General features: G+C 38.7%; 1 protein-coding gene and 1 non-coding gene across 4 annotated transcripts; both read left to right on the top strand.

Annotated features, from left to right (window-relative positions):
* Positions 1-11,443: 11,443 nt before the first annotated feature.
* On the top strand, positions 11,444-11,607 carry LOC113181858 (U1 spliceosomal RNA). Its single transcript, XR_003300639.1, has one exon. It is a non-coding gene; the product is annotated as a U1 spliceosomal RNA (small nuclear RNA).
* Positions 11,608-23,707: 12,100 nt separating this feature from the next.
* On the top strand, positions 23,708-95,859 carry Lpgat1 (lysophosphatidylglycerol acyltransferase 1). 3 transcript variants are annotated; one of them, XM_026387405.2, is made up of 8 exons: positions 23,708-23,918; positions 25,242-25,506; positions 62,430-62,548; positions 64,584-64,679; positions 68,312-68,585; positions 71,196-71,322; positions 91,349-91,455; positions 93,304-95,859. In XM_026387405.2, the coding sequence occupies exons 2-8, from the start codon at positions 25,251-25,253 to the stop codon at positions 93,453-93,455; spliced, it is 1,131 nt and encodes a 376-aa protein (XP_026243190.2). In that variant the 5' UTR covers positions 23,708-23,918; positions 25,242-25,250; the 3' UTR covers positions 93,456-95,859. The 3 variants fall into 3 exon arrangements, with proteins under 3 accessions (XP_026243190.2, XP_026243193.2, XP_026243192.1); XM_026387408.2 differs by lacking the exon at positions 23,708-23,918 and adding an exon at positions 24,133-24,366; XM_026387407.2 differs by lacking the exons at positions 23,708-23,918; positions 91,349-91,455 and adding an exon at positions 24,287-24,366.
* The last annotated feature ends 48,320 nt before the right edge of the window (positions 95,860-144,179 follow it).

The following is a 144,179-nucleotide window of genomic DNA, read 5'->3' on the forward strand; positions in this document are numbered from 1 at the left end:
GGGTCACAGGCTCCCCATAGGACCTAATCATAGGATGACAGAATATATTCCCTCTTCTGATAACTTACTGCTAATTATTAAAAGCATTAATAGGAGTTGGGGCTGGGGCTCAGTGATAGTGCACTTGCCTGGCTTGTGTGAGGCACTGGTTTCAATTCTCAGCACCACATATAAATACATAAAATAAATGTCTATCAACAATTTAAAAATTAAATTAATTTTTTTAAAAAGCATTAAAATATTATAGTTTATTTTACACAGTATATTTGCTTGCCTTTCAACAATTTTTTTTCAACAACAACAAAAAAAAACTGCAGTGCATACTAAGAGGCAAAAACAGTTTGAAGAGACAACAAGTAAAAAAACCAGAATCAGATATGGCAAGTATGTTGATAATTTTTAAAAATTATGATTAGTATGCTAAGGGCCTTGATGGGAAAAGTAGACAATGTGCCAAAACAGATGAATAACATAAGAAGAGAGGGTGATTCTAAAAAAAAAAAAAAAGTAACAAACAAACACTAGAGATCAAAAGCACTGTAACATAAATGAAGACTGCCTTTGATGGGCTTGTTAGTGCACAGGATAGCTGTGGAAAGAATCTCTGTGCTTATACCATAATACCAACTTCCAAAACTGAAAAGCAAAGAAAAAAACAAAACAAAAAACTAAAAAATAAATGCATGTTGGCAGATTACATAAACATCTATGTAGAAAATCTGAAAGAATTGACAAAAGTTCCTGGAACTAATAACCAATTACAGCAAAGTTGTAAGATACAAGTTTAATATGCAAAAGTCAATCATTTCCCTATATACCAGCAATGAAAAAGTGGAATTTGAAATTAAATTCACATTACTATTTAAATGAATATTCCCCCAAAGAAACAGTTAGGTATAAAACTAACAAAATATATACAAGCTGTATATGAGAAAGACTACAAACTCTGAAAGATATCAAAGAAGGTCTAAATAAATGAAGGGATATTCCATGTTCATGGACAAGAAGACTCAATATTATTAAGATGTCATTTCTTTCCAATTTGATCTATAGATTCAACGCAATCCAAACAAACTCTCAGCAAGTTATCATATAGATTGTTTGTTTTGCAATATTGGGGATCCAATCCAGGGTCTTACACATGCTAGGCAAGTGCTGTACCACTGAACTACATCCCTAGTTCTTACTATGTAGATATTGATAAATCAATTCTAAGTTTTATATAGAGAGTCAAATCTAGTTGACACAATATTGAAGGAGAAGAACAAAGTTGAAAGACTGACTCCTCTCAACTTTAAGACTTACTGTAAACCTACAGTAATAAAGACAGTGTGGTATTGGTAAAATAATAGACAAATCAATCAATGAAACAGAATACAGAATGTTGAAAAAATTCCACATTAGTCAGCTGATATTTGACAAAATACAAAGGCAATCAAATGAAGCAAAGAGTCTTTTCTACAAATGATGCTGGAACAAATTGCATATTCACATACAAAAAAATATCTAGACACAGACCCTATACTTTTGCAAAAATTAATTTAAAATGGATCTGAGACCCAAATGTAAAACTATACAATGCCTAGAAAATAACATAGGAGAAAATCTAGTTGACCTAGGGTTTGGTGATGAATTTTTAGATACAGTATCAAAGCCATGATCCATGAAATAAATAATTGATAAGATGGGCTTGGACTTCATTAAAATTAAAATTTTCTGCTTGTCTAAAGATATTGTCAAGTAGGACTATAGGTATAGCTCTGGAATAGAGCACTTGCCTGATATGTACAAGACTCTGGATTCAATCCCTAGCACCACAAATTGAAAATTTAACTGACAATTGCAAGACTCATTTTGAGGCTCAAGCCAAAAGTAAATCTAACTCCAGACCCAATTTACCCTGTTGACATTTGGGGACTTATTTATAATGCTGATCTCAAAAGTAAAAGGTATTTTCCAAATAATCCTAGCTTCCCTAAGAATATATTGTAAACCCAAATATTTTTCATAAATAAATAAATTGTGGAAATTTATACCACTTGGTATATTCCTACTGTACAGTTGTGAAAACAAATGTGTTATAAACATGTATTTGACACCATATATTAGACAAATTCAATTAGAAATGTTAGATCTTGAAACATGAGGTTTAATGACAATACTAAGTTGTCCAGTGTTATATATTGCAAACTATATTTTTAATATTTACTTTTTAGTTTAATGGGATACAATACCTTTATTTTATTTATTTTTATGTGGTGCTGAGGATCGAACCCAGTCCTTCATGTGCTAGGTGAGCGCTTTACCACTGAGCCACACCCCCAGCCTGCAAACTACTTTTTGCATTTGTTTATTTTCATTATTTTATGTTTTTGTTCTTTTGTAGTGCTAGGGATCAAATCTAGGGCCTTGTGCATGCCAGGCAAGTGCTCCACCACAAAACTATACTCCAAGCTCCTATTTATATTTTATTAATATGTGTTTTAATTGTCAATGGATCTTTTTATTTTATTTACCTATATGTGGCGCCTCACATATGCCAGGCAAGGGCTCTACCACTGAGCCACAACTCCATCCCTGATCTATATTTTAATGGCATATTTATGTAAACACAAAAAAATAATAACCTAAGGAAAGAAGGAGAGTAAGTGGAATAAAGAATAGAGGAGGGAATATAAGGATTTCAATTGTATTTTTAGTGTTCTTTTTTAATCTGTTATGGAATTACTTCTGGTTTTCTCCTGAAGGGCCCCAAGGTATACAAGTTCCTTAAGTTTCCCAGCCATTTTGTAAGATGCTTTCATTTGACCTCAAGTTGAACTTTCAATTTTGAGAGGCATACCCTAATTCTGGCATTATGAATTTTATGAGTTTAATTTTGGGGAACAGGTACTAGGGATTGAACTCAGGGACACTTGACCACTGAACCACATCACCAGCTCTTTTTTTCTATTTTATTTAGAGACAGGGTCTCATTGAGTTGCTTAGAGCCTCACTAAGTTGCTGAGGCTGGATTTGAACTCGAGATCCTCTTGCCTCAGCCTCCTGAGCTGCCAGGATTACAGGTGTGCGCCACTGTGCCCGGCATATGAACATAATTTTGTTCATTCTGTCTTTACTGTTGTACCATTATAGACGGTCTCCAGAGAGAGTTTTTTTAGAGTTAGTCAGACACCAGGTAAAATCCTAACTTTATCAATTGTTAGTTGCCTAACACCAAGTGATGTAATTGTTTCCTCGTCTGTGAAATGGCAGTAACAGAAACTCCCCTCTGGTTATTAAGCTATATGTTTAGAGGCTGGCAGAAAGATGACACTCAATAAATGCTAGTTGCTTTAAGACATACATCCTATTCTTTCTTAACCTTTGGACTGGTTTTTAAAGGAAGGAATAAATGAATGTGTACCAGGAGAATTGTGGAGTCTGCAATGTAGTAGGTACACCAAGACAGCAGGTTTTATACAGAAATATAAGTATTAAGGGAAGACATCAATTATAGTTTTTGAATAAGTGTATTTTAGGGATAGAACAAAAACATGCCAATTCTTTGCATACCATTGAAGAGGAAGCTAGTATATATACGTAAAAAATACATGATAGAAGAAATTAAGTTGTTTCTACTGGCCTCCATATATGAATGGGCAAATTCAGTTTTATCAGCCAGAATGCAGTAGCACACACCTGTAATCCCAGCTACTCAGATGGCTGAGACAGGAAGATCACAAATTTGAGGCCAGCTTGGCAATTTAGTGAGATCCTGTCTCAACATTTAAAAGGGAAAAAGAGAGGCTAGAGGTATAGCTCAGTGGTAGAGTCCCCTTGGGTTTAATCCCCAGTACCCACCAACACACACAATTTAGTTATGTCATATGATATATTGACTAGATTACCTGTAATAAATACAAAATGAAAGTTATGACTGATAGTTGCTAAGAATGGAATGGAGGTAAAGACAGAGTTGAATAAATTAAGAGTAAAGGTGTTTTGTGGGTTTGAATGTTATAACATCTGTGGTTAATATGTGATTATCTTCTGATGTACTTTGGCAATAATTAGATGAGATCCTTCACAAACCATCAATCAATCAGACCATCGAAGACAGTAAAAGCTTTGTTTCCTTTTCTGACCACTTTAGGTTCTGAGGCTTCTTAGAACAGAAAATGGCTAGTCAAATATTTCTCAAAGCATCCAAGTATTTCTTAAAGTGTGTGCCAACTTACCAGTAAGAAGTGGATATCATACGTCTCCAGAGATGATACTCTCAAAAGGGATTCCATTTATGTGGGATTCCAGCCAAAAATGCGTAACATAAATCTAAGCACTAACATTAGCCAAGCCCTTGATAAGGGATGGTCTATAAAAACTGGCTTGTATTCTTTAAAGAATGTCAATGCCATAAAAAATAAAGCTAGGTTGAGGCACTGTTCCAAACCAAAGGGAACAAAGAGGATGTTGTTCAAAAGATAATATGTGATCTTGTACCCAATTCTGTATGGCAGGGAGAGCTGTTATAAAAAGGCATTCTGGAGACAACTGAACAATTGATAAAACTGGAATATGTATTACATCAGATAAAAGTGTGTATTAATATTAAATTTCCTGAATTTAATAACTGGCCAGTGGTTATTTAGAGAAGATATCCTTGTTCTTAGGAAACACACACTAAAGTTTTGAAGGGGTATAGAGATGTGATATGCAATGTGCTCTCAAATAATTTAGGAAAAAAATTTATAAAGAGAGGCAAATGTAGAAAAAGACTGATAAAGCAAATGTTGCAAATTATTAAAAATTAATGGATCTTGATAAAACATATATGAAAGTTCTTTGTGCTTCTTAATGGTGCTAAGGATTGAACCCAAGGCCCTGTGCATACTAGGCAAGAGCTCTACACTGAGTTACACTTACAAACCCCTCTATGTTATTTTTGCAACCTTCTGTAAATTTTCAATTATATGAAATTGAACAGTGCCCATTAAAAATAATAATAATAACAAAAAAAACAATGCCCATGGATCACCTGAATGAATCAGAAAGAATACTGGAGTACAGTGTTTGCTAAAGGTGCAGATTCATCTGGCGACAACTGTGGGCTCTCACATGTTCCTTCAATCACAGAAGAGGGCAGCCTGCCCTCTCAGCCCCACACTTACATTCTTGTGGGCAGACCCTGGCATAGCATTGCTGTCCTGGGAACTGGAAGAGATAACATGGACCAAATCTAAACCTAGAAATGGGCAGACATGAGCCATTGGGGAGTGGAGGTGTGAGCTCAAAAGGCTCATACCACAGCATGTCATCACTTTGGGTAGGGTCTCCATTTTGAAAAGATGAAGAAATCAGAGAGAAATAAGATGATGAGAAGTGTTCTGACTGAGCAATCGCCATGGAAATGAGGAAGATGTCAAACTTCAAAAATGTACATATTAATCTGGGGAATTTAGAATATCTGGGGACCAATAAAATCTCCTTCTCTTCTAGAAGTTCTAATTCCCAGGGCCAAGGATACTCATGCTTTAAAGCACAGAGAATTAGCCTCATAATATGGCTTAAGGGTGGCATTCTACAAAACTTCCAGTGACAGTTCCTGCAGGACTGTGACTCTGAGGTGCTCCTGGCTTCACAGGAGAGACTGTCCAGCTCCCTAAGCATGTCCAGTAGCAGTGCATCAGCTTATCAGGTGATGTATGGACTCTTAACCAGTGACGAGAGCAGCCAGGACCTGCAGAAGTCCAAGATCCCTGAAATCCAGGATCCATGGAAGAGAAGGAGAAATAAGTTTAGGCCAGCTGCCAAGAGAGAGGACAGGTTTTGGCACAAGTCAGAAGCACAGGGAGAAAGGATTATAGGAGAGAGCCTCTCCGGTGCTGGGGGAATGGACCCTTTTGTCCCAGTCATGGAGGTAGGAGACACTATGGGGAACAAGTCCTCCCGGGCTCCTTCAGTAGGAACTTTGGAGATAGGATAAAGAACTTTCTGTAGTATATTTCCTCCAGTAAAGGCAAAGGGCAGACAAACTCCCCACCCCAAATCATGATCCGATGAACTTGTACCCAAAGCCGATGGTCAGTCATAGGCTGACTGCTTATAGACAATAGGGCATTGTAGCCCAAGTACCCATAACTTCTGTTGGATCATCTTAGAGCAGAGGATGAGGTTTCATCATGATTGTTCTGCCTCAAAGAAAAACATGGTCAAAGACGTATCCCCCTATCCACTATCCCTCTGTGGATAGGCAATTCCATTATTCCTGGGGTCCCTCCTCCAGGAATAAAGGAGAGTGATGGGAGCTAAGGCTTGTTTGTGGTCACCATCCCAGTCCCAGTGGCCACAGCCATCCTGTGAACAGTTGGATCAGAAACAAGGACAACAATTAGGCCTTCCTGCTGAAGGAATCTGCACCTCTGCCCAGCCCCTGCCAGCATAGGGTGGCACATATCTCAGACCAAAAGTGTTCACTGTCCAAGGCACTGTGCTCTTCAGAAATGTATGTTGTCTGGTCAATATCAATATGCTTCCCACTCCTGTCCTGCTGGGAAAAAATTTTTCTTTTCCACAATTCAAACCATATTGAAAAAACCTGTCCCCACATGAGCCCAAACTTTGTTTGACAATGGCTTTTTCTGAATGAGATTATGATTGCTTACTAATACTGTTTTTTTAATCAGAAAAAAAAGGTGAAGATTCATGAGATGTGTCACTAACTATTAAATCAGAAATTCTAGCGGGTAGAGCCTGGTAATTTCATTTAAAAATTATTCTTGATGATTATTATGCATACTAAAGTTTGAAAACCACTGGGTGGGGTGAACTTCGAATACTGCTTTCATATCATTTTATTGACTAGTACATTTTCTTTCTTTTTTTTTTCCTTTGTAGTTGTAGATGGATAGCATGCCTTTATTTTATTTGTTTATTTTTATGTGCTGCTGAGGATTGAACTTAGTACCTCGCACACTCTGCCAAGTGCTCTGCCACTGAGCTACAGCCTGGGCTGAACAAGTGCATTTTCTTAGCCTAATCAAGTAAATGCCTTGAAGTCTATTATGACTAGTTAAAATGTTTCATGTGCTTATCATGTGATAAGCAATATAGATATATAAATACAATTCAATTCTCACAGCAACTTTTGTGAGTTACTATAATTATACCCCTTACAAATAAGGAAATGGGGGCATACAGTGATTACATAATTTATGAAGGTCACATAGCTATTAAAAGATGGAGGCAGGATTTAAATCCAAGGACAATCTAGCTCTAGGACTACACTCTTGCCACTCTGCTATTGAGCCTAGCTAGGCAACCATATTTTAAGAATACTGGCTATGCCTATCATAAAACTGACATGTTGTTTACCTCTTATAAAATCAGTTTTTAATGACATAAAGGAAGGAGGCAGTGGTGCAGCTAAATGCAATGAGCATTATGATAAGATGGATTGCCTCTGCTAATCCATCCTGGGGACAAAGCCTTTGTTCTGTGACTGAGATAAGGCTAAAACCTATTTTTCCCTTCAGAGCTCTACTGTGATGTTCCCATCACAGATTTCTAGATCCTCCTCAGCTCCCAGGTACTGAACAAAGTGAAATCCGGAGATACTTTCACCAAAGATAGATCTACCCTTAGCATGGAAGGATTTCCTTGAAGAGGTAGAATGTCGTAACAGTTTAAGTAGGAAAGGAATCATCCCTGATAAAACCAAGGAAATCACAGCAATAAAAACAGGAAGGCACTATTCAAGGGTCAGCACAGTCAGTCCTGCCTCCTCTAGTACCACTATCCCTGGGGGCTCTGCACAGAGGACACACCTAGCCCCAGAAGTCAGCATAAAGAAGTGGCTCACTAGGGGCTGGAATTGTGACTCACTGGTAGAGCACTTGCTTAGCACATGGGAGGCACTGGGTTCAATCCTCAACATCACATAAAAACAAATAAATAAATAAAACAAAGGAATTGTGTTCAACTACTACTATATATATATATTTCAACTACTATATATATATATATATATATTTTTTTTTTTTTAAAGAAGTGGCTCATTGGACCCTCAATATCTTGTATGTGAATTAAGCAGGTTTTAGTCTCACAGCTTATACAGACTGAGCTAGATTGGAAACCAATCTTGCAATTCCAGATATCAAGCACTTTTCATTAAACCATCGTATCTCCTGAATGATTGGGATCAATATTGACAGTTTGTTGAAATCATGTATTCATGCAGATTGAGGGCAATGCTTGAGGTAAAAAACATGTATTTTTTTCAAGTCTACACAGTGGACATGTAATTTGTAAAGAATTTTGTTGAGAGATTCATTGTGTGGGGAGTGGGGGGATGGGGCAGGGAGAGGGAAAGAGATAGGAAAAGATATGCTAGAAATCAAACCCAGGGCTTCACACATGCTAAACATGTGTCCTACTATTGATCCACACCCTCAGTCCTTTTCTACTGAGAAAAATGACAGGGTTTCAGCAAAAAAGAACATTGCTATTTTGAAAAGTTGAAGAGCCACTCCCAGCTCTCCCCACCACAGTCGTTGTTATCATTCTTAAGATCCTTCAGGTTGCAGGTATCATGATTTCATACAAAGAAAGGAATCTGCCTGAAGGAAAACTTTTAGAGCTAATAAGCAAATTCAGCACAGTTTCAGGATACAAGATTAACATACAAAAATAAATGCTATTTCTATATACTTGCTGTGAAACATCTTAAAATTAGAAAGCCAATTCTATTTATAACACCACCAAGAAAAACAAAATAGTTAGGAATAAATTTAATAAAAGGAGTGCAAAACGTCTACTTTGAAAACTACAAAATTTTATTGAAATTGAAGAAGACCTCAATAAATGATAAAACTTAATATTGTTGAGTATGGTGGTACATACCTGTAATCCCAGCTACTTGGGAGACTGAGGCATGAGGATGGCAAGTTCAAGGCCAGACTGGGTAGTTTTAAAAATTATCTCAAAAAATTTTAAAAAGGTTGGGGATATAGCTAAGGGCAATTCCCAGACTGGAAAAAAAAAGATTTAATTTTGTTAAGAAGACAATATTCCTCAGGCATTTATAACACAATCCTTATCAAAATTCTATTTGGAGGCTGGGGAGTTAGCTCAGTAGTAAAGCACTTTCTTAGCATGCATGATGGCCTGGGTTCAACCCCCATCACCACATAAAAAATAAACACAAAAATTTTAAAAAATAATTCTACCTGGCTTCTTTGCAAAAATTGACAAGCGTATCTAAAATCCATATGGAAATTCAAGGAACCCAGACTAGTCAAAACAGTCTTTAAAAAGAATGAATTAGGAGGATTCACATATCCTAATTTCAAAACTTACTACAAAGTTGTAATAATCAAGATAGCATGCTACTGTCATAAGGAGAGACATACAGATCAATTGAGAATCCTAGAAATAAACCTTCACATTGATGGTCAGTCGACTTTGACATGTGTGCTAAGGCCATCCAATGAAGAAAGAATAGTTTTTTTTTGTTGTTGTTTGTTTTTAACAAGTGGTTCTGGGACAACTGGAGAGCCGTATATGAAATAATAAAATTGAACCCCTACTTTGTACCACATATAAAAATTAACTCAAAATGTAGGACTAAAACTGTCAAAAGAAAACAGTGTTGTAAACTTTATGATCTTGGATTAAGCAATGGTTAGATGTAACCCCAAAGTGCATACAATAAAAGAGAAAAATAGATAAATTAGACATTTTCAAATTAAGTATTTGGGCTTTTCTATCAAAACAGAAAACCTACAATATATATCTGAAGCAGATATATATTGAAAGTATGTTTTCCTATTCTTATATTTATAATGTATGAAATATTATAAGTCAAAAATAAAAAGAGAACCCAATGAAAAATAGACAACGCATGTGAACAGACTTTTTTCCAATTAAAATATACAAGTGGGCAATAGGCACATGCAAATCAAACCCACATTGAGCTACCACTTCACACCCATTAGGAAAGGATAACCAAAGAGAGGGAAAATAACACGTGCTGGCGAGAATGTGGAGAAAAAGAAACACTAATAATTTTCTAGTGGGAAAATAAAATGGTATAGTGGTTTTGGAAATTAGTACAGCAGTTCCTCAAAAGATTAAGCACAGGGTTACCATGTGACCCAGCAATTTCATGCCTAAATAGTCAAGACAATGGAGGTCATATGTCCATGCAAAACATTTGTATATGAATGTTCACAGCAATATTATCCATACTAGCCCCAAAGCAGAAACAACCCAAACATTTATCAACTGATGAATAGATAAATAAAATGTATGTATATCCAGACAATAGAATATTATTTGGTAATAAAAAGAAGTTCCAGTACATTCTATAACATGGACAAACCTTGCAAACATATTAAGTGAAAGAAGCCAAACACTAAAGACCACATATTGTATGAGTCCATTTATATGAAATATATAGAATAGGAAAATCTATAGAATAGACAGAATATAGAATAGCAATGATCCAGGGCTAGGTAATTATAGGGGAAAGGAATGACTGACTGCTAGTGGATGCATGGTTTCTTCTTGGGATGATGAAAACATTTTAATATGGATTTTACTAACAGTTGCACAATTCTGTAAATATACTAAAACCTGTAAATTCTGTAAATATACTTATATATATGAGATGACAATGTCTAAAAACTGTTACATACTTGAAATGGGTGAATTGTGTAATATTCGAATTGCATCTCAATAAAGCTGATGTATGCCCTGCACATATTACTATATGTTTATATGGACATATTTCTTTATATATAACCAAATATATTTAATTATATCATGATGTATACACATATCTAAAGAACCCTTGGGTCTGTATCTTTTCCTATCACATGCTCAACAGGTACTCTCGACTACTTAGAAATTAGATTGTTTAAAAATAGTAACAAAATTGAGATAGTTCAAGTAACTCTTTGGCTTAATGTGAATTGAGAAACATGAATTAAAACTTCAAACCATGTAAAGCTGGCTATGGATGGCTTTCTACTTTGGGGCAGGAAAGTAAGGACTTCTGATGAGACCGAGGGGAGAAGATTTCCATTGAGTTTCAAGAAGAGATGCTGATATACCCATCATTAAGTAGAAAATATCATCTAAGTAAAAAATATTTGCAATACATCTAAGCCATCTAATATCATAGCTTTAGCAAGACAGCATACTGTAAAATATTGGTTGTTTACCTTTCTGATCTTCGACTGACTGGGAGCTGCAGTTCTGAGCTGCTCCCCAGCATCACAAGAGAATATGGTACTACATATTGCTAGCCCAGGAAAATATCAAAATTTGAAATTGGAAGTATAGTTTCTACTGATTGCATGTCACTTTTGCATCATCATAATGTCAAAAAATTATAAGTCAAACTATCATAAGTTGGGGACATCTATTTAAAAATATATTATATTTGAAATGAGACAAACGGATACTTACCTGACAGGGGAGATAATGTGATCACATAGGTGATTTTCCCAGGGTGGATCTTACCCATTGCACTCCAGATATGCTGACCCTTGTGATTTCTCCAAATGCAGGAAACTCAACTGCATAATTTGTGGTAGTAGGGTACTGAATTTGCACTTTCCCTTGAAAAAGAATAAGAAATGAATCAAACAGGATAGGAATCTGATTAGGGAGCTATAAAAAGATTCCAAATGACTCAGAGGGATGGTTGAGTTCTGCTGTGTGATTTTTTTTTTTTTTTTAACTAAGCCCAACAGCCTCAATATGAGTATGACAAAAAAGGATTTAGGGCCCATTCTAGTTTGCTGGGCAGATATAAGATAAAGACTAGGGAAGGGCAAGTTGAGGAAATAGTGAGCATGATTGTGATCAAGGTGATTAGAGAGGTGAGAGAAGCCCAGAGGAGAAGTGGGAGGAAAAGAATGAGTGGTGGGTTTCAAGGTCTAGATGTGAGAGAGTGAGAGCTGAAAGAACAGGAAGTTGTGGTCAGAGATGGGAATAATGGGGCTTAAGATCTCATAATTGAAGCAGTTCTGGGTCGTGACAAGGTCTAAGATGACCCTGATGGTGGGTTGCTGGTGTATGGGTACTGCATAATCGCCAACTCAGCTTCTTTGGAGTGTCTAGACATTGGAGCAGCCTTTTAGCTGTTTTGGATGAATCAATTATCCTCAGAGAAGAAGGCAGGGTTTATTGTAGACAAGCACATCTGCTCCTGCTGCTGATACACTTGACCCCCAGTCATCTAAGTGTATCCTGGTCACAGTCATAAGATTTTCAGTATTATTTCATTAAAATTATTTGTATTGTATTTTATAATAAAACTAATTCATTCAAGTTAAAATCATGAAATGCTACTGGGTATAGTTGGGCTCTTTTAGAATGAAACTTAATAATATTAAAACATGCTAATTATTAATTTGCAAAGAAAACATGTATGTACTTCATTGATTTTAAAAAAACACTAAAAGTTTCTATAGGCTTATTTAAGGCTTTATATATAACTGGAGAAAAACAAACAAAAAGGCAATTATGCATAAGTTTTGATTCTATAACATCAATTTTTTTCATTATTTTTTCTTGGCTCACAATTTGAATCTTTTATTGATAAGGCCATCAGTTAGTTTTCTGATGCAAAAAAGAGTACCACAATTAAAAAGGTGGAACTATATATCTACTAAAAAATTGGAACAACTTGCAAAGAATGTTAAAATTACCACAAACCACAATGACAATCGTAGGTAAACAATAATTTCTTTAGCTATCTTCAGTACATGAGTCTTGGAATATGCAGAAACAAGTTATTAAAATACTTCCAGAAATGCAGTTCTACAAAAAATTTTTAAACAAATCACTCGTGGAAACCGTTGAAGCACTTTCCAGTGGGAGGCAAAAACTTTTAGAGCATATCCAGGTTCTTTTTTTTTTTTTTTTAAGCACAATTTTTCATTTCTCTGGTTGTACACAAAGTAGAGTCACAACATTTGTGTCATCATACATCTACCTAGGGTAATGATGTTTGTCCATTCCACCATCTTTCCTACCCCCATGCCCCTTCTCTTGGCTTTCCTTATAGCAGACCTGCTTGGTGTTAGGTATGGTTGGTAGGCTATAAAGAAGACCAGTTTCCTTGTGAAACCATTGATCTGAGATAGTTTAAATGACCCTCAATAAAGGCAGCAGTTGCCCCTGGAATAAAAGCCTTCCTGGTAGTTTGTGAGGCCCTACAGGGTGCTTACCTACCTTTCCAGCTTCTCTCAGAGCTGGCATCCTCTGGGTTCACCACTCTGGGTGTGCTGGCTCTACCTTAATTTCAAGAATTTACCTGTGTGTTTTTACTTTTTCACCATAGGCCTTGTCCTTCAGTTTCCTTTGGGGGATGTACTTTCTGCTCTCCTTCACTTAGTTAACTCAGGATCATTCTTCGTATCTTAATTAATCCTCTCTTACTATGTCAGATCCCTCTGATACAAGCTCTTAGAATGTTCTGTTCCTTTCCTTCAGGATACTTATCAGAGTATGTCATTATAGGATTACTCATTAGTATTTAATGTATGCTTCTCCTACCAGGCTGTAAACTCGATAAGAACCATGTGTGTTTTTGTTTATCACTGTGGATTTAAATCCTAGAATGTGCCTGGCACATACAAGGGGCTCAATAGACATCCGCTTCAGTTCTACTGCTAATGCCATAGGCCAGACTTGAGACTTTGAAAATATTTTCCTGCTTCTTTTACCTTCCAAACTATAATGTCTGCTACTGCCATGCCAATCTTTTAGATGTAAATTCTGTCAAAATTTCCACAACCATCGTGTTCCAAATTGATTTGCTGACCTACCCTTGTGTATAATTAAAAATAGTAGCTACACATGATGGTGTAGGCCTATAATCCCAGTGACTTGGGAGGCTGAGGCAGGAGAATGCAAATTCAAGGCCAGCCTTAGAAATTTGGTGAGACCCTGACTCAAAATAAAAAATAAAAAGGGCTGTGATATAGCTCTGTGGTATAGTACGCCTGGGTTTAAATCTGAAGTATTGCAAAAAAAAAAAAAAGCATACTTATTAAGAGTATAGTATGCACCAGTCCTGTGTAAATTTAATATTGTTTGCTCCTCACAATCACCCTCTGAGACCTCCTCCCTTCTTTACAAATGAGGAAACAAAGGCATAGAGAAATTAGGTAGCTAACATATTAGGGTCATAGGGTTAGTAAAAGGTGGAACTGGGATGATATCTGGGTTATCCAGCTTCTGTTACTGTAACCAATATCTGAGATAAATCAAGTTATAAAGAGAAAAACTTTATTTTGGCTCACAGTTTTGGAGGTTTTAATCCATGACTGATTGGTTCTGCTGCATTGGGCCTGTGGCAGCATATCATGGCAGGAGTATGTGATGGCATAAAGCCATTCACCTCATGGTCAGGACACTTTAGAGAAGAAAAGAAAGGGGCTGGGGCCCCAGTATCCCCTTCAAGGGCACACTCCCAATGATAGGAAGACTTCCCACAAGTCCTCAAGGCCTTGTCTATTAAAGGTTCCACCACCTTCCCAAAACACCACAGACTAGAGACCAAGCCTCAGACCCATGGCCATTTGGGGGACACTTATTCAAATCATAGCAGTTCCTGGTTGCATTTTTTTTAAACTTTGAATTACATGTTTTATTTGTTCAAGTTAGGTTTGTTCATGCATGGCAGAAAAATCCAAAGTATAGTAATAGTGGTTTAAGAAAATCACATCGAATTTATAGACTCTCTCATGTTAAAGTCTAGAGGAAAGCAGTCCAGGGTTATGTGGCCTGATCATCAGGCACTGGACATGTATGTTTGCTCACCGTAGTATACAACTTCCACTTTTAGGTCCAAAATGGATACCTGAGATCCAGCTATCCTTACCTCTATTTAGTTAACAGAAAGGAGAAGATGTAAAGAATATCTTTTAAAGATACATTAGAGAAATTGCAGCTGACACTTCTGTTTCTATCTCATCAGCAGGAACATAGTCAAATGATTATCTTTGCGAAGGAGATTTGGAAATGTCTTGGTTTTCATATGATATAGGCCTGAGTTTGTTTTTTTTTTAAATCCTCTTACCAGAAAGAAAGAAAGAAAGAAAGAAAGAAAGAAAGAAAGAAAGAAAGAAAGAAAGAAAGAAAGAAAGAAAGAAAGAAGGAAGGGATATTGGGGGAAATAATCAGCATCTGCTAAACACATGCATAGCAAGATCTACTTCTGACTTTCAAAATGCTCTATAATTCTGTTTCATTCTGCATAACCTTCTAGTGTTCCACTCCTAGCTCTTTTTAAACCTTTGCCACAATGGGGCCAGTCACCTCTTTAGAACACCTCAGAAAAATAAAAAACATTTTTAATTTTGATTTGTGTGTGGGGGGAAGGGTGATGGGGGTTGAACATTTTTAGTTTTACTTTCCTTGTGTTCCTCCTTCCTGGGAAGGCTTCCTGTCAGCCAAGATAAATCCCACACACTCCTTACTGACCAGCTCACCCACTCCTTCTCCACTTCTTTTACTGTTCCAGTCTGCTTCCCTTTCTTTGAATTGCCGTTGTAAACAACTATCCACATAGCATAAGGGCATTTCATTAATAATATAGAGTCTAAAAGTCTCTATATTAGCTTTCTTTATCCCCAATAGAATGGGAGAAGCAACATCTGGGTCCATATCAAACACCTAATAAGTGCTTATTGATTAATATATAAAACAGCTTTATATATCTGTCCGTTACACTTAATCCAGACTTTGGTTTTATTCAGATTTTGCCAATGCAAGTTAGTTAACTTTTTTTTTCTGGGGGGAGGGTTGGGTACTGGGATTGAACTCAAGGGCACTTGACCCCTGAGCCACATCCCCAGTACTATTTTGTATTTTTATTTAGAGACAGGGTCTCACTGAGTTGCTAAGCACCTTTCTTTTGCTGAGGATGGCTTTGAACTGATGATCCGCCTGCCTGAGCCTCTGGAGCTGCTGGGATTACAAGCATGTGCCACTGTGCCTGGTACAAGTTAGTTTATGTCTTATAAAGTTAGGGGGACTTCTTTAGTCCGTCTTCCATAAAAATACATTCATCTTACAAATATTTGGTGAGCATATGTCAAGAGCTCCCCCCTCCAAAAAAAAAAAAAAAAAACTTGTTCCAATTTCTGAATTGATATGATGTTGTTTGTTGAATTATAGTCTTTTGAACCTTATGCACACACAAATCATCTGGGAGTTTTATTAGGATCCTAATTCAGGAGATCTGGGGTATAGACTGAAATTCTGCATGTCTAAAACATCCCTGTTGACACTATGGTGGCAGGTGTGAAGAGCAAGACTGTAGAGAGCCTCAGATCAACTGCCTCAGATCACAGGAAGATGCTTTTTAAAGCCAGAGATCCTTGGATCAGAACCCTGAGAATGGGGCCCCAGAATCAGCATTTAACAAGTTCTTTCAGAAATTTACATGAACATAGAGTGGCAAAAGAACCCCAGGTGAATCCTATGATTAGACATGTCTAAGAAACATTGAAATAGATCATGTTGCTTTTTTTTTTTTTTTAAGATTGTTATTCGGTTCAGCATAACCCAGAGCAGCTGAAACTACCAACACTTAATACAAGAATTAAACTATGTATGAATTTAACTTGAACGGTTCTAACCTTTGAAATTCCCATACTTGAAGAGGCTGAATTTTAGCCTCACTCTTTTGCCCACAGCTTTTTAAATTTCCTAGCACTAAAATAGGAACGGATCCAAGATCCCCCAGCTCTACTTGGGGGTTTCTCAAGGCTGGTTGCCAGTTGTTGATTTCAAATATTTTAGATTTCCACTTCAGTTTATGCTTTGAAGACAAAACTTTCAAAGAAACAAAGGTATGAAGGAATGAATAGTAAAAAATTTCTTAAAGACATTTCAAGAGAAAACCACCTGTAAAGAAATTCTCGTTCCTTCTTCTTCTTACTTCTTCGAAGCAATAAGTGTCTACCTATTTCAGTTTGTGCATTTTTAATTTTTTCATTAGCATCAATAAGATCATGTGTGTGCAAAAGAGCTTTGATGTCTGTAAAGCACTAGTGAAATGCAAGGTGGCATGGCTTTCATTGTACCAGAGTCTCAGCCAACAGGCTCAGTCCCCAAACTGATAAATTAACCTTAAACACACAATTAATGTAGGAGCAGAGTGAAAAATTCTGCTCAGACCGCTTATGATTTATTCTACACTGCAGAAGGTTTGGATAAGCAATTTAACCCAGGAAAGTTAAGCCAGGTAAGGACAAGTGATATTCTTTAAACAAAACATTGAATATCACTATCAGCCTGAATGACTTGTTAGCCTCTGATGTGCCAGATCACCAGGAGGCAGATTTAGCAAAGCAAAAGGGGGCAGGGTGTAGGGGGGAGCTGGACCTCTATAACCTTGCTAGGGGATTGCTTGGAGACCTAGGAGTCAGGTCACATAGGTTCACCAACCATTTGCCAGGACTGAGGATGTTCCTGGAATATGGAATTTACAATGCTAAAAATATGAAAGTCCTGAGTAAACCAGAATCAGTGGGTCACCTTAGGACCACAGCAACCCAATTTCTGATCTAGTGTGTGGTGAGAAAGTCCCTTAACTTCTCCACACCCTACTTCCTCCACTCTTAAGTAGAATTATCCAGTGTTCCTTTTCTATTGAATTCCTCTCTCTTGTCAAACATCACTAAGTTCCACCACTCTAATACCAGAACAAAGATATCCCCAGTGATTTTTGTTTGTTTGTTTAATTTGTATGGAAACCCAGAAACACAGAGTACTGGAGAAATGAAGGTTTCCAGAAGTGAGGAGTGTGTTATGAATACTAAGACTTGGAGTCACAAAAGAAAACTTGAGATGTGAGATTTACTGGTTTCTTTGGGGAGGAGGTGAGGCCAGAAGGTAGGGGGTATAATCTGGTTCAAAGCTAGTCAAGGTACTATTCTAGAAATTTCTATGGGCAAAATCCAGGGAAATGTCAAGCTAGAATTAAGGCGACTATAAGGAGAGTAGTTTGGCTGGAAACTCGGGGGAACCAGGACCTTTTGAAGACCTAGCTTTCCCAAGGATGTAGAGAGGATGAAGAAATATTTGTGTTTGAACCAGAGGATGGAGTGTGGAAGGACAGAATTATTAGAAGAATGAATCTACTGAGAGACCAGCAGATAAAGAAGTGAGATGGGAGAGTAGGAATTTGCTTGCAGTCTGAATGAAGACATGTGAATCTGCTCCCAGAACTTCTTAAGTGTCTTTAGGTTGTATACTGAGCTCCTCAAACTTGAGATTCATAGTTGGAAGGTTGGTTGTAGCTACGAAGTACTACAAGAAAGTAGAAGGAATGTGTAAAAAGAACCAAGTAAATTGTGTGTGCTGTTCTCTTTTTTTCTTTCTTTGTACTGGTGATTAAACCCAGGGGCACTTCACTACTGAGCTACATCCACAGCCATTTTTATTTAATAGTTTGAGACAGGGTCTCTCTTACTAAGTTTCTCAGGGCCTTGCTAATTTGCTGAGGCTTACCTATGAATCTGTAATCCTCCTGCCTGAGCTTCCGAGGTCACTGGGATTATAGGCATGCACCACTGTGCCTGGCTGGATGTAGTGTTCTCTATACATGCAATAGATAACTCAGGGAAAGGACTTGAGTCCTGGATGAGGAGACAGGCTTTTCCTGGTAGTTAAATGATGGTCAGGGAGAAGGATGGCATTGTAGGTGGGGTACCATCAGAGTGAAGGTATACTTCTTTAAGAATAGAAAGGGCTGGTTGGGAAGTAATAAGAATGGAAAGAGAATTTGACAATGTTTTCCAGCCTTTCAACTTTATGGTACTCACTGAAAATAGTAATAGTATGGGGTAAAGGAGGAAGCCAGCCAGCTGTCCAGCAGCACCAGCCTCTGCCACCTGAATCTAATTGAAGCATTTCAGTGTGTATGGCTGTTGGTTAATAAACTCTTCTAGAACAATCAGTGAGGAATCAGGTGTAGAAGGCCCTGAAGTAAACCAGATTGATTCGGAAGAATGTAGAAAAACACTGTTAAAACAGGAAAACGCAATATTAAAAATGGTCATTTAAGAAAAAATACTACAACCCTATTATCTAAGATGGATGGGAATTAGTTGATAGCTTGAGAATAGAAGAAGGAAGATGTTTTAATAATAAAAAGGTACTATTATTTTATAAAGTTAGTGGTTAAACTGAGGTACTTCTAGCCATAGATTGTTACCGAAATAATCTATTTTCAATCAAAGTAAAATTTAAAATGGAGTATTAGTAACATTATTTCTTCTGACCATGGTTTGAAAGATGATGATGATTTCACCATTCACTCTATCCTATTGTTAATTTTTTTTGGGGGGGTACCATAGATTGAACTCAAGGGCACTCAACCACTGGGCCACATCCCCAGCTCTATTTTGTATTTTATTTAAAGACGGTCAAATCTTGGTGATTTGACCGTCTTTAAATAAAATTTACCTTGATTAAAAGATTTTAAAGTTATAAACCCAGTAGGTCCTATATTAAATGATTACTGATACTAATAGAGAACATCCATACATATATTTCCCTTTTTTGTTTGAAGTTAAAGCTGACATTGGTGGCAAAGCCTAACTCTTTTAGGCTGCTGATTTTTTTTTTTAAAGAGAGAGAATTTTTTAATATTTATTTTTTAGTTTTCAGTGGACATAACATCTTTATTTTATTTTTATGTGGTGCTGAGGATCGAACCCTGCACCCCACTCATGCCAGGCAATTGCGGTACCGCTTGAGCCACATCCCCAGCCCAAGGATGATGATTTTTAACTAACCATTCTTTTCTAGTGATGTGGGTCCTGTGCCAAGTCATTGCACATATACAAAATGGTTGGTAGGGTTTCCCCTGGAGAGGAAATAGTTCATTGGAACTTCAGTGTAGAAACCAACACAGGTAAACAAAATGTTTTTTTAATTGCCACTAGGAGAGGGGGGAAAAAAAAGAGGGCCCAAGAGGATTTTTTGCCCTAGGGAACTCCTCTCTGGTTATAACCTAATTTGTTGCATATATGTGAACCAGATGGGTAGAATTAAACCTTCTAAGGTGTTATGGTTAGATTGTTTTCAAATGTCTGGAGACTCCAGGAAATGTGAGAAGTCCCATTGCTCTCTTAGAGGACTATCTCTGTAGAGCTTTCAAAACAGAAACTATCACACCTATGACTACAGGGTGAGGTCTGTCTCCCATTTTTCCTATTGGTGGTATACATGAAAGCTCTGAAATTCTGGATTTCAGGTTTTGATAAAGGTTGAGGGAACAGGAACCTAACTGTCATTGAAGAGGGTCCTTGCTTTCTGCAGATCTAACTTGAAAAACTGGCCATCTCAATCTCCCTGTTACAGTCATCCATAGCATTTATGTATGTATGTATGTATGTACGTATGTATGTATGTATGTATGTACGTACCAGGGATTGAACCCAGGGGCACTCATTCACTACGGCATGTCCCCAGCACTTTTTATATTTTATTTTGAGACAGGGTCTTGCCAAGTTGCTTAGGGCATTGCTAAATTGCCGAGGCTGGCTTTGAACTTTCAATCCTCCTGCCTCAGCCTCCTGAATCACTGGTATTACGGGCGTGTGCCACCATGCCTGGCTCTCCACAGCATTTATATATCCATCTGCCTGCAGTGCAGTGGGGGTAAGCAGGTTGCCTAAGTGGCTGAAGTATGGTAGAGAACAAAAAAGGCAAGAGGAAGGTATTGTATGTAAAGTGAAAGAATACAAAATGAACTGTGAAATACAAGAAATAAATATAAGCATTACCTGAAATTGTTCCCAGAAGATGTTAGCACAATTTTTCATGATTTGTAGATGATGAATTATTTATTTATTTATTTATTGGTACTGAGGATTAAAACCAGGGGTGTCCACTACTGAGCTACACTTCCAGCCCTATTTTTTGTTTTGACACAGGGTCTCACTAAATTGCTGAGGCTGGACTCAAATTTGCAATCCTCCTGCCTCAGCCTCCCAGGTTACTGGGATTACAGGCCTGTGCCACTGCACCTGGTTGCCACATTATCTTAAAACTCAATGTGTTTATGTGGTCAGAAAGTTAAAGACATACATACATACACACACACCCTTGGCACAAAACTAGGGCATATCTGTACCTGGAACACGATGTGTTTTACTGAGCTTCAAGAAAATTCGAATGACAGGTTGGGGATAGAGCATGTGCTTAGCAGGTGTGCAAGCCCTGGGTTCAATCCTTAACACCAGCCACCTGAAGTCTAATGAGGTTGGAGCTGGTCAACAGGAGAACATCTGCAATGATCAATGAGATGAGGGATTCCAGGTCCTTCCTATGAGGAGCTAGTGAAATGGTAGAATTTAGAAAAGAGTAGAAGGATGTTATAGCTCAGCTGTGCCCCCATAATTCATATGTTGAAGTCCTAACCTCTCCTTTTTCAGATTGTGACTCTTTGGAAATAGGGTCTTTAAACAGGTAAGTAAGTTAAGATGCAGACATCAATGTGGGCCCTAATCCAATCTCAGTTGTCCTTATAAGAACAGATTTGGAGAGAGAAACTAAGAAGAGCAAGCAGACAGGTGCATGTACTGGGAGATGACCATGTGAACACCCAGTGAAAATGTGGCACCTGCAAACCAAGAAGCAAACCTCAGAAGAAATCAAACCTGCCCACATCTTGACCTTTGATTTTGGTCTCCAGAACTGTGAGCAAATTAGTCTCTGTTTAGGCCCACTCAGCCTGGGGCAGCCCTAGCAGATTAGTACAGATGAGAACAGATATGATCAAATGATTAAAATTATGAAGGGTCTAGAAAAGGATGTGATCATTTCAGGATAACTCTAGGTTGAGGTTTTTAAAGCAACCTGATTATACTACCTACATGAGAATCATTTATGATACTTTTTAAAAAGCAAGCTTCTAGGCCCTCTGGATACAGAAGTGTTAAATTGCTCTGGTATGAGGCCTAAGAATCAAGGCTTTTCTTTGCTCTTTCTTTCTTTCTTTCTTTCTTTTTTTGGTAAACATTCCAAGTGATTTTTTTTTTTTTCCCACACTAAAGCTTGAGACCCACTGCTTCAGGTCCTGCTGGACAGACCTCTTCTGGCTCTTTTCTGGGCTTGGCTGGCAGGTACTAATTTCATCTCATTAAGTGCTGGTGTATCTGGTGCTCAGGCAGATGTTCCACCTTCAGGAACTAGGCGTAAATCCCATTGTAGGTTATCTCTCTCCAGGTGTCAGCCTGTGTTTACTCAGCATGTGGGAAAGCTGAATGGGAAGGAAAGAATGGAATCTTTAGGGGAATTTACTCTTGCAAAGAAATATGTGCCTCACTAGGTACTAGGTTCCTTAAGAATATAATGATACCTTGTGAACAATAATCTAAAATACATATATTATTTTGCTCATGATTTATTTAAAAGACAGAATACAAGGAATAGAATGGGCATATCTAGCTTTTCTATTGCTATACATCAGTTGAGCTTCTGTGAACAGTTTCCTGACTTGGCCTGTGCTTTTTTATGACCTATACAGCTAAAATATAATATTAGTGGGATGGGGTGTAGCTGATTGGTAGAGTGCTTGCCTAGTATGTGCAAGGGCCTGGCTTTAATCCCCAGTACTACACAGACACACACACACACACACACACACACACACACACACATAAAATATAACATTAGTGAAATAGATAACACATGAATAAAAATAAACTAATAATAAATGAAAAGAATCTAATATTTTTTTCAAGACAGACTGTGCTTTGAGAAGACTGTGCTTTAAGAATCCAAAGCAACATAGTGAACAACATTTTCAAAACAAGCAGAATATATTGTACTTATTCAAATACAACAATGCTCTAGGGACATGGAAAAAGTGCCCTCCTATTTAAAATTGTGATGAAGGGGCATAAGATTTTTAAAGTTAGGTTTTTAAAAACAAATTTAGGCAGATCATTTGAGACTGTTCAAGTGGACCAACCATTAGGCTATTTCTTTGTTTTCCTTCCTGTGGTCCAGTCTTTCAACCAGAAAGCAGCTACAGTACCTGCCAGTATTGTGTGTCCTGTCTAGGAGTTCCTATAGTCAGTTTTTTGAGGATTTGTTCAATTCTAGGGACTTGGTTAAGTGCTTTTCCTTTCTTGACTAACCAAATTTCAGTCTTTCTGTGTAGATCACTGGATTCCCACTGAATTCCTTTTCATCTAGGGTGAGGGAGGATGGGAAATTGGAATTGTCATTAATGTTCCGGGTGCTTTCCAGAAACAAGAACTCTGGCGCTTAAAGGAATTGATTTAAAACTCTAGACCTTAATACTCTGGGGATGTTTAGAAGAAAAGCCAGGAGCACAACTGGGTTTCATTAGGAATGAAAAAAGGACATTCAGTCTTCAAGGAGACAGCTTCCCACTTTTGGCAGAGGCGCTCTAACAATGAAAAGCGGCGGTTTGGGCTGAAAGGGGCTCTCAGTTTGGACCGAAGCACTCGGCGTGTGGTGTAAGGGTTGGTGTTCATTCCTAGACCTCTCAGAACCGCCCTCAGCTTGGGTTCTGGCTCGGCGAGGTCCTGGCCTAACGGCCAGGCAGCCCCGGGCCCAGACCCGCCGACGAGCAGGGTCGGGTCGCGGGCGGCGGCCGCCGCGCTTTCATTAGAGGGCGCTCTGGGGGCGGCTCCGCCGCAGTCCCGACTCCCGCCGCTTCCTCCCGCCGCCCCTCCCCGCCAGCCCGGGCGAACGCAGCTGGGCCCCGGGGACCAAGACTTGGAGCCGCCAGGGAATCGGCGCGAGCCGCGCTTTTGCCGGAGCGGGGCCGGGCCGCGCCGCCGCCTCCTTCCGCCGGCCCCGCCGCCGGCCATGCATTCTTCCGGCTCCTCTTGCTCCCGCAGCCGGGGCCCGACTCCGGCTAGTCCGAGGTAACCTCCGGCTCGGCGGGTGCAGGCCCGGCGCGGTGGAGCCGGGCCCGGGAAGGCGCTGGGGGCGGGGAAGGGGTGTCGTCGCGTGGCCCGGGGAGGAGGCGGCGGCGGCCTGAGGGACGAGGGCGCGGTAGGCCCGGGGGAGGAGGCGGGGGCGCGGGGCATCCGCCCGCCTCCCCGGGACCCGCCCCGGTGACAGGTCCGGCCTCTTGAGTCCCTGCCGTCCCTCTGTCCGCAGGCAGTCGCGAGGGGAGTAGGGCGCTCTCGCGCCCGCTCGCGCAGCGCCTTGGGCCGCCTCGGCCGCCGCCGCGTCCATGACCGCGACCTCTCGGCAGGGGACACCCGCCACCGCCCCGTCCCGCGTCCCGGGCCGCGGGCTCCCGACCTCGCTCGCCCTAGCGCTCTGCCGCCGCTCGCCTCTCGCTGCCTGCCGCCCGCTCCCGCCGAGGTGAGCCCGGAGCGCGGCCCGCGCCCGCCGCCCGACCCCTTCCTCCTCCGCGGAAACCGCTGCCGGTGCCCCAGCCAGCTCGCGGTGGTCCCCTCCTCGTCCCCGTTTCTTTCATCATTCCTCGCTTCCCGGTCCTCCGGTCGCAGACCTCATTCTCTTCATCCCTGGCCTCCTGCCTTTACCTCCCTCTGGCTTTTGCTCCCCTCCCCCTACTGCTTTCTCGTTTTTGCCTTATTAAGCCCCTCTTTTCTCCTTTCACCTTTTATCTTCTCTTTTCTAGGCCCCTCTCCTTTTTTTCTTTTAAAAAAAAAAGGAAAAAGGAAAAAAAAAAAAACCTATTGCTGCAAATGAGAATTTTGAGCGTAACTCTTGGCTGATGCGAGGGACCTTTTAAAGGGATGAATCAATGTGCAGGAATGGTGGTGGAGAGGACGCCTAGCTTCTCGCTCTCTGGGAAATCTGACCGAGAGGTGCCTGCTTCAGTCCTTTCACTTGTGTACCCTCAGTTGGGAGACACTGAGGGTGTCTGAAGCTAGCGGGTTGGTTTTTCTTCTTTAAAGTCTAGAAAGACGACCGCAGTGAGACGCGGTGCGGGGACCGCCTCCAATTAGGAGTGGGAATTGTATTATCATTTGCTAAATATATTATGACATGCCCCGAGTGCCCCGGTGAACCGCTCCCTTGACCTTGCGCGGTTCCTTCTCCCTCGCTCTCTGTCCCCCTCTGGAATTTGCCGGTGAGATAGCTGAGGTACTGCACCCGGAAAGCTTAGACCCTAGTCTTTTATTTTTGTGCTGGAGGCGATTCTTTGCTGGTGACTATTTAGATGTGTTTAGTCCATTTTCCTTTTTAAATGAATTTTCCTTTCACCCCAGGAAGACAGAATGGACTCCAATGTGAGAATGGCTGCGACTTTGGAAGAAGTTCCACGAAGGGGCTGGATCTTGGTGAAAGCTCTGATGAGATTTGCCTTCATGATCTTCAACAACCTGGTTGCTATTCCATCCTACGTCTGCTATGTAATTGTTCTGCAGCCCCTTCGAGTGCTGGACAGTAAGCGGTTCTGGTATATTGAAGGAACCATGTATAAATGGCTTTTAGGAATGGTGGCTTCCTGGGGATGGTTCGCTGGATATACAGGTAAGAATGTGAGCACTTTTGTTTAATGCATCTGAAAAAAAATCTGTAATGTTATGCTTAAGTCAGTAGACATGACAGAATATTTGCTATGCTTGGGGTTGAAGATGCTTTTATGCTTACACTATTGAAAAATAAACGAAAAACAATCCTATTTGGTTTCTCTTAAATTCCTTAAATTAAATTTTTAATGTGATTGACATTCATTTGTTAAAACTGGGAGAGCTCTTGTAGAGAAACAGGAGTGCATTATGTAGGACTTGAGGGTTTATAAAGATGTTTAGCCCATAAACATTGGGAATTGAGAATAATGACGAACCAGATTTGTGCATAGGCAGTTTAATAAGTTTTTTCATTTAATGTGATATTGAACTATGTTAATAACATTATAAGCCAAACAAAAATGGCTTTTTGTGTTTTTTCCCTCTATAATCTATGTATTATCTCAGTGTTAAGTTTTAAAAATTAAGTTGTCTGTGTTAAGCTTGTTTCTCTCTTGAGTGCTTTTAAGCAGATTTCTATTTCTGCTTTTAAATTGCATTTTGGGGACCAGTCTGAAGTGGACTGTCATAGAATTAAATGAAAAGTAGTGTTTATTTTCTTTTTATAAACCATATGTACTTTGAGAACTTAATGCTTCTGTGAAAATGCGATGTCCATTATTATACTTACTTGATTTTTTTTTTCCTCCAAGAATTAAGATAATGAAGAACACATTGAGGTTTCTAGTGCTTGTCAGATGTGGAGGCTTTTTATCACAGACATGTTTAACTGGCTGGCAGTTTCCTTAACAATCATGCCACAGATGCTGGTGTCAGTAGTCTGCAGTTGAGAGCTTAGAACAGTGAGGTGGGTGCCTACTCTCAAGGTTAAGCAGCATAGCAGTTCTCCATTTTTAAATTTGGTCTCCTTCTTTTCCTGCCGAGGCTGCATCTGCAGATTTTGACCATACACAGGAGAGAAGGACTGACAGTACAGAGCTTTTATGGAGCCTGACAGACTCTTGCTGTTGTCAGAATATTCTCAGTTGCCCCAGATGAAGCCTTTTCTCCTTCCAGCAATGCCATTTATTACTCTGCAAGTACTGAAACCCCAGGGATAGGTGTTCATTGCTTTCTTGTCCTGTGTCTTGTTGAGATTCCTGCTTTTTATGTATAGTAGGTGAGCTTCAGCTTCACTTTTAGAACCAGAAGCAGTAGCAGTGGTAGAGAAAAAAAATGAAGTTCAAATCTGTTATGCTGAATTTTTAATGGAATTTCATTGCTGTCTTTGAATGACTTTGCTTGATATAGTTTGAGCTTTTCCAAATATATATTTCTTAAATATTTATTTTTTAGTTGTAGGTGGACACAACACCTTTATTTATTTATTTATATTTATGTAGAACAGCAGAATGCGTTATAATTCTTATTACATATATAGAGCACAATTTTTCATATCTCTAGTTGTATACATAGTATATTCACACCAATTTGTGTCTTCATAAATGTACTTTGGATAATAATGATCATCACATTCAGCCATCATTAATTACCCTGTGCCCCCTCCCTTCTCCTCCCACCCCTCTGCGCTATCTAGATTTCATCTATTCCTCCCATGCTCCCTTTATTTTATTTATTTATTTATTTATTTTTTTATATTTATTTATTTTTTAGTTCTCGGCGGACACAACATCTTTGTTGGTATGTGGTGCTGAGGATCGAACCCGGGCCGCACGCATGCCAGGCGAGCGCGCTACCGCTCGAGCCACATCCCCAGCCCCCCTTTATTTTATTTTTATGTGGTGCTGAGGATTGAACCCAGTGCCCCACATATGCCAGGTGAGCGCTCTACCTCTGAGCCACAACCTCAGCCCCCCCAAATATATTTTGATACTAATTATTTTATTCTTTATACTTAAGTATGCTCATTTTAAATGAGCTCATTAGCTTTTTACAGACAGATTCCAGAAGTTGTTTCTACTTTAAATGCAACAAAATTATTGAAATGTTTGGGCTTGTGTGTGATGTATTTATAAGTGAAAAAGGTGAAAAAAATTAATTTGTCATTGATTTTGAGATTATAAGAAATGTAGAGTTACTATTTGAAGTTAGTTATCCTTTGGCCATAGCACAGCTGTAGTGTATTTTTATTTTCTTGGGGGTATCATTCCCTTACTGATTATAGAGCTACTCTGTAGTTTATTTTGCTACCTGCTTAGAAAGTGGTCTTGACACGATCTGCATCAATGTCTTTGATGGATCTGCTCTTTTCTAGGCTATCTCATTTTGACAATTTGGTCAGTTCCTCACTTAAATATAGAATATTTTAGTGTGTATATTTTAAATGTTTTCCCTATATGTAAAATATTTGGTTTCAGAGAGTCTGATCATAATAGAACACAGTCAGGTTCTCTAGTTCTGCACCGATTACTGGGCTAGGGATGTAGCTCAGTGCTAGACTCATCTAGCATATGTGAGGCTCTGGGTTCAATCACCAGCACAGCAAATAAATAAATAAACAAACTTCTGTTTGGGGTAACACAAAGTTTTTTTTTTTTTTTTTGTACCAGGGATTGAACCACTAAGCCACATCTCCAGCCGTTTTTCGTTTTTTATTTTGAGACGGTCTGGCTGAGTTGCTTAGGGCCTTGATAAATTGCTGAGCTGACTTTGAACTTGTGATCCTCCTGCCTCAGCCTGCTGAGCTGCTGGGATTACAGGCGTGTGCCACTGCTCCCAGCTTCAAAAATGTACTAAAGTTCTGTGATGTTGCCTCTTAATGTACAGCAGATGTCACAAAAATGAGTCCGTTGAATGCTGACATGCTTCTTGGATGATGAATGGTGAAGCCCAAGGACTTTAATGAATTTTCTTGTATTTAGTTTACATTCTCAGAGCTGGAGAATTACTTGTGGACATAGAAGGTGGAAAAAAGGATTTTCTGGTCTTTCTGCTTATTTCTGACATTGTCAGAGGAACACATTTATTGAAAGAACTCTGAAGACAATGAGTTTGTTCCTCCCTAGCTTGCTATTATTACAAGGTGGAAGTGATAGTTAACATTTCTTTTAGTGGGAAGTGCTATACAGGTATCTCATGTTGAGGAAAAGTTTTATACTGCCTTTATCCTAGTATTTTAAGGACAAAGTATTAAGTCTTAAGTATTTTATCCAAAAGACATAACTAGTGATTCATTTCTACATGCTTTGTTTGGATCTGGGGTAAATCTGTGTACCCATTTTTCCAATTTAAGTGAAGGTTGGCAAATTTCAGAGAGAGATTTTGTGAAAAGCAAAATGTGTTTATTTATAGCAGTTTATTTTGACTTTCATTTATTTTAATAAAATTATTGTTGTCCAAGTACATTAAAGTCTCTGTACATGAAATAGTTAAAAAAATATTCAGGGGGCTGGGGTTATGGCTCAGTGGTAGAATGCTTTCGTCGCACATGCAAGGCCCTGGGTTCAGTCCTCAGCACCACATAAAAATAAATAAATAAATAAAATAAAGTTATTAAAAAATGTTCATTATAAGTGGAGCTCCAGAATTTCTATATAGGATTGAGAGTCTTATGGACCAGTCTGATTGGCAGGGACTTGGGGTACCAGGAAACTTTCTGCTAAGCTGTTTTTGCTTAGCAAATGTTATTTCCCTTAGATTGGGTATTTACTTGGGGTGGCTTTAGGGAAAGCTGATGCAGATGAGGTTTAGGTTCCTCACAGCTGCTATGGCTATATGTTCATCTTTGTGTGTTATTTGATTTGGTAGTGTTCTACATTTTTTATTGGGATACCAGATTTGTTATGTAAGCAAAATTAATTTTCAGGAATTATATCTGACCTTGAATTTCCAGAGAATGTTTTAAAAATGTATCTTCTAGAGCAGTATTTTTTAGCCTTTGAGTCATAAAACCAATATAGAATGTCAAGATGAACATTTTTGGAAAGTGAAATTAAATATAGTTAAATAGAAAAGATAAGAAATGTGTATATCTGTGCTGAATGTTGCCTCAGATTGTGTCTTGTTACAGTGTGTTTAGTCAACATTTGAAAGAGACTGTTGTAATGGAAAGAACATGGCAACTTACAGTCAGCAGAATTAATCTACCTTTAACATTTCCCCTCATTAGTAGGGGGTGACAGCTGGATCTTTTTTATAACCCTATAGCTTAATTTGTTGCCTGCTCCTCACAGAGTGCTAAATTAGTCTCTTTTTGTTTGTTTTTGTTTTTGTTATTTTTGGTGTGGTGGGGATCAAACCCAGGGCTTCATGCATTCTAGGCAAGTACTACCTCTGAACTACATCCCCAGCTTAAGTGTCTCTTGAACAATCATTTCTTTTATTCCTGATCCCAACTAAAATTCCTTAGCTGCCTACCTTCCTGAAAGGTCTGATGTCAAGGTGGTTGCAATCCATAAACTATCAATCCTGAACCAGATCACGTGAACTAGATTGTATAAAATACACATTTGTTAATTTAGCACATTTGTTATGTGTAGGAATGGGTGCGTTGGAAGTGCTGAGACACCAACACAATTGCTTACTTTTAGGAACTCACAGCAGCTTTGGTGGGGAGACAGTGAAAATATATTGAATGATGCTGTAATAGAGATGTAGCATGGTATAAAAGAGGAGGTGCTTCTGATCTAGCATTAGTGGTAGTAGAGAGGGAATAGGGAATTTAGGGGAGGAGAGGCTTCAGATTCCTGTTTTTTTTTTTTTTTTTTTCCCCATTAGGGAGCTGTTTCTCTGTGGGTATCTTTGTCTAATCAGTAATTATAATGGATTTAAATTACTTGAATAATGTATCAGTTTGAGACTTACATCTTTGAGGCAATAATGTTAGCCAACATTTATTAAAATGTAAGTCAAGTAGTGTTCTAAGAGTTTCACACTAATGAATTATCTTTGTCATTTTGCTATTAGTCATTTAATACAACAATTTTATCAGTTTGATACTATTATTATCCTGTTCCTTTTGTTATTGATAATTGAAACAGGTTTCACAGGTATTTCTCCTTAAGCATGAACTGAAATTGTTGTTGCCACAAGTTTATTTTTGTATTTAAAAAGCCAATATTGATCTTTAGATAATGTCCCTAGAATGTTTTCTTAATTTTTACCATCCCATTTGCCTTTTGTTTGGAAGCATGAAACATCTGAAAGCATTATCACAATGTGGATTTCTGTAAGAAGTAAAAAAATTGTTGCTTCAGTGGAAACATTTCCAGTATACGGGAAATTTCATAAAATCCCCCTTCATATACACATACATACACACATATGTGTATATATATATATATATATATATATATATATATATATATATATGAATGTGATGTATATATATCACAAAAATACAAAGCTGGCTAAATACCTGAAAAAAAAAAGCAAAGAACAATAGCCCACACAGTGAAAGATCAAAAATTTGATAGTAACTCTTCTATGAACAAAGGCAAAATTCTTTTAAATTCTTCTTTTTTCTCCTTTCTCTTCTCCGTTGCCCAATTTTAGTCAATAGTATATTCACGGTAGTATATACTATTATGTTTGTTTTTACTGCTGCCTCTTCATTTGTGAGCTTTGAGGGTACCTTCGGCTCCTAGCTATTACATTAAGGTCATCAGAAAGCTTATTATACTTTCCCTTGTTCTCTCCCTGCTCCCAGTTTATGTTACTTGCATTTATATAATTGTATGGCCTATTTTTATGTTCTATTTTGTTACACTTATCTCCATCTGTTTTTGTCTTAATTCTTCTGTTAAATATGTTTAATACTTAAGTATTTTTGTGAAATTTTTCCCAGTTGTCTTTTTTGTTAGCTGAAGTTTATCTTTGTACAGATTGAGCTTCTTTAATATGAAAACCCAAAATCTGAAATGCTTCAAAATCCTAAACTTTTTGAATATGATGCCACAAGTGAAAAATTTTTGAAATATGATGCCGCAAGTGGAAAATTCCACACCTGACCTCATGTGAGGTCAAAATGTAGGTTTACAAAGAATGGCTTATGAAATTACCTTCAGACTACATGAATATAAGGTATACATAAGACTTAAGTAGCTTTTGCATTTACATCTCAATCTCATTCTCAAGAAAGCTCATTATGTATATGCGCATATCCCAAAACCTAAAAAAAAATTGAAATCCAAACTCTTCTGATCCCATTCATTTCAGATAAGGGATGCTCAACCTGTAGTTTCTCAATAATGGCTCATGGGAACAAAATGAGTTTTCTTATAACGTTTTCAGAACTGTTTTGTTGCTTTACTCTTGAAAGGCAACTTATCAGGTTATAAAATCCTTGGCTCACCCTTTCTTTCCTGTAGTATCATATGATATTATTCAAATGCCTTATATTAAATGTTACTGTGGAGGTGTGAAGAGCCAGGTTTATTCCCACCCCATTATTAGTGAATTGATCTTTTTTTTGCCTATCTATACAAAGGATTCTTTCTTTATCTGAGAGCTAGTAACTTTACTAGAATATGTTGTTGTTGACTGTGTATAGATCATTTTTTCGTGGTACATATATGTTCTTTTAGTATACAGATTCTATTTTTATTTCAGGACAGTTTTTTTTTTAAATCTTTAAATGTTTATTATGTTTTGTTTTTATTTGTGGATCCTAATTATGTGTGTGTTGAATCTCCCTTTGAATGTCTTTTATAACAAGTATTTTTCCCTTAATCCTTATATTTTTTGTTTATTTGTCTCTTATTGTGTTTTCTGTAATATCTCTTCTTTGTTCTGCTTTCAGTTTTTCTTATTTGTGTGATTGTTTTGTTTATTTTCTATAACTGTTGATTGAGTTCTGCTAACTCATTCTTCCTCTATTCCTGTTACCTAGACATTTCTGTCTTGAGTTTTTGTATTTGTGTTCTGTGGTCTTGCTTCACTGGTGGTGGATTCACTGATTTTCTTAAATTTAGATAGGAATATTAATTTATAATTTTTCCCTTCTCCTTTGTAATATAATTCTGGTGACTGTTCTTTGATAAATGGTACATTTTGCTGCTCATTTCTACCATTTTTCTTATAGCATCTCTGTTAGTGCCATGCCAATTATTTTTATTCCTTATAAGGTATTATATTTGAATATATGAGTTATTTCCCTTTGTGCTAGACAACTTTGCACCACTCTAACCAAAAGATCTAATAAGAACAACTTAAGAGGAGGAAATTTTTTTTTTTTTTTTTGGGCTTATGGTTTCAGAGGTCTCAGTACATGGTTGGCTGACTCTATAGCTCTGGGCCCCAGGTGAGGCAGAACACCATTGTAGAAAGGCACGGAAGACGAAATCTTCTGCTCAGTTCATGACAGCCAGGAAGCAGAGAGAGCAAGAAAGAAGAGTAGAGGAGAGGGGTGGAGGGAGGGGGAGGAAGGTGGAGAGGGGTAGGGATAGAGATAAGGATGCCTGAGACAAAATATAAACCCCAAGGCGTGCCCTTCAATGACCTACTTCTTGCCACCCCACCCTACCTGCCTATGGTTACACCCAGCTAATACATTCAAGTGGATTAATCCACTGGTTAGGTTACCACTCTTGATCCAATCATTTCTTTTTTTTTTCCCCCCCACCTCTGAACATTCTTGCAATGTCTCACAAATGAGTGCCTCCCTCCCCCCAACCCACCCCCTCTACTGGGGATTGAACTAAGGGGCACTGGACCACTGAACCACATCCCCATCCCCTTTTTTTTTTTTTTTTGTATTTTATTTATAGACAGGGTCTCACTGAGTTGCTTAGCACCTCGCCTTTGCTGAGGCTAGAAATTCTCCGGTCTAAGTTTTCGGAGCCACTGGGATTACAGGTGTGCCCTGCTGTACTTGGTACACATGAGCTTTTTGTGGGATACCTCATATTCAAGCTGTAACACCTGTGTTATTATTGGTAGGCGATCTGGATGGGGCCAGGGTAGATTTCTAAATTTCTGCCTCTGATGGTTTTTTTCACATATGGAGCCTGATTATTTCTCTCTGTTGCCACAAGTGATCCTTCCCAAGTCAGACTGAGTCTGGTCTTTTGTGGCCAATTCTGGATCAGTTAATTATATTTGAGGTCTGCCCCAAAGCAAGTAGTAGTTTCTAAAATGTGTGTGTGTGTGTGTGTGTGTGTGTGTGTGTGTATGTGTGTGTCCCCGTCCCCCTCACAGTTCCCAGACTGTTTTAATTCTTGGACTATTTAGTTAAAACATTCACTATGTTTCTGCTTGACTTTAGTAGAAAATTCTCATCAAAATGAATGGAGGAAATGAGTTACCTTTGATACTTCAGGAAGGAATATGAATGAAATGTGACATGAATAAATAATGAAATGTGACATGAATAATAATACTAATACTTTAGGGTCTGATCTGTGGAAAATCTTAAAATGTTTAAGGATCACCAGTGCCCCCCAAGCTCTGATAAAAATTACTATAAACTAGTTTCCTGTATTTACTACTCCTAATCTAAAATTGGGGTTTGCTAAGTATTTAACTTTTTAAAAAAAATATTTATTGTTTTTTTAGTTGTAGTTGGACCTTTATTTTATTACTTATTTTTAGGTGGTGCTGAGGATTGAACCCAGGGTTTTGCACATGGTAGACAAGCACTCTACCGCTGAGCCACAACCCCAGGCCCTAGCTTTTGTTTTAAGAGTTTCTTTTGGAGTTTGTAAATCAGTGGCCATATTCAGCAGCTGATGTGTTCATATGGCCTTATGCTTTTTTTAAAGTTAGTTGCCAGCATTTTAAAATTAGGGCTATTTCACAAAACATGAAAAAAAAATCTGCATTTCTAGCTGCTGTTGAGAAATTAAAATCTGGCCGTGCAAGGGCCTCACTCCTGCTGGCATCAAGCATGAGATGGCTGCCTTCTTTAGATGGGGCCTATACTCTAGTTCACCCAGCATGCCACTTCTTCCTTCTCTTAACTTGAGCCTACTTTAGTCATTAACATTACCCATTCAGATCCCAGAGACTTGGGGATGTTCATTTTAAAAAGATTATATTACAATTACTATTGTTTCTGTTAGGTATGTGTTAGTTTTATTTGTATTCATAGGCCTTCATAGTGCTTAAAACTGGTGAAGTCTGTTATTAAAAACTATGTAGGCTGGGTGCAGTGGCGCATGCCTGTAATCCCAACAGTTTGGGAGGCTGAGGCAGAAGGATTTCGAGTTCAAAGCCAGTCTCAACAAAATCGAGGTGCTAAGCAACTCAGTGAGATTGTGTTTCTGAATAAAATACAAAATAGGGATGGGGATGTGGTCCAGTGCCCCTCGGTTCAATCCCTAGTACCAAAAAAACCCCAATGTTTGTTATCGATCTCACCTACTCATTCATGAAGCCGAGTCATTCTGTAGGAATCAAGAAATGAAGTGCCATTTTGTAAGAGCTGTGTTCACAGATTTTTCAAGTTTTGTGTACCATATCACTAACCTAGTAAAATGTTTCCTGCTGTTTGTATACTTATTTAGTTAGCAAAATGTCTCATTTCTTCTTATGAATATAATCACATAAAATCTAGATCATTAAAATTAGTTATTTCCCTTTATTATTTCATATTTTAAAATATGAAAAACAATAAGCCTGGTTGATTTCTGCTCATTTTAAATTATAGTATAGATAGCTAATCTTTTTTAATATTTATTTAGTTGTACATGAACACACAATGTCTTTATTTATTTTTATATGGTGCTGAAGATTGAACCCAGTGCCTCACACATGCGACATAAGCACTTTACCACTGAGCTACAGCCTTAGCTCCAGATAGCTGATCTTTTTAGAATATTGTTTTTAGTTATGAGGTTACACTGATTAATTTGTGTGTGTGTGTGTGTGTGTGTTTGCTGGGGATTGAACCCAGGGCCTTGTGTATCCAAGGCAAAGACTCTCCAACTGAGCTGTATCCCCAGCCCACTGATCAAATTTTGCTAGTAAAAAACTTTCCCAAACTTTTAAAAATCCATTAAGCATTAAGAAACTATGAATCATGCATATAACACACCTGTTTTTTATTAGAAGTTTTTAAGGTTAAAAAAAAATTGTAATTTAAGTACATCAAGATGTTGCTGAGTCATCCGAAAACTAAACTGATCAGCATATATTTATGTTAAACACAGTTTACATATGTTTTAAATTGGGATATAATTCACATGATAAAATTCACTTTTAAAATTCAATGCTTTTTAGTATATTATAAGCATCCACCATCACCATCTAATTCCAGATCATCACCCTCAAAAGAAATTTCAAACCTGTTGGCTGTCATTCTCCATTCCTTCTTCTTTCAGCCTCTGGCAACCACTTATCTATATTGAGTTTTATAGTTTCCTTATTCTGGATACTTCATGTAAATGGAATCATACACTATATGATCTTTTGTTCCTGATTTCTTTCATGTAATATAATGTTTTCAGTGTTCATCCACATTATAACATGTCAGTTTTTCATCCCTTTGTATGGCTGAATAATATTCCCTTGTAGGTGTAGACTACATTTTGTTCATGCATTCATTAGTTGATAAATATTTGGGTTGTTTTTACATTTTGGCTATTATAAATAATGTCACTATGAACATTCATGTACAAGTTTTTGTATTGACATATGTTTTCAATTTTCTTGGACCCAGGAGTCAAATTGCTGGGTCATGTGGTAATGCTATGTTTAACTTTTGAGCAACTGCCAAACTATTTTCCATAACAGCTGCACTATTGTATATTCTCAGCAGCAGTGTAGAAGGGTTCCAATTTCTCTACATCTTCACTAATACCAGTTATTTTCTGCCTTTTTTTTTTTTTAATTCTAACCATCCAAGAGAATGTGAGGTAGTATCTCATTGTGGTTTATTTATTTATTTATTTTTTTAAAGAGAGAGAGAGAGAATTTTATTTATATTTTAGTTCTCGGCGGACACAACATCTTTGTTGGTATGTGGTGCTGAGGATCGAACCCGGGCCGCACGCATGCCAGGCGAGCGCGCTACCGCTTGAGCCACATCCCAGCCCCTCATTGTGGTTTAGATTTACATTTCCTTAATGATTAATGATCTTTTCATATATTTCTTGGCCATTTGTATATCTTCTTTGAAAAAAATGTCTTTTTAAATTCTTTGCCTATTTTTAAATTGGGCTTTTAGGCTTTTTATTGTTGAGTTAGCCTATGATTTGGATGTTGTTTGTCCCTTTAAAAGTTCATATGTTAGGAGCTTGGTCCCAGGGTTGCTACTGTCTGGCTGGGCACAAAATCACCAGCCACTCACAGCCTTGTAGATTCAAACAGCAATTCTTTATTCCCAAACTCACACCGGCACTCTACACACGTTCTGGGGAAATTCACATTCTGTGGCAAAATTCACATATTCCACCAGGCTTTGAATCCCAAATACTTTCTGAATCCCATGAGAGCTCAATGGGAACTCAAGGAGCGGGTGTGCCTGAGGCAGCAGGATACGCCCTATTCCCAGCAGGGTACACCTTAAACCTGGAACCACCCTAAACCCAAGGAGCTGGGATACTCCCTAATCCCAGCAGGATACACCCTAAACCTGGATCCGCCCTGGTCCTTGAGCAGGGTCACCTTACTCAAGCATACATGCAATGTCACTGCAAATGACCTGGGTCCAAAGGCAAGCCCATTCATTCCTACTTGGCAATGGCCCTCAGCACAGGGTGGTAGTATTAGAAGGTACTATGCACATCTTTTTAAGAGGTGGGTCCTGGGATCAATTGGGGAAATGCCCTCAAAAGGGATTAGCATATTTCTTATGGGACTCTGGTTGTTCTCTCAATAGGATTGTATAAAAAACCTGAGCTGGTCCTATACAATCTCTTGATTTCCCATTTAGTGAAATGATTACTTGGTCTCGCCATTGCAATATACCATAAGGTGATGCAGCTAAGGTGACAAGACCCTTACCTGAGCCTACCAGTACCATGCTGTTTGGACTTTCAGCCTCCAAAACTCAATATAACAAACCTCTTTTCTTTACAAAGTTAGCCTGTTTCAGGTATTTTTTATAGTAATGCAAAACTGATACAGGTTTTAAGAGTTCTTTATAAATTCTGGATACTAGACCCTATTTTTTTCCTTGTTTGCTTATGCATTTAGTGTCATAAACCATTGCCTAATCCAAGGTCGTAAACACTTATACCTATGTATTCTGTTAGAGTTGAACTTTTACATTTATTTCTGCAGTCCATTTCAAGTTGATTTTTCTATATTGAATGAGGAAAGGGTTCAAACCTTATTCTTTTATATTAGATATCTAATTGTCCTAGCACCATTTGTTGAAAAGACTGTTTTTCCCTATTGAATGATCTTGGTATCCTTGTCAAAATTAGATGTGCATTTATTTCTGAACTCTGAATTGTTTCATTGATCTGTAGTTCTTTTTCTTATGCCAGTACCACATTCTCTTGATTACTGTAGCTTTGTAGTAAGTTTTGAATGCTAAGTATATTGTTATATTTAATTCTTTAAAAATCCATAATCTTTTTGTTATGTATTATAACTTTAATAATGAGGCTAGTTCACTACTCAGAAATCCTAATTAAAAACCATTTGGATTTAAAAGTGTTTACTGAGAACAGTGTTTTTCAGAATTAATATACATAATTGGATTGGATGATCTTTTTATGTCCATATAGAGAAAATATTTACTAGTTATGTTTCACTAGGAGTTGGTTTAGAAATATTGTTAATACTCTCTCTTGTTCTCAAAAACAAAACAGGACATCAATTATAGAAGTATTTTGTATAATTGATCAATCAAAAATGTATTCACTACGTACTGCTAGTTAGCAAACTTGTTGTTCTATAAAATACTGGGATAGAGAGTGTAAGGGTCCGGCGAAGCGTTGGAGAAGGAGACCACCAAGAGACCACTCACGCAATTGGCAGAAGGGGATTTATTGATTCAGCATGCTGAAGCTCCGTGCCCACTCAGGAAAGGAGAGCAGCCCAGAGCCCGGGGCAGGGGTTGAGCAGTGCTTAAGTACACTTTTTGGGGAGGGCGGGGACTTTATACACATCATAGTCTCCTTTAACAAATCACCATACACCGCGGGAAAATCAAACAATAATTCTTAGACTTGATTAGTACATTCATTGGCGGGAACAGGCTGGGCAGGGGTGATTGGTCACTTCTAAGCGGGGTACACATTCAAACTGATTGGTTTGGGCCTTGAATGCCTACGTGCCGGGCTACACAGGGTCCTAAGTTATTAAACAACCAAATGGCCAGTAGGGCATTGTCTTAACTGCCTCAGGAATTTAACCCAGGCTTTGCAGTTAAGAAGCAGGTTTACAATGCCTGGTCCTTTACATTTTAACTCAGGCTTTGCAGCTTAGAAACTTTACCCTTTCAAGAGTATGATTTAGATAAATTTCTACCAAAAGGATATTTTGGCATAGTTTTCATTTTGACGGATGGTTTTGGGAATAGCTGTGTTTCACATGAATTCTGTGTTCAAAAGGTATCCTTACAACATTTTCTGAAAAACAGATGAATATGCACATTTTCACCTAATGTGATGGTTCTATTTTTTAGTTTTTAATAGAGTTCCCTTCAGAGAACAGTTAACAGAGAATAAATTTATTTTGTAAAATAAGGGATAGATACCTGGATAAGGAGCAAGGATGTCAATTGTAGTAATTGTTGTAAGCTATTTTATGAATAGGATAGTTATTAGTTTTTGTGTATGAGAGACTGAATTAGACAACTTTTTTGTAGTTATAGATGGACAGCATACCTTTGTTCAATTTGATTCATTTTTATATGGTGCTAAGGATCGAACCCAGTACCTCACACATGCTAAGCAAGCGCTCTGCCACTGAGCTACAGACCCAGCCCTGGGTAACCTTTTTGAAGCTTAAATAATCACTTTAAGTTGTCTTAAGCCCCCAGATGCTTGAATATAGATGTATTCTCTGTATTCAAATAATACACACTGCCAATAATAGATGTTGCTAAATAAGTATGATATTAGGAATAGCATAATATATTGGAAAAAAAAAAAAACACTGTCTTTTGAGTTAGTATGAGTTTGGATCTTGCCACCCCAATGCTAGTTGTGTTACTTTGACCTAGTTGCTCAGTTTCTCTTATCTTTATTTTCATCTTCTGTAAAAATAGATTATGATATTTATTTCTTGTGAAGCTTGACTATAAAATGAATAGCAAGGTGTTTGGCCCTCTATAAATGATAAATTTTATTATTATTGTTATTAGTAGGAAAACAACTATGCTAACCTTTTGGGTAAAGGCCTGTCTAAGTCAATATAGTTTTAAAATATATTTGAGAATACTCAAATATACTAATAGTATAGTTTAATAGAGTTCTTCTTTTAAATCAATCAATAAAGTAACGTAAACTGTAGTCTAAAATATTAACTAATTAAACTGTATGTTTATAAATTCTGAAATAGAAGGTACTTAAACTTTAAGTACTTTAAACTAATTAATTCAGTTATTTATTCTAAGATAAGTTACTTAGAGGCCTACTTTGTGCCAGTCGTGTTGGTAGCTTAGGAGTACAGTGGCAACAAAACAGCATAACACTCTTTCTCTCTCTCTCTCTCTCTCTTTTTTTTTAATACTGGGGATTGAACCCAGGGGCACTTAACCATTGAGTCACATCACCAGCAGTTTTTAATTTTATTTAGAGACAGGGTCTCCCCAAGTTACTTAGGGCCTTGCTGTGTTGCTGAGGTTGGCTTTGAACTTGTAATCCTCCCAAGCCACTAGGATTATAGGCATGTGCCAGCGCACCCACCTAACAGTATAACCCTTATTCTTAATGAGTTTTACCTATTGGTGTGGGGGACAGACAGCAGGAGTCATATAATAACCATGTAATCACTACTGTGGAGGACTCTTTGGAAAACAAGTTGAGGGGGGCTGTCAGAATGAAACAGGAGACTTAATGTGGAGACTTGTGGTATCAGGGAAAATGGGTTCCTTGAGAAAGTGACATTGAGACTGAGACCCCAGGAATAAGTAGGAGTGAAACCAGGAGGAGCAGGGATAACATGTGCAAGGGTAGAAAAGAGTTTATTGTCTTTGAGGACAAAGGGAATGTCAGGTTGGCAGCAGCTTGGAGTGAGTAAGGGGAGAGGATCAGGGTTCATTTGGGAAGCTGGTGAGGCTACATCTTCTGAGGCTTTATGGTGCATTTAAAGGATTTTGAAGTTTATCTTAGGAGAAAACTGGAAGGATTTTAAGTAAGAGAATGATGAAATCCAATTCTTATCTATAATTGTATACTCTGCTTACTTTTTAGAATGGATTAGAATGAAGTGAATCAGGTATCTTTGGAGGCTGCAGGTTGCAGCTCTGAAAGATTCTTGTGTGGGTGAAGGTAATAGGTGATTGGTTAATGGTGATGGCCATGGAGATGGAAGAAAGTAAACTAATTGGGAAGTTTATAGGAGGGAAAATTGTCAGGACTTGCTGAGGATGCAGTAAAGGTACAGGTGACAGACATGCCCCTGAGACTTCTGGTGGGTGCTGCTCGGCGGGATGGGGAAGCCTAGAGAAGGAGCAACAAGAGGAAAGATGTTTTAAAATTTAGTATGGTAAATGAGAAACATCCAAGTGGAGCTATGAAATAGACATTTGTGTGTACTGTGGAACTTAGAAGGGAAACTGAGCTAGAAAGAGAAATTGGGGAATTTTCAATGGCATTTAAAGTTGTGAAGATGGGTTGGATCACCTAGGGAGATGGTTAAGTACTGAGTGATGAGAGACCTAGAAGCAATCCCTAGAGAACCCAGCATTCAGAGGTTGGAGAGGTAGAGGGCACAGACTTGGGAGGAGCAGCTGGATAAATAGTAGGATTAATGCCTGCCTCCATAGTGCAGTACCCCAGAAGTCAACAGCATTTCCAGGTATGAACGCTCGGGGGAGGTGGGGGAGAGCTGCTGAATGCTGCTGCAAGTTTCTGTTTTGTAAGATGAGAACTAATATCTCTTTTATTGTTTTTGGCAAGAACAGCTTCATTGAGGTGGTAAAATTGGAAACCAGATCCAGATGAGTGAATGGGAAGGGACAAAATGGAAATAAGCAAATATGACTTTCCAGAAGCTTGGCTGTCACAGAATAGAGGATTATGGTGGCAAGAAGAATTTAGGGTCAAGGCAGGTCTCTTTCAAAATTTTTATTTTTAAGAAGTAAAAGTCTAGATCTTGATCCACTCAGGGTTGTATCTGATGGAACAAGGGTCATTTACGTACACAGCTAATGTATTTTGGAAACTATTCTTGGTGAGAATTGAATGAATGAATGCCTACCAGCACTGAGTGAAACCACTTAAATGTTGTCTATAGTGTCAAAGACAGCAGAGAGGTCCACAGCCTCCATGATCTAATCCTAACCAGAATTCTTTATTTAGTAATAAGACTGCCTTCCTACAACTCCTCTGCATTTTCTTATTGATATTCTTCCTCTTCTTAAAATCTGTTCTACCATTTCTTTAAAAGTTTCTACCTGCTTGTCTAACGCAAGACACTCTTTCCCTCTAGTTTCTGCTGTCTCCTTTCTGAAACTCTGGATCTCCTCCCTAATTGTGGTTCCAAAACATTAGGCTTTCCTGGAGTTCTCAGAGTTATCCCCTGGGCTCAGAAGTCCATATGCCTCTCAGGTACCATCTGTGGATGAAAAAGAAGTGTGTCTTGAAATATGTGCTAATATTTTCCTAATATATATGTGTATGGTTTCTGTTTTGACTAACATCTTTTGAAGTCATTATAGACTTTAGTAGCTTTTTGTTATGGATATTTTCACTTGGTGCTAGAAGAACTATTACATAAAGGTCAGCCACATTTTTTTTGGACCTTAAAAAAATGTTGTTATTTTAAAAGGTTAGAAATCACTTCTCTACAATATAAAACATTCACATTTGGAGTTCTGCTTCTTGTTCTTTACCTTTGCATTTCTTGTCTCTTGGCAATTGCTTAAGGGCAGTGATTGTTCCTTCTTTTACCTTACAGTAAAGGTTGGCAAACTACAACCCTTGGGCTAAATCCATCTCACTTCCTGTTTTGTAAGTCCCCTCCAGCTAAGGTTTTTACAGCTGAACTTTTGCAATCAATCTGACAAACAAAAACAGTAACTTTAAACTCCAATTAAGCAAACTGTTCTCTCTCCTAACAGGGAATTCCATTCTTCTCATTAGTAGATCTATATTACAAAGATCAGTTATTGTCTTTTATATTTTGAGTTTTGTCAATAAAAATCTTGTAGAAACATGTTAGAAAATGTTATATAAATACCTACCTAATATCTTCAGTGTTCTGTTTTGTTTGTGTATCTTAAATTTTTTACTGACCATCATTACCATCTTTTAGGAAACGTTTGCCAACTCCTGCTGTATAGTAGTAATTCTCAGATTTATCTGCATATTTGAATTTTCTAGGGAGCATTATATAAGTGTAAATATATACATGGATTCCACTACCCTGAAGATTCTGATTCAGTACAGCAGGAGTAGAGCCTAGGAATCCACATTTTTAGCAAGGTATTGAGTTGTTTAGGAATTACTGCCTTTTAATATATTATGAGGTTTTAATCCCAAGAAATAATGAAATGAATATTAAATTATGTCAGAGGATATCTTCAACATTTACTAGCTATGGGACCTTATCCCAGGAACTACTTTTTCTGCATGTTTTAAAAAATTCTAGTTTCCTAGCTAGGCACAGTGGTACACTGCTGTAATTCTAGCTACTTGGAAGATTGAGGCAGGAGGATCTCAATTTCAAGGCTAGTCCTGGCAATTTAAGAGAGAACCTGACTCAAAATAAAAAGAACTGGGTGTATAACTCAATGGTAGAGTTCTCTTGTGTTCAATTCCTAGTACTACTACTACTACTAATAATAATAAATTAATTTTAGTTCCTTATTAATGGATAATTTTTCTTTACTTTCCAAAGTAGTAGTTCTTTTATCTTTTGGGGTTCACAAGAATATATTTCAGAATCTGATGAAAAGTTATGCTACCCTCTCCCCCCAAAAAAATGTGTTCCTGTGACTGTCATAACAAATTACTACAGAAGTGCTTAGAGCAACAGATATTTATTTTCTCAGAGTTCCAGAGGCAAAAAGTTCTAATCAAGATGTCCCCAGAAGTTCTGTGGGAGATCCCTTGCCTCTTCCAGCTTCTAGGCTATGTTCCCGGGTTGTGACTGCATCACTCAGTCTGTGCTTCCAGGGTCTCATTGCCATTTCCTCCTCTGGGTATATTTCTTATAAGGACAAGTGTACTTGGATTTAAGGTCTATCTGGATAATCCAAGATAAGCTCTTACTCTTGAGATCCTTAACTTAATCACTTTTTTTTTTTTAATCATATAGGGTAGCATTCACAGGTTCCAGGGATTTGGATTTCCATGGACATCTGGGGGAATTCTTTGGCTTTCCATAGTACCTTTGCATATGCTGACAATTTTACAAACAGCTTTAAGAGGTCATAACTCTCTGAAATCCCTTTGTAGACCCATCGACTCTAGATTTGGACTCCTTGTTTGGTGAGAAGCTTACACTTACCGTGTTTTCTAATTAATGTAATTTCTGTTCTCTTCTGTTTCTTAATTCCTCATCTTACTAATACCAGGTTTGAAATTATTTTTTTTCTTCTGGCCTTAGATTCTTAAATTTTTAGTTTACTCTTTAAATTAATTTCTTTGATTCTTTTAGGAACCATTTATCTTCTGGTAAGACTTATTTTTAAAAGAAAAGCCATTTTCCTTCATCCTGCAGACTAGAGAGTAACTTTTTTATGTAGATGATAGATAAGTAGTAGTGCTTCCAGTGAGAAGAGAAACTTACCAATATTGGAAGGGTAGCATAACTTTTATTTATACATGGCTTCTTATTTAATACTGAAAACAATACTGAGAAGTAGGTATCATTAACCCTCTTATATAATGAGCAAGTGCAGACTGATAGAAATTAAGTAACTTGCTCTGTGTAGGTGTTAGAATAGCAAGGTTCAGAGCTGGTCTCTGAAGTTCTTCTACTCTGAAGCCCATCATACCATGAGAACATAACACATTTCACTTTTCGTTGAATGATTACTAATCCCATTAGATAGAGGCAATCTTCACTTTGGTTTCAGGGGTCAACAGACCTGGGTTTTAGTTAGATTTCTGTGCTCACTTAGAGTATTACCTTACATCAGTGTCTTATTTGATCCTTAGCTACTTGGTTTTGTATGTCTTTTAGGGCTGTTGTAGAAATTGAGAGAATATGAATGAAAACCCTTTATTAAGATATAGTACAATTAATTACTTTCTCGTTTTATCATATCCTTAGTACTTTCTTCTTTTCATTCCTAAATTTCAAATTTTGGAGATGTGGTGAAGCCTCAAACCAGAGGCTTTTTAAACCCCAACTGTGAATTTCTTTTGCTTAAGATCTCTTGGGTGTTTGGCTGGTTGGTGTGAATGCTTATATTCTGCTTTCTGCTCTTTAATGTTAATGGGCTTCCCCAACTTTGTTGTGTAGCTCAGTTTTAGTTAACATATTTGTGAAATCTTTGTGAAAGTTCTTTTTCCTGGGCCAGTTTTTAACTCCTCATTACTCTTCTTTGTCCTGGGTTTTTTTTGGTATTGTGCTCTCTGGAGACTAGTTCCCTTTTGTCTTCTCATTCTCCCCTAATGTCTTCACACCCTCATTCATGTATAGTCTGTTATTAAAGGCTAATATCCCATCTTTCTTGCTTCACCTCACTAACACTACCTCCTTCCACCTTTGTGAAAGACATTCTTATCTTAAAAAATAAATAGCCCCTGTAGCAAACCACCACTTTCCTCATTTCTACCTCCTTTTATCCTTTTGTTCTATTGTCAGTCCCTTTATTACCTGGTTTTCTGTTATCTCAATAGTGTCTTATGGAATTCTGGTGCTCTAATAGGCTTGCTCCCCAAGCTACTTCTTCAGACTTATCTTTTAGTAGTCTTTCCCTTTATTTTTCCTGTTACAGAGTAGAATATTTCTCCTACCAAGAACATTCCCTTTGTTTTGGATTCCATTCCTTCCTGCTTGCTCAGGAACCTTCTTCCATTGTTAATTTGCTCTTCTTTAACTTTCACAAAAGTTTTCACATTTTCAATTATAATTATGTTAAAGAGATATTTTCTGAGAAATGTGTCTTTAAGTGATTTTGTCTTTGTGTAAACATCACAAAGTATATTTATACAAACCTAAATTATACACCTAGGGTATATGAATTAGCCACCCTCATCTATTTAGTCCATCATTGACTGAAACTTCATTATATAACACATAAATGTTTTCTTAAAGATGGGAGTATATGGTGGTCTTGGTCTACATTCCCAAATAACAAATATCAGTGAGAGACTGGAGCTGAAGAGTAATTGCCCTCCTTGGATGGGACATGTGCTATCTATTTAAACAGTCTCAGTTTTCTGATGTCATGTAGGAAGCCTACTTTGCTCATTGACACCTGTGTGGTAACAGAAAAAGAATTTTATATTCTTGGCCTTTGTTTCATTATCTGACATCTAAAAGTTATTCCATACCCCTGGACTTGTATTTACACATACAACCTTATTTCCTCTTCTCACCAACTCTCTGTTCCAGAAGGTTTTCACTCAGGCAGGTTCCCCATGTTTCAGCTCACAAGGATTTCTTCTTTTCCTAGTCCTCCATATTTTCATATTCTCCACCTTGTCTTTTATTTCCAGTAAGTGAGCAGATTCCTTGAGGGCAGGGATCATATTTCCTTATTTAAAAGTTGGCTTAAGTTTTATATGATAGGAAATGTACCTTTAAAAAACTAAAATCATAAAGTTCAGTGAGATGCTGGCATGATGATGAGCACATGAGAACTGAAAATGACAGGGAGCAGCAGATTCACAATTCCAGGCTCATGCCTACTCCAGGGCATGCATCTGTTGACTGGAAAGGCAGACAAAATTGCATGTACTATTCAAAATGCTTCTCTTTGTCTTTTTTCTTCTTTCTTTCCACCGTCTCCCTTTCTTCACGGTCTACTTTTTCTTTTTGCTAAGCACATATAGTTGATTTTTAATAATTACTTCATGATAGAATTCCAGTATACTTCTCTATCTCCCACAATGGTGGAACCCTGTGTCTATATGAAAAGAATTAACCTAGTTGAATGAATGAGTACATCAATAAATGCTTTGGGGGATAGTGAGCAGGAGGTGGTGCAAATTAATTATACTTACCATCTGTGTGTTTTTCTTTGCAACTATTCAGTCAGGCAAGGAGCAGCCATAGAGTTCTGTTCCTTGATTTACAATATCTGTGGTGAAAATTTCTCTAAATTCCTTTTTAACTCTAAATTTCTTTTTTCTTTTTTTGGGGGGGGAGGGTACTGGGATTTGAACTCAGGGGCACTCAACCACTAAGCCATATCCCCAGCCCTATTTTGCATTTTATTTAGAGACGGGGTCTCACTGAATTGTGTAGCACCTCACTTTCTGCTGAGGCTGGCTTTGAACTCGCAATCTTCCTGCCTCAGCCTCCCAAGCCACTGGGATTACAGGTGTGTGCCACTGTGCCCAGCCTCTAAATTTCTTGAAGATACCCCTACAATATATCATAGTCTGATTCTAAAGCTTTTTAGAGGTCCAGTAACAAAGCAGAGAATCTGCATGGTACATTTATTTCCTGATAATTTGCTATAAATTTTTGCCTTCAGAAGTTAGAATTTCCCTTTTTTTTTAGTTCCTCAATATTACTTAATTATGTTACTTAAAGTTCTTCCAGTGGAATAAAATTAAAATACATTTGATTTAAATCCTAATCTCTGAATTAAGTATAGTGTTATATAAGTCAACTCAAAGATAAAGGAGCTTTTAAAAGACTGGGAAAACCAACCCTTTAAGCAAGTTGAGGATTTTGCAGCAGGTACTGTTATTGAGATATACTATAGAAATAGACCCAAGTAGCTACCCCAGCTTTCAGTGGCTTAACAAAGTAAATTTGAACTAGATTACTTTGGGGGAGAGGTTGTTAAGCAGTTAATATAAGACAAGAAACATTTAAGAAACAAAAAGGGTATAGTCTATTTAGTAATGTCTTCCATCAATTACTTTGATTTGAAGGAAAGAATATTTACTCTCTGGCTCTAGAGGAAGTTTGCTGACCCCTGCTCTAGGGTAAATATGAAGGAGTGGGTTTACTGGGTTATTTGGTGTCTTTTTACCTTTATGAGAAACTGCCAGACTCTTCCATAGTGACTACACTATTTCACACTGTCTCAGTAATTTTCTAATTTCTTTTTGCCCTTGCTAGTCCTTGGTATTATCAGTAGTTTTAAATTTTAGTTATTTTAATAAGTGAATAAAGATAGTTCATTGTGGTTTTGAATTTCATTTCCCTGGTAGCTAAGTATCTTTCTTAATGGTTGTTTGCAGTCCATATGCTGTATCCTCCTTGGTGAAATGTCTATTTCAAAGTCTTTTGTCCATTTCTTAATTGATTGGGCTCTTTAATACTAAGTTTTGAGTATTCTTTATATATATTCTGAATACAAATTCTTTGTAGAATATTTGATTGCATATATTTTCTCCCATTTTGTTCCCTGAACACAATGTCTTTTCCTAAACAAAATGATACATTTTGGAAAAGTTTAGTTTTTAAATTTTATTTCCTTTTATGGGTTGTGTTTATTTGTATGTATGTAATATCTAAGAACCCCAGGCCATGGAGACTGTTTTCTTCTAGAAGTCTTATACTTCTATGTTTTTCATAGATCCATTTTGAATTAATTGTTATTGAAAGTATGAGGTTGGGTAGAGGTTCACAGTTTTGCAACACTATGTTGTAAAGAGTGTTCTTTCTCCATCCAACTGATTTTGTATTTTTGTCAAAAATAATTTAGACATATTTGTGTGGTCTATTTCGGACTTTCATTTCTGTTTTGTTGATTTATATGTGTGTCTCTTTACCAATACTATACTATCTTCATTTTTGTAGCTTTTATAGGAAATTTTTAAATCAGTATGATCCTTCCAACTCTGTTTTTTTTTTCAAAATTATTTTGGCTATTATAGTTTGTTGGTCTTTTTTAGATGTCACTTATCTGCAAAAATTCTTATTGGAGGTGGATTGGAGTTATATTTATGGATCAAATTATGGGTCAGTAAACACTGTGGCTGTGTTGAGTCTTTTGGTGCATGAATATGGTACGTCCCTTCATTTGAACTCTCTTGATTTCTTTCATTAGGATTTTGGTAGTTTTCAGCATATAGATCCTGTATATGTGTTTTAGATTTATAGCTAAGTATTTCATTTGGGGGATGCTAGTATAAAGAAAAATTATTGATATTTATGTGTTAACCTTGTATCCTGCAACTTTGCTAAACTTCCTTATTAGTATTAGTAATTTTCTGTAGATCATTTGAGATATTCTACATAGGTAATCATTTCATTTGCAAATAAGAATTTTATTCCTTACTTTACAACTTCCATGTCTTTTATTTCTTATTACATGTTTTTGGACTGGCTAGAACTTCTGGTACACTGTAAAATATGAGTGGTGAGAATGGTCATCCTTGCCTTGTTTTCACTTTAAGGGAGAAAGTATTCTAAACACGTCTAAATATTATGTTAGCTATAGGTCTTATGAAGAAACACTTTATCACACTGAGCAAATTCCCTTCTGCTCCTAGTTTGCAGAGAGTTTTTATCATGAGTGGATTTGGAATTTGTTAAATGCTTTTTCTTTATCAATTTATGTGATCATGCAGGTTTTCTTCTTTAGGTGGTTAATGTGGTAGATTACATTGATTATTGACTGTTAAACCAATTTTATATTCCTGCAGTAAACCTACCTTGGTCATGGTGTATTTTGTTAGATTCCATTTACTAATGTTGTGTTAAGGATATTTGTCTCTTCTTGATGAGTATTGATATGTAGTTTTTCTTTTTTCTTTTCTTTTTTTTTTTTTTGTTGTTGTGGTGTTTGATAACATCAATTCTGTCATTTCTATTCTTTTCAAATGCTTGGTGGAATATTCTAGTGAAACCATATGGGCTAGTCAAATTGTTTTTTTTAAGAAGTTTTTAGACTGTAAAATCAGTTTATTTTATAGAAATGAACTTTTTGGATTGTCTATTTCATCTTGAATGTGTGTTGGTAGTTGATAATTTTCAAGGAATTGGTCCTTTCACCTAAAGCTGTCAAATTTTATAAAATTGTTCTTCAATATTTCCTTGTTTGTGCTTGAATGTCCTTGGTGTCTGTAGCACTGTCTTTTCTTTTATTGTGACAGTAGTAATTTATGTATTTTTCTTTTTTATGAGTTTTTGTTGTAAATTATTTTATAAGTTGTGTTGACCTTTTCAAAGAGTCACTTTTGATTTTATTGGTTTTTCTTTTTTTCCATATAATTTATTTCATTGATTTGTGTTTTTGCTTTTAATTCTTTGTGTTCTTTAGTATTTTATCATCATCTAAAAAAAATATGAATTTATTCACTGGCTCAGAAAACATGTTTAAAATCCTTAATTTTTCTAAATTGTGTGTTTCAGCCAACTTTCTTAGGGGGGGTATCCAGGATTGAACTCAGGGGTATGTCACATCCCCAGCCCTATTTTGTATTTTATTAAGAAACAGAATCTTGCTCAGCTGCTTAGCGTCTCGTTTTGCTGAGGCTGGTTTTGAACTTGGTAATGTTCCTGCCTGAGCCTCTGGACCCACTGGGATTACAGGCAATCGGACCTGTGCCCGGTTGAGATGCTTTTTAGTGTATAGTCTTTGTTACCACAATCACGATATAAAATAATTCTGTTACCTATCAAAGTAAACCTTTGGGGCTGGGGATATAGCTATGTTGGTAGAGTGCTTGCCTTGCATGCATATGTTCAATCCCCAGCATCATAAATAAATAAATAGCCAAGCTTTATTTATTTGTTTCTTGGTTTCTTACCATTTGTGGGAAAGGACATTTTTTTTTTACTTTTTTTTTTAAGAGAGAGAATTTTAATATTTATTTTTTAGTTTTCAGCAGACACAACATCTTTGTTTGTATGTGGTGCTGAGGATCGAACCCGGGCCGCACGCATGCCTGGCGAGCGTGCCACCACCTGAGCCACTTCTCCAGCCCATGGAAAGGACATTTTTAATCTCTGTTTTAAGAAAGTCACATGGACGTTTTTAGAGCAGAAATATCAATAGTTCTTTGCTTTTTATACTTATTTGTCTAACGCTTTACTGTGATCAATAATCTGTACTCAGCATTAGAGAATTAACTAATCCGTAGTACTTACATGTAATACATTATTATACAGCCATTAAAAATCATGTTGTGGAAGAATATTAAATGACACCTGTTTTTAAAATATATGTTTAAAACATTATGTTAAGATTCATTCCTTTTTTTTGTTTAAAAATTACTTTATATACAGAAAAATCACTGAAAGATATATTACAAAATTTTATTAGTGTTTTCCTATCCCTGGTTAGTGCTATTTTGGGTAATTTTCTTCTTCATATTTTTCTGATTTTCTACAGTGAACATATATTATTTTAATATTTAGGATGCCATACCTTTTCAGAAAAAATAAGCTCCCATCTTCTTTTAGATAATATTTTAAAAGTTGATTTTCTAGTTTGTATTTGAACTTTATTGTAATTTGGGTATATAAATAGGTGGAAATTTTCTTTATTATAAGTATATAAACGTGCTACATCATGGATGATCCATTATGATATATAGTGATTCAGACATAAAAGGAACAACATTGAATGATTCCACTCATGAACTATTTAGAATAGGGAAATTCATAGAGATATAAAGTAGATTAGAGGAGCCCAAGGGATGTGGGAAGGGGAAAGGAAGAATTACTGCTTAATGGGTATAGTTTCTCTTTGGGATGATGGAAAGTTTTGGAAATAGTGATAGTGGTCATAGAACATTGTGAACATAATTAATGCCACTAAACCACATACATAAAAATGAAAGGATAAATATTATGCTATATGTTGGGATTATAATAAAATATTTTAAAAATTAGAAAAAGATGATTCTTTAGCAATAAAAAAGAATTATGAAGATAATATACTTGGATAAATCTCAAAAGCAAAGTGTTAACTGAAAGAATACAGATAAAAGGATAGTTAGAGGAAAAGAAGGATATGATTCAGGAAAATACTTCTACGAGGGGTCTGTGAGGGAGATAATTAAATACAAAGGGCCATGAAGACATTCTGTGGGATGATGAAAATGTGAATTTTGTTTGTGGTGATAGTTGTATGAGTAATTACATTTGTCAAAATTCATTAGCTTTATACTTTTTAAAAGATAGTTTTTATTCAACATAATCTATGCCACAATAAACCAAAATTTTAAAAATAATAAATATATAAACTTTACTATTTGTAACTGACCCATTTATAAAATGGTGTTTACTTTGACATTCCTGCACAGAGTTTCCCCTAGATTTAATAATTTTGGTTTTAACTTTGCTTACTTTTCTATGAGATGTTCACTGATTCACTCCCAAACTCTTACCAGTTTTAGATCTCCCTGCCAAGTCAATTCAGGTGTTACTCTGTTTCATCTTTTTTGGAAACTCTTTCTGGGAAACTTATCACTTCCTCCAACTTGACTGATCTTCCTTTAAGCCTAGAAGAGGATAACAACCTGATTTCTTCCTTCCCTATCATCTAGGAAATTTTTTTTTTCTGGATTGTTACCAATTTCTTGTTTCTTATGTCTTTCTTGGTTTATGCTCTCATTTTAGTGAAAAATATCATCCAGTATTTTCTTAGAACAAAAGGATAGTTTTTGAAAATATTGCACAGTTGAAAATATTTTGCTATTCTCATGCCTGTTGATAGTTTGGCTTGAGAACTCTAGGTTAGAAATAGTTTTTCTTCCAGATTTTGAAGATGAAACTCTATAGTCTTTATAGTCTTTTTTTCCTATAATTACTAAGAAATTAAAAAATCAGTCTGATCATTAGCTTTTGTAAATGGCCACTTTTTCCTTCCTGAGAGTTTGTAGGATCCTTCTTTTATATTTTGAAATTTCATGGGGATACTGTGATGATTACTGGATATCCCATGTCAATCTGGAAATCTGTTCTCAGATGTTATCTTAATTCATTTTCTGCTGCTGTAATAGAATACCGCAGAGTAGGTAATTTAAAAACACTAGAAGTTGATTTGGCTTATGGCTGTGGAAACTGGGAAGTCTAAGACCATGACACTGGCATTTGGCGAAGGCTTTCATGCAGCATCATTCAGTGGCAGAAGGTAGGAGAGTAAGAACAAGGCAGCTAGAAAGGGGCTAAACTCAACTTTTGTTGTAACAACTCATTCTCAGGATAATTAACCCAATCTTTTTAGGCTCTGACTCCCAACACCATAGAACTAGGGATAAAGTTTTCAGCACTTGAACCCTGGGAGTACATGTTCAAATCATAGCAAATGTTCTTACGTTTTCCCCCTGACTCCTTTTATTTTTTTTCTCCCAAGAGGCAGTGTCTCACTATGCTGTCCTCAAAGTCCTGGGCCCTAGTGTCTTGCCTCATCCTCCCAAGTGGCTGGGACTATGGTTGTGTGCTACCATGATTGCTGGAGCAAAAGCTCTTTAACTATTATTTTTTTAAAATTTCTTTTTTCTGAATCTCCTATTATTTGAATGTTTAAATTGCTGTTTTTCATTTTTCATTTTTTTTTTACATACTGTTTGGAAGATTTTTCCAAATTTATTTCTCCATCCTTTTATGGAGACGTATTTTTGCTATCAATTTAATTTCCAAGAGTTTTTTTTTTAAAGCACATTGTTCATGTTTCATGGTTGTCACATCATCATCATCTCATCTCTTGCTTTGAGGTAGGTTTTTTTTTTTTTTTTTTGAGAGGTCAATAGTACTGGGCATTAAGTGCCTAGGGCTTTGAGCATGCTCAGCTATTACTCTTACCACTGAGCCACAACCCTAGCCCCAAAATGTACATATCAATACTGGTCTCTTCCAAGTTTTCATTTTCTTGGGTTATTTCTGCTTCCCCCAGCTGCTGCTGCTGCTGCTGCTGCTTCTTCTTCTTTCTTTCAAATTAAAGTTTATTGTTGTTTTTGTATGTATCTGATAATGTATGACTCTATAGGGGAGGAAAACCTTTTTCTCTGCCCTCTTGGATTTATAAGTGACAAACAAAAAGCAGATTGACATTAAAAAAAGGTATATGGGGCTGGGGCTGTGGCTCAAGTGGTAGCGCGCTCGCCTGGTATGCGTGCAGCCCGGGTTTGATCCTCATCACCACATACAAACAAAGATGTTGTGTCCGCTGATGATTAAAGAATAAAAATATTAAAGTTCTCTCTCTCTCTCTCTCCCCCTCTCACTCTCTCTTTAAAAAAAAAGGTATATGAATTTTATGTGATATTAATATTTTTTTATGGGATAGAGTTTCACTGAAAAGAAGTGAAAAATCCAAAGAAGTAGACTCAGGGTCTTGTATACCATTTTAACAGAGGGTAATAAATTGTGGAGAAATGACTAGATAAGAAAAGGGGCTTGGGCTTCTAAGAGCAGCAATTTGTAGGAAAGTGACTGGGAAATATATGGAGGAAACAAATGGAAGGTAACGGTTATTGTTGGTGCAGTCTCATCTCCATGTCAGTTCCCCGTTTCTGGTGATAAGAATGATTACTTCTTCCTGCGACTGGCACCTTTTTTGGGGGGGGGGAGGGAATTTGGCAAAAAGAGAAAGAAAGAGAGCCCTTCCCACATCTGATGTTTCTTGGTCACCTTCAGTTCCAAATAATCATTATGACAAAGTGACATTTTGGAGTGGCATGTTATGATTCCCCTCAACTATCCATCCAAACAGAGTAAGGCACTAAAAAATAGACTGATAGCCTTCCACTGGCTGAGACTGGTTGACATTGAGCATGACTTGGTTGAAACATTTCATTGGGGAACCCCAGATGTTAATATTTGTAGGTCTTTCTTCTTGAACTAGTCATATTTGCAAGAGAAGACTTCCAGATTTTTGGCTGTCATATCTTAGGAGCTGAGTAGGTGAGGGGTGGGGATAAGAGAAAGAGATCTTTGTTTGTAATAAGCACATGTTTACTTAAGTCTCATGTTGATAGAATGATTTTTATTTGCTATTTAGCCTCACTCTAATTTTACCTCTAGCTTATATTGACTCGATTAATTTTGATCACTTTAAGTTAGTGGTTCTCAAATGGGATGGGAATGGAGGCAGGATTTTTGAAATTGTCTCTTGGGTTGAAGTAGACACTACTGGTCAGGAATGCTAAAAATTTGGTGATGCTAAAAGTTTGACAATGCTAATGATTATAGGAGGAAGAATTGCTTCACTCAGAGTGTTAATAGTTCCCCTTTTGAAAACAGTGTAAGTCTAATATAAAGCAAATCTCTAGTACAAATCTAATTATCCAATATATTTTTAAAAATATTTCTTTTAGTTGTTGATGGACCTTTATTTTATTCATTTATTCATATATAGTGCTGAGAATCAAACTCAGTGCCTCTCACATGCTAGTCAAGTGCACTACTACTGAGCTACAACCGCAGCCTCCAATATATTTTTAAAATTTTCCTTTTTCTTTTAATTTATGCTTGCCAGAGATGTTTCTGATTTTAAAGGTATTTGAAATTAGAATTATGAAGATTTCTTTTAAATGATGACCAGAATAGAATAAGAAGACTAGTTAGAAGGTCATTACAGAGGTACAGGCAAGAGTTATTGTGGCTTAGACTAGAGTGGTAATAGTAAAGAAGGAGAGATACAGAGTATACAGAATGTGGGGGTAGATTTAGAGATGTTTTAAATGTGAAAGATTAAGGGAGTAATCAAAGGTGGTCTTAAGTCTTCTTTTGAGATGAATGACCGAACAAGTAATTTGCTAACATGGAGAATATTAAGGAAAAGAGCCAGTTCTACATTAAGCATGTAAATTTAAGATGCCTGCCATCTGGGCCCAATGATGTTGATTTTTCTAAGATACCCATTGCCCCTTTAGACTTTGTTATTATTTAACTGTCATTCAAAAAACACTTCTTTGGGAGTTTCCTCTCTCCCCCTCCTATTACTGCCACCTGCCAACACTATTTGTTGAGTACTTTGGGAGTTGGCCTGCCACTCCACTCCCTGGCATATTCATGTACGAATTTAGATGCTGCCTGGGCAGTTTATCCAAGTTCCTATCCATATGGTTCTTTGACCCACTGCATGACAACAGTGACAGTGTGAGATAGTGGCTTGAATCCTAGTTCTCCTACTTCCTGAGAATAACTTTGAAAACAGTGCTTAATCTTTTGTGTCTCATTTTCCTCATTTATAAATTGGGGATACTGCTATCTATACATTTGGGATTTCACCAAGATTAAATAAGAAAATAATTATTACAAATTATAAACACTTAGCATATAGTAAGCATTCCAGAAATGTCCACTTAAAATTAGAATTATTTATTAGGTATCTATTTAATAATATATGCAGCTATTATTAGAGTAGTTAAGCAACTCCTCCAAAAGCTACACCTTAAGACTTGACCCCAAAATTTTAGCCTTATAAATTTTAGGTAATAAAAAAATAAATTATTTTAGGTACTAAAAAAAAAAAAAGGAACACTTACCATGATTTCCTAGTTTATTCAGTATACTTGTTTTTAAAGGCGGGCGGGGGTGGGGAGCGGGGGCTTACCAATGCTTTAATCACAGTGGTTCTTAGAGGAATACATCAGATTCCCCAACCAGGCTTTTTAAGACGTCTGAGCTTTCCTTCTGGAAGTTTGAATAGAATGTTGTGGAGATCAGGGTGGCATCAAGCATCTCTATTATAATTGCCCTCAGTTCCTTCCCTTTGTTCTTAATCACATTCTTATTTGATTTTGTTTCCTTACCATTCTGCCCTCTATTAATCAGTATTCTATGCTGTTTTCTCACAGCCACCCTTAGTTAACTTACTTTCTCAGTGTCTGCCTGCCTGCCTGTCTGTCTCTCTCCCCTTCTCCCCCTTTCCCTCTTCCCTCCTTTCCTATTTATTCTGATAACCTCTGACCTTGGGTAAATACAGTTCAGTCTGCCTCTGATTTGGGCTGCTGAACACTATGGTACTTGAGCTGTGTGAAATTCATTCTTGGGATATTTTGGCTCTTAATATCTTTACTATTTATGTGAGAATGTCTGACCTTACATGACACAGAAGGCATATGGCTCATTTAGTTAATAGTAATTCCAAAAGGGACTTTACTGTCATGTAATCCAATTATCCATGATTTGTATGGTATTGTCAATTATATCTCATTTTCATGGCATGTTTGAGTGGTACTAATGATATTAACAATGTTTCATAAATGAGAAAACTAAAGTCCAGAATGGCAGAATAGTTTGTGACATCAGTTGGTGGGTAATTCTTTTTGAGCTCTGGAAAGGAAAGTTGTTATGGTTATATATTAAGTAACCTTTCTTCTCCCTATTAATTCTGTTTTGTGGGTCAATATAATGACCTTGGCATTGATGTTTTTAAGGAGTTTTTGTGTTTGTCTTCTTTCTGAGATGTGAATTGTCTTAATTGTAATCTATAATTTGGGGTAGAAATGAATTAATACATATGTTATCATGTCTGAGTGTGTATGTGTATGTGTGCATGTGTGTAGTAGTACTAGTAGTAGGTAATAATCTTCAGTTTTGTTCTTTAATAAGAATTTTAAAAATTCATTACAACTATAAGACTTTTCTTTTAGTTTTTATTTAGTTGCCCTTTGTTCCCTTTGAAAATAGTCAACCTGACCCAATATTTTTTTTGAGAATATATTTCATAGAAGAGTGTGGTAGAATATTTTTGTTCTTCTAAGCAAGTGCAGTTTAAGAGCTGGCAGGTGTTCATAGCTTCTCTTCTTTAATATGTGAATAATCCTTTCATTGGCTAAGATATTAGCTTTATGTTTTGTTCACTGATCCTAAAATACCAGATACCAGAATATAATCTGAGAATCAGAACTACTTCATATATACAATAGTTTTTTCTCTTTGAGCATTTTTAATCTTGATTTAAGTATGTTATGCTCTAAAAGAATACCACATATATTAGAAATTAAACTTGTCAAATAAAGTTTTATAAAATTCAACATGACTTTATGCTTGGTTAGGATAATTTCTTAATAAAATGTTGATCTAGCCACCTTCACTTTTTTGATTTTGTATAGTGTATGAGTCTTGGTAAATTGACATTTAGTCTGAAAGTAAGGCTTGACTAAGTTCTAGTTGAAAGATAAAATATGTTGGATCAACTCTTACTATTATACTTTGAAAGTATTTAAAAATGAACAGTGAGGACCATTTACATACATAATATAAGAAATCTATTAAAGTATTCTAAATGTTCAAAGTTGCTGGGCAAGGTGGCACATAACTGTAATCCCAGCAGCCCTGGAGGTTGAGGCAGGAGAATTGCAAGTTCAAAGTCAGACTCAGCAACTTAGTGAGGCCCTAAACAATGTGGTAAGACCCTTTCTCAAAATAAAAAAACTAAAAAGGGATGGGGATGTGGCTTAGTGGTTAAATGCTCTTGGGTCCAATTTTCTGGTTACCCCCCCCCCCCAAAAAAAAAAGTATAATGCCATTCTTTGTCTATTCTTGATAAGGAAAAAAGTCTATAATTTGGGGAGAGATAGAATGGAAAGGGGTGATAGAGATTGGGGAAGGTTGGGGGTATTAATTTCTTTTTCTTTTTTTTTTTTTGTGGTGCTGGGAATTGAACCCAGGGCCTTGAGCATGCAAGGCAAACACTCTACCAACTGAGCTAAATCCCCAGCCCTATTAATTTCTTAAGACTGCCATTATAAAGTACCAAAAACTTGGTAGCACACAAGAAGAGAAAATTTATTCTTCACAGTTCTGTAGGCTGGAAGTATGAAATTAAGATGTCAGCAGGGTATGTTCTCTCTGAAGGATCCAGGGAAGATCTTTCCTTGCCTCTTCCTAGTTTTCCGATGATTGCCCACTCTTCTTGGTGTCACTTGACTTATAGTTGTACCACTCCAAATTCTGCCTGTCTTCACACTGCTTTCTCCCTTATAAGACTAGCCTTTCTTTTTTTCTTTTTAAAAAATTGCTATTCACTTTAGAAAACACTTGTAATGTTCTTATTTTATAGCCACAACACCTGATTATGACTTACTGAGTGAATAATTAGTGAAATACAGTGTGTGTGTATCTGTCTGTGTCTGTCTCTGTTGAAGGGTTGTCAACAGACCATGATATGAGGAGTTTTTCATTTAGTAAATATGTTCTCCCTCCTTTTTAAAAGCAAAGTTGGTGGTGTCCTTCACACTATTGTACATTTTGCTTTTATTATATTATTCCATATTAGAACATAAATACTATGTTTGCATAGTAGTCCATTGCATGGATTTTATTTTAGCTAGTCTACCTTTAAAATTTTTCTAATTGTGGTAAAATATATATAAAATAAACCTTAACCATTTTTTAAGAGTATACGTCTTTATTAAGTGTATTCATATTATTGTTTTCAAATCTGAAACTCTGTACAATTGGCCCTCTGTATCTGTGGTTTCCACATTTGTGGATTCAACCAACCGTTTGTCAAACATGTTTGAAAAACAATTGCATGTGTACTGAACATGTAGACTTTTTTCTTGTAATTATTCCCTAAATAATTTAGTCTAACAACTGTTTATATAGCATTCACATTGCATCAGGTATTATAAGTAATCTAGAAATAATTTAAGAGTACGTAGGTAGGTTATATGCAGATACTGTGAAACTTTTTTTTTTTTTTGGTCGTGCTGAGGATTGAACCCAGGCACTATGCATGCTAGGCAAGCACTCTACCAACTGAGTCATATCCCTAGCCATCTGTGTCACTTTTTATAAGGGATTTGAACACATATTTTGGTGTCCTTATGGGCTCTTGGAACCTATCTACTGCAGATAAGGAGGAATGAATGTACTCATTAAACAACAATTTTCCCTCCCCCAGCCCCTGGAAACCATTATTCTACTTTCTGTTTCTGTGAATTTAAGTTGGTTTCCCTTTTTAGTTATTTTCATCTTTGCTTTTGCAAATAATGCTGCAGTAAATAGCTTTGCATACGTGTCATTTTGCATATAAATGAGCATATCTGTAGAATGAATTTCTAAAAGAGTAGAACTGCTGGGTAAAAAGATTTGTGCATTGTTAATTTTGAAAATGTGCCAAATTGACACTACAAAATGAAAGTGTACCAATTTCTACTTCCCACAGCAATGTATCAGCAGTTTAAATATGTTTCAGTGAAGTTAGCTTGTCATCTGAACCAAATTGGGAACTTGGGAAAGGAAGTGCCCTGAAGAATTAGTGCTGTCACTGTCACAGTTTTCAAGAAGCTGGGCTCTTCAACAGTGTTTCTACCTTTATTCCAAAGGAACATTTGGCATCATCCATTCACATCATTTCCAAGCTGTATTCACTTAAAAATCTTAAAAGCATTTTTCATAGATCCTATAAGCTATTTGGATATGAGTAATAACATCTAATAGAATTATTACAATGCCTTATTTTGCAGGTAGTTACCACAACTTAATGTATGTTCAGCTATGCTGAAAATTTTCTTAGGACAGAATTTTAAGATTTTTAATGTGAATAACTAAATGGATTTCAGTAGAAAGAAAAAATTAGCAGAACCTTTCTCAAATGAACTCTTATAAAAAGCTCCACTATATTATGGGGAGCTATAGTATATTGGGGTGACAGGGGTGAGTGGGGAAGGAGGTTGGAATGTGGGGAAGGTGCTCCCCACAGGGCTCCCATCCCTATTTCATCCAGAAATATTCCACATAGGAGACTCAACTTCTCTCCTAATAGAGGTGAGAGAGATGAGGATAAGATAAAAGTAAATGCTAATGTATAATCAGCTTCTGGTGATTCATGTCAGGCATTTGAGGAACCCTAGAAGCTTCTTTGTTAAGATTGTCATGTTTGAAAGCTGAAGCTCTATTTCATTTTTCCTATGAAGTAAATTTACTGTAAAGTAAGGCGTAACTCCAGAGAAAGCACTCTCTTCCTTAGAATACATATACAGGTTTTGGTACAGTGACTGTTCATCTGGAGATTTTATGTAAATTTAACTTATTTATTTATTTTTTGTTTTCTTACTGTAAAGTGGAAATTCATAGTTTTACATTGTTCGAAATTTTTTACACATATAATGGGATTTGCAGGGTCTGAGAACCACCTCCTAATGATGATTCATTCCCAGACTTTTTTCAGTGCATTGAATTAACACAAATTTTATTCCTTCTTTAAAAAGACAAAATGTGCAGTATCTACTTTTTTGCAGTGTGCCTATTCAAGTTCAGGGTCTGAGGGTATAGCTCAGAGGTAGAGCACTTTCCTACCCTGCTTGAAGCTCTGAGTTCAGTCCCCAGCATCGCATAAAAATAAAACAACTTGGGCTGGGGATGTGGCTCAAGCGGTATCGCGCTCACCTGGCATGCGCATGGCACTGGGTTCGATCCTCAGCACCACATAAAAAAATAAAATAAAAATAAAGATGTTGTGTCCACTGAAAACTAAAATAAATATTTAAAAATTCTCTCTCTCTCTCTCTCTCTCTCTCTTAAAAAAAATAAAAAATAAGTAAAACAACTCTAGTTCATTTCCTCCTCAGATACTCTCACAACACTGATTGCTTTTGACAGTATTGTGAAGTTTTTCCCCCCATTCATCAAGCAAGCAGTTCTGCAGCAGACACCAGCTGGGAATCCTTTAATCCAAGTCAGTTCAAATACCGCCTACCTGGAGATAGCATCAGATCCCACAGATTGAGGACTCGGTCCCTAAAACCGCCCACCTCCTCCAATTTTAAATTCCAGTTACAAGTCTCAGGTTGTTTTACTAATTGACAGCTGTAAATCAGGGTTCCCGGACCCCTCTTCCAGTGTTTGATTAATTTGCTAAAATAAATTCAGAGAAACATGTACCAGTTTATTATAAAGGCTAGTTCGAAAGACATGAAGTGCATAGGGCAAGGTATGAGGAAAGAAGCACAGTTTCCATGCTCTCAAGAGAGTGCTGTCCTCTGTGAGCCTCCATGTGTTCAGCTCTCTGAACCCTGTCCTTGTGGGTTTTTGTGGAGACTTCATTGCATATCTAATGCTGATAGAGGGGAAAACCGCAAGGCCTCAGCATTTCTTCCTTGCTGGTATTGGTCAAGACCCCTTCTGAAATGGGAGTCTTATCATCTATTGTCAGACAAAGGTAGTCAGAGAAAGGTGGAGAAGGTTAGAGTTTCTATGACCACTGTAGAAAAGAGAAATTCTAGTTTCTATGGCCTGCCTTGGGGAGGAAGTTATAAGCCAGGAACCTTAGACAGAAACTAAAATATATATATCATAATATCATAGTCAGTAATATGATTTTATGGAGATTATAATACCCTTCACTCTTTTAATACACTTATACACCTTAGTTTTATCATATTTTTTTGTCCATTTTCCAGTTGGTAAACATTTAAACTGTAATAAACATCCTTTATATGTACATCTTTGCCTATTTGAACAATCCTATTTGGATTCTTTTTTTTTTTAAGAGAGAGAGAATTTTTAATATTTATTTTTTAGTTTTCGGCGGACCCAACATCCCCACCTGCATGCAGTGCTGAGGCTCGAACCCGGGCTGCACGCATGCCAGGTGAGCACGCCACCGCCTGAGCCACATCCCCAGCCCCCTATTTGGATAAATTTTAGGAAATAGAACTTCTAGATCAGAGATATGACCATTTTATATTAATGGATAGTTTGGGATTGTAGAAATGTTATATTAACTTTCTGATTTTTATAGAAAATGAACTTGGTTCTAAATTTTCGAACATTTTAGCTAGGTGACATATAATAATATATACCATTTTTTTGTGATGGAAAATGCCTAGTCATGTAAAAATATTTAAAACAAAACTTTGAAACTCTTTATTCTTACAGTGATGGAATGGGGGGAAGATATTAAAGCAATTTCAGAAGATGAAGCTATGATGTTGGTAAACCATCAGGCAACAGGAGATGTGTGCACACTGATGATGTGCCTACAGGACAAAGGACGGGTAAGCCATTCTGAAGGCAATAGGTGGATATCCAGAAGGGAATGCAAGAAAGAATCAATTTAAGTGTCTTACAGACTTAAACTTAACATGTATACTTTTCCTGAAAATTTAGAAAATATTAAAAAATAATAATAAGCTACTCCAGGAGGAGAATTTAGAGATGGAGAGAGAGAGACACACACACACACACACACACACACACACAAAACTGGGATAATGTGAATTATATCTCTTTAAACTGTTTTAAAAAATACTAAGTGGGGTGAAAGCAAAGCTGATAAAATTCAAATTAAGGACTGTCTTGAAGTGGATTGGTGGATTGCCAGTTTGAGAAGTACAAATACGAAAAGAAGAGAGGAGAGTAAAATTAGCCAGTTAATTAGGTGTTCTTGGGGATCTTTAGCCAGAAGAAAATAAGGTCATTATTACTTTGGATTTTATTTACAAAGTCCATTGGGAGGTAAGATATTATGCTTACTTTATCCAGTGTTACTAAGGCCATGTTTTACATTGCTTCAGTTAGAAGGGTCACCTAAAACAAATAACAAATTCAGTAAGATAGGTATAATGAATGTGAGATTTGTATGTGTAATTCTGTCCTAGTTTATTTTAGGGGAAATAATTCAAACTGACTGAAAAGGTGAATCCACTATAAATGAAAGATTAAACAAGAAAAATAATTTTGGTATTTTAAGCCACTTAAATTGTAGACACTTCATAAATACTGTGTATAGTTAAAATGTTTTATAGGTTCTATCCAGTTACTTCTTGTTTTTTGTTTTTTACTTGGGACACTTTTCAACAAATTTCATTTAGTTAAATTGGATTTATTTAAACAAAGTAGTTATCATTGCAAAGCAAAACAAAAATGAATAATGAGATACTGGTGTTTATTTTACTCTGTATTAATTGACATGGTGACTCAGTTCTTCACTGGGCACAAATCTTTCTTTTTCTTAAATTAAAAACATGTTTAAAGTAATTTAATACAATAAAGCTGATGGAGTAGTTATTTCACTGAAAAAATAAGGCAGAGCTGTTGTTACATTATGTTGTCTGTGGGATTTTATGATGCTTTATAAAAGCAGCACATGAGTGTCAATGTTCAGTTTTTTCCTTATGAGAGTTACATAATTTGGTTTTTTAGTGTTTACATTTATTATTCCCATAAGAGACCAAAGTAAAGCTCATTGCATTCTACTCTGAGGTAGTAACTTTCACTTTATTTAAAGTTTATAAAAAGAAAATCTATTTCCTCAGTAGGAAAGAAATTAACAAATTAATTAATTAGATCCTGTTTATACTTTTAATTTTTAAATTTACTTGAAGTCATCCGCTCTCAGTATGGGAATTAACTCACATAAACAACAGAGAATATTTTGTGATTAAGACATCACAAATTATTGAAGCATTTCAAATAGTTTTATGTTGACAAAGAGTATGACCTTGTATAAACTAACAAATATTCTTTATAACATAATAGAATGTAAAAATTATTTTATTAAGATATTTTTAAATGTTCTCTTATTTTAAACATTAGCTTTTAATATTCTAACCATTAAGGTACACTCACATTTATAAATCTTTAGTACTTATTAATTAAATGTATGGCCTTCATTTAACTTTAACAATTTTATTTTATTGATTTAATATAATTTTATAAGATAAAAATTGTCAGGGACCTTGTTTAAGGTAAAACAAATTTGAAATCATTAAGTCCAAATCAAAAAAATTAATTAATTTGGATTCATTTGTTATACAGTGATATGTATTTATGTGTATATATACTCATATTCTAGTTTTCTACCTAGTACTTAAGATTCCAACCCTTGGAATCAAGATCTGCGATTTTTCATGTAGACTTTATTAGTACCTATGTTATATTTGTAGAAAGAGCATTAGATTTAAAATATTTAGGTTAATTAAGAATACTTAATGCTTGGATGACTATGTTTAAAATTTGAAGCCTTGGCAAGATTATAGTCTGGTTACTTCTATACAATATTTAATTATCTCTTGTTTTTAAATATTTTAGGCTGTTGCTCAGTTAATATGGTTGATGGATCATATTTTTAAGTACACCAACTTTGGAATTGTTTCTCTAATTCATGGAGACTTCTTTATAAGGCAGGTAAGTGATGAACATTTCTTCCCCACGATAAAAGTCTGAATGAATAGTCTGGTCAGACTGATTCTTCATTATGAAAAGGTACATAAGAAAGCCAACTATAATAGGTAGTCAGTTCTAGTGTTTCAGGGAGTCCTTCCTCTAGGTCTTTCTTCCATAAACATTTACTTTAATGTGAATTTGAGTGTGCCTGAGTAATAAGATACTTACAATGCAAATATTTTAACCTCTACTACCCTTCCATATAGAGGATACAATTCAGTTTAATAAACATTTATCAAACGTTCATTATATTCCCTGCTCTTCAGCTTCTTAGTTATATGAATTGGGAAAATTACTTAACCAGCTCAAAGTTCCCTTATTTTTCAAATGAAGATAATATAGTAACACCCCAGATAGTTATTGTGGGGATTAAATGAAGTAATGTAGGTAAAACACTCGGAACAGTGCTTGCTGCCCTTATCATGTTTACCACTATCATCATCTTTATTATCACTATAATTTTGATCTATAAGGGCCTGTTATATGATATAGAAGATATCTTAATTACCAGTAGGGAGATTATTACATCTTCATAATTGTTGTCATCATCATCATCAGAAATATTTTGGGAATTTGTTTTAGGGAAATGAGTATCAGATTTTTTCTGTGAACTCAGAAAAACTTGAGAGGATAAAATGATATTTGGCATAAATTTTAAAGAATTGTTATGGATTTTGATGGACAAACATGGATTGAGGAAGATCCCAAGCATGAGGAATAGTTTAGTGCAGTAGAAAGAATCATAACATTTTATTCAGTCAGTGTTACATTATATTTCCCTGGTATGGTACTAGTATTATAAACCTGATTTTCTCAAAAGTGGAAAACCTAGATGTGATATGTAAGAGTTTTCATGTGTGCTAATGCAACACTTACTTATTGTTTCTATAATGAGCATTTTAATCTGGATTATGCAGTGCTCTGCACATAAATACTTAATGAATAACTCAGGAATCAAATGAAGCCTCTTCTATGAAGCACAAATGCAGAAATAAACTGGAAATGAGTAGAAAACTTTTAAGCTCTGTGAAAAGTGTTATAAAACACATCCATTTTACTCCATACAGTTTTATGTACAGAACCTGTTATTTTCACATGATGTCCAATTACCTAGTGCTTACCATGGTTCTTCTGAGCAAAGACAGATGAAAGTGTGGACTGGAACTTCACGAAGAGGTGGTAGTGGAGATTGGTCAGGAGGTCAGGACAAAGTAAACAGTAACCACAACAAAAAACCTAACACTAATATCTCAGAGAAGGTAGTAGGACTGACAGAAAGCTTTGCAGTCTAGGGGGTCTAGTGGAAAAAGTAGCCAAGCCTCTTACAACATGGGGTCTGAGGAAATTATTGACTTATAGTGTAGTATAACAGTTGATCTTAGTGATCATGATCCTTAAACATCAAGAAAGTGCTAAATTATCAGTGTAATTCAAGAGAATTAAAAATAAAAAATTATGTACACCAAACTATTTTTGTGGCTATTGCAATATGAAGTTTGTATATATAAAACTACATTTCACAGTATGTGGGAAATTGCCAAATCCATTTCTAAAGAGCAACATTTTTTCCCTATAGATTAGTAATGAAAATTTGTAACATGGAAGGAGAATTGGAATAGAAAAAGTATTAATTTTTTTTTAAATCTTTGGGGCTTTGCTATGAGATAATTTTTGACAAGATTTCCCAAGAATAGTAAAAATATTTTATAAGTAATCTTGGGAACTTAAGCTATTTCAATCATAATCAATTTAGTTTAGTAAACTAAGAACATTTCTTCCTTGTTTTGCATTTGGGATATGTTTAATTTAAAGACTGAATGTGTTGTTGTCCTTGTTGTTATTATTGTTTTTGTTGTTGTTATTATTTGTCCTGGTGATTGAACCCAATGGCACTTTACCACTGAGCTACATCCCCATCCCTTTTTATATTTTATTTTAAGATGGAGTCTTGCTAAGTTGCTGAGACTGGACTCAAACTTGTGGTCCTCCTTCCTTAGCCTCCCTAGTTGCTGGGATTACAGATGTGTGCCATGGCACCTGGCCTGAAAGTGTACTAATTATTTTAAGGAGCTTCTGTAATTATGTTGCCTGGAAATTAGCAAATTGATCATTCTGAAAGACCCTTTGTGATATTTAGTTGTAGGTTTTGGGTCGCCTTATAAGTTTTTCTGGATTCCTGTTTTCAGTCTTCAAGTCATCCATGTTCCTTTGTTTCCCTCACAACTGAAATCAGATATATCAGAAAATCCTAGTAACTTTGCTTTCAACATTTTATTCCCTGTATGTACCCACTTCTCATGAATACTCCTGAGTTGAATCCTTTGAAGCTCCCTTGCAGGAACCTTTACAGTAGTCTCCTAACTTATTTCTTGTAGTCTTTGTGTCACAGGAGCCAGCAGATTTTTTTTCAAATCTAAATAAGATTATAACACTGCCTCATTTAAAATCCAGTGAATTCACATCTTAAACTACCTAGCTATGCATAAGGCCCTTTTCACTTGGTCTCCACCTCCCTCTGCAGTTTCATCTCCTGCCACTGACTACCTCATTCATCTTTTCAGTCATACCAGCTTTGGTACTGTTCTTTGAACATCCTGAGCTTGTCCCTATCCAGATCTTTGTGCTTTTTGTTCTCATTCCTTGGTATATACTTCCTCTTCATGCGGCTTATTCCCTCCCATTAACAGCTCTTTGCTTAAATGATACCTCCCCAAAGCAGCTTTCCCTGACCTTCTTGATTTTTTTCTAGCCTCTTAATCTTTTCTTCCTAACACATTGTTATGGTTTGGATTAGAGGTGACCCCAAAAATCTCCTGTGTTAATGTAGGAATGCTTGGAGGTGAGAAATTGTGTTGTGAGAGCTGTAACCTGATCAGTCCATCCTAGTTTGAATGGGCTGGGTGGTAACTATAGGTGGATGGGGTATAGCTAGAGGAGGTGGGTCACTGGGGGTATGCCCTGGAAGGGTTCATCTTCCCTGAAACCCCTTCCATCTCTCTCTGCTTCCTGGCCACTGCAAGGTCAGCTGCTTTCCTCTCTCTGGCCTGTCAGCCATGATGTGCTGCCTCACCTTGAGCACAGAGGATGGACTTGACTGTCTATGGACTGAGGCCTCTGAAACCATGAGTTCCAAATAAAGTTTCTGTCCCCTGAGTTGTGTTTGTCAAGAATTTTGGTCACAGTGACCAAAAGCTGCTGAAACACACATATCACTGATTCTGATTGAGTGAACACTCCAAATTTACCACTTTCCCAAAACTAGAGTATAATCTCGCTGTTTAATCCTGTCTTTAGAATCTCTGATAGCACTTGGCATATAGTAGGCATTTAGTTTGTAGTTGCTGGATAGGTTAATGACTGAACTTTCTGGGCAATCAGAGCAAGTTACTTTTCCTGCAGAAAGAAAGGTTTGTTTATTAAGTGCTAATAAATTTTCTCTTTTTACTACTGGAGTCATAAAGGGAAATAAGTCAGGGGAAATGACTCTTTTATTCTGTGACTGGATTTGAATTTAGAAATGATTGTTTTTATTTGATCTTACAGCATTTTCATTTTGGATGTAACTGTCCTTACTATTTGTGTATACCTTCTAGGGAAAATCTCATCGTGATCAACAGCTGCTGCTTCTCAAGAAGCACCTAGAAAATAATTATAGGAGCAGAGATCGAAAATGGATTGTTTTGTTTCCCGAAGGGGGCTTCCTCAGGAAGAGGCGAGAAACAAGTCAGGCATATGCCAAGAAAAATAACTTGCCATTTCTTACACATGTCACTTTGCCAAGATTTGGTGCAACAAAAATTATTTTGAGTGTACTTGTAGCACGACAGGAAAATGGAAGTCAAGCAGGAGGAGATGCTAAAGAATTAGGTATGATGGTTTTTAGCATTTCCTGTAAAGGGTTTTCTGGAGTTCCAGAAGGTATAGTTGTTCTTTTTGTGATTTTTGTCAAGTAAAATTAATACTGGGGTAGAATATGAAACTATGATTTTTTTTGATGTTTCTATTTATAAAAACAATATGTATATATTTATCATTTTTATTCAAATAATAGAGAATAAATTTAATGTAGTTGGACAGTATTTATTAAGACCCTTAAAGTGTTAATAAATATAACTCAGTTATTCCACTGAAAATGAAATAATCTCAAGTACAGGCAAAGAAATTTATCACAGAATTGTTTAAAATAGCAAAAAAAATGGAAATAGAAGGTAAGTAATCATCAAATATCCATAAGTGGAGACTACAGTGCAGCCATTATATAGTGGCTTAGCCAGGTGCTCATGGTATACTGTTGAAACACACAACTCTGTGAAACTTGAGTATGAGCTCAAGTCTGTGATCAGTTACCAGTAGGAAATGTGTGAAAGAAAAGATACCCAAATGTTGGCAGTGATTGTTTTTCTAAGTTGTAACATTATGGATAATTTTCCCCAATTCTTAATCCTTTCCTGTATTTTTCAATTTTTAAATAATGAGTATGTATTATTTTTATGGCCAAGAAAAAGATGCAGTCAGCTAGGAAATAGCCTGGTAGATTATGAAGTTTTGTAGAAGGTATTTGTGCCAACAATATGACAACTATCTTGAGCAAGTTTATCTAAGCCACTATTACTGTAAAAATTTGGTGACAAATTATAAATTTAGAAGCTCAGAGAAATTGACTTGGTCTGTTTCCCTACTAGTGGTTTGCTATTCTTTTAATATTCTTTAAATACACTGAAAACTGAAATGATTGACTCTCAGAAATGTGTTTCTAAATGGTGATAAAGAGCAGATGTAGAAATAATGCCCATGAGATTGCCCTGAGTTTGTCTTTCTTCTTTTTTTTTTTTTTTCCACGCAGCTACTTGGCAGTCTGCTCTCTTAATCTTTCATCATCTATTTAAAAGACAAATTGAAAGAGTCTTTTAATAGGAAAGTTAGGTTCAGAATAGCTTCACTACTGGAAAGACACTATAGCAGTGTCAGCCAAGCCCAAACTGGAAGGCCAAGGTCTTCCACACAGGATTAATTGGAACAAGTAACATTGCTGTTTAAATAGTGAACCTGGTCCGAACACTGGTTGTCTAGATCTTGAAGGAAGGACCAATTATCATACTTAATAGCAAAGAAAGATGCCTAATAGTGAAGAAAGATGGTTTCTCTTTTGGAGAGGAAATGTTTATAACAAAGTAATTTATTATTTATCCTACCTTAATTAAAACATTTTTTCCTAGCTGTTTAGAAAAGATCATTAATAGACCTGTAAACTAGTTTTTGTATTTTACTCTTCTCTGTGTTTGGTATTTTTCATTTAATTTTTCTTAGTGTATTTGCTACTATTTTTATCCCCTGTAAATACAAACCATTTCTCATGTGATCCATATGCACATATCAAAATTAAGTTTTGTCTGATTAACTTTAAAAGGATTAGCATATGTGTTTATTGCTTGATTAAGATATTAAGCTGAACTCTGGTATTTTTTCTTATCATTTCAATTTGAAAATGTTCAAGCATCTGAAAGAATTAGACAAAAAGTTTTGTAAAATTTGACAAAAAAATTTTTTTTACAGATTTTCCTGTCTTCAGAATGTTGTTCTAAAATATTTAAAGAATTTAAGGGATATGTATGCATATACACACACACATACCACTGGTTTCTAATGCATATGTTTGGACTTATGCTTGAAAATGAGAATTTTTTTCTTCTTTTCTTTTTGGGGATTCTTAGATACTTCAAACATAGACTTTAAAGTGTAATGGTCTATTCTATCAGCATTCTCTGAAGATTTCCCTCTCCATTCTTGCTCAATTTTGTACTCCATACTGGGAATAAAAATAGTGTACAAAGGGACAAACTAAATGGAGCTTCCCCATCCTTACACTTCAACGGTAGTTATCTGCTGTCCCTTCCAAAAGACAGGAGAGTTTATTGCTTTATTTGCATGTAACTTTTGCTAAAATTGCAGTTCTTTTGCTTTGTTTCTAATAAGAACAGCAACTGACAATAATGTATGTCTAAAAATTCATAATTTTATTGCCATGTTCTTATATTTATTAGTATCTCCAAGTATTGCAAATCTTGGTGTTTGCATTATAATTATATTTAGTGAATGATTTTGTTTCAGTCTGTTTTTCATTTTTGCAATGTGATACTTCTTACCTTTTCATAGGCCAATTTTTTTACAGAAGTGATAAAATATAAATAAGACTTTTAGAATGCATAATTGTACTGAATACCTGAATTATGCATGTGCAGTAGATAACAGTACTCAATTATTTGTTTTGAAATTCATCCATTTTATAAAACAATAAGAAACCCTTAATTTTGTCCTACATGTATTATAGAGCAGTAGCACCAAAGATCATCCTCACTTCTTAAAGCAAAAGCTATATTAATAAACTTTACACTTCTCAAGTGATTGATACCATGTTATTTGCTGCAGATAATATAAAAAGTGATCCAACCTTAAGTAATTTTTTTTCTTTGTTCTCAGAGAACAAATCAAAAGGCCTTCAATGGATAATAGATACAACCATAGCATATCCCAAAGCTGAACCTCTAGATATTCAAACTTGGATCCTTGGATACAGGAAACCAACAGTCACACATGTCCATTACAGGTAAGAACTCTTGGGCTGGGGATGTGGCTCAAGCGGTAGCGCGCTCACCTGGCATGCATGCGGCCCGGGTTCAATCCTCAGCACCACATACAAACAAAGTTGTTGTGTCCACTGAAAACTAAAAAATAAATATTAAAAAATTCTCTCTCTCTCTCCTCTCTCATTCTCTTTAAAAAAAATAAGAACTCTATATTTGTATTCAGTATATATCCAATAGAATGACCTCAGAACAGTGTGAATGTTTTAATATTTAGTTTTTAACCGGACTGTGGAAATAGCTGGCATGGTATGTGTTTACAGGGAATAAAAATTCTACACTGGCTTTTGAATATGGAAAATATCATTTCAAGTACTTATTTTTACTGAGTGACATAAATCTCTAAAAACGATGTTCCAAAGGCACTTTAAATACCCAGTTGCCTGACATTCTTGAGTAAAAGTAACTGAAAGAGCGAACATCAAGTATAAATGTGTAATTACTTGGGTTAGGTAGATATGTATTGATAAGAATGAAATTTGTTTTGAAATCATTAATCCATATAAGAAGTTATGAATGATTAAACTAATTTAATATGATATACATTTTTAATATTTTGGTATGCCAGTGCCATTTGCATAAACAGCAAAAATGTTGAATATTCTGTGCCATCTTCTTGAGATGTTTTAATGTAGATTTTTTTTGGGGAAAGTTTCATGTAAACATGTGAAGGAATTTATATCAAAGCATAGCACTGATAAGGACTGAATATAGTTAATCACTTTATAGTTCATTTAGCTTTACTCTCCTTGTCAGGGACTTCAACCCATGACAGCTAACTTACAAATGTATGAAGGGGTACCAAGGAAAATCACAGTTGCCATAAAGATCCTTCACAATAAGAGGAAAATTGCTCAAATTACATACCCATTGATAATAGGTAGTATTTTTTCATATGTGTAAACCATCAGTATTCTATAAATATCCAGCTGGCTGGGGCTGGGGATGTGGCTCAGGCGGTGGTGCGCTCGCCTGCATGCGTGTGGCTCGGGTTCGATCCTCAGCGCCACATACAGACAAAGATATTGTGTCTGCCAAAAACTGAAAAATAAATATCAAAAATTCTCTTCTCTCTCTCTCTCTCTCTCTCACCTCTCTCTTTAAACAAATAAATAAATAAATAAATATCCAGCTGGGAGGTTTGAAACTTAAACTTTCAACTTAAAATTAAATATTTTTGTTTGGTTTTTGATGTGTACGAGATGACTATGAAATTATAGTTGTTCTAGTGTGTGACTTAATTGCCCAATTAGGAAGTTCATGTGTAATGTAAAAGTATAATTCTTAAGGGCTTTTCTAACTCCATTTCACATATGTTGTACATTTTATTTAAGTTATTGAGCACTTATATACAAGGTGATGTGCTAGGCCCTGGAAGAATTTCTCTAGGAACAGTTTTATTTCATGTAGCCTTCAGTAACTTTTTAAAGTTTATAATCTAACAACAAAGGTCATTGTTAATGCCCAAACTAGCATTATATGGCAGTTGGATATGTGTATTGGATAAAAGAAGATGATATCTTCATTGATATATGTAGATGTCCTAGCAGATCAAACCAAAAAAAAAAACTGAATCAAAGAAAAAAAATTCTATTTTTTGAGCATTATGTTATAGTTGACCCTCTTTTTAGTCAATAAATATAGGAAATTTGGTTTATAAACAATCAAAAAAATGAATGGAATCATGTAGAATCTTAATAATTGAAGAATTGGTCTATTTTTTAGAAAAATTATCAGGAAACAAGAATAGGGCTCTTAAGTCACTTGAAGCAGAGGTTCTTAAGCCTGAGCCTAATGGATGGGCCTCAGATAATTTTTTTAACCAAGTCTGTATGCAAAATTTTTTTGGTTTTATGTATGTTGTGCTTTCTACAGAGAGGATTCACTACTTTAACTTTATTCTCAAAATCATCCATGACCAAAAAAAAAGTTAAGAAACCCTGACCTGGAGAGTAAATCCAAAGTATAGATAGAAGATAGGAACTGTTAGTTTGATATAGAAAAATAATTTATTACCAGATGTAAAAATAATAAAGGAAAGTTCATTGTGTTAGATTAGTAGAGATTCAATTATGGTGTAGAATCATATTCTATCCACTAAAATGCACATTATGCCTGATAATTTATGGGTATATACATACCCTAGGAGTCTTGTTTGGACAGGTGAGGAGATACACTTTCCTTTTCTTCCCAGGAATTTGTAAGACATCATTGTCTGGCTAGAGTTAAGGAAGGGGGATGGACCTGTGTTCCAGTAGGAAAAGGAAAGCAAATGAAAGGGGCAAGACAAAACAGGGGTGTCTGATGTCAGCACAGTACTGAGGTTTTTCAAAAGTTTGTGAAAAGAGACATGGGCCATGTCCTTAGCTCTCAGGAATAAGCTCTATCAACCATAGGCTGACTCTTCATGATTGTTGTAGTCTATCAGGGCACCAATGGAGATGGGAAAAGATATCCTTTCTAGTTCATACTCTGTGTTTGGTTATATTTTTAAAATGTTAATCAAGGTCGAGATGTTTTCAATTAGAGTAAAAGTTTTGAAATGCAACATTAATAATCATATGCATATATATGTATACTTGTGTATGTGTATGTGAATAAATAAGGTTTAGATCTCTTCTCTCTCTTTTTTAAAAATATTTATTTCTTTAGTTTTAGGTGGACACAGTATCTCTATTTCACATTTATGTGGTGCTAAGAATCGAACCCAGTGCCTCACGCACGCTAGGCGAGCACACTACCACTTGAGCCACATCCCCAGCCCTAAATCTCTTCTCTTTTAATGTAAGGAAGTTGGCAGGAAAACTGAATAGTACTGACTGCTTCAACCTAGGAATGGGAGCCCAAAAAGATAAGAAAAGATTGCCTGAAAACCATAATGTTAACTGAAAAACTGCTTTTGCTTGGTGTTATCTTTCTTATCTTCACCTACAGGCAGGTTTTAAAAACATATTTATGCCCTGTATGGCGGCATTATAGCAAGAGCCTGTCTCATAATAGAAAATTTAAAAAGCTGGGCATAGTGGTCCACACCTATAATCCCAGTGACATGAGAGGCTGAGGCAGGAGGATCACAAGATCAAAGCCAGCAATTTAGCAAGGCCCTGAGCAACTAAGCAAGACCCTGTCTCAAAATAAAAAAGGGCTGGGGATGTGGCTCAGTGGTTAAGCGCCCCTTGGTTCAATCCTTGGTACCCAATTTTAGCAATTTAGCAAGGCCCTGAGCAACTAAGCAAGACCCTGGGGATGTGGCTCAGTGGTTAAGCGCCCCTTGGTTCAATCTTTGGTACCCAGTAAACAAACAAACAAAAAATTTATGAATTGATTTTTTTTTTCTGTAATGACATTTTCTCCAAAGCATTATTGTGTTATTCTGTTGTTTGTTTGTTTTTGTATGTGTGTGGGGGGTAATACTAGGGACTGAACCCAGGGGCATGACCACTGAGCCATATCCCCATCCCTATTTTGTATTTTATTTAGAGACAGGGTCTCACTGAGTTGCTTCACTTTTGCTGAGGCTGCTTTGAACTCAGGATCCTTCTATCTCAGCCTCCAGAGCTGCTGGGATTATAGGCATGTGCCTTTGTGCCTGGTTACTATGTTATTCTCAACAACCCCAGCTGACTTTTAAAAAACAACTTAGCAGCCCTCAGTCTTAGAGGGCTTTGGTATAAATGGAGTAGTCAGTACTATTGCTAGTTTTTTAGTCTAATCTTGAGGTGTATGACATATGACGGTCATAAAGTAATTATTCCATTCTATTCAGCCTTGATCAAATCCAGTTTGAAATATATCATGTATTTTAATTTCTCCATTAAAAATGCAATTGGTAGATTATCAAAAGAGGTAAAATATATAAATCCTAGAACTCAAGTACTCCTTAAAAGGAATTCATTTTAGATCAGTGGAAGCAAATTTGGAGATAGCATAATTAAACACAATTCTAAGAAAGTACAAACAGGTTTTTAAAAGTTGAACAATTCATAAGTACTCAATCTGTATTAAATATCTAGATATTTGAGGTGCTTATGTCATACTATAGGTAAATTCCATAGAGAATAGTGACTGTCCTCTCCTGAGTAGTACATTTTGATGCTGCTGAGAACTAAAGAATGTGTTTGGGGTAGCTGGTATACTACAGCATTTCTTACCATCAGAATTCACTTGGGAAATAGGATAGTTGGCATAATTTATTTATTGTTAGTGCTTAATTTTTTATTTCCATAATATATTTATTTGCTCTTCTTGTACATTTTAAGCTACCTAATAATTTCCACTATTTTGTACCTCATTGCAATGAACATAATGTGACTCATGACAACTATATTGACATCTGTGAGTAAAAATGGCATTTTCCCTATAGAGTGACTCCCATCATACTGTGTTAATAAGTTCTTAATTTTTTTTCTCTTTATTTAAACAGGAAGGGAATATCTACACTACCAGAAAGTGCAGCACTTTTTTTTTTTTAATTCTAGATTTTTGTACTGATGTTTAGGAAAAAAAAAATACAAGAATGCAATAGCTTCAAATAGCAGTTTTCTACATTATGTCACTTTTTACTTCTTAGGCTTATGTTGATTTTTAAGATTTCTAAAATCCATGTTATATATAAAATGCTACACAAATACCTAAAATACCACATAGATGAGAAAGTAGCAGCAGATACATAGTGGCAGTTACATAATTGATCCTGTTTTACGAAAAGGTAGTTGTCATTCAAAAGCTGATCTTTTAGGGCAGGTATTTGGAGCTTATTCTTTGGAAGACTTGGGACAAATGATGATTAAGTGCCAAGGCCACTTTGCTAATAACTAAACTCAGTGTATACATGACCAACTTCAGTGAATGAATTATTGTGAGCACCAAATGGTGTACTGGTAAAAAATGTTTTTGACTACAGTGTGCCTTATTTTTATATAAAGTGCAATTATTAAAACATATCAAGTATGTATGAATTACTGATATTCGCTATTACTAAATCAGAATTCCCATATGTCTCAGCCATTTACTATAAAAGATGTCTTTTCTTATTCTTTCATCCCAATATTACATTGTTTAACTAGGGAAGCAGTTTTATATTAGTAGGTATGCAACTACATTATTGAACTTTTTGAAAAGTAAAGGAAGAGCTAAGGCTAAAGTGTGGGAAACATTTGAGAGTATTTCTGTCAAACTAACAGTTTTCTACATTATGTCACTTATTACAGCTTATTACTAGTAGTGAGCACAGCTCACTGCTATTAAGTGGTTAATATAAATATTAAGCATAATTAGATTTTAATTGCAGAGATAGTGTTTAAGGATAAATGCAAAAGTAACTGCTGCTTTAACATAAATATCTCCTGCACTTCAAATTAGGACAGAAAGTGAAAGTTGATTATTTCTTTTGTGCAGAAGTAGCTTATATTTTCAGTTTTAAAAATCTTGAGAAGAAATGTAACCTAAGTGTAGTGGCATAGATTGCTATACAAGCAGAGGTGTTATGTTTATGTCTAATTTGACTAGGGCATGGGTTACTTTGGAGAATGTATTCAGTGTGGGACTTTAGTTCTTGCTTCAGCAGCATATATACTAAAACTGGAATATTTAGGGACTTTGGACAATAACTTATTTTCAATTTGAGGAAGTTAATAAAAAATACATAACTAATTTTTAAAGACAAATATGTTACCTAAAAAGACCAATATCAAGTAATAAAATTGAAACAGCAATGTAAAGACTTCCAACAAAGAAAACTCAGGACCAGATGGATTCTCAGCTGAATTCTACCAAATCTTTAAAGAACTAACACCAGTCTTTCTCAAATTATTCCATGAAATTCAAAGGGAAGAAACAGTATCAAATACATTCTGTGAAGTCAGTATAACCCTGATACCAAAACCAGACAAAGACACATTAAGGAAAGAAAAATATAGGCCAATATCCCTGTATGAACATAGACGTAGAAATCCTTAATATAATATTAGCAAACTGCATTCAAAAACACATCAAGAAGATAATTCAACATTAACAAGTGAGTCTCATCTCAGGGTTGCAAGATTGGTTCAACATAACGCAAATCAATAAATGTAATTGACCACTTAAGTAGAATTCAGGACAAGAATCACATGATCATCTCAATATATTCAGAAAACGGCCTTTGATAAATCCAGCACCCATTCATGTTAAAAGTGCTGGAGAAGCTAGGAATAGAAAGAACTTACCTTACATTATAAAGTTATTTATAACAAACCCAAAGCCAACATCATACTGAATGGAGAAAAACTGAAAGCATTTCATCTAAAATCAGGAACAAGATGTCCCTCCTCTCTTACCGCTTCTATTCAATATAATTTCTCTAAACACTAACCAGAGAAATCAGACAAGAGAAGGAAATTAAAGGGATAAGAAAAGAAGTCGTCAAACTATCACTGTTTGACATATTTACTTAAAGGTTTTTTTTAACAAAAGAAATTTGTTATTTCAAGCCAATCAGATTTTTCAGAACTCAAAGATGATGACTTTGACATAAACATAGGAAAAAGTGACCTCTTATATACTGCTAATAAGATTGTAATCTGTTAGACTACACTTTGAGAACTGTTTTACTACATCCATTAAGGTGAATGTGCACAGACCTTATGATTTAGCAGCTGTACTGCTGGGCACACACACACACTCTACTTTAGTTTGGAGAGTATTGTCAAAATTACATCTGCATAGTGAAAGTAGTTGTCAAAAAGATTTTTTAAAAACCTTATTTATGCCAGTACTTAAAAATAAAGTGTAACATTTATCATAACATTTTATGTCTAAACCTGTGTCTGTTTATGATTGCTATCTATTAATCTAACATTTAGTATAACATTTTATATCAAAATTCAAATCTGTCTATGATTAATATGTCACTTGGTTTTCCCTTCTGCTTTTACTTTTACTACATAAAAATAACAATAAAAAAGTCAAAAGTTTTGGGGGGGGATAATTTCAGAAATAGCCATGCCTCCAAAACATTTTTTATAGAAAATTTCAAACCTAAAAATGAAACCCCATGTACTCATCCCTCTCCTTATCAATTTATGGTTAATGTTGATTCTTCTGTATTATTTCCCAGACCCCACTGAATTATTCTGAATCAAGTCTCAAACATATCATTTCATTTATAAATATTTCATTTTGTATCATCTAAAATGTAAAAACACAAAAGACAATACATGGAAAGACTGTGTTCCTAGAGGAGATGACTCAAAATTATAAATAAATCTATAAATTTAAAATAATTTATATTAAATCAGAATCAGTCAGAATCTAGTATTACTTTTTCAGGAAATTTGACAAAAGGGTTTTAAAATTCATTTGAATGAGTAAAAATAAATGAATAGCTGAAATAGTTTTGTAGTAACATAACATAGTATAAACAGAATTCTCCAGAGGAACAGAACCAATAGGATATACAGAGATATATAGAGAAAGAAATTTATTACTAGCAGAGAAGTTCCACAGTCTTGCAGTCTGCAAGCTGGAAGCCCAGAAAAATCAGTAGTGGTTCCAGTCCAAGTCCAAAAGCCCAAGAACCAAGGGAGCCAATGTTCTAAGTCCTGCTCCAAACCTGAGCAAAGTGTGAAAGCCCCAAACCAGGACATCGATAGTGCGTATAAATCCTGGTCTGAGTATGAAGGCTTGAGAACTAGGAACTGACTCTATACATTCTGATCTGTCAGGAAGCCCAAGAACCAGGCTTAGCTATGAGAGCCCTCACTTATAAAGAATCAAGAGTTGGGCTGGGGTTGTAGCTCAGTGGCAGAGTGCTTGCCTCGCACATGTGAGGCACTGGGTTTGATCCTCAGCACCACATAAAAATAAATAACTAAAAAAAATTTTTAAAAAAACAGAGTATAGCAAACACAGCCAATTTGCTGAGATACTAATAGTGTGTGAATCTTTTTTTTTTTTTTAAGCCATAATGTGACTTGGAGGACTTTATAAATCTGCTGAGTGATTGTGAATAAACACTAGAAATGAAGAGCTCTCTTCCCACCTCTTCCTCCTGGGGTTTACCATGTCTTTTTCACTTTTAAGTCTCTTTAAGGTCTAGGAAAGTGTGCTTGGAATTTTAAAAATATATACTTTTATTTTCTAAATTATTTAGTTGTGTCGGGAATTTTATGCCCCCAAATACAAAATATGTTAGGGTTTAAGTTTTAATTGAATAATGAGTATACTTGACTCTCACTGATGTTTATCTTTAGCTAAAGATCTTTAAAGTCATTGAAACTGATAAATGGAAGAACTACCTAGGTCTTTTTGTCTAACCATTTCATTTAACTTACTCTCAAAAATTGATGGAAAAAAATCCATACTAGAAAAAGAGTGTGTGTGTGTGTGTGTGTGTGTGTGTGTGTGTGTGTGTGTGGCGCGTGCCTGCATAGAAAGAATAATAAAGGCAGGAGAAGGTGGGAAATATTGAGGAAATTTTCAGTTAAATATATATGTGAATTCTTTGTATTATTTTTATAAGTTTTCTGACACTGAAACTACTTTAAAATAAAAAGTTTTAAAAAGTCTATAGACACATGGAAAGTGTAATCGTGATTCTCTTAGACAAATATACCAGTACCATGTTTTGCTTACTGCATGGCTCCCTTCTGTTCACTCAACAAGCATTTGTTAAGCATCTTACAACATCTCAAGGGATACAAAACAAAGATATAATAAATTCCAATTCTGAGCAGTGTCATCTCATTGCTTATATCCTTAAGTGGCTTCTTGGTTAGCTGTAGCTTTGACTGTTGCAAGGTCTGCTCAGGAAGGGAACTCAGTTATCTATCCCTGACTGTGAAGGGAAGCAGTGGCCTTCATGCTGAGTGTTTGCCATCTCCCTATCAACACAGACTTTAAGGCTACTCAAAATTATTTCTTAATATAAGTGTAAGTTGCTACCTTCAGAGTTTTTGGAAATGTCTTCCTTAGTTTTTCCCCTGTATTTAAAGTAGGTAAAAGTTAACATCTCATTTCTATTTTCAGATACCTGAGTGTTTTTTCTTTAAAAAAAAAAAGCCTAATTGTTTCAGTGGAGGATCAGGTCTGAGCAGCTTACCTCAGGATAACGGCTCAAAGTAAAACTTCTGGGAATTGAATGCTGGGAGATATTCTGATATGTTAAACTTTAAAGTGTCTGTTCTTGTCCATTAATCTATTTTTGGTAACAAGCAGTTTGGGAATTTTTGAATTATTATTATTGTACCTACCCTGATAGGGTACTATCAGATTACTGTCAATTCAGTTCAACAAACTTGAGTTCCCAGTAAGGACCAAGCATTGATTTATACATAGGGTACACAAAGATGAGTATAACATAGTCTGATAACAGAAACAGACATGTAAGAAAATAAGTAGAACATAAACTAATAAGTATAATCATGGATTTAGTTATAAAGGACAGAGTTGACACCAAGAAGGAAATTTTAACTGCCAGAGAAGAAAAGGACAGACATGGGAGAGAAGAGAAAATCTTATAAGATAGCCAGATTCTTAGATTCCATAGTAGGAAGTCAATGAATAAATTTTAAATGGAGTAATCTGGAAATGGTGTTATAATAAGCTATATGGAAGTTAACAGCAAAAGAAACAGTTGGAAAGGGTTCTGTCCGGGAAGCAGGGATCTGACAAGGGAAAATATAGTGCTATTATTTTTCATTGTCTATCTTATAGTACACTTTGCCTTTTGAAAACTGTATGCATATATTAATTAGCTAAAAATTTGTTTTAAATTTAATTCTACTTAATAATTTAGGCCAAACTCAAGTGGTAACTTATGAATTTATCATGTGCCATAGATAAGTGAACATGCATATTCCTTCATTTAAACTCACATGACAGTTCTTTAGACTCTATACAACATTTATCATATTCTCATTGCTTATTTTTCTCATCTCTCTGCTAGATTTATTAGCCTTTTGAAAGCAGGAACTGTTTTATCTCAGAATCTCCCTTAGTGCTTGATTCCTTTCATGTAGTTGACATAATTGAATTGAGGTTTAGTCATGTTGTTTGTTGGCTCACATTTTGGTATCTTGGTGGCTTAAAAATTCAAATGTTCTAACTAATATATACAGTGCCATCTGCTAAGCATTATTTTTTTGAAAATGTAATTTCATCTAGTGCTCTTAAATCGGATTCTATGTATTTTGGTAGAATACTCTGTATTTAAGAGCACATTCTAGTTTATTGATAATAAGAATTTTTGTTTCTTAAAAATGATGAGCTGGTTTTTCATTGGGATAGCTATTGTTATTGCAAAGGTTGATTTCTGATATATAGGTTTATTTATTTCAATCCCACAAAAATGGCTCTTATTTGATTCCAAGAAGACTGGTATTTCCTGCATTTGATCCTTTGCCATATTAGGGGATTACTCATTTTAATATTTTAATCTCATGGTAACCAAACAATCAGAGTAATAGAAGTGATTGCTCTTGAGAACAGACATTTGGTCTGCCTTCTGGCTATGTCTTAGTCAAGGGAATATCAAGCTATTCTGGACAGTTGGTAGGGTAGGGTGTCAGTCCATACACAACCAAGCCTTTGATACAATGGCCTATGGAGGCCACTTATCTATACCATAGCAGGAATACAACATGCATAAAGGGAAGTTGTGGAAATAAGATTAGGAAGTTGAGTACAGAATTTGTCAGGTTTGTATTTGTATCCTTTAAGTAACTAAAAGCCCAATTAAAAAAGAGTTATACTTTAACAATCAGGGAAATTATTGACTGGATATCCAAAATAGGACAAGTTCTATGATGGAATTTGCAATGACTCAAGCTCTGCTTTTCTCAGTTTTGCTCTCCTTTCTGTGTCGGTTGCTTGCCTAGCTCATAGCTGGGTAACAGAAATTTGAGACCTCAAACTCCCATGAAAGAACAAAGACAAGAGGAAAAGTAGATTTAGTTTTTCTGGGCAACCTTTCTTCAAATTTTCCCTATAGCCCCTATAGAACTTTTATTATCACCTTGACCCTAACTGGTTATGAGTCCATTCCTACACCCTAATTCCTGTGGCTGAGAGAACTGTGTGTGATCACTAGCTTTGACATGGACTTCTTTTTTTTTTTTTTTTTTTTTTGTACCAGGGGTGCTTAACCACTGAGCCACATCCTCAGCCTTTTTAATATTTTATTTAGAGACAAGGTCTCACTAAGTTGCTTGGGGCCTTGTTAGTTGTTGAGGCTGGCTTTGAACTCATGATCCTCCTGCTTCAGCCCCCTAGTTGCTAGGATTACAGGCATGTGCCGCCACACTCATCTGACATGGACTCTTAATAGGAAGATGCCAGGGCTACTATAGCTTGCTGAGTGAGAGCAGATTTGCAGACATTTGCATTGGGTGCATTTATTTCATTCCTTTTTGAGAGTGGGATTCTGAAGAGTAGTAGGTGAATAGCTTAAAAAGCACTACTTATACTGCAAAGCTGTGTCAAAATAGTATTAAATCATCTAAACATAAAAACTTAATTATGCCATTCACTTAAAAATAAAATCTGATTTTCAGTTTTACTTTTTAGTTTTGAGACAACCTTCTAGTATCAAGATGAAGTGAATTAACCTTTCTAAATTTCCAAATATTTAAGAGAGAGAAGCAATGAAATTTCCTATGTGCAGACCATGCTGGCTAAAAACTGCAGGGCATTATTCTGCTAGGACTCTAACCCTTATATACATTGCTCAGGGGTCATCAGGAGATTTGAATTTAATTTAAAATCGGAATTTGTGGCTCCCACTGTGGCCTTACTCCTAATGGGATTCTTCTTTTCCAGTTGCAATGGTCACACTAATCTCTGTCCTCTTGAATCTTAAACTAGTATGACTGACATGTGTTTTTATGTAAATTCAAGCCTCCCTATGTGGCACTGACTGAATTGTTCTCAAGTGAAAAGATGTTAAAAAAAAAAAAAGGAGAAAATTGCCCATCTTCCAATGCAGACTCTTCTCCAGTGCCTGCCTGCTTTTAGTTCTCCTAAGTGCATTCACTGATTATTTTTTTGTTTTGTCCAAAATTTATAATTGTTGCCCATAATGTCATTACAAGAAGCAGAACTCCTTTCTTGTTTTATTTTAGTGGATAGTAAGAGTTATAAGTTGAGTTATAGCTCAGTCTCAAACTTTGAGAGGAGAGAATAGTTTTTACTCACTTTTCTGGCCTTTTACTTTTAAAATAGGACCACATTTTACAAAAATAATTATGAAAATAGGAACCAGGCCTGGCATAATGGTGCATGCCTATAATCCCAGTCACTCAGGAAGCTGAAGCAAGATGATCACAGGTTCAAAGCCAGCCTCAGCAATTTAGCGAGGCTATAAGCAACCTATTGAGATCCTGTCTCAAACTAAAAAATAAAGGGCCCAGGATGCTGGGCACAGTGGTGCACACCTGTAATCCCAGCAGCTTTGAGAGGCCGAGACAGGTTCAAAGCCAGCCTCAGCAAAAAGCAAGGCGCTAAGCAATTCATTGAGATCCTCTCTTTAATTAAGATATAAAATAGGACTGGGGATGTGGCTCAGTGGTCTACTGCTCTTGAGTTCAATCCTTGGTACCCGCCGCCAAAAAAAAAAAAAAGGAGTGGGGGCTGAGAATGTGGCTTAACAGTTAAGCACTCTTGGGTTCTTGGGTTCAATCCCTAGTATAAAAAAAAAAAAAAAAAAAGGAACCAGAATCGCATTGCAGGACTTAATTATAAGATGCTTATCTTTATGACTCGGAATGTTTTTACTAAATTAAGATTAATATTTAAACTGGGCAAAGGGCCAAACGTCTGTTAATTTCAGCTATTCAGGAGGCTGAGGCAGAAGGATCTCATGTTTGAAACCAACCTGGGCAACTTAACTAGACCCTGTCTCTAAATAAAAAGGGGGACTGGGGATATAGCTCAGGGTTGAATATCCCTGGGTTTAATACCTAATACCAGAAAAAAAAGATAAATATTAAATGAACAAAGAGAACTTATGGATGATCCCCAAGAATACAGACCAAAAATTACATGATCCTATTGAGAAACACTGCTGGCCATCATCTACAACTAAATGAGAATTTTCTGACTTGGTTATTTTTCAGTTTAAAAATCTTCTCATCAAAGGCATTTTTATAATTTTTTAGTGGAATATAAATAGGTATAATCCTTGTAAAGATACTGTAGAGATAACTTTCAAAAATTACTAATGCATTTAACTTTTGAATTTCTCATATATAAATTTACACAGATCATACGGGTAAATTTACACACCTGTGACTGAACATCTGTATGATGTCATTCATTGCCACAATGCTTATAATAATAAAAGATGAAAACTATCCATCAATAGGAAATAAGAGGAATTTATATTATTTAACATGTATCAAGAGGTTACAGTGAAAATTAGAAAATAGTTTTAACAGAATGATTATGCAAATATGATCTCTCAAAACTTTTAGGAGATAGCCGTAAGCAACTTTGTGAGACCCTGTCTTAAAATTAAAAAATTAAAAAGACTATGAATGTAGCTTAGTGGTAAAGTACCTAGGGTCCTATCTCCAGTACCACCCTCCCCCAAAAAAGAAAACAATAAAGTTGTTCATTCTAATCAAGAAAAAAAGAAAAGAGAGAAAACCTACATTACCACTATAAGCAATGAAAAAGGGGGATTCCATCAAATCCTATAATTATTTAAAAGACAATATAAGGATATGGAATTTAACTTTTCCAGAACATAGAAAAAGAAGGGATACTTCCTAGCTTGTTTTAGAGTCCAGCATAATACAGATACCAAAATCTGAACTGAGGACTTTATAAGAAAAATGTACAGACAAACCTCTTATATGATTACAGATACAAAACCAAACCCAGCAATACATGAAAAATACATCATGTTATATAGCAAGAACATACTTTCCAGGAATAAAAGTTTGGTTTAAAATCTAAAATCAATGTAATTTATCTCATTAACAGAATTGAAGGGAAAATTCCATAAGCAGTTCATTAGATGGAAATTTTTTTGATAAAATGCAACTCATAATAAAAATAAAACACTCTCAGCAAACTGGGACTAGAAGTAGATTTCTTTAATATGATTAATGTGTCTACAGAAAAAATCTACAGCAAATATCATGCTTAATTGTGAGCTATTGGATGTTTCTTCCCTAAAAGATTAAGAATGGGGAACAAGGATGCTCATTATCAGTACTTATATTCAACATTGTAGTAAAGGTCCTACCCAGGCCAATATAGCAAGAATAATCGAGTGTACACATAGGACAAGTGTTAGTAAAATTGCCATCAGTTGAATTAATTTGTCTTCCTACCTGAAAATTAAGATTATATAAGGTTCATTGGAGGATACAGACATCTACTCATTCACAGACTTCTGCCCAACTAACCTACACATGTTAATGGCAGATAACTAAGGAGACTTCTTACAGAAGGAGTTGGGGAAAGGCTCTTCACAAAAACTGACTTTCTTTATACTAATCATCTTTATTTCGTATCCATTCAAGTGGAGATGGTGGCTTGAGACAGAAGGAGTGTGGCCTTTTGCAACCAAGTAGTTGAGATATAGCAGGGTAAGGATATATGAGCTTAGCATGGTATGGTAAACATATAACATTTTCCATGGCATTTTGAAATTTTTACCTCCTTGTTTCTGTATCTCTGAGTATATCAGTATTGCTATTAAAAGGGTCTTTAAAGTCTTTGTCAGGGATTCATCTTTTTAATACTTGATAGCAACTATACTTTTACTTTTATATGATTGGCTTGAGGCTGACTTCAGTGTTGCTTTAGTGATAGAGGAAGAGAATGTATATATGGGTGTGTATGTGTATGTGTGTACATGTAATGTGTGGAAAGTCTCATATTATATGAAATAGTCATGGAGTGACAACCCCTCCTAATAAATACTGATCTAGTCTAGCTGTTGCAGCTGTTGCTAAACCCAAAGAAGCACAGTAATGCTTGCCCTGAGGGATCTGGCCACCAGTACTGACATTGTATGAGTGTTTAACCCACACCAAGTACTGTTGTAAGCACTTTGTAAGGTAAATCATTGTACTAGCCCCATTTTACAGTTGAGGTAATTAAGTCGTATCAAGGTTATATGGCTTACTCAAGGACACACAGCTGACAAATGATAGAGTGAGGATTCAATCCCAGGCAGTCTGCAAATCACAATGCCACACTGCCTTCTGGGATTGTTTTAATTGTGTCTAAAAAGCAGACTCTTTAAGTGTCCCCAGGTTCACCCCTACAAATCCTCACTATTTTGTAAAAGGGAATATTAGCCAGGGAGTACTCACTTCATGAACCTTAATCAGAACCTGGTGTGGAGAGGGCAGAGGAGAAATAGAAAATTTCGTTTAAAATGATATTTCGATGACTTAGTGTAGGGGTTTGTTGTTTTGTTTTGGTACTAGAAATTTAACCCAGATGTGCTCTACCACTGAGCTATATCCCCAGCTCATGTGTATTTTTATTTTGAGACAGGATTTTCACTAAGTTGCTGAGGCTGGCCTTGCATTTGTAGTACTCCTGCCTCAGATCCCAAGTTGCTGGGAACCACCCCTGTCCTGAGTGTAAGTCTTAAAAGGGCTAAGAAATACAAGTCTATTGGATACTTTCATATACTGCAAGCAATTCCAATATTTTTAATAAGTTAAGACATTGTTTAATTCATCTTTCTGTTGTTCATCCAGAGTAGCTGCAAGCCCAAACTTGAAGTTTTTAATACCTTAAGATCTCCTATTCCATTTAAATATTCAGTCAACCAAAACAGTTCTATACTATTGCTTTGGAGAAATGTAGTTTTATATTTTGGGAAATAGAAAGATAGTTAAGATTGGGAAAGTCATTTTCTATGCAAATGAAACAATTTGGTTCCTTTTCATTCTTTTACATATTGAAAGCAAAAGTTGAGTCAAAGCTATATGAGTTCTTGAAATTGACTTTAATAGATTTTTCATACCACACTCTTTCCTTCTTTCCTCTCCTCCTTTTCTTGTTCAGTAATGCATAACTTTGGGTGTTAAAATAACCCCCATTTGATATTTTAAAATTTAAGTAGCAAAAGAAAGGAGTCTGATTATAATGTAATTCACAAGTAATGTTCCTTCTGATTTTTTTCCCCAAATTGTGAACTAATGACCTTAGTACATGAACAATTTTTTAAAAGCCTTTGAGGGAGTATAGTTACTCTGTTGTTTTGGAAACCTTTGTATTTATTTGACTGGTCTGAACATTGTGTTCTACTGATTCTACTATGTAAGTTGCTTACTGTTTTTATGATGGAATGCATCATTATAATTTTTAAATCCTTACTAAGTAACTGACAAATTTGGCCAAAACCTGAAATAGCAATCTAGACTCTTTTGAGAAATGGCAAATAGTAGACCCTAGACAAAGAGAAAACAAGCATTTTAGACCTTTCAGAAATAGCTGGAGGGCTTCTAAAAAGAAAATTGAATTCATCTACTTTCATATCTCCCATAAAATGGAGAATGGGAATGTTTATTTTCCCTCTTTCCCCCAATCCCAGTAAAATAACACTCAATGGGTTGTCTTTTTTAAAAATATTTTTTAGTTGTTGATTTTATTTATTTTATTTATTTGTATGTGGTGCTGAGAATTAAACTCAGCATCTCATACATACCAGGCAGGGGTTCTTCCACTGAGCCACTACCCCAGCCCTAAATGGGGTTTTTAAAGATTCAAACCCACAAGGAAGAGAACAGTATTGGAGACAATGTTAACAAACCTTGATAAGTTGGAAAACAGATGAAACAATAAATAACATGACAAAACCCTGAGCCAACTGTGGGAAGCCAGGATCCCACCTGATTTATACTTTAGAACTTCTAAAAGACTGGCAGCATCAATACCCATAGAAGTGAGGTTAAAATGTTGCTAAGCTTGGGCAGACTGGTCAAAATCTGTTTAGAAAGAACTAAAAACCCCTACCCTATATCCCACAGCTGACTGATAATTCTTTCCCTATCCTGGCAAATATGGGAGGATTACTCTAGAGAAATAGAAACCGTGCTGAGGAGCAGCAGCCCTGCTGAGGCAGAGGTCCCAGCATGAAAACAGCATGGTGAAGTAATGTCTGTGTGCCCCACCCCCTCTCTGGCTACAAGAAAGCTTCCCTCTGGAGGCAGGAAATCAGAGGCTCTTTCCCTGGGAAAATGGGTGAGTTCAAGAGGAAAAACAGTTTTATGTGGCCCAGCCAGATGACTATCAGTGAGGCTTATAGCCAGTGGACTCCACTTATATGCTGAGGGCTTTCGGCTAACATCCATAAATGTGAGCAAATAATAGTGAATTACCAGGTAACTAGTGATCCAACCAGCCTGAACTCTGAAAGATAGAGACTGAAACAAACATAAAACATGACTTAGAGAAACAGAGGCAATACTGGAAAGACAGTGGCTGAAAAATCATAATATACATTAGAGTTCATCAATCCTTTTTTCTTCTTTTGTGAATGTTTAAACTTTCCATTACAATTTTGAAAACCTCTCATAACAATAAGATATTGCAACTGTAATAGAATATTCTAAAAAGGAACATAGAACAGTATGAGTTCTAGAAATTAAAAATGCAATAAAAGAAATAAAAACTCAGTAAAATGTTTAGAAATTAAATAAGAAATCTCCCAGAAAGGACAACAAAAGAGATGAAAAAATGGTTTCTAACTCTGAATTGTATGTGTAGCCAAATTATCAATCAAGATTGAAAACTAGGTTAGTGTGAGCTTTCTGTCTCTATAACTAAAAACTTAAGATAATCAACTTCTAAAGAGAAAAGGTTTATTTTGACTGAGAGTTTTAGAGGTTTCAGTTCATGAGTGGTTGACCCTATTGCTTTTGGGCCTTTGACAAGGCAGCACATTATGGTAGAAACATGTGGTGAAGCAAGATAGCTTATTCCTTAGTCAAAGAGCAAAGAGAAAGGAAGGGGAGGAGGTCACCAATGACCTAAAAGTCTTCCAATAGGCCCCACCTCTTAAAGGTTCCACTACCTTCTAGTAGCACCTCCTGGGGACCACGCCTCCAATATATAGGTCTTTGGGGGATATTTAAGATCCAAGCTATAGCAAGACAGAAAAAAAGACATTTGTTGCAAACTTTTAAGATTTCAAGTACCCTTTTTCTAGAAACCACTGGAGAATGTGCTCTATCCAAATGAGAAAAGAAAAACAAGGTATAGAAAATATTGTGTCTATTTTAGGAGTACAGGGCATCATTAGGATGTTAGCAAGAGGACTTTATAGAATGAAAATTGCAGGCATCAAGTCCTGAGTGTGTGTAAAGTCTTTAAATAAAATTTTACTTGAATAGTCCTGCATATCTATGTGTACATTGTCTCTGACTGTTTTCATATCACAAGACAAAATTGAGCAGATATGACAGAGACCAAATTACCAACAAAGCCTAGAAGTTTTTGTTGTTTTTTTTTTTGAAATAGAGATTGAACCTAGGGGCACTTAACTACTGGGCCACATCCCTAGCTCTTTTTATTTCTTATTTTGAGACAGGGTCTTGCTAAGTTGCTTAGGCCCGTGCTCATTTGCTGAGGTTGGCTTCAGCCTCTAGAATCACTGGGATTACAAGCATGAGCCACCACGTCCAGCAAGCCTAGAGAGTATTTTCTTTTTAGTCTTCTTAGAAAAAGTTGTGGACCCAAACTAGAGAACTGATTCTAGACAATTGTCTGGGAGCTTGTGGTTGAATTAGTTGTCTGTACATAGAAAATTACATAAATAAAAAATAATGTAATTGCTTAATCCAGGGAAAATAAAAATGGGCAAGGAAGGAATAGAGGCCATAATTCACTACATGATTTGACTATAAATGTTTGATTATAATACAGAACCTAAATTTTACGTTAAATATCTCATTGAATTTACTGCATAGTTGATAAGGATGATGGAAAGGATGCACATGTGTGGTGAGAATAGGAAGAAACTTGATCATCTTCTGTTGGCAGGAAGTTAGTAGATAAGATCTAACACTAAAGAATAAATATAGTGATAAATACCAAGTTAATTGGCAAAAGAGGTGAATAGTGTTCTAGTAGCCATTTCCAATCAATGAAAGTGCCTACTCATGAAACCATTATTATGGTGTAATTACTGAAAAGCCACCAAATTTGGGCAGATTCAATCTGGTTGTTTGACTTTCCTGCCAAAGGACATTGCTAAAATGTATCATGATGCCTAGTACTTAGTGAAATGACTGAGCATATTCTGCTTAGCTGCATTTTAAAAGTTCATCTGTTCTACATACTGCTCCCACCTGGAAATATAAAGACATAATTATTCTCAGTAATAATTTCTAAGTTAGGACAATATAAAAGTATGTTTTCAGCCTCTAGAACTGGACCTAACACATGATAGGCTAGTGAATGTTTGAATAAATACATAAGTGAACTATAATGAACAACAACTTCAAAAGTCAAAAGGCCTGGGGCTGGGGTTGTGGCTCAGAGGTAGAACATTTGCCTGGCATGCATGAGGTGCTAGGTTCAATCCTCAGCACCACATAAAAACAAAATAAAATAAAGATATTGTGTCCACCTATAACTAAAAAATAAATGTTAAAAAAAAAAAAGCCAAAAGGCTTTGAGAAGTTCAAACCAACCCTTAGAAAGCAATGATGGAGCCAGGCATGGTGCACACACCTGTAATCCCAGTGGCTTGGAAGGCAGAGGCAGGAGGATCACAAGTTCAAAGTCAGCCTCAGCAAAAGTGGGGTGTTAAGCAACTCAGTGAGACCCTGTCCCTAAATAAAATACAAATATATATATATATGGCTGGGGATCAGTGGTCAAGTGCCCCTGCTATCCTCTTCCCCCCCCCAAAAAAAAAGCAAAGATATTTTCTATAAATTTATTCAGTTTTTCATTACTAAAGCTAAATTGTGGTTCTAAATGATTTTCACTTTTGAATTAAAGAAGTTTGTCCCTTTTCTTCCTAACCCTTGATAGGATCTTTCCAGTTAAAGATGTACCCCTGGAGACTGATGACCTTGCCAATTGGCTTTATCAACGCTTTATTGAAAAAGAGGACCTCTTATCACATTTTTATAAAACAGGTACACAGTGTTTTCTATTATATACATTTATGAAATTACCAGAAATCTTAAAGGTAGGCTTTAGGGAAGATAGCCATTTTTCAAATCTTTAAATTCCCTAAAGTAATCAAAGTATTTCTGTATTTAAGATATGTCAGCTTATAATTTTTTATAAAGACAAATTTATGATAAGTTTGCTCTGAATTAGCTTGTGGGCAAAGGCAATGAGTATGATTTCACACAAAGGAGAGAGATTCAGTGAACAACTGTGATCATACATGTATAATCATATGGGGCATTTTATAAATGAGACAGAGAGAATGTGTGTGTGTGTGTGTGTGTGTGTGTGTGTGTGTGTGTGTGTGTGTGTGTGTGTTGGAGTGGGGGGCTGGGGATCAAATCCAGAACCTTACATATGATAGGCAGGTGCTCTTAACACTGAGCAACATCCCCAACCCTACATGGTGGCATGTTTTATGAAGTAGCAAATAGCATAGAGTTTTGGCATTTCATCATATAATCTCATTGTAGCTATTCGAGGTCATTTTTAACTGCGTTTTAGTGGCTTATTCTTTACATGAAAGGATAACATTCATTTTTTAAGTTTTCATAAATTAAAAACTTAAACATTTCTTTTCCTCTTAAGAATAAAAGACTTAAGTAGTCTAAGTTTCTTTCTAAATATTCTCTGCACCCTATAAAAAACTATAGTGCAGTGAAAAAAAAAAATAGGAGGAGGGAAGAAGAAGGCAGAAAAAAGGAAGTTAGGAAAGAAGGAAATTACTATTAGTAGAATACCCACCCAGCCCCAGTACTACCAAAATGCTTTATGAATTGCTATGTTGTAGGCCTATTTTCTAGCTCCTTTATAGGGAGAAAAAGGTAAACAGAAAGTTGTTCTTGACCTGAGAATGGCCTTGGTGTTTTAGTTTAACAGAAAGCTGAGAAGGTATGGGTGATAAGAGACTACCAAGATCTCTGCTTTCTCAACCTCAATTTCTTGCCTTCATATATTTGGCCTAAATTATAGTAACAATAGTAGAGGCCTCTTTTTAAGAAAACTATTTGCATATTAGACCTTGAAACTTGAAAGTACACTCTGTAAATTGCTTGTGAGCAGCAAATCCTCTCTTGAATCAGCTTACCCTGGGAGATTATCAGCAAGGACAAAGATTGTTTGAATGCTGAAGAGTGTTAAAGATGACCTTAGGTAAAATTGATCTGGCTTTCCAGAAAAGAATTTAGAGGCATCTGTTTGCTTTGTATTTTTCCTTTTTATTATTAAGACATATTTCATAAAGCCTACTGCCTTTTAAAAATATTATTGGTGTTATATAATCACTTTTTGTGGCAAAAAAAATTATTTTCAAATGGATTAGTGGTGTCGGTTTCACAGATCCTGTGTCCCAGCCACTATGGAAATGTCTCCAGATAAGGGGAAAAAGCTACCAGAATAACTATTCTCATACAAATTTTACTCCTATGGAAGACAAACAGTAAAAGTCTATAGATAGAGAAAAGGACAGATGAGCCCATTACAGATTAGGGAAAATTTTAGGAAGGAAATAAACCTGTGAGTGACAAGGGCCAGGAGTGGCATTTTTTTTTTTTTCCTGATATGGGAAGGATTCACTGAGGAGGGGCATTCCAGCAGAGAGAATAAAGGCAAAGGCTGGAATGAGGAAGAACCTAGTGGCTTGGAAATTGTATTTCAAATGAGATCTCTTTTCAGGAACAATGGAAAGTTATAGAAGGCTTTCAAAAAACAAACAAACAAAAAGACCCCATGAGTCTCATTAAATTAATATTCAACTTTTATTGTAGGAGACCTGCCTTTGCAGTAAACAATATTTCTGTCTTGTCTTTCAGGAGCCTTTCCACCTGTCAAGGGTCAGAAGGAAGCTGTTTCCAGGGAGATGAACCTCAGCAACACGTGGTTATTTCTTATATACTCTTTTGCAGTGTTGTCAGCCTGTATGTGGTACAACATCATTGAGTATTTTTACCATTGCCTATTTTAGGAATTGACTTGGACTTGTCAAGGTCACCATAGGAGTTCAGACTTTCATGAGTGTGCATTATTTTACATGTGCAAATCAGAATATATAAAAGAAGCGAAGGAAATTCAGTGGATGAATTAATATTTATCCCCCTTTGGGATATTTTAAAACTCTATTAAAATGAGGATCAGTAATATAATGACCTGCTGATATATTTTAAGAACTTTTCATGTTTTAAAGAGATACATTCTACCACATATAGGCAAACATCACATTTGGAGAAGAGGAAATCATAAAAATCATCCTGAAAGACTGTCTGAAAGAAACTGTTGCCACAGGATCTACCTGGTCATTTAGTTCAAGCTCAGAATTACACCTCTCCTAGCTAGCAGTCCCTATTAGAGCAGTGCGCCACAGTGCCCACATCTCCACCCATTTGGGCTGTGGTTCTAGTAGCCATGAGGGGAGGGAGCTGGAGGCACCTCCCAAAGAGTGTTTTCCCTGTTGCTTGAGGTAACAAACTTCAGTCCTTAGCACCTGACCAGGTGCAGTGTTGATATTCTCTGTGGGGAGGAACCAGTGTCCACTGAACACCCCCTGGCATAGGCTCTGATTTTATGAAGGCTAGCTCAGTCCAGCACCGTGTTTACATGCGCTAGTGCTTTCCTTTCCACCAGGGTAGGGTGGGGTGGGGGCAGCACCCTGTTTCTCTTTTTGTATAGAAGGCATACTATAGATTGACAATTGTATTTTACAAAATGCACTTTTACCAGATGCCAATATAACAAATGATAGTAACATAGCCTGAAGACAAAAGTAAGCCTCGTCAGTGAGTCGGCTTCCCCAGGGGCTCTCCTGTCTCTGCAGTTTTGCCCGCAGCTGCTGTCCAGCACCACCCTGCATTGGGCATCTCCCTGACAGGGTGACCCTATTTGTAACTAGAGGCTCCCTGCACCCCTCTTTGACATAGTATCACTAAATGCATTTGGGGATGGATGAACAAATTAACATAAAACATTTAGATGATAAATTTAAGGGAAAATAGACTAGTTCATTAGGAAAACAAGAGCTAGAGCCAGACATTGGCTTCTACTGGTGACTGGTTCTCAAGTGGCTCCCCTCCATATCTGTATAGACAGCAGTGTGTTCCAGCATTATATCAAGGAGCTGCCCCTCTCAGGGTTGGTGTAACCAGGAGAGGCCTGCACAAAAGGCTTCCCAGTCTCTTCCAATTGCTTTTGAAGAGGGTAACATCAAGTTTCTGTTATTTCTAGAAAACTTTTTTTTTCCTTTTGGTCAATATGTTTATGTGATGTACCTCACAGGAGAACCAAACTCTTCTCAAAAAAATGCTGGCCCTACATCAGTGTTGAAATAGAGAATGTTTTCAGTTTAGGGTTGTAAGATTAAGATCTAATAAGTCCGTGGTAGTTTTCTGTGATTTGAGCACTATAGACTCCCCTGTTGTCACAAATTACAAAAATAACAATTCTGAAAAGTAAGCTGTAAAATAAAAATAAAGGCTAATGTTTCTGTTTTCCAGTGAACCAAAAAAAAGATGTGAATTTTCCCACAGTTGTGTGGGAAAGATAAAGCAACACCAAATAAAAGCCCACAGCAGCTTCATCTTTAGGATAACTCAATATATGTGAAGGGAAAGGATGCATTAACTGAAATACCTCATTGAATATTATATTATACTATTAAAGTGCAGAAAACAGTTTTGATATGTTTGGTTTGGTAACAATTGTTATAAAATGCAATTTTCTTGAAACTGAAGCATTTCATTATGTGTTCTACAGTGACAATGAGTAAGTGAGACCAGTCTCACTTGTAAGGTGTCAGTGATGATAGGAAGCCAAAGAGAAGCTCAGTGATGCTTCTGGTTGAGATCCAGCAAACATTACTTAATTACAAGATGAAATGAATTGTTCATTTGAGATATTAGCCATCTGGGGAGAGGTTGCTCACTCTTAAAAAATAGTTATGCATAGTCCTAGCTTGTAGACCTTTCCCTCATTGCAAAGCAAGTCACAGGGTAGAGTGAACAGTTCTCCTATTTTTTTAAAAAAAAAATGTATACATAAATGTGGCTTAGAGCCATTTTTGACATCGCTGTGCTCCAAAGGAACGTGACACTGTTAAATTTACTGTACACATTAAACTTTCCTGTAAGATGCTTTATTTTTCAAGTGCAGTATCATTTCCACAGTCTTTATAGATGTGAGTTAATTTTTGAAAATTGATCCATGAGTTGTAAATAGATGTGTATTTGATCTGCCCTGCCCCTCTTTGATTCTTTCTAATATGTTCTTTCTCTTCCGTTTGCAAATGTATTTGTTTGAGAGCCTTGATAGTGCTTTCCTTGTCAGTAACTGGAGTTCACCTGCTGTACTAGGAAATATAAAGAGAAAAATCAGTGTTCTTCTATGGCAATCTGGGGAAGCAGCAATATGCCACTATACAGAGCTGAATAAAAATTCGTATTTGAACTTTCTTTGTAAAGTGAGATGAAAGGAGGTCATGTATTTTGTCAAGGGGAAAGAAAACAAAACTATGCCAGTGTTATACCAGTGGTTCTTTAGAATCTCAGCACTTCTTGGTCTCAGCTGGACTGCCTAGATTCCCACAGGAGATAGAGTTGAGAAGCTCACTGTTGGGATCCTGGCATCACCAAGAAACAGTGATAGAGCATCTGCTTGGCCACAAGCAGATTCCGTGACTGCAAAAAGTGACCAAGCCAGCTAGTCACTCTTAACTTCAGAAACAATTATCGGTGATGAAATATACACATGATAGATGGACTTAAAAGCAATAGAGGGTAAAGAAAAATTACAGAGTAGAAAATGATGTTTTGGAGGAGCAAACTAGTTGGTTGAGAATTTAAACAGAAGATTTTTTTTTTAAAAAAAGATAGCTGAGTTCAAACCTGTCATATCATTAAGTAGTTTTTGGTTTTTGATATTCAACCAATCCTTAATTTTTCACAGTAAAGGAACTAAAGGTTACTGGAAAATTAATTACTGGATACTTAATCCAGTTATAAGTCATAAGGAAGCCAAAAATCTTATTCCTGAAGGAGTTTGAAGTTTTACTTTTCATCAAACTCTTTTTTCCTTCTAGGGATGCTTGCTAATTTAAAAAAAATGATTTGAATTGTTTATTAGCTTTTTCTTGCCTGTGTATGTAGGACTGTTAATGAGTAGTGAAATAACATGGAAAGACAGAGAGCTATGAGGAAGAGGAAACTCCAAAGCCTGAATGGGCTGGAAAAGGCATCCCTGATTATCAAGAATAGGTTGTACTGATATTGTTATCAGCCTTTTTATCAAAATGAAATCTTACATCACCCAGTGTAAGCTTCAGAACATCATCCTAGTGTTGCTGCCATCTGCTGATGCTGAGGATGGCCCTTCATTCTTTGTTCATGTTGCTTACTTCTTGTGGATTTGTCTTAGTAGTGTTTTTTGACAATCACTTCTCTGAAGACTCTTCTAAACTAGTTGGTCCTGGTTATAATCATAGAATGTAGTCTTTAATCATGGGTAGTCTTCTTAGTATTCTTTTTTATATTTAAAAAGGAAATGTTTTATTTGCACTACTGAATAGGAAGAGTTAACTGTTTTCTTTGTTCTTTTTCTGAAGTCACTACATAGGACTTCACTCCAGAGTTACCATTGAGTGTGCTCAGCTCTAGTCCACAAAGGATGGATAAAAATGGTTTGTTTAAAATATTTATATTTTTTTCCTTTTTTTTTTTTTTTTTGCCCTGCAGAGCTATGAGCTTTACATGTGTTAACATGCCAGGCAAAGTCAAAAAGGAGCACAGGGCAGCAGGTATACTAGTTCATTTTATAAGGGGTAGAGACTAAGATGTTTGGGACCAAAACACCTACGTTGTGAAATTCTGTATCACAGAAGAGCCAGTGTACTCTGGAACAGTTATTGCTTGGTGCTTTGTTGTAATCATTTTGCACCAGTCCCCAACAACTAGGAACTGGGCCCTAGGAAAATGCTGGAGGTGCTGATCTGTTGGGGGAAGGTGACTGTAGCCATATAGAAGATTAAATATGGGTTTTTCTGTAAAATGTTCATCTGAGGATTTTTACATTTAATATTTTTAAGACAGTTTAAAGAGCAAAACATATTAAGTGTATTCTAATTGCAAAGTATGCACACATTTTGAATGGCTTTATTTTTATTGTGTAAAACTGTTGGACACATGACTGTGATGCACAAATTCTTTACATGTAAAGAGTCTATGCATTTTACAGTAACTTATTTTATGATTGGGTAATGAGACAGTTATACATTAAACTGCCATTATTTTTGTTAATTGCTTTCATTTTCTTTACAGTTATTACAAAGTTGTATTTATTTTATACAGATGGATTTTCATTTTCCTGATGCTGTAATGTTTACTTCAACTTGTTTGACCTTTCTTTGTATATCTGCATGTTGTAATGTATGAAAAGAATGAATGTAAAGGCTGTGGCAACTGTAATTAATTTTTGTAAAGGGCTGGTCACACATGGATCTGGTTTATGAATGCATTCGGGATGATTTTAATAACCAGGTTGCATTTTCAGAAATTTAGACATGAACACCAAAAGAAGCATTTTCTTAGCAAAAATTAATAGCTGGTTCTATTTTTTTTTTAACCTAGAGAAAATAAAGTTGATTTTTTCCAAGTACAGTGCTTTAATTCTTAGCAGTGGGGATGGTCTGTGTCATACTGGAGCTCTTTGGGCATTAATACCTGTAGGCCTGTGCTTAGGGCCCCTCCTGCAGTAGCATGCTGAGAAGAGCAGGCTGAAACATCCAGTGAGAAAACTCTGAACCTCCTTCCCTGGGTCATAGGGTCTAACCTCTCCTCTTCATTCTCCTGGTGTGCCAATAAGTGTTTAAAGGTCCTATCTCAGAAAAAAATATATATTCATATATGTTACACAAAATTGTTATAAATTTTCCTGATAGCAAGGATGTGTGACACAAAAAAATAAATAAATAAAATATCAACATTGTATATAAACTTCACATAGCCAGTTGATTCTCACAAGATTCTTAGTTGCTTTTTTCTGAACCCTTTAGCCAACCTACAATTGCATTTCAACATGAGTTTAATTATGGTATTATATCCTACTCCACTTGCTCATCTCCCAGGAAATTTACTGTCATTCAATCTAGGATGTGATCTACTCTTAAATTCTTTCTTACCCATAATACAAGACAATTTTTTAGCTTTAGCACTAATTGTAAGTTTATATAATTTTAATAACAATTGTTTAAGAACTGCTGGCAAAACCCTGAAATTTAATGATTGGCCCTTGGGAGCCAGTTGTAGATGTCACCAGCACACCATTGCCCTGTTCTTTTTGTTTCATTTTGTTTTAACTATTAATGTTGAATAAACTTCTTCCAGTTAATTTGCTCACTGTTCTGAGAAAATTTCTATTATTGACCCTAGCAGGGGATTGAAGGGTAGGAAAAGCATTAAGATCAGTCCTACCACATGAGCTTTAGATTTTGAGGAATCTGACAAAAGCAAACTTTGCCTGAAGTACAGGGGAAGTATATAGTTCTCAATTCGGTTTTATGCTTTCATTTCTTGAAGTAAAGTAATTGTGGTATAGGCATCTCTAAGATTTTATTTTAAGCATATAAAACCTCAGTTGTTCAGTTCCTTGTAGAATATGTTTGATCCGACTGAAAATTTTAAATGTTTTAAAATATTTTGCACAATCTACCAAATAAGTTCAATAGTTACAGTTCAGTCTACCTCTTTTTTCTGGCTGGATTTAGGCTACTGTTTTGGTGAGGTTCTAATTTCTTTTCCCCCAGATGTATTTTATGTAGAAGACAGAACAGATTGGGGGCAGAGGTGGAATGCAAATTTGAAGCACCCAGAGATCTATCGCTGACCAGCCCTATTCCTCATGAGTTGGGGGGGGGGGGTTGTTTGTAATACCCACTTAATATGAAAATGTTCGTTTTTAAAATGTTTCTTCCTGCTGAAAAAATGTATTTTTAAATGGAAAAACAGAATCCTCTTTTGGCTCTAAGAAGTCAGCTGTGTGAACAGGCGTGACCATATCATAACATGCTGATATGATAGAAATCAATAAATTTTTACCTCTCAGGATTTGGTAACATTGTTCTTAAACTTGTATAGGCTTGAGGGGGAAAAAAAAGAAAAACCTAAGTCTCTACAGTTTCTGTCAAATGGAAACAGAAATAAGAATGGAACTTGGGAGGAGGGTGGGATGACCACTGGAAATGAGGCAGGCCCCTTTCATAATCGGAATACTCTTAATTAGGTATGATTAAACCTGTTGTGCATAGGGAAAGACAAGACAGTGTTTTCTGCTAGAAAGCATGGACCATATTGCGGGGTGCAGAGCTGGTCTCAGAATACTTTTTGCCTTTTAGGTGTCAGACTCAGTGGAGCTGGAGATGAGGCTCCCACTCATTACTCACCTCAGGTGGAAGAGGACTCAGCCATACTTGTGATTATAGCAGCTTAGCAGTATCATTGATAAAACATAAGGCTGAGCTACTGCCCCTAAAATATCAATGGTTGCATCTTCATCACTTAGTTTCATTTTTTTATGCAAAAAACTCCTGGAAGTCTATCTGCAGTTTTCTATGGATCTACACTCAGCTGATGGACAGTTGAGGGAAAAGAAAGTAGATACTTGGAATGAAAGGGAGAGATCAGAAGAGCTTGAAGTGCCTGGAAGAAGAACCCAGAAGTGTTAAAAGACAAAGGGAAGGCCAGAAACTGCTGTCCACAAACAGATGCATAATAGAGATTTTCAAGGAGTATTCAAACTCATGGTTGTCAAGAATATCAACTTCCATGTGAACTCTTAAGCGTGCCATTCCTGAACATTACTCATCTGTGAGAATCCTCCCATTTCAGATAACTGCCCCCCATTTATAGGAGAAAGGCGTACCTCCCAGCCATTCAGCAGTTCCCTCCAGGATGCCCAACAAAGGAACAATTCAAAATATCGATGACACAAATGATCCTTTAAACCAAGGCATCAGTAGGCCACAATAGAACTTTTTGTCATTCCCCGATTTGTACACATTCTAGTAAGGACAAAGGATGGCATTAGAAATGGGGCATGTGGGCCTGTATTGGATGTGTTGAATTTTGATAGCTTTAGTGTGAGGCAATGAGAACAAGGATAGCTTGGAGCTCCCAAAAGCATAAAAGCAGAAACTACCAAGACTTCTTAGGACATTGGGCCAAGACTGGCATGGTGACACTTTGATATTTTCAGTGTTGCATTTCTTTGGTCACAGGGTCAGTCTGATTCAGTTTGGGAGAGTCTAGGAAAGGAGAAAGGACATAAATACCCAGAAGCCTGGTTCATTGGGTGCCATCTTTGAAGATCAGCTACCACAACAAAGCATTCCTTAGCTTAGAATAAAGACCACCAGTTAGGTCTAGAAGTTTCTGTGCTCTGGTCAGTTTGCCCATAATTTCCATTAAATGAAAATGTTGAGTTTCAAAATACTTTAAGAAGATTAAATCTGTTGTACCATTACTCAATCAAAGGACACCTATCTAAGAGAGGTTTTGTTTGAGAGTAATCTTTATTTTTTACACTGATTGATGCATGGCTCATTGGTCTTTGAGATTTTGGAATTAGTAAACTTCAGAAATCGCCTTGTTTTTAGAATGGCACATTTCATTCTGGTGCAGTTTTGATCAACTGCTGGTAGCATCGAATGGCATGGATAATTGATAGAATTGTGAAGACTAGAAACAGCATTTCTCATTCAAATGTTTACCCTAAACAGCAGATTTGCCTCACTTCAGGTTTCTGTTTTTAGTAAATAACAATTAAATGACAAGGACTAAGTATACTTGTTAAGGGGTGATGAATCTAAAAACTTCTTTAATGTCCTCTTCCTCAATTTTAAAAGTAAACATAATAGTCCCCAAACCCTAAAGGATAATTTTTTTATGTTTGCCCTCAGCTGTTGCAGAGATACAGTTACCCATTTAAAAAAAAAAAAGTCTAAATCATGATTTATCATGATTTTTATCTTTTTGAATGTGGAAGTGAAATGCATTTTGTTTTTTACTTTGCCTGGTGCAGTACAAGATAAAAAGAATGCCTTCGTTTCAGACTAAAGGGAATAAAGATTTCAATCTCAGAACAGTTCCTTTTATTTCTGATTTCCAGGTATAAGACTGGAAGTGGTTAATAAATTCTAGGTCATATTGCATCTAGGGCTGGAGTGTCTTATTACGACACCATTCAATTCAAGGTCTTATCTAAGCACAAGCCCAGAGAAGAGCAGCAGAACCACTTCCCAAGCCCTTTTTATTTTTTATTTTGAGATAGGGTCTCACTAAGTTAGAGCTCTGAGGTTGGAGAGGCAGTTAGGAAGGTGAGAAGAGAGCATAAAGAGGAAATAGGATCTGCTAGACAGAAGACATTACATAGTCTTAATAGAGACCTATTTTTGCTTCGGAGACATGATGTCACTGGTGAAGACCTTGAAAAAATTATCAAAAAGGAAGGAAATGTAATTTCTAGTGTTTGGGAGCTATCCACCAGATGATGGTTCTCTATGCATAATTCATAAGATCCTAAATATAAAACTGCATTGAAAACATCCTAAAGCTTCAGGAAGGTGAAAGTAATATTGAACTGTTTTCTCTTTCTAGTTGCATAAGTCTCCAAAGTTTATATCTCAAGAATTGACATTTTATCTTCCAGTGTAAGTGCTCAGTTTCACTTCTTAGGAAGTGGGGTATCAGAGGAAAGGGGCAGATCAGAATAAAATATTGTTTATGGTTGTCAAAGTATCATGGTAGACTACAGAAGAATCTGAGGCAGAGCTGGGTCTGCAGATGAGCTGAGTGGTAGGAAGAAAGAGGTGCTGAGAACCTCGAAGAGCCTGTGATTTCCCCAGCCTGATGCTCAGCAAGTTGCCAGCCCACCATTCACAGAATACCTAAAGAGCAACACTAGAAGATGGGGATTCTAGGAGGGAAGATGCAGGGTGAAGTCAGATTATAGAAATGGTGTTTTAGAAGAGATTTGGAACTGCTCAAGCCATTGTGCAGTGGGGAGCTTGCCTTGAACCACCACTCATGGACCCAGAACTTCAGAGAGTGCTGGCCTGAGATCAGGAATAAACTGGAGAAGTATTTGGAGCTGAATAGCCAGAGGGCCTGGTAGGTCCAGAGGCACACAGGCCCGGACTGATTTATTCTCCACTAGGCCTTGAAAAAGGAAGGTCAGGAACAACAGCAGGGCCACCTCTCCAGCCCCACTAGAGGCACATGGACATTCTAGCACATGCAAGAGCCTCTCATTTGTTAGAGGAGGAGTGACAGGCAGTGATGTAGGTACTAAGACTGAAAACCACAGCCAGGAAGGAAGTGAGAGGCTTTGAGCTACTGAGGGTTTGTTCTGGGCTGCGGAAGCAGGAGAGCACTAGGCCTAACCAGCAAATGGGAACAGACAAGCTCAGACCCACACATCTCAGGGCAGTGCGCATGCCTGCTGGGCCCAATGGTGGGTCCACATGATGAGGCTCATTTCACGTAGACAGTCCCCTCAATGGGTGTAGCTAAGATCCTAACCCCACGTGGTCAAACTTCATCGGTTATATCTAAGGCTCTCAGATGGTAGCAAGAAAAAGCCTGGAGGTGGGAGGAACACTCTTCACCCCTGCACCCCACCTAGAAAACAGCAAGCCAAGGACAGCCCTTCCCATGGCTCAGGTCCTGGGACCTGAAGTCTCAGTTCCTCACCCCACCCCCACCACCTGCTCAGGTGTCTGCTCTATGAATTGGTGGGGATTGGTGAAGGGTTCAGGTTATTATTTTTATTTTTTGTAGATGGACACAATATCTTTATTTATTTTTATATGGTGCTGAGGATCAAACCCAGTGCCTCACAGTGCGAGGCGAGTGCTCTACCCCTGAGCCCCAGCCCCTGCCCCCCGTTCAGAATATTCTCAATGAATATTTTTCCTCTGATGTGGGAGTGAAGTAAAAGCCACTTGGTTCTAGAAGCTTCTGTGCCTCTCCTTGATTGGTACTTTTTGGTATGTGCTCTGCCCTCTGTCTTCCATGTTGATGAGTATGGTTGTTGGAGCTTCTTCTTATGCTTTTGCTTTGTTTGTGAATTTTCCATGTTTATTCCTTGGGGTACTAGGAGAGGGAAGTTCTGGGATCCCGCTTTATTCTGTCGCCTTTAAACTGAGGTCTAATATATTTAAAACATTTGAAATGAATGCTAAAAAGGCTGCTTTGGCTCATACTGTTTTAGGGCTGTTATTCAAACAAAGCATATCTGAAAAACAGACATACCATTGCCTACATTCTGGCTGGGTGCAGTGGTGCATGCCTGTAATCCCAGCAGTTGGGAAGGCTGAGGCAAGAGGATCATGAGTTCAAAGCCAGCCCCAGCAACTTAGTGAAGCCCTAAGCAACTTAGTGAGACATGGGTTGTAGCTCAGTGGTTGAGTACCCTGGGTTCAATCCCCAGTACAAAATAATAATAATAATAATAATAATAATAATAATAATATATGTGTGAATACACACACACACACACACACTGTATATTATATATACACAAATATACATAGCCTAGGGAGGGAAATAATTTTATTACAAAGAATGAGAAGTTTTCTTTGCCCCACCCTATATACACACACCATTTTTGTTGTTGTTTTGTTTTTAATTTGCTGTACTGGGAATTGAACCCAGGGCCTTACACGAGCTAGGTAAGCGGCCTCCCACTGAGCTACATCTTCAGTCCTTTTTTAAAATATTTTTTTCTAGTTGTCAATGGACCTTTATTTTATTTATTTATATGTGATACTGAGAATTGAACCCAGTGCCTCACACATGCTGGGCAAGTGCTCTACACTGAGCCACAATTCCAGCTGCCCCCGCCCAACTCCTTTTTATTTTATTTTGAATCAGGGTCTCCCTAAGTTGCCCAGTCTGGTCTCCAACTGGAGATCCTCCTGCCTCAGCCACCCAAGTAGCTGGAATTACAGGCGTACACCACCCTACTAGGCTATTTCTTTGGACAGGCTGAGAGACTTCCCAGCTGAGCTGAGATTTCGATTGCTGCTAGAAGGAAGGGCAAAGGCTGAGTGGGGAGAGTAATGCTGCTCATGTGGTTTTGATAATTTCCTCAATTTCCACTCCTTAGAAAATGCTCTACACAGAGGCGAGGGCAGTGAGCCTCCAGGGAGATCCCCCTTGTGAAAGGCTGGGGCCTCAGAACACTTCACAGGAGTGGGGGCAGTTGTGATAAGAGTCACAACGAAACAGGAGCTCTCTTGTCATGAGAAGAATTCACAGAAGCTGGGCGAGCCTGTGCCAGGGGTGCTGAGTGGAAAAACCAACTCTGGGGGAGGGAGTGGACCAGCCGGCCCCTAACGCCTGTCCCCCACCAGCTGTTGTCACAAGGACCCTGAAGAGAGCTCCTACTGAACCTTCATTTTCTGTTGTGCTCAGAGGACAGAAAAAAACAGTAAGTTCAGCTTGGCCAGAGGACAGAGTTCACTAACTCTCAGCACTACAGAGCATCGAACCCCTGGGCAGGACCGCCATGTAGTCTGTGCGCTGCACAAACTGAAAATGTGGAGGCCCTGGTTCCGAACAGTAAAATTTCAAGACATCAACAGCAGAGCGTGGAAACCAGGACAGGTCACCCACTCATGAAGACAGCCCTGCTCTCAGGACCACCAAGGACGAAATGAGAGATGGGAAGGAGCCAGGCCTCTGGGGTCCTCACTGTCCTCTCTCTGTCCATCCTCCCAAGGCACTGCACAAAGGGCTCTTAGAAATTAGGAGATAAGAGGAGGGTGAGCTCAACTCAAAGGCCTCCCAGACCGAGGTTCTGAAGGACAGGAGATGGACATTCACCCACCACCTCCCAGTTCTGTGACCCTTCGAGGCTTCTGGGCTGCCCCTGAAATGGATGGAAAATGCTCCCCGTTACCAGAGAAGTCTCCACGCCCCCAAGGAAAAGCCTCAGGTGTGTGCTAGCAGTGGGAAGTGGCCCATGATGAGTGAGTCCCAGGAGACGGGAATCATTCATCACAGTGGTGGCTGGGAAGAGTGAGCCAAGGGAATATGGGTAACGGCACGGACAAGGCCCTCCAGATTCCCTAGGGACCAGCCTCCCAGTAGAAGATGGGGTGGGAGTTGCAAGGTCTGTGGAAAAAAAAAAAAATCTCATTGGCATTGTTCTGTGAATTCCTCTCTCCTTTCCTCCCTCTCCTCCTCTTCTCTCTGACTGCAGTTGTCCATTTTTATCCCTTTACCCCACCCCTGCCCAGTCGCACAATGGAACCGACACTAGAAGTGACCGGAGAGTGGGGCAATGGGGTCGGGCTAGTCAGCTGTCCACAGAGTGTGTTTATTGAATGGATGGAAAGGGGTCAAGGGAGGAGACACAAGCTCTGTCAACAGCACAGATGGCATCAGAGATCAGCTTTGGCAGTGTCAAAGGGCTAGGGGTGGGGTTTGTTCCTAGAGGCCTCCAAGAGAAGGAGACAAAACCTACAGACAGATCCAGAATGAACCTCCTGCTGGCAGGAGAACACTGAAACTCAGTGCCACCTGCTCCTCAGCCTCCTCTACCCAGACCTTGCCTTAGGCTCCACCTGGCTGCTGGCCTGGGACTGTCCTGGGCCTGGTGGGGATGCTCAGAACCTCGGGCCAAGTCCTTCTTTTCCCCCTCAGGCCCTCTTCCTTGGCCACATTTCCTTGAAATCACTTTCCAAGCCCTAGTTGCCTCCCACACTGTTCTGAGAAACTGGTTGGCAATTCATCCAGCATGGAGCCCCTGAAATTTCCAGCAGAGGAACAAGTTTAGGAGTCTTAGTAATCTGCACAGGGGAAGAATCCAGGCTGAGGACATGAGGATCTTAGGGTCTGGCCCAGTTCACCTTCCTTCTAGCTAGATGGCTCACATTTCCTCAGTTTCCACATCTTGAGACAGTGTTCAGCCTGCCACATCTACCTCACAAGGTGGTTGTGAGATAAAATGAAATAACACATGTGAATGGAACTTTTGCAGCCACGGAGTCCTGTGTGGATGTGGTGTGAGGACTTTGCATTGCCGCCATATGTCTGGTTCTGGGCTCACCTCTTGCCACACACAGTGGACTTTGTTATTTGAAACTTCTTAGCTTGGCAAACTCCTGTCTGTTTGGAAACTAGACACAACAGGCCAATTGCAAGTTGTATCAGGGTTGCAGAGACACTCTATTGGGTCAGAACCTGAAATTCTCTTTCCAGGTCCAAGTCTTAGCAGCTCTGTGGCCTGGGGCAAATTCCTCCAGATGGACCCCATGTGACCTAGCTGACAAAAGGGGTTATTAACCTGCCCTGTCTGCCTCCCCAGTTCTCAGGAGGGCCAACTAGATGTGGGTTGGGCTTGTACAAGAGTGAGCTAGATGGTCCCATGCTACGTAAATGTGGGTATTGCTGTTGGACCAATAAGTTTTCTGACTTGATTCGGCCACACGCATCTATTTACCCATCAGGCCTAGTGTGGACTTGAGTGTGGGCAAGATTCCTGAAATATTTTCTGGAATATCTGAGTAAAGGTCAGTACACAAAGATAGAGACTCATCTTACTAGAGAGGTGCTTTGGTTTTGAGGTAAGAAAGAAGAAAGAAAGATACAAAGGAAGAAAAAAAAGGAAGGAAAATGTTGAGAGCCACAGCCAAAGGGGCCCCAGCAAACTTCCAGCTGCCAGCAAACTTCCAGCTGCCGGCTGATGATTGGCTCACAGCGGTCCCAGCAACATCTAGCTGATTGGCTCCTCTGCGGTGATGCTCATTGGGCTGTTTCCCTGCCCTTTCAGACCACGGAGCTGCTCATTGGGGGACTTCTTTGGCTCCGCCCACACGACCCAGCCAATCGGCCTCAAGAGCAGGAGGATTGTGGGAGGTGGAGAGGCTGGGGTGGGGGTGAGAGGCTTGTGGGAAGCCGGTGGTGGCAGTTGGGCTCTGAGGGTTTTTTCCTGAGGAGCTGTTTTGTTTGGCGTTTGTAGTTCTAAAAATAAAGTTAGTTTCTTTTGACAAGTGGCTCCTGAATTGTGCCCAGCCAGACTGCAGCAGGAAAATACTATAGCTATATATCTAAAAGCTCGTGATGGGCTGGGGGTGTGGCTCAGTGGTAGAGTGAGCCTGGGTTCGATCCTCAGCACCACATAAAAATAATAAATAAAAATAAAAATATTGTGTCCATCTACAACTAAAAAAAGAAAAAAAAATTTAAATAATTTTTTTTTAAAAAGCCCCATGATCAGACTTCTTTCCTCAGACCTGTTTTTTCTTCCAGGTCTGTCACTCTCAAGTTTCTGATAAATCTACAAATCTGAGAGTTATTTATTGCTTCACTCGTCTATGAAAAAAAATTGCCTCATTTTTATTAAAGCTTACATGTTATTTTAGTCAGCTTTTGCATTGCTGTGACCGAAAGACCTGACAAGAACAATTTCAGAGGAGGAAAAGTTTATTTGGGAGCTCACGGTTTCACAGGCAGACGACGGGCTCTACTGCTTGGGGCCAGAGGTGAGGCAGAACACCATGGTAGAAAGGTGTGGCAGAGGAAAGCAGCTCAGGACAGGACACCAGGAAGCAGAGAGAGGGAGCTTCGATCACCAAGAACAAAATATATACCCCAAAGACACACCCTTCAATCACCCGTCTTCTCCAGCCACCCTCTACCTGCCTACAGTTACCATCCAGTTAATTGCTATGGAGGATTAATGCACTGATTAGATTAAGGTTCTTATAACTCAATCATTTCACCTCTGAACTTTCTTGCATTATCTCACACATAAGTTTGTCCTCCTCATATCTAAACCATACACATGCACTTTCAGATTAGATAAAAGGAGCCAGGCACAGTGGCACACACCTGTAATCCAGAGACGGAGGCCTGAGGATCACTCATTCAAGGCTAGCCTGAGCAACTAAGTGAGACCCTGTCTCAAAATAAAAAAGACTGGGGATGTAGCTCAGAGATGGAGAGCCCCTGGGTTCATTTCCAGGACCACAAAACAAAACAAAAACAAAACCCCAAAGGAGATATATTTTAAGAAACCTATAACATAAGCACATTTCAAACATTATGTAGATAGAGGGGACAATGTCATCCTGACACCCATGATCTCTGATTGAAGAACTGAGTTCACCAGGGTGACTTCATTTCGGCTGACCTTTCTGTGCCCACCCTTGCAAAATTTCCTTTCCAAGAAGAGCCCTAGGCCTTGAGAATCTTCCCAAGGACCCACATTCTGCTCTGAGAATGGATCTCCTCACTTTTCACTTTCCATTTAAATGCTTCCTCTCTTTGGTAAAACCTGATGCGTCCTTAAATGCTTTTCTGCAATAAGTCAAGAGCCTGCAAGGTCAAGTAGAAATTTCCTCCTCTCTGGAGAGAACTTCTCCAACCCCCTTATGATGACAGTTTGAGTCCCCCAGAGTTCACCTGTTGGAAACAGAACCCCTAATACAGCAGCCTTGGGGACTGGGAGCCTCTGGGGGGGGCGGTGATCAGGTCATCAGGGCACTGCCCTGAGGAATGGATGAATGGGATTGTAGGAGTGGGTTCCTGATGAGAGGATGCATGTGGCCCCTTTTCCTTGTGCCCCTGCTGTCCCTCTCGTGGGCTCTTTTGTCTAGTGCTGTCCTTTTATCACAGGATGATGCAGTAAGAAGGCCCTCACCAGACACAGTCCCTCAATCTTGGAATTGTTTTTGTTTGTTGGTTGGTACCCGGGATTGAACCCAAAGCCTTGTACTTGCTCAGCAAACATTCTACCACTAAGCAACATTCCAGCCTTTTTAGTATTTGTTTATTTATTTTAGTACTGGGGATTATGTAGATAGAGGGAACATAACCCCAGAGCCACATCTCCAGCCCCTTTTTAATTTTTTTTCATTTGTTCTTTTTAATTATACATGACAGTGGAATGTATTTTGACATATCATATGGAGTATAACTTCCCATTTCTGTGGTTGTACATGATGTGGAGTTACACTGGTCGTGTATTCGCATGAACGTAGGAAATTTATGTCTGTTTCATTCTACTGTCTTTTCCATTTCCATTCCTCCTCCTTTCCCCCAATTCTGCCCTGTCCAATCTGGTGAACCCTATCTTATTACCTCCCCATACCCCCCCTATTGTGATACAGCATCCACATTTCAGAGAGAATATTTGGCCTTTGGTTTTTGGGGATTGGCTTATTTCACTTAGCATGATAATCTCCAGTTCCATCCATTTACCAGCAAATACCATAATTTCATTCTTCTTTATGGCTGAGTAATATTCCTTGTGTATATATACCACATTTTCTTTATCCATTCACCTGTTGAAGAGCACCTAGGTTGGTTCCATAGCTTAGCTCCTTTCTGTATTTTATTTAGAGACAGGGTCTTGCTAAGTTGCTTAGGGCCTCACTAAGTTGCTGAGGCTGTCTTGGAACTTGCAATCCTCCTGCTTCAGCCTCTCAAGCCACTGGGATTACAGGGTTATGTGCCACCACACTGGGTTCAATCTTGGAATTGTGAGCCAAATAAATTTTGTTCTTTATAAATTACCCCATTTCATGTATTCTGTTAGAGTAGCACAAAGTGTCTAAGACACAAGGGGTAACAGTGCTATTACCACTGTGTTGGTGGTTGCTGTATGTCCCCCAAATGAAAGAAGATGTCAAGAAGTCATGGGAGGAGTGGCAGAAACCAGAAAGAAGGAGCAAGGCAGAGTCTAAATTGGAGAGCCTGGAAAGAGACAGGGTGGGAGGGTCAGGGTGGGACGCCACGGAAGTGATTGCAGAGGGGTGGGGGGGAGATGAGGCAGCATGTGTGGCAGCGATGTTGACCCCCGTGTCTGACTCACAGGCAGAACCCCAGTTGTGCTCATGGATCAGAAGAGCTCTCTCCCTGCTCATGAACTTTGATTGGCTTAGACATTCTCAGCCAGTGACTAGTTGAGAAGTCACAGCCCTCAATTCAGCCTGGCCCTTAAAATTTGAGGTGGCATCTACTGGCAACTTCTGGGAAAGATTTTCCCCTCCTTCTCCCCATCAGCAGCTTCCCTGGTGCCCTCCTGCACTGGTCACTAAGTACCTGGGCAGGATAGTAGTGGGTTTGCGTTGCTAACCAGCATCCTGGATGGCCCAGACCTTCCTGTTTCAAGTGTTGACATGTGAGGCTGAGCCCTGGAGCAGCTCCAGCCATCTGCTGAGACAAAAGCCAAGAGTAACATAGAAAAGCCGACCCAGAGCCCAGGGAGTGTCCCTCTGCTGAAACCACCTCAGGGTTCCCTCCAGGTCTGTGGGTGTGTGAGACAAAGAACGCCCTCCCAATCCACTGACAGAACCGAGGATAAAATGACATGAACAACTGACACAGAAGGGAACGTCCCAATTTGCACAGCACTTCTGTACCCACTTATCTTAGGTGATGGTCATAGTAGACAAGATAGTGATCTTATCCTCGACAGATGAAGAAACTGGGATTAAAGGATAAATGGCCTCCAAAGTCCCACAGCTAATGGATGGTAGATCTGATACCATAAGTCAGAGCTTGTGACACCTGGTCCAGTGCACTCTCCACTAAACTTTCTTCCCCTTTCTGACTATCTTGAGAGGCCTCCTCTTTTTTTTTTTTTTGATCTAAAATGTCTTTTACCATAATCTGAACTGAAAGGTCTGGACTAGGCAAACAAAATCGTATCACCATCCACAATGGCAATGTGCCAACTGGCAGAGTTCCTGGGTTTTTCTTTTCCCTGTCCCTTAAATCTTTACCATGATGGTCCCATTGTGATATATTTGACAACTTTTCTTAAAAAGCCATGGGCTACATTTTTGTATTGTATCAACTTATGTCCTGACTCTTTTTGGTTTTACTGGGGTGTCTCCTTTTTCTAACAATTTACTTAACATTTTTTTGGTTTGTTTTTTGTTAATTTTTTGACCCCATATTTCTGCTACAAGGATAACGCAACTCAAACAGATAACTTAAAACAAAGCCGAGGCAAAATGAAACAAAAACGGAACAAAAAAATCGTTCTATCAATTTTTTTTTTTCAGGGCCAAACAACTTTAAACCTTGAGCCAACCATTTTTCCCAGTTTGCCTGAGAAATTTTAGGGATAGGCAGCTTGAAACAAAAACAAAATAAATCAAAACAAGAACACTTTGTTTTTTGAAATGGTCACCCATTCTCTCGCTCTCCCTCAGGGGCGAGCAATTTCACTTACCCCCAAGATTCAGGCGTTCCCCGTACGGGCCACCAATTGCCGCAGTCTGGCTGGGCACAAAATCACGAGCCACTTAAGCAGGAACAAACTTTATTTCCAAAACTCCCGCGAACGCCACACACTCGGCCTTCTCCTGGGACACACCACACCAACTGGGAATCCCTCCTCTGGAAATCCCTCCTACCTCATTTCCCCAACCAATGGGAACTCTCCGGGAATCCCCGCGAGAGCTCCAAAGTAGCAGGCCAAGGCAGACAGCAGGGGTCTAATATCCAATTGAATACACATCTTAACATAACCATTATCATCTCAATGGCTTGCTGGCGGTCACCTTTCAACCAAAAATGCCATGCGTCATTCCTACTCAGCTATGGCTCTCAACACTGGGAGAGACTGAAATCCCTGAAGCTAAACAGAAAGAAACGTGAATAGTTCAGATAGCTAAAATCAAAGGCCAAGGAAAGTTCTCTCTAGTATGCAGGTGCTAACACACAATTGGGGGTGGGGATGGGACTAGAAGTTCATTGGATTCAACTATGGGGTGTGAATGGAAAGGAGGGAGGATGGGAATAGGAAAGACAGGAGAATGAATCAGACAAAACTTTCCTACGTTCATATATGATTACATGACCAGTGGAACTTATGCTCCACGTATATATGATACGTCAAAACCCATGATACAGTGGGTATACTGTCATGTGTATCTAAAAAGAACAAGTCAAAAAATAAAATTAGGGCTGGGGTTGTGGCTCAGTGGTAGAGCGCTTGCCTAGCATGTGTGAGGCACTGGGTTCAATTCTCAGCACTGCATATAAATAAATGAATAAATAAAGTCCATCAATAACTAATAAAAACATTTAAAAATTAAATTAAATTAAAGGACAGACAAGCTCCCTACTTTCCTTCTCAGAGGAGGTTCAGGATCAGGGAGATGGATAAAGAAGAATCATAAACTACTAGTTAGCCTTAGCTGGGAATCAGTCCCAGAGTACAGCTGTGCTCTGGGGACCAGACAGCATGAGAGCAGGAAGGAGGACAGATGATGGAGGTGGCCTGGTCCCACACCTTCCCACCAGGAAGCTCATAGAAGAAGAGCAAGATGAGAAAGTATAAAGCGAAGACTGGCAGTCTTTCCAAATCATGGCGCCAACTGACTTCCTGCAGTGTGCAGGCACACACGGATCTGGGAAGCAAGAAGGGAGGACATGGGTTTCCCCTTCCATGGAGGAAACAAAGAACCCTGGGGAGTTTTGAGGGAATGCAATGAAGGTGTGTGGAAGAACAAGGAAGGGAGTAGCCCTGTGGTCTCTCTGAAGCTGAAGGTCCCGACAGATGTCAGGAGTGGAGAGAAGCTGGACTTTATTATTTTTCTCCTTTCCTCCCTCCCTCCCTCACTTTCTTCCTTTCTTCCCCACCCCCACTTTGGTCACTATGTTCTGAGTCCCTACTACATACTAGGTACTCTGCCAAGTGCTGGGTACAACAAAGAATGTAACCAACAAGGCCTCCCAGGACTTACATGCTGGTCAGGAGAAGCAGAAACCTGCACCCAGTGTGTCTGTTCTCCTCTGGGAGGACATTGTTCCTGTGGCCACCAGCAGCTTGATCTCTCTGCTTTGCCACTAGAATGAGCCTAAGACTGGTGTTGTCGGGCTCAAGTCTACACTGCAAAGAGGCAGCTCTGTTTTTCTCAGCTGCCTCTTTTTTCTCACATGCCCATTTCTGAATCTGTGGAGGTCAGTCAAGGGTGTCCATTGTGGGCCCCACGTGAATTCCTGGGCCTGGGAAGGGGCCCTGTTGGAGCCGGGTGCCTCTGCAGAACACACGAGTGGGAAGGTCCAGAGCCAGTTCTCTAGAAGGTGAGAGAGAAGAGCTGGACAGATACGGACCAAAGTTCCTCTTGCCCTCATTGTTTGCCTGTCTCCCACGTAACGTCCCCATAAGGTATATGTGCAATAACACTTGGATGGTGAAAGGATGCCAGAGGAGGAATTTAAACCTGGGATCCACTCCCACCACCTGGTTACATGACCTTTGCCTCTTTCCCATCTCGTACTCGGTTCCCAATGTATAAAAAGGAATGACAGAACTTATCTTTCTTTCTCCAGAGGCCACTGTGAAGATTAAGTCTAGTGGGTTGAGCAGTGCTCCCTTCCCTGAAGTTCAAGTTTACTCAGAATGTGACCTTACTGGGAAATAGGGTCATTACTTAAGGATCTTCACATGAAGTCACTCTGGGTTCAGGCTGGGCCCTAAATCCAGTGATTGGTGTCCATGTCTTTGTAAGAGGAAGAGAGGGCACTGAGAGACTCAGAGAAAAAAGGGAACTGAAGAGGGAGTTAGAGATGCCAGTGTGTGTCAAGCCAAGGATTATTAGAAATCACCAGAAGTGAGGAGACAGGCATGACTTGGATCCTTCCTTATAATGCTCAGTAGATTTCACCCTTCCTGGTCCCTTGACTTCTGGCCTCCTGATCTGTGAGAATAAATTCCTGTTGTTTTATGTCACCTGCTTTGTAGCAATTTGTTATGGCAGCCCCAGGAGACTTATGCATTGGGTCCAATAAAAAGTGAAAAATACAGAGTGTCTTGGGATAAAGGATGTTATTGTAAGAAGCCCAGTGATTATACAGAACCTATTAAACTCAGTTATTTTGTCTAGTTCAGACTGCTCAGATCTGTCCCCAAAGCTGTTCCCATGGTGTGGTTATTTGAGCCAATGTATTTCCCCTATTGCCTAAACAGGTTCATACTTGTTTTTTGTCATAGGCAACCAAGGAAATCTGAATTATCATCCCAGCAACAAAAGCAAACATCAGCTCACTCTGGCAATCAGGAGTTCAGTAAACAAAGTGAGAAATCATGTTTGGTTTTCTATTTAATGTTTGAGAATAAACTATTTAAGTAAATCGGTATGCTTTTAATCAGGGGATTAACACCAAAGTATTGATGGAGCTCTGTTTTATTCAATGTAAAAGAGCAAAGGTGACATTTAAATACAGTAGTTTCACTTTTTAATGACCCTACTTTGTGGTAGGCAGACTTCTAAGATGGTCTCCAGGGACCCTCACTTCCTGGTACTTACACCTTTGTGAAATCTCTTCCTGTCAATGGAGCCAGTAACTTGTCAAATAGAATACAGCAAAAGTGGTGGAATGTAACTTCTATGATTATGTTACAAAGGACTATAATGTGGAAGCTCTCTCTTGGTGGCTTTGATGAAGCAAACTGCCATATTGGAGAGGCCCATATGGCAAGGAACTGGGGGTCACCTCTGGCTAACAGCCAGCTAGGAACGGAGTCCCTCAGTGTATCAGCCCACAAGGAATTGGATCCTGCCACAAACTACATAAGAGAGCTTAAGGGAATCAGGCCCCAGATGAACCTTGACTGCACCTGGGTAAGAAGACCTGAGACAGAGGATCCAGTGAAGCCATGCCCAGATCCCAGACACATAGAAAGTGGGTAATAAGACATGTTGATTGAGGGCTGGGGATATAGCTCAGTTGGTAGAGTGCTTGCCTTGCTTGTATAAGGCCCTGGGTTCAAACTCCAGCACCACAAAGAAAAAAGAAAAGACATGTTGGTTGAAGCCCCTAAATGCTGGGGTAATCTGTTACTTTGACAGATAACTAATATAACTTAAGTAATAAAAAGTCTTGTATAAAAACTTCCTTTAAAAATCAACATAATAAACAAATAGAAGTAAAGTCAAGGAGTTGCTCTGTGTAACTTCCTTGATGCTGGTGTTAATTAGCTTTGACTGGGACATTCTCAGAATAACTCTCCTCTATAGTTCAAGCCTCAAGAAACAATTTCTAGGGTAGACTTGGAACATGCTCTTTATATGATCAAATGGGTTATAAGTAGTGACATTAGTCATAGAGTCCTGAAGTGTAGAAATTATTTCTTTTTTAAAAATGAAATGCATTGAAGACTACCCCTATCATTTAATTCCATGTGGTTACCCTTTGAAAAAAGAATGGAATGTGTTAAATGCATTAGTGCTCATAAATGTCATTAGTTCCATGTGCTGCAAAGGAAAGATTCTGAGAACATCTTTTCTTTTTTCTGTTTGTGTGTGTGTGTGTGTGTGTGTGTGTGTGTGTGTGGTGCTGGGGTGGAACCAGGGCCTTGCATGTGCTAAGCAATAACTCTACCACTCTAAATCCCTGAGAAAATGTTTTTCTGTTATACACTATTGAGTTCATAGGGTTCAATTTAGTATATCCTTAGAAAAATACTTGAAGGGCCTTATATCAGTACCTGTATCATGGACTACTGTGTGTGTGTCTCTGTGTGTGTGAGTTTGTGCATCTAGTTTGAAAAGTATTTTTACACCTCTGTGTTAGGAATGCAAAACCTCAAGGGATAAAACTCTACCAAGGGCTACTATAGTATGAAAAGTAAAACTCAAACCCACAATTCAGAAAAATCACATGACCATTCACTCTTAAATTAAAACACAGTAACAAAGTATTTCATGTACACATACATGACATACACATACACACTGCAGATTTCAGTTCCATGTTATGTATGGCTAGATAGGTAGAGAGAGGATATAAAGAGTAGAGAAAAAGAACATGAACATTGGAAATTAAGACCGTAAACATTTTCTATTTTTCAGTTATGGGTGTGCTTATATTTATTGGTCTTAGTGGCAGGAAGTGGGGCTCATTTACTCACATATCCAGTGTCTACAGTATTCTGGGGACTATCCCTGCAGTTGGGGTCAGAAATGCCCTGGGATAGCCACAGGGCACATGCACACACAGCATCTGGTGCAGAGCCAGATGCAACACCATTGCAGTGCTCAGTGATGACTGCTAAGAGGGATGTGTGCTATGGAAGCAGAGAAAACCAGGTCGAACCCAACCTGGAATGAAGCACAGAAAACTCCCTGGAAGAGCAGATGCCTTGATTTAAATTAGGAGAGACCAACACAGGGGCAAGCACAGACACAGGCCTGCACTCGAGGCAGTGCCACAAAATAGGGAGAAATGGTTAATTGGGAGGGTCTAGGAAGGACTTGGTTAAGGAAGATGACTCCAAGATGCCCCTAATTTCTGGCATTGGCAGCATGGGTGTACCATTAATTGAAATAAAGTAGAAAGGAAAAGAACAAGTCTATGGGCAAAAATAATTTTTCCCAGATTGTATAAATATCTGACATAATATTTTTCAAAGATTCCCCATAGCTTTCAGGGTAATATTCAAACTCTTGTTTAACACATATGGTCTTGCAAATTCTTTCTTCTCTAGGTTGGTTTCTTGTCTCTCGCCCAAGTTCATCCTTAGATCCAGCTATATAAAACTACTAGTAATTCCCATGCACCATGGCTAGTGCATATGTGGTTCTTTTTGTCTAGAAAGTTCTCTATGATGCACAGCTGTTGTTGTTGTATTCTCAGTGCACCGTGCTTTGCATTACTATTGCTCTAACTCCACGTGGTCCTGGTGGAGTTTTCAATCACAGTGTCTGGCTTCCTGGCTCCAGTGCTGGATAGGAGGTCCAGGCCTGGTCAATCACAGTATCTCATCCTCTAGTCACACTGCTTGGCCCAGGATTGGCACGTGACCCACACTGGGCCAATCAGAGCCCTTCTGTGAAATTTTATATGTGAGGTACTGGGAGAGTTCTTTCTTTCTCCTAGGACTGAAAACCTGAAGTGACATAAGCCTGGAACTGCTTACGGCCATGCTATTTCTGCTCCATAACCTCGGAGGGAGTTTGACTGATGAGGACAGATTGAATCCAGTGCAGAGGCAGAAGCAGCAGAGATGAGTGGGAGGAAAAGATCAGTTCCAAAAATGACTTGCATGAGTCTGAAGCCACTTTCACCTAGTTACCCCAGCTGTGTGGATCTCTGGTTTGCACTGTTTTTTTTTTTTTTTTAAAGACAGAGAGAGAGAATTTTTAACATTCATTTTTTCTTAATTTTCTGCAGACACAACATCTTTGTTGGTATGTGGTGCTGAGGATCGAACCCGGGCCCCACGTATGCCAGGCGAGCGCGCTACTGCTTGAGCCACATCCCCAGCCCTTTTTCTTTCTTTTTTTTTTTTTTATATAACTTAAAATTGAAGGAGTCTCACAGCTGAAAATTTCAATTTCTTCTTATTTCCCTCACATCACTCAAAACTCAGTTCTAGCCTCCCTCCTTCCCTGATCAGTTGCTCCTTCTCTTCCAGTTTGATGCCTTTCCTTGGGCTCCCATAACATCTGGACGTATCTCAGTTGAATCCCTTAGCAATCAAACTGGTAATGGTTGGTTTGCGTCTCTCCTCACCATCAAATCATAAGCTCTTTGACCCTGATTGTTCTCACTTTACAGTGCCATGTCTGCACAGAGAAGGTATTCAAACAATTTTTGATGCATACTAAGTTCAGAATTTGCCTGTGGAATATTAAGCTGTCCAGGAGGTATTTGGGGGTCTATCAATCACCATGGAGCTTCTGCTTCAGTGGAGCAGAGGGTGGTGGGGAGCCAGTGGGCAGTGTGGTGAGAAAATGGGTCATTCCCTCAGTGGCTTTCAGTGACTTAGCCAAGAAGCACAGAAGTAGATCAGGCCCTGGAAGGGAAAGATGGGGATGGGTGTTTTAAGATGCCAAAGACCTAAGTATGTTTCTATGTGGAGGGAATGGAGCTGGCAGAGGGGGTCCGGGTGAAAAGGTAGGAGGACCAAGAACACAGGAAAAGGACAGGGGTGGGCCTGGAGCCCAGGTGAAGGAAAACAAATAAGAACTTCCAGCAAAGGCTGCTGTGTAGATATATGCTAGAGAGGGGGTGGGGGATGGGCATCCAGGCTACTTAAACTCATTCTGCATCCCCAAAGGCTAGTGAGAAACAGGTTGGTGAGAAAAATCCGGGTCTTGATTGTTTTCCTAAGGTTCCCAAAGCATTTGGCTTCCTTCTTCTCAATTATCCTCCACCTCCCAACAAGTGAAGGCCATTGGTAAACTAAAGTAGCCTTTCCAGATCCCTGGAGCTAGGTCCAGCTCTCCTGGGAAGCTGGCCAGAGTTCAGAATAATTCTTGGTATTACGCCCCTTGTTGTTGTTACCTGACCCAGGAGATGAGATTACCAGTTACCACAGGATAATGTTCATTGACTTTGTTCGGGGTCATGGGATCCTGTAAAGGGAGGAGAACGATGTAAATTATTAAGGAAATCTCAGGTTCTCAACAATTCCCCAGTGGTTCCAATATGCCAAGAAACCCGAGAGGATTCAGTCCTTGGGGTGCTGTGGCTTGTGTTGAGCAGGTAATCACTTCCCAGCCTCTGGGCCTGCCACCAATTGAAATACAAAGGTCTGGTGGCTCACTAGAGCCCCAAGTGGAAAGTTCTCTGCAGACAGTTTCCCAAAAGATCTGTAGGAAGGGGAGAGAACACCAGGCCATTGAGAGAAACCCAGCTCAGAAGCCACACTCATTCAGGGCCCTCAGTGCATGAAGACAAGGAGAAAGCAGTGCCTGTTTCTCACTGGAAGGGCCCAGGGGAGGCATGGTCTCCCTAAAGAGATGCTCAGTCTAATTGTGAGACGTATGATCCTTATCCTCAGAGAGCTTCTTGCCAGACAGAGGACACGTGGGTGGGCATGCACATAATCCCCATGATTATAATTGATATCAGCTGGAAAAGGTATCAGGAAGGTATAAATACTGAGCAGGAAGCCAAAGCTCACCAGACCTCTGTGAGGCTATAGCTCACAGGATAAGATTAGTATGGAAGTTGCTGACTCTCCTGTGGCCTCCCTCCCATCCAGTGCTGAGGTGTGCAGAGAAAGTTCTGAACTGGCTTGATGCCTGTTGGGCATTGTCACAGGATGCAGGATGCTGTGGTTCATTATAGAAGATAGTGCCTGCAGTGATCTTGCTTGCCTATTGCCTTAAGTCCTAAATTACAGCTGGGCACAGTGGCACAGGCCTGAAGTCCCAGTGGCTTGGGAGGCTGAGGCAGGAGGATCGTTAGTGCAAAGCCAGCCTCAGCAACTTCAATCCTAGATTACTTTCTGGAAAAGAGAAAAAGAAGGTGGAGAGAAGGGCGAGGGCAATTCAAGATTCAGCGATTACAGCTTTCTTTGACTTTGGTTATCAAACCTAAGTGTTTGCTCAGGGCTGCTTGCCTGCCCTTTAACTTTTATCACAACCAGTTGTTTTACTTGGACCACAAAGATTGTTGAGTGTGTGTATGTGTGTGTGTTCAATTAACAGGTATTCTACATTCAACTCTATGTGCCCAGATATCCAAGTGTATATTTGCACATCTCCATATGGGCGTGTCCACCTATGCTAACTCCTGTGTTTGCCTAAGTTGTCTGTGTGCATATGAGTGTGTGTATTTGTGTGTGCTCCAGATCCTCTTTAGCAAACACACTGATGCTTTATCCTCCAGGTTTTAAAGTTCAGTGGCATGATGACATTGACACAGCAGGCTGCACATTGAACTTAGTCTCACCACCCCTCTGGCTTTGCCAAGAGCTGACCCATACATCTTAATGTCCAAATTATCCTCCTCCCTGTCAGTCTATCCTGAGTCCCTGAGGAACTTTTGCATGCAATACCCAAGATGTCCCCCACAGGCTGAGAATGCCTGCTTTTTTGGTTTTTCCACTGAATCTCAGTTCATTTGTTTTTTTCACTCCTCAAACCATCACTGAGCTTCTGCCAGGCTAAGCCTCATGTCCACAGTCAGAGATACAGAGTAAGACGTGGCTTCTGCCTTCATGAAATGTGACATTTGTCAGAAAAAAAGGCCCGGTCACCACTAATCAAGTTCAAAGGCTGACTCTGATAAACTGTGAAAATTCAGAGAAAGAGGGTAGCAATGTCCCCTGAGCAACCTGAGAAGACTTAATGAGGTCACATTTGACTAGGACATGAAGGTTGAATAGAATTGTGATAAGCAAATGGGCAAAATAGCCTTCCAAGCAGAGCAATGGTGTGGCCAGAGATCTAGAAATGACAAGGCCTGTGGGGTGTCAATTTGCAAGCTCTTCCTTGCAACACCAGGGGAGTGCCTGTCATAGAGGCCGCAGGGGGAAGGGAGCCCCTGAAGCTGTGCAGACTGTGGTCCTGTCCTTCATCTGTGATCTTGTCAGTCTGTGCAGACAGCCTTACTTTTTACATTAATCCAATTCCAAATAGGAGATCTAAACTAAAGAGGGGTTCAAAGAACATGAGGTGTGGGGGCAACTGAACATGCAGTAGGAGAGGACTTTCAAAAGTGGAGGCAGTGATTGGACTCAATATTGTAAACACATCAATTCTCCCCTGGTAGATTCAACACAATCTCAAAAAAAAAAAAAAAAATTCAACAGTGTCTTTTCAGAAATGGACATACTGATTCTAAAATTTTATGGAAAATATAAAGAACCTAGAATGGCCAGAACAACTTTGAAAAAGAGCAAAGTTAGAGGACTAAGACGACCTGATTTTTAAGACTTAATATAAAGCTATAGTAACCAACACTGTGTGTTGGTGTTGGCAAAAATAGACCAATAGATCAATGGACTAAAGACAGCCCAGAAACAGACCCACACATAGATGCCTATTTTGGGTTGACTTGTGCCCCTTTGCCCAAAGCACATTCACTGCGACCTCTGAACATCTTTTGGAAAAAGATTCTTGGCTGATGTGATTAAGTTAAGATCCTCACATGAGATCATCCTGGATTTAGAACAGCCCTTAGATACAATGACAGATGTCTTTATGAGAAAGGGAGATGACATGAAGGGACACCTGGAGGCCTTTTAAAAATGGAGACAGAGATTGGAATGATGCCACCACAAGCCAAGAAATGTCTGGAGCCACAGAAGCAAGAGGCAAGAAAGTGTTCACCCCCAAGCCTACAGAGGGACCACCGCCTACCCGGCACCTTGATTTCAGACATCTGCCCTCTAGACTATGAGAGATTATAATTTTCTGTTGTCTTAAGCCATCAAACTTGTGGTAATTTGTTATGGCAGCCCTAGGAAATGAATACAATGCACACGACTGATTTTTTTTTTAAACCAAGTTATAAAGTCAGTGCAAAAAATAGTCTTTTGACAAAAAATGCTGATACATATACAAATATATATATATATATATATATATATATATTTATTTATTTATACTTCTCAACACATAAAAAATGGATCAAGGAGCTGGGGTTGTGGATCAGTGGCAGAGTGATTGCCTAGCATGTGTGAGGCCCTGGGTTCGATTTTCGGCACTGCATATAAATGAATAAAAACAAAACAAACCATCGACTACTGAAAAAATAAAATAAAAATTTTAAAAAATGAATCAAAACCTAAATGTTGGGCTGGGATTGTGGCTCAGCGGTAGAGCGCTTGCCTAGCGTGGGTGGGACCGGGTTTGATTCTCAGCACCACATAAAAAAATAAATAAATAAATAAAGGCATTGTGTTGTATCCATCTACAAAAAAAAAAAAAAAATTCTCTCTCTCTCTCTCAAAAAAAAAAAAAACACCTAAATGTAAAACCAAAGTTATGAAATATCTGGAAGAATTCCTAAGAAAAAAACTTGGTGCCCATCTGCTAAGCAAAGATTTCTTGGGCATGACAATAAAGCATGATTCATATAATTTTAAAAAAACCCTGAGAGCTGGGAAGGGTGATGTGTTCCAATAATCTCAGCGATTCAGAGGTGGAGGTAGGAGGATTGCACGTTCAAGTCCAGACTGAATAACTTAGTTAGACCCTGTCTCAAAATAAAAAAGGTTTGGGGATGTAGCTCAGTGGTAGAGCACTAGCACCTGTGAAGGCCTCAATCTCCCGGCGGCCACCAAAATAATAAATACATAAATAAATTAATCAGTTAATTAATTAATTATAAAAATGATTGGGGATATAGCCTAGTGGTAGACCACCTCTGGGTAAAATCACCAGTACAAAAAGAAAGAATTGTACTTCTTGAAATAAAAATCTTCTGTTACTCATGAGACACAAAAGAATAAAAAGTCACAGATTGCAAGGCATAGATTCAAGAAAGTATTGTTGAACCCTGACACAAAGAAAAGACTACCAACTCCAATTTTAAATCAAATTAAAGCAAGCTTATATTCGCATACACAAAGAGAGCTGATCAGCAGCTGTCTCTCCTAAAGCAGGCTAGAGACCAGCACCCCCAGCTCTCTAGGAACAAGATTTTGTAGCACAAAAAGTTGCAAAGGGGTGTTCTTGAGAACTTACAGATAACAGGATTTTGACAAGCATAATACAAAGGCAGATAGTAGGTTAATGATCTACATGGCATGATATTTCAAGGGAGGGAGTAAATTCAGATCCCAACATCAGAATTTATGAGGCACCGCTGAGGTTTCAGAGAGGGTTGCTATCTGGTCAGGGGGAGCCAGGCATGGGTGAGTTCAAGGCATGAGCAGGAATTCCAAACAAGTTTAGAAATTGCAGTAATTTATAGTAAAACAGAAATTAACTTTTCAAGACTTTGTGATGAGATGGCTCCCAATCGTAAGATGAAATGAGGCTGGGTTCATCGGTATCTGTTTTAAAAAAATTCTCAAAACTCATCAATAACCCATTTTTTATTATTTATTTTTTTTTACACAAATGGAGCACAACTTTTCATTTTTCTGGTGGTACATGATGTAGGGTCACACCATTCATGCAATCATACCTATGTATAGGAATAATAATGTCCATCTCATTCCATCACTCCTCCCACACCCCCTTCCCTTCTTCTCCCTCCCCTCTGCTCAATCCAAAGTTCCTCCATTCTTCCCTTGCCTCCCCGGGTTTATGGATCAACATCCACTTATCAGAGAAACCATTCAGCCTTTGGCTTTTTTGAGATTGGCTTACTTTGCTTAGCATGACATTCTTCAACTCCAGCCATTTACCTGCAAATGCCATGATTTTATTCTCTTTTAATGCTGAGTAATATTCCACTGTGTATATAAACCACAGTTTCTTTATCCATTCATCTATTGAAGGGCTTCTAGGCTGTTTCTACAGTTTAGCTATTATGAATTGAGCTGCTATGAACATTGAGGTGGCTGCATCACTGTAGCGTGCTGCTTTTAAGTCCTTTGGGTATAGCCCTAGGAGTGAGATAGCTGGGTCAAATGGTAGTTCCATTCCAAGTTTTCTAAGGTATCTTCATACTGCTTTCAAAAGTGGTTGTCCCATTTGCAGTCCCATCAGCAATGAATCAGTGTACCTTTTTCCCCACACCCTCACCAGCCCTTATTGTTACTTGATTTTTTGATAATTGACATCCTGACTAGAGTGAGATGAAATCTTGGTTTTGATTTGCATTTCTCTAATTGCTAGTGATTGTTGAACCATGACCCAAAGAAAAGACCGCCAATTCGAATTTTTTTTTTAAAGAGAGAGTGAGAGAGGAGAGAGAGAGAGAGAGAGAGAGAGAGAGAGAGAGAGAGAGAGAGAGAGAATTTTTGATATTTATTTTTAAGTTCTCGGCGGACACAACATCTTTGTTGGTATGTGGTGCTGAGGATCGAACCTGGGCCGCACGCATGCCAGGCGAGCGCGCTACCGCTTGAGCCACATCCCCAGCCCTCGAATTTTAAATCAAATTAAAGCAAGTTTGTATTGTGTACACAAGAGCTGGCCAGAACTATCTCTACCAAACCTGGGCTAGAGATCAGCAACCCAGCCCTCCAGGAATGAGGTTTTATAGAACAAACAGTTGCAAAGGGAAGTTTCTTAAGATCCTTACAGCTAACAGGATTTTGATAAGCATAATACAAAGGCAGACAGTAGGTAATGATCTACATGGCTTAATATTTCAAGGTAGCGAATAGATTTAGATCCCAACATCAGAATTTATGAGGCACCGCAGAGGTTTCAGAGAGGGTTGTTATCTGGTCAGGGGGAGCCAGGCATGGGTGAGTTCAAGGCACAGGCAGGAATTCCAAACAAGTTGAGAAATCTCAGTAATTCATAGTAAAACAGATATTTACTTTCTATGAATTTGTGATAAGATGGCTCCCAATCTTAAAATGGAATTAGGCTGGGTTTATCAGTGATGTTGAATAATTTTTCATAAATTTGTTGATTGCTTGTATATCTTCTTCTGTGGAGTGTCTGCTCATTTCCTTAGCCCATTTATTAATTGGATTATTTGGGTGCTTTTTGTGTGTGTGTTAATTTTTTTGTGTTCTTTATATATCCTGGAGATGTGTGTGTGATAAAAACTTGCTCCCATTCTGTAGGTTCTCTCTTCACTTTATTAATTGTTTCTTTTGCTGAGAAGAAGCTTTTTAATTTGAATCCATACCATTTATTGATTCTTTTTTTTTTTTAGGTGTAGATGGACACAACACAATGCCTTTATTTTTATGTGGTGCTGAGGGTCGAACCCAGGTCCTGCCCGTTCTAGGCGAGCACTCTACTGCTGAGCCACAATTCCAGCCCTCCATTTATTGATTCTTGATTTTACTTCTTTTGCTTTAGGAGTCTTGTTAAGGAAGTCAGGTCCTAAGCCGATATGATGAAGAATTAGACTTGATTTTTTTTTTCTATTAGGTCTAAAGTCTCTGGCCTAATTCCTAAGTCCTTGATCCACTTTGAGTTGAGTCTTGTGAAGGGTGAGAGATAGGGGTTTAATTTCATTTTGCTGCATATGAATTTCCAGTTTTCCCTTCATCCATTTGTTGAAGAGGCTATCTTTTCTCCAATGTATGTTTGTAAGAGATAACTGTATTTATGTGTGTTTGTTTCCATATCCTCTATTCTGTACCATTGGTCTACATGTCTGTTTTGGTGCCAATACCATGGTGTTTTTGTTACTATAGCTCTGTAGTATACTTAAGGTCTGTAACGCCTCCTGCTTCACACTTCTTGCTAATAATTGCTTTGGCTATTTTTTTAAAAAATTGTCAAATGATTTTGGTAGACTTTTCATCAAATAAGATAAATAGATGGCAATATGCCCATGAAAAGATACTCAAAATCATTAGTTGGTAGGGAAATTTAAATCCAAAACCACAGTAAGATCCTATTAACACAAATCAGAGAATCTACATTAAAGACCAGCAGTGACAAAAGCTAGCAAGGATACAGAACAACTGGAAATCTCCTACACTGCTGATGGGAACTGCAAAATGGCACAATGACATTGGAAAGAAGTGGACTAGTTTCTTAAAAATGCATGTACATGAGGGGTAGGAAATGTATAATTTTCTCTCCTCAATCTTCCTAAATTCTTAACCAGGACAGGTTCCTGGCTTGTAAAAGATAAATTAACAGGAGAAAAACAAGTCAGTTTTTGTGCATACAGTACCTATCACATGAGATAGAAGTCAGTCTCTCAAGAAAGGAATTCTCTCAAAAGTGTTTTGGGAGCTTTGCTTCAACTGTTTGTAAAAAAAAAAAAACAACAACAACAACAACAACAAAAAAAAAACATACACTTTAGAGGAATGAGAAGACAAAGGAGAGACCAGTCCCAGGGTTTCTAAAGGTGGGAAAACTGTAATGAAGAAACTAAGTTAAAATCTGCTCGTAACTTTCTTTGGTCTCTGGGGTTCACTGGTGTGTGTGTGTGTACTTGGGCAGGGTAAGCGGCTCTCTCTCGTAAGGGAGGATTTATGTCCTGCCTTTAGGTAGACTTCTGAGAGCAGAAAGTCCCTGTATTTTCTAACCTTTTTCAGCTAAACAATCCTCAATAATTAGGGACACAAACCAAAACATTTTGGTTTCCTTCACATTTATCATATGGTCCAGCTATTCCACTCCTAAGTACTTACCAAGAGAAATGAAAGCACATGTTTATACAAAGATTCCAATACAAAAGTTCAAAGCACCTCCCTCTGTAATAGCTCCCAAACTTAAGATAACCCAAATGTCCATCAGTAGTTGTTTGGACAAATCATGGTATATTAATACAATGGAATACTACTCAGTTATAAATTGAATTATCTATTGATACAAGATTTATACAATAATGGATAAATCTCAGAAGAATCAAGCTGTGTGAAAAAAAAATATGATCCAAAAAGCGTACATTGTACCATACATAAAAAAAATTATAAAATGAAATTTATCCATAGTGGCAAAAAAAAAAAAGGCAGATCAGTAGTTACTTGAGAGTTGGAGGTGGGGGTTCAAGGGTTGATGGGTACTACCAGAGAAGGAGGAAAAAATTAGAAAGAGGGGCTTGGAGACTTTTGGGTCAGATGTATATGCACACTATTTTGCAGGGACAGTTTCACAAGTGTGCACAGACATGAAAACTTATCAAAGTGTTTACATATATGCAGTTTATTGAATGTACTGTATGTACTGTCAATTATACTTCAGTAAAGCTATAAAACAAACAAACAAACAAACAAAGATAAAAGAAAAGATAATCTCCCCAGCATCCCCAGCATTGATGCTGCACACTGATGAGGCAGAGGGGCGCTTCTGGTCCTCAGTCCCAGGCACACACCCTGAGGCCTGGATGAACCAACAGCAGGCAGACCCTCCATGCCCCTCTCAGTGCCCTCTGGATTTGCCAGTCCTTCACCTTTGGGACAGTGCCCTGTGCTTGCCTGAGGGTTAGCTGCAGGGGAAATGAGGCTATTAGATTTCTCAGAGCAAGATCCCAGGAGAGTCCGTGCAAATGTCAGAAACCATTTGATCCAACAGATGTTGTAAAAGCCCTTAGAGTAATCTTCTTTCTTTGCTTCATTTATTTTTTGCTGCCCATCAACAGCCAGATCTTTCCTTAGAACTCAGTTCATTTGCTGTCCCTCCCAGTCACAGGGGGGGCTATTGGGAGGAGGAAAGTTCAGGCCCAGGGCCCCTGGCTTCATGAGAGTTGGACCCCAATTTGGGGTCTATACTTCCTAGAATTTCAAGAGCGGGATTCTTTTCTTTTAGTGCATTTTTAACTAAATGTGATTGCACTTTATGGTTTCATCAGACTTTTTTAAAAGCACATTTTCAAAAATTGCACATTATGAATATAAAAATTACTCAGTACTTATTACTACTGAGTTGCACACTTAAAATGGTTAAGATAGTAAATTTAACATTGTGTGTATTTTACCAAAATCAAAAATACAAAAGATTTTGAGAATTAATTAACTAAAAAAAAAAAAAATGCTACAAGAGTCTGCTTGCAGAAGATGAGAAGATTTCCAATGCTATTCCTGGAACCCCTTGCTAAAGGCTTTAGAAGCAGATTATTCTTTTTTAAGAAATCTCTGTTGTAACCAACATTGATGAACTCCTCCATCTTGCAGGGTAGACGCTAGGGTCAGGGAACAGAGCTGCTTCCCAATACGCCACCCCTCCACATGTCATCCTGGTCCCCTTTCTCAGAAAAGTCAATCACTAATACACCTCCTTTGTGCCCTGCTTGACATGAAATAGTCCCAATAATAATAGTGTCAAGAGAACACTTAGATGGCCAGGCACTACTGTGAATTATTATGCAGTGAATTCTCCTATTTTATTAATAAGGAAATTGAGATGAACTCAAGAGTAGAGTATCAGGGCTTTCTATTTTGTTTATTTATTTAGTGGTGCTAAGGGTTGAACCCAGGGCCTCACACATACTAGGCAAGCATTCTTCCACTGAGCCACATCGCCAGCCCTTACAATCTTTTAATTGTGGAAAAATACACATAACATGCAATTTATTATCTTCACAGTTTTTAACTGAACAGTTCAGCAGTATTGAGGACAGCCATACTGCTGTGTATCCAAGCCCTAAACTCTTTTCAACTTCCCAAACAGAAACTCTATATCCATTAAACAGCAACTCTCTATTGTTGCTTCTACTCAGCCCTTGACAATTGCAATTCTACTCTCTTTTGCTTTAATTTGATGACTGTAGCTAGGTACCTTATACAATTGGATTCATATAATATTTTTCTTTCTGTGACTGGAGCTAACATAATTCTTCAAGTTTCATCCATGTTGGCCTACATATCGGCATTCCCCAGAGTTGCAGTTTTGCAAGACGACAAAGATTTCTACAGATGGATAGTGGCAATCTGCACAACACTGTGAATGTACTTTTCTTTTCGTTCAGATATTCAAAACTTTATATCTAAAAATGGCCTTCACTACAAATTTAAGTCTGGGTAGCTCCTTCCCCCCTCCCCCATGCAAAAACTTCATATATATGTACAGCAAAGCAAACTCATTTTTAAAAGAACGTTTTTAAAAAGGTAAAAGAACATCCACAGGCATTGGTCCATCTTCTAAGAGGCAGTGCAGTCCTCGGATCACTGGAGTCCCAGAGCTTGTAGGCTTGTCTTCACCACCAGAATCTATAGCTTAATTCCTCCACTTTACACCAAGCAATAAAAATTAGACAGTCCAAGGAAAAACTGGTCCAATTTGATGTTCCTGGAAGGATCCCCAAATTTTCCACTTCAGATGTTGTTGAGTCTTTGGTTTTCACTGGCCCTTGGGTTTTTTTCCCCAGACGCAGTACTATTATTTTGTACCCATTTTTTGTGCAAAGGTAAATGAAAACTTTCTTGAAATCGTGCATGATATTGGAGTGTAACCTCTGATATTTAAAAACACTGGTTTGTACGTAATAAAACTTTCAAGGAGAATGCCCCATGGGCGTTCATATTTCCTGATGCCACAGGAGGTGAGAGCAAAAATGAATTTGAAGAAGTCAGACAGCACTCTGCGTACTGGACAACCAGTTCCTAGACAGAACTCATAGACTGTGGCAGCATCTCTTTCGCAAAAGCTATCCATCTAATTTTGACGAGGAGCCAGAATTCAGAATGGTTCGTAGAACAAATGATCAAGGTCACAAAAACAGGAGGAGCAGAAAGCAGGAGAAGCCCTCCTCGTGTGACAGAGACCTTCATCACTTCAGATGGCAGATCAAGGCGTCACAGAAAACAGGAAATAACACTGTGAACGGACCTAATGCCACTAAACTGTGCACTTAAAAGTATGAAAATGGTAAATTTTATTTTGTGTATTTTACCTTTTAGTAACAACAACAACAAAAAAAGACAAATAAGATGATTTTCCCAAGTAACCAAAAAAAGTGAGTAGCAGATTCAAGCCCAAACAGTGGGCCCCTGGGCCAATTGCTTTCAGCACTGTGCTGTGAGGGGGTGGGGGGGGGCTTCCACGGCTATGAGTTCTGCATCCACTGATTGGACAAACGGAGGGTAGAAATATTTTTAAAATGTTACCTTGTTGCTGACATGACAGGCCTAGGTGGTTGGGTCTAAACCCAACATGTAGAGATTTAGTTTTCCTTTTCATTATTCCCTAACAGTGCAGTAAGACTATTAACATAGCATTTATACTATATTAGGTATTGTGAGTAATCTAGCGATGACTTAAAATATATAGAAGAATAGGTTATCTAAGGACTTGATATTCCTATGGCGGGAGTCCTGGAATCCATCCCCTGAGGGTAGTGAAGGATGACTGCACAGCCTTTCCAAACAGCAGTTAACAGATGTAGAGCCTGAAGGGCTAAGTCCATCCATGATGTGCCTGCACAGGTATCTGCCTGGCTGTAGAGTCAGGATTAGGGGCCTCATCCCAGCAGGCAGAGACCCTAAACTGGCCTGTGCCTCTTCCTCTGGGAAAGAATGTCACTGATGGTTCACCCAGTGATTCACCTAGCCCCTGGGGAATTCCTGGAAGGAGTGAGGAAAACCTGCTCCATCCTCCACCAACAAGGCTGAGCAATAGTGTGGGAGGAGGAAGACAAGTCTGGCCCATTGCTGTAAAGCAGTCCTAGGAGTTTAATGACATCGAAGCCACCTCCAGTATCACCCAGTTGAAAGTATTAGTACAGGATGCACAAGTTCTGAAAATCAGCCCAGTGTGTTTGCAAATCTCCCTTGGCCTTTCTCACCTGTGTGGGGTGGCTGTCCACAGCAACGAAGGGGCTCAGACCTTTATTACAATTTAGCACAACCTCCTATTTGTGTAGACAAGTCAGGTTGCTTAAAGGGACAAGTGAGTGAAAGAGGCAACATGAACACTAAGATTGCACTCCGGCTCACTGGCACAGAAAGCCCGTAGGTGTCTGGCCTTCTCTTTGGAAAACATTTTGGAACCACTGTTCACATGCACTGATTTAACCTTTCTCTCCAAGGCCCTCTTTGCCTCAACATTAACACCCTTCCTTGTTTAGAAGACATTGAGGAGGTTACATTGCCTCCAGTCATGATGACAATTTGCATATGTAACCTGACTCCTGGGCTTTGGTTCCTGAGGCAAGTTGAGGCCCAGATTTCTGACAACCTTTGTCCCACAGGCCCTCTGGGCCAGAAGGCACAGAGCCAGGCAGCCTCTCTGGCTTCACCAGTGCTCAGAGTGCAGAGCCAGCCAGCCAGCCGGGACTCTGGTTACACTGAGGGTTTTTTGACGACTTCCTAACTAACACTCTGACAGTCTGGATAGGTAGGCCTGCTTTCCACAAGCTCATAGGAGAATTCTCATTCCAGTAGAGTATTAATGTTTATGTACCAGGGCGCTAGCATTTGGCATGTGTCATTTAATGTAATCTTCACAACGTTAGAAGTTGGTACTAGGAGTTAGGTGCTATTTTTACCCCCTTATTAAGGATAAGAGTACTAAGCCTCATAAGTCAGGAGAACAGTTGTCAAACAAGGGTCTATCTGTCTCCAGAACCATGCCTGTATCCTCTTCCAGTGTTCTCAGCTTCCAGGAGCACCCCTCCTTCATCAGAATCCCCCGCAATGGCAATGGCATGCTGCAGCTGAGTGACAGTTGGGCCCCACCCTTGGGTTCCAGAGTCCCCAGTTCTGGATGGAGCCTGAATCTGTATTTCTCATAAGTTCACTCGAAGGACTGTTGGCGGGGGACCCACCCTCTAAGTAGCACTGCCATGCACCATCCTCAGGCCCCAAACCTCCTGCAGGCTTCTGGGTCTCTCACACTTTACTGGTGTTGTCACCTCTTGGTTTTTATCCAAGAAATTCAGCCACTAAGGAGTGTCATACATCACTGCCACCTCGGCCAGAGAGCCCCTCAGTCCCATGCAGAAAGCAGGGCTGCAGAGGAGGCAGAAACTGACACCCAAAGCTGTGATCAAGATGCCACGGCTTTCACAGTGGCAAAGCACTCGGCATTCTGTACAGAACTTGACTGTCCTTGTCCTCACAGGAAGCACGGGCGTCACAAACAGGCTGGAGTCTGTATCAGGGTTAACTGGGAGATAAGGTCCCAGCTAATGGCTCCCTGGCTCTGGGCACCCTGTTTCTGTTGTTGCGCTCACCGCCAGCATCATTTTACCCTGATTTCAGCATTGTTGAAACAATGACCTTGCTCCCACGGTAATGATTACACCAGGAGGACAGGCTCTTTCAGGTCTGTTTCCGTCCCCACTGTGCCCGGCACCTCGACAGCACACAGAATAGGGGCAAGAAAGTTGTGTTGGCTGAACAAAAAAACCAAATGGACAGATGGACATGTGGACAAATAAGAGAAGAAACAAGTGCCAAGAGAGTCCTGGACAGGCCATGGAACAGGGATAGAAATGACTTGTTAAGGTGGATCTGGAATAATTTCCCTGGATAGAGACCAGGAGGAAGACCCAGTGGTGACATTCACCTCCCTCCTTTCTGAAAGAGACCACCCTTCATTGGGGTGAAAGATGTGGCCTGGTGTGTCCCTCCCTCCCAGGAATGTGGGCAGAGGTGTACGGTCCACGAGGGCGGTCCAAACAAAACACCACAAACTGACTTACATAATGGAACTTACTGCCTCGCAGTTCTGGAGGCTGGAAGTCTGAGATTAAGGGGTCTGCAAGGTCGGTTATCTGAAGGCTGTAACAGAATCTCTCCCAGGCCTCTTCCCTGGCTTCTAGTGGCTTGCTGGTGATCTTTGCCCTTCTTTGATTTTGTAGATAACAGCTTATCAGTCAATCCTGTCTCCATCGTCACATGGCCCTCTCCCTGTGCAGTGCATGTGGCCATCTCTAAACCACCTCCTCTTTTCATAAAGACACATTGGATTAATAAAGATCTATTTTAATGTCCATTAAAATGACCCCATTCTTAAATAAATATGGCTGCAATGACCCTATTTCTGATTAAGCTCACATGCTGAGATACTAAGGTTAGGGGTTATGAAGTGGTACCCCCTTTCTCCACAGAAAAGCCCTCTTCACCATGACTGATTTTAGGACTGTTAGCAAAAGAGTCTCTGAGAAAGAGTCCAATGTAGATAGACTTCCTATTTTTATGTTGCCCTGTTTTACTTGGCCACTGGCAGGGAAGATACCAGCACTCCAGGTGCTGGACACCCCTTTACTAGGTTTTCACAAATGTATCCAGTATAGTACTTTGTAGAAATGTGCAAACAAGGCCTCTGGCCTTGAGCTGGGCTTCACAGAGATGTGTACATTTTTTAAGATAAGTTACCAACTGGACTCCATGGTAACAACTGGCAGGGGGAGGAAATAAGGGGAGAAGAAGCTCTCCCCTTCTCGGATGTTGTCCTTGAAAGGCTAACTTGCCCAAAACAGTGAAAGAAAAAGCTGCTTTTATGTGAACTTCTGCAGACTGTGAACTTCTAAGCCCCTCCCCTTACATGCTGGTATAAAACTGAAACTACTTGGACTCGGGGTTCAGGGGATTCATTGATTACAGCAAAAGCTGCGCCCTCTGAACCTGGCTGCAGCCAAATAAAACTGTTTCCTGCTATCTTCAGTGCCTTGCCTCTTTTGTCCCTACAATAGTTAGGACTCCAATATACCTTTTTGGGGGGGAGGGGACACAATTCAGCCCGTGACAGGGGTGGTTGGCAGCAAGGCTTGCTGGCACAATTTGCAGCAGCAGATCTTCCTCATTCATTCCTATAGGTCATCGGTCAACAGCGCATTTAGGTCTATGAGGAAATCGCACTAGAAGTCTCTGGAAAGGAAGCTGGTGAGAAGAGCTACTGAGGTGAGAAGGTGGTCAAAGGTGCTGGCTTCCTGAGGCCATGGGAGAAGCGGAGGGTAATGCCCAGGTGGTGGACTTGCCCACATGCTTTCTTCCGCAGCTGCTTCCTGGGGCTGGTGGAGAAGAGCCAAGGGCATGTGGTGGGGGTGAAGCCCCGAAGGCAGGGCTGCAGGTTCTGGGACAGCTCTCCTCTCAGGGTCCGTCTCAGTGGACCTGCCAGCTTGCATCCCTGGCACCAGCCAAAGTCACCAGAGGACCAGCTGGGGCTTGAATTTCCAACTTCCTTTTCTGGAGTTTCCTATTGTGGGTGCAAGTTACAACACCTGCCACCTCCGCCCTGCCACCTCTTCCTGTGGCACAAGAAGAAACGAAGGTCATCTGGGGGCACAGGCCCACTGGCTCAGGCTGAGAAGGTGCAGGTCTGATACTTCCACTTCCCCTTGGGCCTCAGCTGTGTTCTTATCGACCCCCTTCCCCACCCCATCCTTCGCTCCAGGGCCCATCACCATCTGAGTGTTTATCCTGGTACACGCAGAATGGGGAAGGGCAGGGAGACACCTCAAACTTGCTTCTATAATATCTCTGTGTTTTTTTTTTGGGGGGGGGCACCAGGAATTGAACTCAGGGGCACTGAACCACTGAGCCACATCCCAGCACTGAGCTGCTAAGCACTTCGCCTTTGCTGAGGCTGCCTTTGAACTAGTGATCTTCCTGCCTCAGCCTCCAGAGCCTCTGGTATTACAGGCATGCACCACCATGCCCAGCTAATTTTTTTATTCAATCGTGCTTCTAATGAAAGGAGCTGCCAATAAATACATAGATCACCTATTTTGCCAAATCCCTGTTCTGTTGAACAGAACAGGGATTTGGCAAAGTCCTTAAAGACAGGGATCTTGCTCCCCATGAACACTGCTTGGCTGGTCTGTCTCCTGTGACCCTCTGCTCACCTCACAAAGTCCCCCCACAGTCTCCTCCCCGTAGCCCGCCTTATCCATGCCCCATCTGTGGCTTCCACTATCATTCACCTGCGGATGACCCAGGTGTCCAGTCTCTCCTTCCCAGATCATCTATCCACTGCTGCAGGGATTCTCTGGCAGAGGGCTGCAGGACCCAACCCTCCTCCCAGACCTGCTCCCCTCCTCCTCATATCAGGTGCCACCATTCCAAGAACCTGGACATCGGCCTCAGTGCCTCCCTCCCATTTATGGGCCACATTCTTATCACCAAGTCCCAGTCATTCTACTTTCTAACTGTGCCTTGATGGCAGCCTCACCTCTCTAAACCCATCTCCATGGCCGTGGTTTAGGGGCCTTCCTGTGCCTGGTGGTAACTTCTTATCTGGATACCCTGCCTCCAGCCATAAGATCTCTTTTGGTCTTTGTGGCTCTATATCTGACTGTGCCGACACCCTCTTGCTGAGAATGCTTCATTGCCTCCCTGTCTCCCCCAGGGTGTAGCACCCCTCCTCAGCCAAAATCCAAAGACCTAGAAGCCTGGATCAGCCTCCAAGAGCTTCTTGGCTGGCACCCAGGGCTCCCCAGTTCCCTCTGTTGAAACACTGTCCCTGAGACAGGAATTTAGGGATACAGAGAGAACACTGAGTCTCAAAAGAGAATTACCCATAATTATCGAGAATTACCTATAATCTGTTGCATGTAGAACAACTCTTGAGCAACCCAGGCCATGTCCTTGCCATGGCTTGGCATTGGCTGATGAAAAAGAACAGCAAAACCTCCAAGATAACCAGGAGGCATCTGGGGGAACCACTCCTGTAGGGAGCATGCACATTAGAGGCTTTGGTGACCAAGAAATGACCCTAACCTCATTATACTAGTAAGATGCGCTCCTCCCCCCAGCCACTCCCGGGGAGATTGAAGATGCTAAAGAGATACATGATGCTAATGAGATACGTGATGCCCAGAGCGTGCTGGGTCCTGCGCAATCACAGGGAAATTGCATAACCCCACCCTGACTCCTCCTCTAGTCCTGCCCCCTAGGTACTATCCCTCTATAAATGTGAAAATAACAGACTGTGAGGAGGCAACTCCCCGCCACCTCCCTGCGCACCCGCTTCCCCCAGTGTGTATTTTCTCTCTATAATAAAACTCTTGCTCTGTTGCTGAAAAACCTGGAAGTTCTAGAAGTTTCTTCCCCTCCCAGAGACCTCCGCAGTCCCCTATATGGTGACACCCCCACTGTCAAGTGTGCATGGTTTTTGTCCCATTCCTTGAACAAGGCTCCCTAAACCCTTGGAATTTCCTGAGGTGTAGGGATGTCTGTTGTTCATAAAAGTCCCTTTTGATCCTGTTTATGCTAATGAGGTGGGTTAGGTGGAGGAGGAGGAGGAGGAACTAGTAGCCTCAGGCCAGGACTAATCACCACAAAGACCAGAGATTAAGGGGTCTGAACTCCCAGCCTCTCCAGCCAATCTCTGGGAAGGGAAGATTCAGATCTATAAAATGGGAGTGAGCATGAGATTTGACCAGCTTCTAGCTGTCATCTGTCTGCCTGAGACCTTCTGCTCACTCCACTTTGGCTGGTGTCTGGGCTGGTGAACGCATAGTAGCAAGAACTTGGATTCTTCATTTGGGCCTACAAATGCCCAATGGATAACTAAAAGCAAGATAAAATACTTGGCATCTCTGCCTCCATTTTTAAAAAATATTTATTTATTTATTAGTTGTAGGTGGTGAACACAATATCTTTATTTCATTTTTATGTGGTTCTGAGGATTGAACCCAGTGCCTCACGTGAGCTAGGACAGCACTCTATCACTGAGCCAGAAGCTCAGCCCCTCTGCCTCCATTTTTAAAAATGTATTTACTTTGTTTATTTTTATGTGGTGTTGAGGATGGAACCCAGTGCCTCACATGTGCGAGACAAGTGCTCTATTGCTGAGCTACAACCCCAGCCCCTGCCTCCATTTTGTGCCCCTCTCTCTTGCTCTGAGTTACCTTGGACTTCAGAAACCTCTTGTGATGAGTGGAAACCACTTCCCACCCCCACCCAAAACAGCAACATCCTAATTGCTGACAAGTCCCCTCCTGACCAATCCTGAGTGAATGACAGGCCAGACGGTGCAAATCCCCGACTCCTGCACTCATCCCCCTTTCTAAAAGACCTCAGAGTCATTGTCAGCCCCTCAAAAACAGGGCTAAGGATGTGGGTCCCCTTATTTTTCTGGTGTGCCTATACCAATTAAAGTTCCTTTCTTGATTTTCACCATTACTTTTTCCATTTGGTTTTGGGGTGCATGGTCAGACCTGATTTGTTGGAACCCCTAGATTCAGGACTCTGGCCTGAGACTTGAGTAACAAACAGAAAGAAATGCTGGGAGGGTGGGATGCCCAAAGAGGACTTGGAAGCTCCACTCCCCACCACCCAGCCCCTCCCGGACTCACCTGCGTCTCTCCCATCTGGTTCTTTCTTGGTTGCATCCTCTATAATAAACCCAGCCATACATGGACAGTTTTTCCTTGAGATCAGTGAGCCTGTCTAGCATGGATCAAGGAGGGAATTTGGGAAGAAGTGTAACTGGTTGATCAGAAATCTGGGCTTCTGACTGGCATCTAAAACCGGGACAGTTTGTGGATCTGAGTTCTTAACCTATGGAATCTGATGCCACATGGTAGGCTGAAATGAAATACATTATAGGATACCCAGCTGGTATCAGAGAATTAGTCAGTATAGGAAAAAACCAGTAACCCTAGTGTCAGAGATTATATGTAGCCGGGTTTGGTGGCACATGACTGTAATCCCAGCGGCTCAGGAGGCTGAGGCAGGAGGAAAGCAAGTTCAAAGCCAACCTCAGTGAATTAGTGAGGCCCTAAGCAACTCATTGAGACCCTGTTGCTGAATAAAATACAAAAAAAAAAAAGGACTGGGGAATGTGGCTCAGTGGTTAAGTGAGTTCAGTCTGTGGGGAAAAAAAAGAATTACTAAATTGACACAAAAATTAGTGAATTCCTTAAGAGACATAATTTTGAAACTGACGGGGTTTTGCACCCCTAGTTTCAATCCCAGGTTTTTTTTTTTTAAATAAATGTAAAGAAACTTTCTCACCTACTCTAAACTTTGTTTCCTGGCTAACTCCTACTTGGCTTTCAAAACCCAGCTGAAGGGGAGCCTTCTCTAATTCCCAATGTGGGAGGCAGGTGTTTGCTTTTGCACATTCACTGAGCACAGAGGCTGACTCTGTCAGAGTGCTTAAGATATTTTTATCGTGATGATTGATTTTGCTTTCCTCAGCTCAAACTGAGTCTTAGAGAGCAAGAGCTATGCCTTAGGCATTGTGGGATCCCCAGCAGCCAAGACACAGCCTGGTACCTCAAAAACAGATAGTTTTGGTTTATCAGTGCATGGGATTCTATCATTTTGGCCCAAAGTGAGGCATGGGCATGGGATCACCTCATTGCTGACATGGGCATGGTGCACTGGTACTGGCATATGCTCTGAGAACAGCCAGAACAGCCAGAATCTTCACAATTCACTAACTGCATGACCCTGAACAAATGTCTTAACCTCTCTGAGCTTCAGCTGCCTAATGTGTAAAATGAGAATAAATGATGATGTGGGGTGGGGAAGGAGTGGGATCTGGAATATATGTTGATGGCTCTCCAGCAGTTTTATCTGTGCTGATTATGCACCAGAATTTTAAAAATAAATAAATAAATAAATAAATAAATAAATAAACACAATCAATGATGACAATGTCAGAAACCTCAATGTGTCTAGTGTTCCAGAAGAGCTCAACTCACTCTCAAGATAATCAGTTATATGATAAAGAAGTGTCAAATATTTTGTTAGTGTCAAAAATATTGATTTAAAAGCCAATCTAAATTTTGTTCCATATTGAGATGTTAGTTCTCAATGGACACATACTTCATGTATTATGAGCCCAAAGTGATACAATTGGCCCATGCTAGGGTTTGAATGTCCCCTCAAAAACTCATGTTGGAATTTAATTGCCATGGTGATGGAATTAAGAGGCAGGACCTTTAAGAGGTGATGAGAGCCCTTTTCTTGGGAGTAGGCGCCTGGCAGAGAAGTCTGGCCCTACCCCATCTGTCACACTAGCCTGCCCTTCTGACTCCTGTCAAGGAATGACAGGCCCTCACCAGGTGTGGTCTCTTGATTTTGAACTCTCCAGTCCCCAGCACTGTGAGCCAGGTAAACTTCTATTGTTTCCTATTTACAGAGTCTGTGATATTCTGTTAGAGCCACGGAAAAGTACTGAGATAGCCCATTTTTAGTTCAACAGGGAATAGCTCCCAGCTATTTGGTACATTTGATAGTTTAAACTGACATTAAACTTTCTTCCATCACTGAAATAAAACCAAATGGGATAAATTCTACTTCCTCATAAGCTCATGGAAGGATAGAAAGAGATAAATGTGCAGGGCCCTGGTGTGTGACAGTCCTCATTCCCCAGTATCAGGACCATTGCTGGGATGGGGGCAGCCTGCATCTGCAACAGGGAAGAAGACACAATGAATCTTCCCCACCAGATCCCTCAGAACTCATATCCTAAGAGGATGCTCCCATGGATGTGTTCTGTGAGTGTTCCCTACTGGTGCACTGGTGCACAGGGAGCATGTCCACGTATAACCTCTCACATAGTCATGGCTGTGAAAAGCTGGGCCATATCCCAGAAACCAAATGGACTGACTCACATCACATAAAGAGGAAAATTGAGGCCTGGACAGAGGAAGGGATGACCTGTGGCCACACATTTCACAACCTTTTGGGCAAACCTAGGCTAGAAGGCAGGATTCCTGGTTTCCCATCAGTGGAAACCCCTTAGAGTCTCCTTCACATGCTGCCCAGGCCAGCTCCTTCAGTCTTCTTCTGGCCTCGGGGAAGTGGTGTGTGGGGGTCACTGCCAGCCCCTTGATGTTCACTTGTAGCGTCCCTGAAGGCAGTGAGAATGCTCTGTCTCCAAAGACTTCTGGGAGGAGCTTTTGTGGCACATCCAGAGAAAAAAGTCTCACAATTAGGGACTGCACCTGGGCCCTTCTCAAAGTCAAGTCATAGCAGGTGGGTACAAGTGAAGAGAGATAAGGGCTCAGAACAAACCGCTCTGAGTTTGGGCAAACAGGTCCCTAGGCCCCTTCAGGAACATCTCTGCCTATGAAACACAGCAGTTTGCTATTACTGTCGCAGTAACGGGGTCAACATTTCTATATTCAGACACTGCAGTCTCTAGGTCTCCCGAGGGTTTTGGATTCTCTAGAGTGCAGTCTCTCATAATCCACACTCCCTCAACCACACCCCCACTCCCAAGGGTGTGCCAGTCAGAAGAGACAAGGGGTGGGCTGTTCCATTTCCTTCAGTGATAGTAGCACAAGGGCGCCCCCATCCAGTGACAGGCAGGATAGCAGAGAGGGCAAGGGCTGATCAGGAGCACAGATCATCTACTGACAATCTTTTTTTTAAATGTCCCCCAAATGACAGAAGCCCAGCCCTTCACCAGAGAATCTGGAAGAGAAGCTCCCAGGCTTGGCCCAGGCATTAAAAATAAAACCATAAAATAAAAAATGAACTCCAAGGGACTTCTGATCAACACCCAAGTTGAGAACTGCAAGGTCAAGGTGCTAATATTTTCGGATCATTTGTTGTTGTTTGTATTACAAATGAGAGCAGATTGGAGGCTGTCCTTCTAACACTCCCTTTCCCTTGTAGTCCCAGAGAGAAAAGGCTGGCCTGGTGGCTCTGCCAGGCACCCTGCAAACACGCAGCCCTCTAGAGTCTTCCCTGAGATCACTGCTGACACCTGCTCACAGTTGGGATGGCTTCAAATGGCTAGTGCTTGACTGGTCTCCCAAAATCTTTGGACCAAGTTGAATCGTGGGAGTCCCTTGGAAGAAGTGACTTGAAAGCAGATGGTGGCCATGTGGAGCTTCTCAGCAGGAACTCACCCCTTGAGGGCAGAGGAATCCCTCAGGGACTGTGTGAAGAGCAGGTTCTGACTCAGGAGAGCTGGGCAGGCGCCAAACTGCATTTCTGACAAGCACCCAGGGATGCTGGTGCTGCTGCAGAAGTTGAGGATGATTCACTCCCAAATAGGACAAATTGGTATCCTGACTATTCAAGATAAAATTGCTTGAGCAACTATGATTGCAGAAAGGACGGCTTGACCTATCCTTTTCCACATGTTGCAAGCTGTACAAATCCCTGCATCCCTGTACCAACACGAGGAGATAACCCTATTTCTAGGGACTAGGAATTGATGCTGCAATGGGTCTGTAAAGATAAACCTACTTAAATAACCCTTGTCTTCCACTAGCTTGACAGCCTCTGGATATTTCCTGGTGACCACTCTGGAATTTATTCTCCCTAGCTCAGACTCTTCTGCCTCGTTACTTCTTTACAAAAGTAATCATTGTCCAAAATATAAAAACTTTCTGCTTTGGCCATTTCTTCAGACTTTCTTTCAAGTAAGTCAAGTAAAGACTTTCTTGTCAGAATCCCCAGGTACATGAATTTATTTCTATTAATCTGGCTTGTGTCGATTTGGTTCCTAAATCCAGAGATCCCACTTAAGAACTGTATTTGTCTGTTTTCTGTTGCTAAAAACACCATACACAGACTGGGTGAGTTTAAAAACAGAGAGGCTTATTTTTCTTATTTTGGTTATGGTTCTGGTCCAAGGTTGAGGAACCATGGCTGGAGATGATCTTCTTGCTGCAGGGTCCCAACACAGTACAGAGCATCACATGAGAAGGGATAGGGAGACAGAGTGTATGTGTGTATGCATGTGTGTGTGTGTTTGTGTGTGTGTGTGTGTGTGTGTGTGTGTGTACGCACGCGCGTGTGTTCTGGTCTCCCTCCCTCTATATTATAAAATCATCACATAGAATCATGAAACTTTGCCCTGATGATCTTATCAAATCCCAATCCTTCCAAAGGTCCTACCTCTAAACACCATAGATTGTTTTTGCCCTCTCATACCTCACCATGGTGATTAGACTTCAACATCACCATAGCAAGGACAGAGATGGGTAGAGGTGAAGGTTAGCCTTCCCCACCCTGCCCTCCAAGGACCACAAGTGAGGACCCATGCCACATACTCCAACGCTGACCTAGCTATGACTGGGCTGGGGTGCTTCCCATGAGGGAGTTCCATAACTAACAAGACCAGCTGTCCTGATCAGCCTGAGGCCCAGGGGTTTCAGACAGTCCCAGGCCAACCAGGATGCTTGGTCACTGGTACACAGCCAGTACAATTGATGGAGGTGAACTTTTGATATAGACATCTGGGAAAGTCTCACAAAAGAACAGATAAGTTGTTGTAAGTTTTCCTAGTGTAGGAAACTTACTTTCAAAGTACCAAGGGAAGGTAGATTCAACTCCTGATCATCATGAAGTGGGCCCTAGATTGCAGAGCTCTGAGTAGGCTAGGGGCAGGGAAATGAACCAGAGTGCTGAGAGCCATAGCCAAGTAGGAATGATGCATGGCAATTTCCTTGTCAGCCTACCCAATGTTGCTTAGAGGGAGGACTCTCCATTGTGGAAACGGGCTTGCCTTGGACCCAGGTAATTTGAAGTGACATTGCATGAATGTTGGAGAGTTTTGGTTTGAAAGGTGACCTTGCTCAGGGATTAGGGCGGCTCCAGGTTTAGGGTGGATCCTGCTGGGAATAGGGCGTATCCTGCTGCCTCAGGCGCCCACTCCTTGAGTTCCTGTGGAGTTCTCACGGGGTTCAGAGGGTATTTGGGATGCAGAGCCCGGTGGAGGGTGTGTATTTTCCCCAGAACATGTGTGTAGAGTGCTGGTGAGAGTTCGGGAATAGGGAATAGAGTTGCTGTTGGAATCTACAAGGCTTTTGTGGTGGCTCGCTTATTTTGTGCCCAGCCAGACTGCGGCACCAGAGAATGATCCAGGCTTCAATGATGGGAAGGAATCCTATTCCTGCATAAGCCAGCTTGGTGAGCCTTGATTTCATGTGAAGCCCTTCCATCTGCGTGTCAGAACCTACTGGACCATTAACATCATATTCAAGTGCATGCTGATATATTTGTGTGGTTTTTGTGGTGCTGGGAATTGAACCCAAGGCCCCACCCAATAGGCAAGTACTTCCCCATTGAGCCACCTCCCCAACTCTTTCAGGTCATTTTCTCTCCCTTTATGTCCATGGCAATCGAACTGAGCTGCATGTAGGTTGCCCTGGTCTCCCTGCCCAGGTGGCTTCTAGAGAATGCCACACAATGTGGGTAATCTAATGGCCTCACCTGGTAACCGCAACTCTGGTCTGCATCCTGCCACATGCTGAGTGATTTGAGTAGCAAAGGAGTCACTGTCTCCTGGCCATGCTTGTTCTCTTCCCCTTACAGGAATAATTAAAGGATAGGGACTTTGACAGTCCCTGGAGACACACAGGACCTTGCCAAAATTTTAAGAGTCTGGGAAAACTTTCCATTTGCTCCGTGAAGATACTTTACTATGAAGACTGCCACAATATTTTTTGGAGTACAACCATACTCTGGCCTACTCTGGTTAAGTCCTAGAACTTGGAGTATGTGGATTTCCTGAGTATGTAGAATCCTGAGATGTGGCAATAAACTATACCCTCTGGAACAGGGTACAAGGAGACTTCTTAATTATAGCACATATCAAAATAAGCACAGCTTTAGTTCCTTAGAAATGGTGAAGACTTGAGCTTTTGGGGATATAGCTAAATTAATAGAGTGCTTGCCTCTCATGAACAAGGCCCTGGGTTTGATCCCCAGCACTGCACACATACACACACACACACACAAAAAAAAAAAAAAAAAAAAAAAAAAAAAAAAGACTTGAGCTTTGGAGTCAAGGGTGTAAGCCCAGCTGACATTTTCTAGTGGTCTGATCTTGGCAAATTACCCTCCAGAGCTTTGGTTTTCTCATCTGTAACACAAAGATAGGCATGGCACCTTCTGGGCAGGGATGCTGTGCCTTGGTTGACACACAGTCAATGCCCTGGGACAGTGACCACATTAGCATTACGGATACATTTCACAGACTGCAGGAGGATGATCACCTAGCAGGAGCCCCACAGGGCCCACTTTAAGGAACCAGTTGTTATGAGCACGTGGCTAGCAATTGCAAGCTCCAAGATGCTGCCTAACTACTTCTTGAAAACAAGTATTAGGTATCTACATTTGGTAAAGAACAAAATTCTCACATCACAGAGCTAAGCCATAAGTCCACTCTTCTCCCTCCTCCTTTTCTTTTTTGTTTTATTATTTATTTTTGGTGCTGAGAATTGAACCTAGGGCCTCCTGCATGCTAAGCATGGGCTCTACCACTGAACATCTCTAGTCTCAAATAATGTTTTTCCTTTTGAAGAATTTTAGATTTACAGAAAAGTTGTAAAGAGAATACAGAGAGCTTCCATTCTTTTTTCGCAGAGTTCTGCTCTGGCTTCCTGCCGGGGCAGGGCTTGTTGCTGTCCTGTTTCTTTGGTTTTCATCTGGCTTCCCCTTTTTTGGTGGTGAGCATTCAACCTCCAAACCAAACTATGGGGAGGCTGCAGCTTTTCTGTTAAAACGACCCATGTCCCCACCTGCACCCTTTCCTGTGTGTGCACAC

The sequence above is a fragment of the Urocitellus parryii genome, chromosome 9, assembly GCF_045843805.1.
Source record: "Urocitellus parryii isolate mUroPar1 chromosome 9, mUroPar1.hap1, whole genome shotgun sequence".
NCBI classification, from domain to species: domain Eukaryota; kingdom Metazoa; phylum Chordata; class Mammalia; order Rodentia; family Sciuridae; genus Urocitellus; species Urocitellus parryii.

What these genes read in the sequence shown, in the direction of transcription:
- Lpgat1 (XM_026387405.2), top strand. Translation starts at nt 25,251, where the DNA reads ATGGACTCCAATGTGAGAATGGCTGCGACTTTGGAAGAAGTTCCACGA. An exon ending in ATGGTTCGCTGGATATACAG is followed by an intron (nt 25,507 to 62,429) that starts GTAAGAATGTGA and finishes TTATTCTTACAG; the next exon opens with TGATGGAATGGGGGGAAGAT. An exon ending in GCCTACAGGACAAAGGACGG is followed by an intron (nt 62,549 to 64,583) that starts GTAAGCCATTCT and finishes TAAATATTTTAG; the next exon opens with GCTGTTGCTCAGTTAATATG.